Source organism: Neovison vison, chromosome 3 (assembly GCF_020171115.1).
Source record: "Neovison vison isolate M4711 chromosome 3, ASM_NN_V1, whole genome shotgun sequence".
Lineage (NCBI taxonomy): Eukaryota > Metazoa > Chordata > Mammalia > Carnivora > Mustelidae > Neogale > Neogale vison.
The window spans coordinates 86,514,632-86,658,810 of NC_058093.1; positions in this window are offsets into that span (position 1 = coordinate 86,514,632).

Here is a 144,179-nt window from a genome sequence, read left to right on the forward strand (position 1 = left end):
AATTGCTGCAATATATAGGATTTTGTACTTTAAGAGTTGCCAGTTGGATTAAAAATAGATGATTCACCATAATTTTATCTTTATAAAACTTAGAAGCAATTCTCTATCAGTGTCGACTTCTTCCCTCCCTACCACTCCTCCCCTCTAGTTATTTTGTATTTAAATTCTATTTAAATATATAGACACCTCTTGATTCTTCAGGGAGGGGGATTCAGTGTGCATTCCAATGTTTCTTTGGGAGATCATTTGAAAATATTGATGACAGAAGACAATGCCATTTAACCAAATAATGCCAACATTCAGCCTAAAGAAATGGTGATATAGTGAAATATTATTTTAGAGATGTATATTTTGGCGTACAGTAAAACGTGATGTTGGATAAAACTAAAAGAGAACTATATCAAGCTTTTTCAATTTCAGTTTTCCAATGATATATATGAACTTCTTCTAGTTAGAAATGGACTAAACCAACATAGTAATAAAATATGGCAACTTGAAACAAATCATCTAAAATGGTTGGTATAAAAAATGAGTTTCTAACTATATTTTACTTTCTATTTATTGATCTGATATCTAAAATTGTCCAGGAACAAAAAAAATCTCTAAAAGTGTTCACCATAAGCCAAGGTGAACACTTACCTAAGATCAAGAATATATTTCATAAGTTTCTTTGAAAACACTGCAAATGGAGATGTAAGAAAAACCAACAAAACAAAAAAATTAAACACTTAAAAGAGCTAGATAAGTTTCGTTAAGTGCATACTGTTGTTTTGACAATTTGAGAATCTGCACAGATTTTACATTTTATTACACTGACATCAAAAGCTGTATTGATAGGAAGGACCGTGTTTCTAACAAAGAGAGACAGATAAAAATTAGCATTTATCTTCTGGTGATATTGAGCTTTCTAAGGGTAAGTCATAGTTTTTCCCCCCTTCCTGCAGAGAACTGTCTCAGGGAACTGAAAACGCATTAGAAGGTTAAGCCTTCCCGATTAAGGACATGATGGAGAGAAAGCCTTGAAAAGATGTGTACAAATTGCACACATGAAATACAAATAATACAAATATACCCATATACAAAATATGCAGTTGTGCATTCAAAAGAGGTAATGGCATGCAATAATAGGAAATTATTTGAACATCTGTTTGCACATTAATCTGCATATTTTTGCACATGCAATCACCCATTTGCATCAGCATATTTTGCATGTCGCATGCACACGTTAGACACCTGTTATTGGAAACCGGGTCCATAATATGCTGCTAATTCCCTTAAATATAATTCCACTTTTATAAGATTTTTCATAGGCTCTGAAAGGTAGTACTTTTTTAAGTGGCCAGTACACACAGGAACACAACAGTGGAAAATGCATGCACTTCTTTCTCATCTATGCATAGGCAGTAGACTTCGGTGTTCAGAGAGAAAACCAAATCAGTAGGTAAAGAAAGCAAGATAACATGGCAGAGGTGAAAGATGACACAATCCAGTTTCTCCCTTCTGAGAGAAAAATGATCAACCTCTGAGGCATGAATTGAGAAATCATGCTCATCAACTGTGCCAAGCACCATGTTTACCTAGCACATAGTACACAGTCAATAAATATTTGCCGATTCCTTGGTTAATAAAGGAATGCATAATTTAACTTAAATGTCACATTCAATTAATGATTTCTGAGGTTCAATGATATATCAGGCTCTATTCTGACTGCTTTTGCAGGCCTATCTCATTTAATCCATATGGAAATAACCTTTGAGCAAATACTGAACGACTGAGCTAAAAAGACTGGGTTCTGTTATTAACTAGAAATGTGATCTTGGACTACTTTCTTTCCTAACTGATTTTGTAAAATGGGAGACTGGGTTGAGTCGGCAAATATGCGGTACATATGGTGCTACTAGCCCCCTCTTCAACTATGGTAGACATAAAAAATAAAATAAAAATAAAAATCCATGCCGGCACATTTTCCCACTGAGAATGGACTTAGCCATAAATTCTTTCTTAACGCAGCACTCCAGGCAACCACCACCAACTGATCAAATCTGGCACCCAAGATGAATCTATTTTCTATCCCTGGACTATATTATCTCTAAAGGCCCCTTCCATAAATGGAATCAAGAACTCTTATAGAACACTAAAATCCCACGTTTTTAAGGAAACTATCCTAACTACTTGCTTGTTTTCTAATTACAATGTATTGAAGATGCTCGAAGACTAGTGGACCAAACACTGGCTCTGTGTGGAATTCCACCACAATAATATGCTAAATGGATTTCACCCATAAAATATGCAAAAGCAAAATAATGTTCGATCTCTTTCCCTCTCTTGGATTATCCATAAAGTACTTTTTTCCAGGCAGTTATGCAAAGCGTATCAGGAAAGCAGCATGCAGCAACAGTACAGGGTAGCACAGCACAACCCTTCAGGATGGAAGAGAGACAGCAGCCGTGGTCCCAGCTTCTGCCAGACAGAGCGTTGGTGGTGTGACAGAAAGCACAGAAACCTGGAGGCACGTTAAAAGGACATATTCAGACTACTCCAGTGATATGGAAAGATGGGAAACAAATGCAGCTCTCTGGGGGGATGGGTTTTGAGAAGAGTCCTGGGAAATCCTTCAGTGATAAGCATTGCAAACAGCTGAAATGAATCCATCAAAAGTATATCCTGAGTGTTTGCTCTGTGTCCAGCACTGTGCTATATTCTTAGAGAAGAACAATAAAAGACTATACCATAGTGCCCGCTTTTGGAGAAATTGTCTTCTAGTTGGAAGAAATAAAACTTATAGATAACATTATAAAACTGCTTATAAGCCAAGGATACTGCTTTTTTTTTTTTTTTTCCAACCACATCTATGCCCATATGGACAACATTTCAATCAACTATATCACTTTGAATGGCAAGGCTCCAAGAATTCCCAGAGTCCTTTTTATGAGGGAGCAAAATGCCCCCTGCTGTGATCTTACCTCTTGGGCCATTTTCCTAGCTATTTACTCTGTCATGCCTCTTCATTTCACCATGGTGGTAGCATGTTCTTTTCCCCTGCGTATCACATATAAGTCTTGCTCCTAGAACTGTCATTCAAATTTCCCTCGAGGAATTACCTTTCTCCCACTCCCAGTCTTTGAGGATTGGGCGGGGCTGAAGTCCACACCCCAGTGCTAAGGAGGGGCACACAATCCCAGATGGAGAATCACAGTGAGTCCTAGCATTTGTTACGACTACAGTGAAAGAGAACTACCACGCATGACTGCACTAGCTGGTGGCCACAGTTAGAAACTGACAGGAAGGCCCCTAAAAGGAAGGGGGGCTGAGAGATGGAAACAGACAAATCCATAGTGGCAAAGTATGAGCACTGCTATACCGCAATGTTTGATTCTAGCTATGTTCATGGACTTCTTGGTTTTCCAAACGATTAGACTCTTCCTTCCCATCCACTACCCAGCTCAAATCATTGTAAACTGGATTTCAATCACAAGCAATCAAAACAACTTGGTAAATTCGATCCACATCACTAGCATGCACTGAGGCAATCAGTTAGTCCCATTATCAAAATATATGCAAAACAAATTTAAGTCACTTTCCCAAAATCCCATAATGAAGGTCAACAAAACAATTACAAAAAGTAATTTAAAAAGAAAATAAGTTGAAGCACTGCATTATTATAAACTATTTTCTATAACTATTTTCTTACTCTTGTGGGGACTGATAACCAGGTCCCATTTCTCTTCACATTGCGCAAGACCCTCCTAGATATACCCTTCTGGGAAATATTAGGAAATAAGATCACCACCACGATTGCCCTTCACTGTACTCTTCACTTGAATTAGGATTCTCTCAAGTTGCTGGTACAGATCCTTTATGAAAACAGAGTATCTAATTATTGGGAAGAATTATCAGAATTCCAAGAAGCTCACTTTAGGTCTATTTACAGAACCATTAGTGTTAATTCTCAATTTAGAGCCTCTTCTGCTCCCGCTTATTTCCCCTATGAGTCCAGCCAGCTCCCACTGGGTTGCTCAGAGAGAAATGTCTAAAAAATACAAATCTCATCTCAGAATTTAGAGTAACACCTAAGGACAACAGACGATGGTCACTCCCAGGTCATCCCAGGATCCTGGCAAGGACACTAAGGTATTTTTGCCCGACTCCAGGAAGTACTTTATGCAATGGAATTATCTAGCTGGTACAAATAAGTAATAAACAGCCAAGATGAGGAGGGGTCAAGTTTCTCCACATAATATCAGAGTAAATCCATAATAACTGCCTAACCGAACCATCAAGTCGTTAGCTCATTGCCTAACCTAAGAAGTTACCCTGCTGTTTTAATGAAAGTTAGCTGTGGGAATATCTCCATCACAGCATCCCTACTACTGGTATCACTTTGAAACTAAGCATTTGTTCTTTTTAGTCTCCTTCCTGTTTAGAAATCGCTTCTATTTTGAGCGGTATGTTTACTTTTTCACCTTTTTGTAAGAACTGCATTTTATTAGCTCAAATTCAAATACAGCTAAATGAGGAAAACCCAATAAAGGGACTTAAATTTTTTTTCAGCCAATAAATTTCCTGTGAAATGCCAAGTTTGTGGCTGTGCCTGCAGTCATTTTAGTTATAAGACACATAGTAGGAAACAGTTTTGGGGTTTTCAGCCGTTCATTTACAAATTGAATAAGATAGATGTGTTCATTCATATGAAGTAATGTAATTTTTCTTGGGAAAGTTTAATATTATACAAATCCATTAGCATATTTACAAATTAATCTTCCCTTAGGAAAAAAAAAGATTGAAGATTTACAGAAGGAAGGGCTTTATTACTTTTAAAACTGCATTTTTAAAGAAAATAAAAGAAAAAGCAGGAAAATTATATTGAACTATAAATGCTTTTTTATGACTAACAGTTTTGTAACACCAAAATTTATGAAAGGAGAGGAGAATACATATAACGTAAAAAGCATTTTCAAGGAGTTCACAGAAATTGCAACTCCTATATCACCAATTGCAAACTCCTATAAAATTAAGCTTGTTTATGTGAATGCAAGCTAAATGGCATTAAATTCATTAGACACTTAAAGCTATTATTGTGAATTTCTCCTGAATTTTTTTTTGTTTGTCTAAAATCTCTAGCTATTTGTTCTAATTTTCTGCAAGGAGGGATTTTTCAACCTTCACAATGCCAGTGACAGTAACAAAAACCTATGTTCCTTGAGTTTCTTCCTCAAACTTTCAGTAACTTGTTAATGTTGAGCAAGCATCTGACAACATAATGAATTCCTAACAATCCACTGTCATAAAATAATAGACTTTCCTGCAGAGAAAAACTTAGAGTATAGGGTAAAGGAAGTCTCAATTTACACACAAATTCCTGACATATCATAAAAAAGAAAAGAAGTGATCTGATTTTTCCCCAGATAGTCTCCTTTTTGCTCATCCCTAGCATTTATTTCTAAATGTCTTTTTTTAAAAAAAAAAGAAGGGCTAATGGGACTTTCTACACAAAGAATGCAGCATGATCCCAACAGCAGTCTTATAAATAAGATACAAAATTTAATGACTTATTAATAACCACTTTTTGCAATGTATCCAACTATAGAAAAAATCGAAGTATTAGTTATATGAAGTTATTTTTTTTCCTCAGGAAAAATCTGTTGAAACATTTTTTGCATGCACAATTTTGTAGGTTAAAAATCATATACTAATAATTAAAAATAAAAAACAAATGGCTACTATTTATTGATCACCTCTTGTAATCTAGGAGTGTACTAAATGTTTTTAGTGCATTATCATATTCAATATTCACAGCAGCCCTATTGGTAAGTACCATGAACATTTACATTTTACAGGTGAGAAAATTAAGCTTAAATATATTAAATATCCAAAGATATACAACTAGTAAATAATGTGGCTCAGAATGGAATTCCATTCCCTCTGATTCCAAAGTCTGCGCCATTAACTTTACTCTGTACGTTGAAATTCAAGTAAACTTCCTTCCCAGTGTTTCAATTTAAAAAATGAACTATTAATATCACCTAGAATAATTTCAGTGACATGGACCTCACTATTATAATTCAGCAACACCAGATATTAGAAAGTGTCTTTCTATTATATTCAATCAAATTCTACTTTTATAATATATATGCACTTGTTCCATGTTGTTTTTCATTACCTTTTTTTTGTTTTTGTTGTTTCTCTTCTCTGGAACATTATACTATCAGTGTTTTACAGTGGCTCCCATAAAACATCTCCTTTCCAGACTAAATATATTCATCTTGCAATAGCAGTCCCTGAAAGGACATGTCAGGTTCTCTCAATACCTGTTCTCCTGCCCCGAGGCCCACTGTTCTTCAAGTCCTTTCTCACAAAGGATACCCCAATGGGGCACAACCCTCCATAAGGACTTGATCATCAGGAATATTAGGACTTCCAATTCTTAGTTCAAATCTCTTTCACCTCAAAGCTCTAACACTATGTGTAAAGCCATGGCAATTAGATTCTGGGACCAGTGAGATGTAGCCTTTGCCAAAAGGAAACAAATAGTATTCTGAAAAGACTCATACTTTCCTCTCCCCCCCCCTTTTTGCATGACTTGCCAGGCCAATGATTCGGTAATAGATCTGAATAGAAAATAAACCTCCGAGGCAATCCTGCAGAGCCAAGACAAGAAAAGAAGATCCTTCCCTCACAATCCTTTAGTAATGGTCCTGAAATCAACCAGAAAAATGGTCCTGAAAAATGGTCCTGAAATCAACCCAAAAAAGTGGTCTTTCTGTTTGGAGTCACCCCAAGTTTTACTTGATAGACTAGAAGTCCTTCCCCATCCTGTGTATGTGGAAAAAAACTGAATTCACCAAATTCACAGGAAATATTTGAAGATAAGCCCAAAAGGACCTCCAGAGAGCCTTTTTGCCCCTATTGAAATCCCACATTTCCATGACAGTGGCACACAGATATAAGCATATAGTACAATGTATGTTTGCATAGCACTTCTGCCTTCAGTGTATCACTTCATGTTGATAGGCAAGGTAGAAAGGGGACAGCTGTTTGTTCTCTTCATTCAAGAGAGAAACTGAGAGCTGGGAATGCTAAAGAGCTTTTTACATTTCACCCAGTAAATGGCAGCGGAGCTGAGAAAAACAAGATTGGCCTTCCAGATTAATGCACTCTTCAAACTTCCTCTCATGAAATGTGCTGCAGTCCATCACACTTAACCTACACTTTCCACACCTCCAGAAGGAGATACCCATAGATATACCTATTTACTTTGGCTTGAGCTCAAAGAAATAAGCTTGCAAAGCTGGTCTTTTCTTTGTGCATTAACTTTAATTTTGCCTTTCCTCACATGCACTACAGGAACATCAGGTAGATCCATTTACTTCCACCCCCTCATCCCACTGCTCCTCCTAAAGTGACATATTAATTATGGCTCGTTTGAAATTTTCTCTTACAAATGTAGGCTCAGACTTCAACACCTAAATGAATTATATATATATACCGTGCAAGCCTGTTTGTTCCAGGTTTCTTAAAAGGAGAAAATGAATGCAGTGTATTAATCATCAAACTGATGTTCCTGATTGAAAAATAAATTATTTAAATGAGCAACACTCCAGGTTTTTTAATATGCTACTTTCTAGATATTTTTTTTCAACATGCAAGGTGAGAAGAATGAAAGAAATGTTAAAGTTCACTACCAAGATGATACAGGAACCAAATTAAAACTTATATAGGTTATTCAATAACGTCAACCCAAACTGTTGGGTCTTACTATCAAATGATTCTGCAGTGATCTGTTAAATTTACTGGATGGCATTCTGAACTAACTTTTTAAAAAGTCTAAAAATCCAGGTTGACAGCTACAGACCTAAATACATTTTATTCCTTTCACACACAGAGAACTAATGCACCCCCTAATGTAGATTTCCTCTTTAAAAATCTTAACTTTCAAATGTATGGAAGTTATCTCATTCCATAGGAGTTACTCTACTCTGCCATTCAAATGTATGGAAGTAGAATAGCCATGATACATGTTTAGCCAGTCCATATTCCCTCTGATTTAGCTTCTTAGCATATTCCTCATGTTCTCCATTTTATTTAAAGTTGTATTTCAGATATACCACACATACAACTAAAAATTACAAGGATGAAACTACCAATAAGATAAAATACAAGAAGAAAGACAAAAAACTCAAGAAGGGAAAAAACACCTTGAATAGAATGTAAGTAGTCTGAGTAGTCATTGAAACCACCACATAGAGTGTGCATGAATCAATGAAGAAAAAAAAAAAAAAAAGAATACCCAGTGAGCACAATTTATTAAACTCAGCAGGTACAGGGAAGGCATTCAATGATGAGAGTTATATTAGTCAGGGGAGGCTAATTGCTTTAAAAAAAAAAAAAAAACACGAAAGTATAATGGCACAAAATCAAGAGAGTTTTTGTTAAAAGGTGGCACTGAGAGGAAAAATGTTGATGGGGACCCTCCTCTGTGCAGATACTCAAAGACCAAGGCTGATGAGGCTCCAACATATTCAACACATGGCTTCTAGGGGATTGCCTCCCTTCTGATCAGCTGGTAAGGATGAAAAGAATGGAAAAGTATTTGTAGTGATTTTTAATGGGCTGGACCTGAATGGAAGGCACATGGCTTTTACTCACATTCTATTGGTTAGGAACTCTCACATGATCACAATTAAACATAACAGAGGCTAAAAAACGTTGTGAGTATATGGTCATGAAAAAGATAGATTATCCATAGAAGACTATGGATTTCTTTTTTTTTTTTTTAATTAGTGGTTTCTGCCACTGTCTGCCCTTCTGGTCACCATAGTTTCGTTGACACTTCTTCCCACACGTCAACATCCAGTAATATCCTGAAAAGAAACAATACACTTAATGCATCCAGCTTAAGTCCATTGGCCATTGAGTGATTATATTTCTTTCTATTTAAATGTTAGGTGTTTTTCTGTGGCCCTGGGAGATGTAACTAAGAGTAAAAGTCCTTCTTCTCCCTTATGCATATCTCTATGAATAGTAGAGTAACTCCTATGGAATGAGGTAATTCCAATAAGACTTCAAGTGTGAAGAGAGGAAAAAGATGGTGGGCACACAGTAATCACACAGCTATACCAATGATGAAACCCTGGTGATTAGGAATAGTAACGCCATAATTCCTGAGAGTTGGACAAGTTCCAAAGACCCTTAATTCAACTCCTTAGGAGAAGTTACAATGTCCACTGTTCTTCATGCCCTAGCTGCACCTACCAGGATATTTTTCCTTGCCTATCATCCTACATGGCCATATCTGAAGTGAGCACTAAAAAACATACTGACTTTCACAGGTTAAAGTAATCACTGTCCATTCCAGCTAATGTAAATTTGGGAAACTGAGTGTTGTTTTATAATCACAAGATTTTGTAAGTCTGGAAATGTTTTATTGGCAATACAATTCCCTCAAATCCTTAGTGGGCTTCTAATTTAATTGTTTCTAGTAAGTTCCATGAGTCAGTAGCAACCAACCAAATTATTTTCCAGATTTAAAACAGGTCTCTTTTACTGATTTATTTAAATTTTTGGTTTGTTTATTAACTAATTTTGTTTACTTTCTCTGTACCTAATGGCAGCTGTTCTGGGTCATCTAAAACCAAACAATAGGCTTGAATGGGAAGGTAAGCCACTTAATTATTTTGAGATATAATTCACATACCATACTATTTGCCCATTTAAAGCATACAGTTCAATAGTTTTTAGCAGATTTACAGATATGTGCAACCTCGTGACAATTTTAAAGCATTTTCATTGCCTCATAAAGAAACTTCATTTCCTTTAGCTACCACATATCTACTCTTCCATTCCTCCAGTTCTCAGCAAACTACTAGTTTCAAAGTCTAGATTTGACCTATTCTGGATATTTCGTAACAATTGGGTCATAAAATACATGACCTTTTGCGACTGACTTCTTTCACTTACCATAATGTTTTCAAGGCTCATGCATGGTGACGTATGTGTCAGTACTTCCTTCCTTTTTGTGGCAGAATAATATTGCATTGGGAATGGATATGTCACAATTAGGTTATCCAATTATCAGTTCATGAATACTTGCACTGTTTCTAACTTTGGGCTATTATGAATAATGCTATCAGAAACATTTATGTAAAACTCTTTGCATAGACATGTATTCATTTCTTTTGGAATGAAATTATTGCATCGGATGGTAACTCTATATTTCACCATCTGAGGAACTTCCAGACTGTTTTCCAAAATGGCAGCACTAATTTACATTATCAACAGTGATGTATGAGGATTTTCATTTCTGCACATCTTTACCAACAATTTTTACTATCTGACTTTTTTATTATAGCCTTCCTAGTGAGTATGATGGGGTAGCTCATTGTGGTTTTGATTTGCATTTTCTGATCACTAAAGATATCAAGCATTTTTCAAATGCTTATTTACCATTTGTATATCTTCTTTGGAAAAGTGTCTTTTGACTCCTTTAGCCATTTTCCAATTGGGTTGTTTGTTGTTTCACTATAGAGTTGAAAAGGTCCTTTATATATTTTATATACAATTTCCTTATCATATATATGATTTGAAAATATTTTTCCTATTCTGTGGTTTCTCTTTAAACATTCTTGAAAGTCATTTTGATTAGGCTAATTTATCTATTATTTTTGTAGTTCTTCATGCTTTCGGTGTCTTATCTTAAACTCCATTGTCTGGGTGCCTGGGTGGCTCATTTGATTAAGCAACTTCCTTTGGCTCAGGTCGTGACATTGGAGTCCCAGGATCAAGTCCGATATCTGGTTCCCTGCTCTGCGGAGATTCTGCTTCTTCCTCTGACTTCTCACTTCTCATGCTTCCTTTCTCTCACTCATTCTCTCTCTCTCTCTCAAATAAAAAAAAGCTTTAAAAAATAATAATAAAATAAAAAATGAATAAAAATCCATTGTCAAATCTGAGACCATGATTATATTTGGTCATGTTTTCTTCTAAGAGTTTTATGGTTTTAGTACATACATTTAGGTCTTCTATCCATTTTGTGTTCATTTTTGTAGAAAGTGTGAGGTAAAGATCCAATTTCATTGTTTTGCATATGGCTGTCCAGTTGTCCAACACACCATTTATTGAAAAAAACTATTCTTTCACCCAAATGGTGAAAAAAAAAAAAAACTGGTCTAAAATCAGTTGACGATAGAAACATGTATTTCTGGACTTTCGATTTTATTCTGTAAATCTATCTTTATCGTGATACTGATACCATGTTGTCTTGATTACTCTTGCTTTATAGTATGTTTCAAAATTGGGAAGTGTGAGTGCCCCAAATTTGTTCTTCATTTAAAGATTGGTTTTGGTTTTTCTAGGCCTCTTGTAATTCCACATGAATTTTAGGATCAGCTTGTCAATTCTTACAAAGAAGTCAGTTGAGATTCAGAAAGAGATTTCAGATAGAGATTTCAGATTGAGAAACCAGATAGAGATTTCACTGAAACTATAGATTAATTTGGGAGTATTGACTTTTTAGCAATATTAAGTCTTCCAGTGCAAGACCATGTTTGTGCTCCCATTTATTTGGATTTTCCTTAATTTCTTTAACAATGTTGTACAGTTTTAAGAGCATAAGTTTTGTTAAACTTATTCCCACACATTTTATTTTTGTTGATGTCCTTGTATAATGAAATTATTTTCTTAATTTCATTATATCCTTTTCATAGAAGGGAAATAGAAATACAATTGATTTGTGTATATTGACTTTGTATCCTCCCACCTTACTGAACAAATTTTTTAGCTCTAAATGCTTTTTAGTGGATTCTTTAAAATTTCCTGCATACAAGATTATGACATCTGTAAATAGATGTAGTTTTACCTCTTCCTTTCCAATATGGATATGTTTTCTTTATTAATCTTGCCGAATTGTCCCTGGCTAGAAACACTATACAATGCTGAAAAAAAGTGCAAGAGTGGATATCCTTGTCTTGTTCCTGATCTTAATCATACTAGTAGGTATGAAGTTAGCTGTGAGTTTTTCATAGATGTCCTTTAACTGGTTAATGAAGTTCCCTTCTATTCCTAGTTTGTTGAGTGTTTTTATCATAAAAGAGTGTTAAATTCTGTCAAATGCTTTTTCTCTGAATCTATTGTGAGGATCACGTGGTTTTTTTTTTGTTTTTCTTATTCTATTAATGTAGCATATTATATTCATTGATTTTCAGACATTAAGTCAAACTTGTGTTCCTAGAATAACTCCCACTTGGTCATGGTACAATTCTTTTATATATTACTGGATTCAGTTTGTTAATATTTTGTTGATGATTTTTTTTACATTGATATTCATAAGAAATTTTGCTCTGTAGTTTTCTTGTGATGTCTTTGTTTGGCTTTGGTATCAGAGTAATACTGTTTATATGACATATGTTTTATATCCTACACTTTCAAACTATCTATCTTTGCATTTAAAGTGAGTCTCCTATAGATAGCAAATAGTTCATCTTGTTTTTTCAGTCAGTCTGACAATTTTTACCTTTTAATTAGATTGTTTAATCTATTCACACTTAGAATATTATTGAATTGAGGTCTGCCATTTCATTTTTTTATCTATATTTCTCATGTCTTTTTTGTTCCCCCTACTTCTCTTTTTCTTCTTCTTTTGCACTAAGTGAACATTTCATACTGTAACATTTTAATATCTTTAATGATTTTTTTTTACTTTTGATTTTTGTTATTTCCTTAGTGACTGCTCTAGGGCTTGCTATAAATCTCTACTTAGCAGAAACAGCTTCAAATTTATACTAACTTAATTTCAATAAAATGTAGAAATGCTACTTTTGTATAACTCTATTCTCCCATTTTGGGAGGGTATTATTGTATATATTACATCTATAAATGTTATAAGCCCAACAATACATTATATTTTATATAAATTTTTGTTCTTCAAAGAACCTAAATGGAGAAAAAAGAGTAAGTAAGCATTTATAGCTTTTGTTATATCAATCTTGTTATTTCTGGTTGTCATCATTTGTTCCTGTGAATTCAAGTTACCATCTGGAGTCATTTCCTTAGCCCAATACAGCTTTGCTCCCACCCACTTCCTTGTGCTATTATTGACAAATACATTATATTTCTATATGTTACAGGCCCAACAACACATTATATACATATGGCTTTATACAATTATTTTTTAAATCAGTAGAAGAGAAAAAAATGAGAATAAATAGGCATTTGTACATTATATTAAAATTATATCCTTTCCTATACCAGTTTGATTTTTGTTTTTGATTTATTTATTTATTTATTTATTTTGCTTTATTTTGTTTGGATTCTGAGTACTGTTTAGAGTCACTTGCTTTCAGCCTGAAGAAATCCTTTCAGTATTTCTCATAAGTCACGTCCTCTAGCTATAAATACTCTGAGTTTTACTTATCTGGGGGTATCTTTATTTTGCCTTTATTTTTGAAAGATAGGTTTGCTAGCTATAGGATCCTCGGTTGGGAGGGTTTTTCTTCAAGCATTTAGAATATGTTATTCTACTGCTTTTTGGACTCCATTGCTTCTGATGAGAACTCAAGTGTAAATCTTAATTGGAGTTCTCTTTTAAGTAATTAGTCATTTTTCTCTTGCAGCTATCAAGACATTCTCCTTGTCTTTGCATTTCAGCATTTTATTATGGTGTGTCTATTTATAGATTTCTTTGTGTTTATCTTTATTGGAGGTCACTGAGCTCCCTGGATGTACAAAACAATGTTTGTCAATAAATTTTGGAAATTTTTAGTGATTATTTCTTTGAATTTTTTTCTACTACTTTCTCTTTCTTTTCTTTCTTGGTCCTTCCATGAGGTATATGTCAGATACTAATAATGTCCCACATTTCTCTGAGGCACTGTTTATTCTTTTTCATTCTTTCCTCTCTATTCTTTTATAATCTCTATTAATATAATAATAGGTAATATAATAATATAATAATAAGTATCATCTCTATTAATCTAGAATTTTTTTTTTTAAGATTTTATTTAGTTATTTGACAGAGAGCGATCACAAGTAGGCAGAGAGGCAGGCAGAGACAGAGGGGGAAGCAGGCTCTATGCTGAACAGAGAGCCCCTACATGGGGCTTGATCCAAGGATACTGAGACCATGACCTGAGCTGAAGGCAGTGGCTTAACCTACTGAGACACCCAGGCACCCCGAATCTAGAAATTTTTAGGTTGTTTCTTCCACCAGGTCAAATCTACAACTTAGCCTCCCTAGTAAATATTTTTATTTCAGTTATTATATTTTTTGACTGAATTTTCATTTTGTTCTTTTATATATGTGTAAAAGATAACTATTTTTCTATTTTTTATTGATAATCCATATTTGATGCATTGTCATCATATCCTCCTTTTGCATGTGGGTTATACTTTCTTCATTATTTGCATGTCTCCTTTTTATTGTTGGAAACTAGACATTTTAGATGATATAGTAAATCTGGGTATTTGGTCCTCCTACTTCAGGTCTTGTTACTAACTTGTTTAGTGACTGTCTGGATTATTTCAGTAAAGTCTACTATCCCCATAGTGTGAAGCCCCTGTTGCTCCTCAAGAGATACAGCCTTGGATAAGTCCTTGGGATGTCTTGAGATGACAGTGGTTTTGGCAAAGCTCTCTTTGACTATTTTGTTCCCCTGTTCAAGTTCTTAAACTCTGATTGCTCTATTGTTTCAACAATGCCTTAGGGATAAATTGCTTCACAAACCAACACAATGAAGTTCAAACTCTTTTGAAGGGACAGCTCCTAGGTCAGTATTTGAGATTTGTTCTGACACCCAGGAGGGCTCTTCCCAACTGTCTCTTAGTCCCTATTTCTCTCCAGAAAACTAGCCAAGTCACAGTTTAGCCTACGTTCTCCAAGGAATCTATCAATCTCCTTTCACCACCACTTCTACTCATCTCAAGAGTGCCCTTAAACCTGAACCTCTCCACAAGCTGTTGCAAAACCAGGTCAATTTATTGGAGATAAAATTTGAAGATATCTCTTTCATGGCTTGCTTTTCCCCCCAACATGTAGCCCCTAAGAAAATCCTCTGAGCCATGGCTGGGATGGAGAAGACAATGACATGCTTCTTTCTGAATAACATCACTTTAAGAAACTAGCTCCCAATAGAGGTGTAGGGGGAGCAGCCCCAGGTCTTTTTAGCTTACCTGTTTCATTGTGGAACTTCCCACTGCATGAACTAGGACAGGCAATCAGGGTCCCTATGTTCTTGGTGGTGCCACACTCAAGGTAGAGCATCCAGCACATTAGTGACATTTGGACAGAAAGGGAATTCATTTAGCCACACTTGCCCGGAACTTAGCTTCACCAACAGGTAACTGGAGCAGGATGAAGAATGCTGATGTCCTGCCCTGCCCAGGAAGATAACCATACAACTGGGAGGTAGGAGGGAAAGTTGTTTTCCCCATGGTGTGAACCTTTTATTGTCGTCCTGTGTTCTCAACTAGAACAGTCCGGGATAGAGTTTCTGTCTTCCTGAACTGAGAGTCAAAAAAAAGTGTGGATCTTGGTTCAAAGACCGCATACTCTCACCAATTTTAAAAGCTTTTCCCAAATAAATATTTCTTCACTTGTATGTCCAGTCATTTTCAGCGACTTTAACTTTGAAAAATTTCCTCAGTTTTACTGGGAATATCTGAGAAGCTCTTCATACTGCTGTATCAGAAATAGAACTTCCAACTCCCTTAATTTTATCTTTGCTATAATGTGAGTCCATTTTTTTAAATGAGAAGCATTATTGGGACTTTGACAAAGTCTTTTTCAGCATTTTTGCTTACTCTTTGGAGTACAGAAGCAGACTATATTTCCAAAAGGTCATTTATACTTACAAATCAGCCTGTTCTTTCCTGATCTCATCTCAGCCTTGCAACACTACGTTAAATACAGCAAAGAGCAACACACAAATAGTCTCACCCTTTCTAACAACTTCTCTTAAACTGGCTCACTATATCTGCCTTCCAGCCACTACATAACACACATCTCCAATATCTTTCTATTTCCCAGTATTTGTTTCATTGCTTTCTTCAGACCAACCATTATAAGTTTTTGGTATGGCAGTAATATACTTCAAAATACTGATTTCTGTTTTAATTAGGTAAGGTAGACTATTAAAACAAATAAAACCTATTGAACTGCATTTCTTGCTTATAGAATAGTCCTGGGCTGGAATGTCCTTACTCAAACTAATATAGAAATTAAAAAAAAATAGAGAAATGACTTTATGAGGAATCTGCAGAATATCTTTCAGGCAGCACACAATCTAAAATATATTTCTGTCTTACTTAAAAGAAGGAAAGTCTATAAAACCTCTCCATTATAGACTCAGAGATTTTCATGGGCATTTACATACACAAAGCATTATTAACTTGAGAGATTTTTCTAAAGGAAATTTGCAAGCATGTTGAGAAGAGCATTTATAGAACATTAAAAGACAGTTTCATTTCCTGAGGTCCTTGTATTTTATACATTTGTTGGAGGTAAGATTTGGGGAGACAGATATTTGTTCCCCAATTCTCATATTTTCACAGAGGGGTGGAATTCCCACTCCACTCTAGAAGGGAAAATGAATAAGTTAGGAAGCATTTTAAGCTTTTCTCTGCTACACACTCAGCCCCATGGTGTTATAAGCTAAACTGTGTGCATATATACCTCATTCATAAGTTGAAATCCTAACCCCTCAGTGTCTCAGAATGTGACTGTATTTAGAGATAGGGTTTTTACAAGAGTAATTAAGGTAAAATGAATTAATACGGGGTTGCTAGTCCAATATGACTTTGTTTTTATAAGAAGAAACTAGGACACAGACAATATGGAGCCTGAGAGACAACCATATGAGGACATAGTGAGAAAGTGGCCATCTTCAAGCTAAGGAGAGAAACCAACCCCATCAACCTCTTGATCTCAGACTTCTATCCTCTAAAACCATGAAAAAATAAATGTCTGTTGTTTAAGCTACCCCATCTGTGGTATTTTCTTATGGCAGCCTAAGTAAACTAAAAAACACGGTAGGAAGGATAATATATCATTGGTAAGTTTAAGAGAAGTAATGGGGCACACTTGGTATCTTCCAACAGTAAACAGCAGCTCATGAGCAAGGCACTTATTAATTTATCCAAATATAGTTATTAAGTAAATACTGCAGACTGGGTACTGTGTTAGACGCTGCTAGTTAAGTAGTAAAATATTCAGATATGGTCCCTGCCTGCAAGAAACTTAGAAGTTAATGGAAAGGAGGGAATAATGAAGAAACTCTGTGTGTACAAGAGTCCCCAGAATATGGGGAAAAGCTGGGTAGCTCTAGGGAAATCTAAGGAGCTGATGTCCATATTGATCTACATTGGGTAGTGGGAGTTGAGGGGAAAATAGAAACTATGGGTCAAAGCAGTGAGCCAAAAGAATCTTTCTGATCTGCTGACCAGATTCTGATATCATTTTGTCAAGGGGCAACCTACCTTTAGATGATCATTTATTTAAACAAATGGACTGGGACTTGATAAGAGCCACAGAGACAATTACTGGCTAAGGGTTCCTCCTGTTTTCTAGTGACTGACTTGGGTCTATCACCAAAACCTTACTCGTTAACCAAAGTATACAAATACTTAAAGCAAACTCTAAATAATGCATGGTCAAACTTAGCACATTTCAATAATTCCATATATTTATTTCAGAGTCTGAATAATAATAATGAGGAAAGCACAGAGTTTGGAACTGGAGTCAATGTCAAATGAAACATATACATGAGTACTAGGGAAATGCCAACTACTGCTAGGTACTGAGGAGAAAGTGGTGAGGGAAAATAAACAGTTGTGGTCCCTGTCACTAATGAACCTGAGAAGTTATTTAATCTCTCTGAATCAGTTTTCTTATATGATGAATCAAGGTCATGATAGCTATTTTGGAAAGTCCTTGTAAAGTAAAGAATAAATGAAAAAATAAAGCCATTTAAAAGTACTTCGCACAGACCCTGCAAATAGCTATGTTTTGAATGTTACTTCTTTCTCAATTCTTTCCACCTTTGCTCCCTGCAAAAAGTACCAACTTAAGGAGTCCCTTTGGGTATTCTTCAATGAGTTACATGATCTTCACAGCCAAAATCTAAGGCTTAGAGAAAGATGATGAGAAGAGGCTGGATTTTGTTTGAGTAAACCAGCCCTTGCACTATCATGAATAAAACTTTTATAGTCTTAAGTGCATTCTTCTAAAAGGGGTGTGTGTGTGTGTGTGTGTGTATCATTTCTTCTCTATTTTGCCAGTTGTCTCATCCTTATCTTTAAAATATTAAATTCAGAGCAAAGAGCAAAATCACTTGTTGAAATAGAAAGAGATGTCACAAAGAATAATCTGTAAGCACTAAAATCAAAATACTCCATCCTCTTAAAGCATTAAGAATGATCTTATATTTTTACATGCAGAATACAAACATGTACATATATATATACAGATATTCCATAGTATATAATTATCTTCCCTTTCTCCAGAAAAAAAATAAAAACAATACAAGACAGAGTATGAGTCAATCCCTATAATCTTTGAAACAATGCTGAAAATAGGAGAGAACATGCAGTTCAGAAAACATACCAATATGGCTGCCTCGCCTCTATCGTATTATACCAGATTCTCCATGCACCCAAGCAAGTACCGGTTTGGTTAAGCACTCTAGAAAGAACTATTCCTTCCTTTTCATAATTTTTCATAACTTTCATAACCCCAAATATGCACGGAAGCTAGTTTACTTTGTCATAATCTCAAAATTTTTAACTTGGTACGCTATACCCCCAAATTACTCTCAAATCCTATACTCTTATCTATAACTATGAAGTCAATAAGCAGTAGACTCGAAAGGCAATGTATCTCTGTCCTTTACGTCTGTCATCCTTTCCCTCCAGTTAATCTACATCCCGTGAATCAGAAGAATTTTAATTTGGAGTAAAATGCTAACTTTTCCATGGACTTCCTGCTTTTAGCCTAATCCCAAATTCCTGGCCAACATCTTTGCTAAATTTGTGCTTGAAACAAAATTGGGCTGTATTTAGGTTTAATATATTATCCATCATAATGGTCAGTTATTTCACTTTATGCAAGATAGCATGTTAAGCTTTTTAGGGATTGTCAAGATATAAAGCAGGGTAATTGGTACACTCAGATATAAAACCATTTAATAGCAACTGAGGTGCCTGGGTCCTGCCATCGTTTGGGGTTCTGACTCAGTTTCAGCTCCAGTAGTGATCTTACGGTCCTGAGATTTAGCCCCCTGTCCCACTCCATGCTCAGCAGTCTGCTTGGCACTCTCTCTCGCTCTCCTCCTGCCCTTCTCCACTGCACATGCTCGCTCTCTCTCTCAAATAAATAAATCTTTTTTAAAAATGTGATACCAATTAATAGCCTCTATGCTTGGGGTGCCTGGGTGGCTCAGTGGGTTAAGCCTCTGCCTTTGGCTCAGGTCATGATCTCAGGGTCCTGGGATCGAGCCCCGCATTGGGCTCTCTGCTGAGCAGGGATCCTGCTTTCCCCTCTCTCTCTCTGCCTGCCTCTCTGACTACTTGTGATCTCTCTCTGTCAAATAAATAAATAAAATCTTAAAAAAAAAAAATAGCCTCTATGCTTTCACATCTGTAACATAAATCTATACTCCTTTCATTAAACTATAGTGGTCCATGACCAAATAAATAACACTAAGAAAACCTTATTTTTAACTCATATGACTGTATATAAAATATCCATAGCTGTAGTGTATAATGAAACCACCCTCTGTTTAGAGATCCCTACAAAATCTGCATGCAGTGAGTTCGTTTAAGACAGAACATTCCCACAATTTGAACACAGTGTTAGCAATATAATAAGCAGAGAACAATTTTCTGGGTAATACCAAAGTTTACTTAAACAGATTGATAACGTGCGCACCAAAAAATAACAGGCACAGTTTTCACGGTTTGTTCCCTTCTGTATGACTTACCCACCAAGCAATAAGTACAATTACTGAATTTCATTGTAAATGCCCAGACCCCCTGATGCGTTCTGATAGGAAATCATCCAATAATAGCAATGACATTTCTCTCTGTATCTCATAGTTTTCGTAGCTGTCAGAAAATATATACACTTCATTAAAATCAAGAAATAAAGAGGGTACATGTAGAGAAAACAAGGTTTAAAAACACAAAACAAAACAAAGAAACACATGGTTATTTTCTCTAGCCTTAATATTTTCCTCTTCCCTAAAGATCTCATTACAAATGCTTCCCTTGATGCTCATTGATAAGCTTGGCCAATCAAAATGTCTCAACAAAAAGTTACCGGTCCCACAAAATCCAACATGATTTCTGTAGCCACAACCATGACCTTTCACTTTTCCTTTTTGGTTACAAAGCTGCCTTAGTAGTCATTCAAATCCTGAAAGTGTTAAGTGGGAGTAGTCATAAATCAGCATTTTTAAAGTCTGCTGCCAGCATGAATTCTTTATATTTAAAAGGGGAGGGGGGAGATTTAAGGTCACACTCAACAGGACTTCACAGTTGTTAAAAGTCAGCTTTCTGGCTTTTACCAGTGATCTGGTAACTCTGAAAAATGAAGATCTTTCTTAAAAATCCAGCTCTCCGCATGTAAAGCATATACAGCTATAAACAAACACCCATGAAGTACTGAAATAACAAAGTGAAATACACACTGGGTGAAATATCCCCCAGTAAAACAACATTTAAATTTAAAGGACACTTAAGTACAGGGCTTTATTTGAAAATACTTATGTGGTTTTTTTCCTATGTATAAAATGAGATATCAATGCCTTGGTTTCTCTATTATTAAAATTAGAAGCAATAACAAAGAGCAGAGGGATATATCCAGTTCTCTTGTGACTTGAACAATCAGGTGAAACTGATTCATGCATTTCCTTGATGAATGCAAACCGTACAGGGACATGTGTTCCATAGAGCCAATGTTTGTAGCACAAATCTTGAAATAAATTAATCTGAGCTAAAATATTCCTGGATCGTCATGCAAATAAGTTTGGAAATAATTTTTTTTAAGTAAATTTGGCCAAATGAAGAGTTTAGTAATTGGGTACTTCCAAAACAACCAGTTGTTTAAATGAAGTCTGTTTTTTTGGAGGACACACTTTATAGAATGTCTTAGCCAGTAGAAATAAAGAGCCAGATTATAGTGTCTATCACATATCCAGACGCACACACAGTTAGCTGAATATGGCAAAAATTCTCTAAAATAGGGCTGGTCAGGCTTCTAGTAGAAAAGGCAGCAGTCTACATGACATGCATTGAGAAAGTACTAAAGACTATCTCTGCCAAAAATATCTGTTCCATTCCCCATGTTCTTATTACCATTTCTGGTGTAGCATTTAGAATTCTAATCAGTAGTCATTATTTTTGCGCATCATTAAAAATCTTTACCAAAAAGCAAGGATATTATCTAAGATGCCATTAATAAGTCATTAACACCTTACCTTGAATTAAATCAATCAGACCGTACAGATAGTTTACTTAGAGACCCTCAGGGAGTATATATAATACCAAACAGGTAATCTTGATGAGAGCAGGGATTTAGAAAACACAAATGTTAGGTCATTGTAAAAGAAGAGCCCTGGAAACACTGGGTGGTTTGTCAGGAGACGCGGAACTACAGAGGGTCATAAACGCAGAGGCTAGAGAAGATGTGGGGGAAGAAAACCGATAGCATCATTTCCCTCCAAACAAACTAATTAAAACCTGAGTGTGATTGACAGCTGTTAGAGCACAAAAACAGCATGTGGTTTAGGCGCCCAGCCTATCTAATGCAGACTTCGGGGCACCTCTCAATGCTGCATTCCTGTAACCGTTTTGAGCACGGAATACATTGCCCAGCACGAGCAGGTACCTCACCTTAGTCTGAACCCCAGGGCAGGGACTTGGCAAACATAGGTTAACAGTTGACAATGAGACACAAGTGACATGGAAGACTTGGGTACAATGCCATCAGTCATATTCTTCATAGGAACCATAGAAATTCAATGACTGAATTATTAAAGTTGCATCCAGATAGTTCTGAGGCAAGTCACTCATGCCAGTTACTGGGAGGGGTGAAGCGAGGGAGGACATACAACATATTAGATGATTGATTGAAGTGACTAATTTGGACAGACGACCCAACAGCCCCAGCAGGTAACCCTGTGCCAACACACAGCCACATCCCAAAGGCCTTTAGACTGTTGGCCCATAATCACATACAACATTCTCATATTCAATAAAGGAGACTTCAAAATAACAGTATTTCATTGAGAATTACACTAGTGGAAATTCTCTGAAGTAAATTAACGATAAAAGAATAAAGCTGTTAAACGAATATATTTTTCATGCTTCGGGGCTATGTGTTTAACAGTTTTCTAACTGTTCATTCATTTATTAAAAAAAAAAAATACTTCAGTTATTATCTCCTAGAGTTGAAATTAGATATTTAATTGACTGGAGGGAATGAAAGTCGCTCACTTTTACATACGACAACTATTTTAAAATATTTCTAGAAAACGCTTCATAAGACCACCATCAGCTGAAATTCTTGGCAAACATTCTTGTGTGTATATATAGCTGTTTTACAAATGCCGTGCTGTAAGAACTAACTCCTTCAGAAACCTGTTTATCTTAATTAGGAAAGTCAACAGACTTCTAATGGGAAGAAATGGGTATTTTTCTCTGTGGTATCGAAGGCATCAAAGGCCCCGTTCTTCTGCCAAACCAGTCTTCCTTCCTGCCTGCCTTTCAAACCCAGGTGATTGCAGACAGCTGAGCAGGCATTTTACCCGAAGTCTCTGTTGACCTGGATCCAGTCTTTGCTCCTTGCTCTGTTACCCGACTCTCTCTTACTCTGTCACTCTTTCTGTATGGATTTTTTGTGGGTTGTTTTTTGTTTTGTTTTGTTTTGTTTGTATTTTTGTTGCAGGAAACCTCTGGATATTCATGGTACTGAGGCAAATAATATGGAATTAAAAACTACATTCTTGAGGCCTTATCCTAGCAACAAGACCATCACCATCTGTTCGGAAGACAAGCCAGCCATTATCCATGGCATTCTTTATACAAACTCCATCACCTGTGAGTCCAAAAAAAACAAAAACAAAACAAAAAAACAACACACAATCCCTTCCTGGGTTCTCTCTTTGTCAAAAGAGATAGTGGTTTGTTTCCCTCTGATGCAGTAAAACCTGAAGAAAACAAATGTGACCCAAAGCTCTTATAGCGCATTTAAAGATTTATATCTGAAGGCCCTAAATGACCATTTCAAAATATCTGGTAATTATCATCTGTATGTAAGAAAACCTGACAAAAATATATTGTCAATGTATTTCAATAGCCATTTTATTATTTAAATTTAAAAATAATAAATGGAATGTGTATATATGTTATTTTTGGTGGCAAAATGTTCCATTCTTTCATTTATTTTTAGCTTCAAATTTTTATTCATTTCACCTTTCAAAAACCACATCAAAATTTATATTTTGAAAATGGAATTAAAATGTTATTTCAATGACTTCAAAGTAAGAGTCAATCTACTTAGACTTCTACTTTAATCCAGGATAAAAATTTTTCCTTGGGAAAATGCTTGAAAGAGTAAAGACAGTGGCTTCATTATATTTTATGCAATAAAATTTATATTATTAGGAATAAACAAGGTCTGCTTCCTCTCCCAAAATAGCTTGGTGCAAAGGAAGAGAATATCTGTAGATAGAGAATTTGAGAACCCTCGCCAGAGTCTGAAGTCCAAATAAGGGAAAATATGAGACAATTCTGGATTATTTTCCTCCTGGAAGGAAATACACATGAAGATGGAATTCATCAAATTAGAAACAATAGATTTTTTGACTGTCTAGCATGTGCCAATCATTGTGTAATATGCTCTTGAGTATTTTTTTTTTAGTTTGTCATGGTTTTTATGAAAACTGTATCAGCAAATAAAAAGTTTCCTTTAAATCTTAGAAGATAATAGTGCTATAATTAAAACTAACATGTGGTTGATGGATTACTTGAAAATCCCTTTTTCCGGGGGGACAAGATGGCGGGGGAGTAGGAAGAGGCGCCTTTTCAGCCGGTACCCCAAAGTGAGCTGATTACCTACCAAAGAACTCCTATCAACCATGAAATCAGACTGAGATCAGAATTATACACGTCTGGATCTCTACAGGGGCAGAAGACGCCAGTGAGCAGGTAAAGCGGAATGGGAACGGCGGACTAATATCGGAAGATATACAAAAGGGGGAGGGAGCCACCAGAGGCGACTGGTTGGAAAGTAATACCCCAATACGAGCGAGAGTGCCCTGCGTCTGGGGACCAGCAGTAACTTGGAGACTGGTTGAAAGCACTCCAAAAGAGCAAAGGATCGCGGGGGGAAATTGTGGGAATCGGGGCGGCTAGGGACAGGGGCTTAAGTCCCCGGTCCCAGACAGCCTTCCCGGCGCTGAGGCAGAGAGAGTGCGGCGGAGAAACCGCTCTTGGTCCCTAAGCCGCCAGCGCGCCCGAGAATGCGTGGGTTCTGGCTCCTGTGAGGGGATGGGAGCCGCGTCGGTCGGCAGAACGCACGCTTGCCTTACCACAAAGCTTGAGATACGCGCGCACATCCCTCAAGCTCCCCTGAGTTACAAAGGCCCGGCCAGCGCTCTTTGACCCGCGCCATTGTTTCAAAGCCTAAGCCACGTGCCTGAAACTCTTTCTCTGACAGAGACGCGCAAAAGCCCTGCCTGGGGCTTACGGACCAGCGCCGCGTTCTCAGTGCCCCAGACGCGCGCCTGACCCACAGCCGCCTCTGAAAAGAGTTGTGCGCAAGCCGAGCACTCCCAGCCCGGGCCAGCGGCAAAATTTCAGTGTGCGATCGCTGCTTGGAACCTCTCTGGCGGTCGGGAGCTCCCAGACAGCCGCAACTGCCTTGGCTTTGGGTACAAGCAAAAGATCCTGCGCCCCCAGGGTCTGCAACTTGGACCCTGCGCTGCCAGCAGCCAAGGGGGAATTTATTCAGCTTCTGCACCCAGACTGAGGCTTCTCTCTGAGAGGGAGATCAGGGTGCGGTTTGATTTCCTCTAAAACTACAAAAACCATCAAAGGCGCTCAAGGTGAGAGAAAAAAAAAGTGAACAAGCATAAAAACCGCCAGAGAACAAAGCCTAAAAAAAAACAGTTTCCTCAGAGCCCACCCCCTTGAGGGGGGTGGGAGGACTTAACTCAGGAAACATCATTGACTGACAAACCACGTGGCAGGCCCCTCCCCCAGAAAACAAACCAAGAAAAAAAAAAAAAAGGACTGCAAGAGAACAACCACTACTTCATAGGAAAACTTGTATTGTTCACTCGTTCCCACTATTCCGGTTCATATTTTTTTTTTTTACACATAGGTAATTTTTTTAACCTATTTACCATCACAGCGAGTTGTACAGTACATCAGATTCCATAATACCTTTCTAACCTGAACTTTTTGATACATAAACCTATGTTTTTCTTTTGCATTTTTATTTTTTGAATTCCTTTTTTAAAATTTTAGTTTAGTCTAGTTTATTCCTTTTTATTTTTATCGTCTAATATTCATATAGAGATAAACTTCAAAGTAATCCCCTTTCCCCAATCAATACTACCCCTATAGGTAAACCAATTTTTAATCCCCTTTATCTTAGGAAAGTTGAGTCCTTTAACAAAGATATCAAGATACATCCAGGAAGAATCAAAACAACCTTCCTCGCACACACTGAGAATTTATAAGAACTCTCCCATCTTCTTCCACCAGTGTTTCTGTGTTTTTTGTGTTTGTCCTGATAGCATATAAATTTTACACTTGTGGTTCTTTTTGATGAGGTTCTTTCTTTATTTGCATATATATATTTCTCTTGTCAAATACTTGTATCAGTCTTTTTATCTCTTTTTGTTTGTCTACTTCATAAATCTTACTTTGGGGCCAATATGGGCTGAACCTTCTTTTCATCTTCCCTTTCTTTCCTGTCTCTCTCTCTCTTTTTTTTTCTTTTTCTTTTTCTTCTTTTCCTTTTTTTTTCTTTTTTCTTTTTCTTTTCTTTTGTCTCTCGTTTGGGTGGGGAATCCTGATTGCTCAGAAGTGTTCCAGGGTGCACCTTGACTGCACCAGAGTTGATACAATCAGCTACATCTGTCATCTCCCACCAAAATGACTAGGAGAAAGAATGCCCAACAGAAGAAAAATACAGAGGATGGACCTTCTGCAACAGAGCTAATGCCTATCAACATAGACAATATGTCGGAAAGAGAATTCAGGCTAACAATTATCCAGGCAATAGCTAGGTTGGAGAAAGCCATGGAAGACCAAACAGAATTGATTGGGGCCGAACTGAAAGCGACCAGACAGGATGTTCACAATGTTAGGGCGGAGCTCAAAGCTACCAGGGAGGAGGTTCACAGTGCTCTCAGTGAGTTCCAATCTAATCTAAACTCTCTCAAAGCTAGGGTAACTGAGAAAGAAGATAGAATTAGTGATCTGGAAGACAAACAGATAGAGAGAAAGGATCAGGAGGAAGCCTGGAACAAACAGCTTAGAAACCACCAAAACAGAATCAGGAAAATAAATGATGCCAGGAAGCGTTCCAACGTCAGAATTATTGGAATCCCTGAAGGGGAGGAGAAAGAAAGAAGTCTAGAATATATAGTGGAACAAGTCCTTCATGAAAATTTTCCCAATCTCATGAATGGAACCAGCGTTCATGTACTAGAGGATGAACGGTCTCCACCCAAGATTATACATTCCAAAAAAACATCACGACACCTGATAGTCAAATTGAGGAATTATAATTGTAGGTATAATCTCTTAAAAGCTGCCAAGGCAAAGAGGCTCCTTACTTACAGAGGAGAGCCCATCAGAATAATGTCATACCTGTCCACAGAGACCTGGCAAGCCAGAAGAGGCTGGCAAGATATATTCAGGGCACTAAATGAGAAGAACATGCAGCCAAGAATACTTTATCCAGCAAGACTGACATTCAAAATGGATGGAGAGATAAAGAGTTTTCAAGACCGGCAAGGCTTAAAAGACTATGCAACCACCAAGCCGACACTGCAGGAAATATTAAGGGGGGGTTCTATAAAAGAGGAAAAATCCCAATAATAGCATTGAACAGAAATATAGAGACAGCTACAGAAAGAAAGACTTCAAAGGTAACTCGATGTCAATAAAAACGTATCTATCAATAATCACTCTCAATGTGAATGGCCTAAATGCACCCATAAAATGGCACAGGGTTGCAGATTGGATAAAACGACAGGACCCATCCATATGTTGTCTACAAGAGACCCATTTTGAACCTAAAGATACATGCAGACTGAAAGTGAAGGGATGGAGAAGCATCTTTCATGCCAATGGGCCTCAAAAGAAGGCTGGGGTAGCGATTCTCATATCAGATAAATTAGATTTTAAACTAAAGACTGTAGTCAGAGATACAGAAGGACGCTACATAATCCTTAAAGGGACTATCCACCAAGATGATCTAACAATTATAAATATCTATGCTCCCAATATGGGAGCAGCCAATTACTTAAGAAAACTGTTAATCAAGATAAAGAGTCATATTGATATGAATAGACGAATCGTAGGAGATCTTAACATGCCTCTTTCAGAATTAGACAGATCATTGAAGCAGAAAATCAATAAAGAAACAAGAGCATTGAATGACACATTGGACCAGATGGACCTCATAGATATATACAGAACATTCCACCCTAAAACAACAGAATACTCATTCTTCTCAAGTGCACACGGAACCTTCTCCAGAATAGACCACATACTGGGTCACAAATCAGGACTCAACCGATACCAAAAGACTGAGATGATTCCCTGCATATTCTCAGATCACAATGCTTTGAAACTGGAGCTCAATCACAAGGAAAAGTTCAGAAGGAACTCAAACACCTGGAAGCTAAAGATCACCTTGCTTAAGAATGCTTGGATCAACCAGGAGATCAAAGAAGAACTGAAACAATTCATGGAAACCAATGAGAATGAAGACACTTCGGTCCAAAACCTATGGGATACAGCAAAGGCGGTCCTAAGGGGAAAATACATAGCCATCCAAGCCTCCCTCAAAAAAATTGAAAAATCTAGAACACACCAGCTGTCTCTACACCTTAAAGAACTGGAGAATCAACAACAAATCAAACCAACTCCACACATAAGAAGGGAAATCATCAAGATTAGAGCTGAGATCAATGAGGTAGAAACCAGAGATACAGTAGAACGTATCAATAAAACTAGAAGCTGGTTTTTTGAAAGAATCAATAAGATCGATAAACCATTGGCCACACTAATCCAAAAGAAAAGAGAGAAAGCCCAAATTCATAAAATTATGAATGAAAAGGGAGAGATCACAACTAACACCAAGGAAGTAGAAACAATCATCAGAAGTTATTATCAACAGTTATATGCCAATAAGCTTAACAACCTAGATGAAATGGATGCATTCCTGGAAAAATATAAACTACCAAAATTGAACCAGGAAGAAATCGACAACCTGAATAGACCAATATCTAATAACGAGATTGAAGCAGTGATCAAAAACCTCCCAAAAAACAAGAGCCCAGGACCTGACGGATTCCCTGGGGAATTCTACCAAACCTTCAAAGAAGAAATAACACCTATTCTCCCGAAGCTGTTTCAAAAAATTGAAGCAGAAGGAAAACTTCCAGACTCTTTCTATGAAACCAGCATTATCCTGATCCCCAAACCAGGCAAAGACCCTACCAAAAAGGAGAATTTTAGACCAATATCATTGATGAATATATGGATGCTAAGATTCTCAACAAGATCCTAGCCAATAGGATCCAACAGCACATTAAAAAGATTATCCACCATGATCAGGTGGGATTCATCCCTGGGCTACAAGGATGGTTCAACATTCGCAAATCAATCAATGTGATACAACAAATTAATATGAGAAGAGAGAAGAACCACATGGTCCTCTCAATTGATGCAGAAAAAGCATTTGACAAAATCCAGCATCCGTTCCTGATTAAAATGCTTCAAAGTATAGGGATAGAGGGAACATTCCTGAACCTCATGAAATCTATCTATGAAAGACCCACAGCAAATATCATCCTCAATGGGAAAAAGCTTGCAGCCTTCCCGTTGAGATCAGGAACAAGACAAGGATGCCCACTTTCACCACTCTTGTCCAACATAGTATTAGAAGTCCTAGCAACAGCAATCAGACAACAGAGAGAAATAAAAGGTATCCAAATTTGTAATGAAGAAGCCAAACTCTCTCTCTTTGCAGATGACATGATTCTTTATATGGAAAACCCAAAAGACTCCACCCCCAAACTACTAGAACTCATACAGCAATTCAGCAACGTGACAGGATACAAAGTCAATGTGCAGAAATCAGTGGCTTTCTTATACACTAACAATGAAAATACAGAAAGGGAAATTAGAGAATCGATTCCATTTACTATAGCACCAAGAACCATAAGATACCTGGGAATAAACCTAACCAAAGAGGTAAAGGATCTGTATTCGAGGAACTACAGAACACTCATGAAAGAAATTGAAGAAGACCGAAAATGATGGAAGACCATTCCATGCTCTTGGATCGGAAGAATAAACATTGTTAAAATGTCTATACTGCCTAGAGCAATCTATACTTTTAATGCCATTCCGATCAAAATTCCACCAGCATTCTTCAAAGAGCTGGAGCAAATAATCCTAAAATTTGTATGGAATCAGAAGAGACCCCGAATTGCTAAGGAAATGTTGAAAAACAAAAATAAAGCTGGCAGCATCACGTTACCTGATTTCAAGCTTTATTACAAAACTGTGATCACCAAGACAGCATGATACTGGCATAAAAACAGACACATAGACCAGTGGGACAGAGTAGAGAGCCAGATATGGACCCTCAACTCTATGGTCAATTAATCTTTGACAAAACAGGAAAAAATATACAGTGGATAAAAGACAGTCTCTTCAATAAATGGTGCTGGGAAAACTTGACAGCTATATGTAGAAGAATGAAACTCGACCATTCTCTTACACTGTACACAAAGATAAACTCAAAATGGATAAAAGACCTCAATGTGAGACAGGAATCCATCAGAATCCTAGAGGAGAACATAGGCAGTAATCTCTTTGATATCAGCCACAGCAACTTCTTTCAAGATATGTCTCCAAAGGCAAAGGAAACAAAAGCGAAAATAAACTTTTGGGACTTCATCAAAATCAAAAGCTTCTGCACAGCAAAGGAAACAGTCAAAAAAACAAAGAGGCAACCCACGGAATGGGAGAAGATATTTGCAAATGACAGTAAAGACAAAAGGTTGATATCCAGGATCTATTATGAACTCCTCAAACTCAACACACACGAAACAGGCAAACATATCAAAAAATGGGCAGAAGATATGAACAGACACTTCTCCAATCAAGACATACAAATGGCTATCAGACACATGAAAAAATGTTCATCATCATTAGCCCTCAGAGAGATTCAAATTAAAACCACATTGAGATATCACCTTACACCAGTTAGAATGGCCAAAATTAACAAAACAGGAAACAACATGTGTTGGAGAGGATGTGGAGAAAGGGGAACCCTCTTACACTGTTGGTGGGAATGCAAGTTGGTGCAGCCTCTTTGGAGAACAGTGTGGAGATTCCTCAAGAAATTAAAAATAGAGCTTCCCTATGACCCTGCAATTGCACTCCTGGGTATTTACCCCAAAGATACAGATGTCGTGAAAAGAAGGGCCATCTGTACCCCAATGTTTATAGCAGCAATGGCCACGGTCACCAAACTATGGAAAGAACCAAGATGCCCTTCAACAGATGAATGGATAAGGAAGATGTGGTCCATATACACTATGGAGTATTATGCCTCCATCAGAAAGGATGAATACCCAACTTTTGTAGCAACATGGACGGGACTGCAAGAGATTATGCTGAGTGAAATAAGTCAAGCAGAGAGAGTCAATTATCATATGGTTTCACTTATTTGTGGAGCATAACAAATATCATGGAGGACAAGGGGTATAAGAGAGGAGAAGGGAGTTGGGGTAAATTGGAAGGGGAGATGAACCACGAGAGACTATGGACTCTGAAAATCAATCTGAGGGGTTGGAAGTGGTGGGGGGGTGGGAGGTTGGGTACCAGGTGGTGGGTATTATAGAGGGCACGGATTGCATGGAGCACTGGGTGTGGTGAAAAAATAATGAATACTGTTTTTCTTTTTTTTTTTTTTTTTTTAAAGATTTTATTTATTTATTTGACAGAGAGAGATCACAAGTAGGCAGAGAGGCAGACAGAGATTGAGAGGGGGAAGCAGGCTTCCCGCTGAGCGGAGAGCCCGATGCGGGACTCGATCCCAGGACCCCGAGATCATGACCTGAGCCGAAGGCAGCAGCTTAACCCACTGAGCCACCAAGGCGCCCCATGAATACTGTTTTTCTGAAAATAAATAAATTGGAAAAAAAAAAAAAAAGAAAATCCCTTTTTCCTACATGATCTCTTTTGATCCTGATAAAGAGCCTATGAGACATTCTGAGCAGTGATCCCCATTATCTATTTAGAGATGAGGAAACCTGAGTTCAGAAAGGTGTGCTGCTTGCCCATGGCTCCCAAGGAAAAGAATCTAAAACTTCCTTGGTCCAAATTTAAAAGTCAAGTCTGTCTTTTTAAAAAGGCACTATTGGGGCACCTGGGTGGCTCAATAGGTTAAGCATCTGCCTGGGGCTCAGTTCATGATCTCAGGGTCCTGGGCTCAAGTCCGGCATGGGGCTCCTTGCTCAGCAAGGAGCCTGTTTCTCCTTCTGCCTGCTGCTCCCTCTGCTTGTGCTGCTCATTCTTTCTCTCTAACAGATAAATAAACAAAATATTTAAAAAACAGAAAAGGTACCATTGGCATATGTACCATCAAAAAGGAAATGGAAATGAAGGCAAAGACTCAAGCTAAAGCAGCAATAGCTCTTCATTCTCTTAGACAAATTACTAACATACCTGTTGGCAGATGTTCAAAAAGATCATTTGTGTCTTTCTTTGGCTTCATGTTGTGAGTCAATGTTCCCAAAGTTATTTGTAAAATATGAACTGAAGTTATCCACGGGGCTGTTCATCATCTTCCTTTTTAATTGCACCTCATAGTCCTATCATATGCATATTGGGCGCTAAAAATGTCCTGCATGTTTCCCACCTGGCTTTTGCTAAAATGTTCCTAGTCACAGCCACAGTGGAAAATCTTTGCCAATGAGGTGGGAATTCTGAGAAGCAGCTGAATCATTGTCTTTGTCCCATCTGTGAAGATGTTTGACCTGAAGGGAATAAAATCCAGTGCTTGCTTAGTTTCACTGGATGGAAGAAATATATCTGTCTGGCTCCACCACATCAGGGTAGGACAAAGGTTCATAGGAAAAGGGTTACTAGATAGTATGTATAGGGAGATCATGGAAGGATACTTTGATCTCATAAATAAGTATACAGATGGTAAAAGGAAATCTTATGTGTCAGAATAATTGCCTCTGGTCAATTGGGGTCACTTGATTGTATGAAAATACTAGAAAATGAAATACTTACCAAGACACAGTTTGAAGATTTGTGCAGGATCTTAGATATGCCAAGTAGAATGAGAACCGAGCGGTACATCTTTAGCAATGGGGAAAAGAAGATGATTTTTCAGAAGATTATTTTTTCCCAGCAAGATGTAACTAGTATGAATACAAAAACAGTTTTGTAGACATCATTATTCCCAACCCTTATGTTTTGATGCACTTAAAACAGGTGTTAGTGATGCTAACAGCAATGTTTTGATCCCCATGTGGCCTGGTGACCTCCCTTTCTCTGTTCTTGAATATAGAACCGTCTTTCCTTCATAAGCATGTGCTTCTGGTCACAAAGGAAAAGAAAGGGAAAAGTAATGGGACGCGCTAGCAAACCAAGGAAATTGTATGTATACTCCTCAATTATAAAAGTGAACATACGGTATACATAACTTGTAAGTAAAAAGGTTCCTTTTAGTTGGAGTAACCAACCATTTCAGTCTGCACAGGACTTGAGAGGGCTTTTGAGATGAGGGAACTTGAGTTCTAAAACTGGGAAAACGCCAGGCAAACTGAAGCGAATTGGTTACCCTGCTCACTGGGAGATCAGTTGGTTTGGAATTTAATTCGGCACCACTACTCACAGTCTTGAAAATTCCTTTATAGAACATCTTGGGAAAACAATACTGAAAAGGATCTTGGTTTCTATTTTGAGAATCAAGAGCTCCAGAGTGCACCTGAGTAGCAGAAATCTAGGGTTTCCAACTTCTTAATTTATGCAAGCAGCTCTGTGATTTTTGCCAATACAGAGACCATTGTTTTCTTTCCTTCCTGTTCTTCTCTTGCACTACAGTCAGAAGTGATTTTTGCCTTCCTTGTGTCCTACCTATTGCTGAGTTATCCATTCACTCCATTATGCATCTACTCTCCTTTACTAAGCATGAGTACCTAGTAATCTGTTAGTAATGTGAAACAACGGGGAAAACAAAAAAACAAAAAACAAAAAACCCTCCATCCCTCCATATTTTTTTTAAAGATTTTATTTACTTATTTGACAGACAGAGATCACAAGTAGGCAGAGAGACAGTCAGAGAGAGAGGGGGAAGCAGGTTCTCTGCTGAGCAGAGAGCCCAATGTGGGGCTCAATCCCAGGACCCTGAAATCATGACATAAGCCAAAGACAGAGGCTTAACCCTCTGAGCCACCCAGGTGCCCTCCCCCATCTTTTTAAATTTGTGTAGTGATGCTCCCCTCTTGGGGGAAAGAAATAAGAGTCAATGGATCACTTTGGAGGCTGTCAGAGCACCAAATCATTACTCCAAAAACTGATTTTTTTAAAGGAATGAGAAAGAAAATTATCAAGAATTTATCCTTCTGTTAATCTTGAAGTAATGAAATAGTTAATGAAAGTTTCTCTTTTAGAAAATATCCAACAAGTAAACACGGAAAGAATGATGGAATTAGAAAAATCAGTTTACAACACTGAAAGAAATGATGAAAGCAGACAGTGACCACCAATAAATGTAAAAATCATTATCAAAAAGTAGTTGGGGAACTTTAAAAAGCTGACATGCCTATTCAAGCTTAGAATCATTAAAAGGGAGCAACCAGCCATTACATGCTTCACACAAAAGGTATACACAGAACCATATATGAAATGTTCTAGCCTAGAAAAGCAACACAAAAATCTGAAACTAACTGTAGCAGATACCTCTGGTGCACACACCTCATCCCTCTAGCCTCCTCTGATCTTTGAGGCAGCTCTGGGGATTGACTCCAAATCATTGTACACAAGCACCAGGTTCTACAAAAACCTTCAGCCAAAGGGCAAGGGGAGCCAGCCTTAAGTTTGAGAGGTATTTTCTAGGCTTCCTACTGAATGGAACCCCATTCTTTATAACAGGTACCTTGAAAACACAACCTTTTCCTTCTTTCCCAACTCACTCTCTCTACTCCCTCCGTCCTAGCTTTGGGAGTCACTTCCCAAAGAAACTACTAGCATAGGCACTGGAGGTTTTGTTGCAAGCCCTTCTCTCAGAAAAGCTTTAGCTAAATCATTCATGAAACCTAGATCTTATTACCTATTTACAGGACATACAGGAGATAGAGGAATAATCTTAATGTTGACTGAAGAAATATCCAAACTTCCTAAAACAAATCACCAGTATTTCCAAAAATTGACAGTAGGAAAAGAAAGGGAGGGAGAAAATGAGTGAGGAGAGAAGAGAGAAAAGGAAGAAGAAGGCTTTTATACAGTAAGAGAGACTAAAACCTAACAACCAAGTGCAGTATGTGAACCTGACTGAAATCCAAATTGAGTAAACCACACGAAAAAATTCATCTTGAAAATAAGTGGAAATATTCGAATATAAACTGAATATTAGTTGTTATTAGGAAATATTTGTTAGTTTCATTGGGTTGATTAGAAAAATAATAGTGGTTACACTTGAACAACAACAAAAATGCCTTGTCAGACAAAATACATACTAACATATCCATAAGTGAAATAATGGTATGTTGCTTAAAATTGCTTAAAAATACTTCAGTGAAACAAAACAAATAAAAAAGAGAGGAATGGATGAAATCAAATTGTTAAAATGTTGATAATTGTTGGAAGGTGGTAATAAAAATAATAATAAAAAACCACTGTTGCCTTTGTTTGTTTAAATTTGTATATATAGAAAAGTTAGGAAAGATTTAATGGCTTGAAAATACTGAATTCAAATGCATTAAATAGCATCAACTCTAATTTACTTCTAATTGAGTCGACTCAATCAACTAATCTAATCTGTCAATTTCAGTTTGATTATAATTGTGAGGGGTTGAGGGGAAGGACCACAATGGTGCTACCACTAAGAGCTAGTCTGAATCCAAATGGTAGTTTGGCACTTTTTTTGTTACCAGGAGCAAATTCCAGTGTCAGTTATTTTGTCTCTGGTTAGCCTTCTGGAGTCTTCCCATTACAGGCTGAACATCTGTGTTTCCCCAAAATTCATATGTTGGAACCCTATCCCCTGATGTGATGGTGATGGGGACCTTTGGGTGTTAGGTTTAAGGTGAGGTCAAGAGAACTGCATGATGGGGTTAGTGTACTGATAGGAAGAGAAGAGGAGACCAGAGCACTCTTGCCAGGGAGAGACATGAGGCACACTGCAAACCTGGAGGAGCCCACCTCCACCAGAAAACAGAATCCTCCAGTACCTTGATTTCAGGCTTCTCAGCCTCCAGGATTGTGAGGAATAAACGTCAGTTATTTATACCACCCAGCCACCAGTCCATGGCGTTTTTGTTGTATCAGCCCATGCAAACTAAGATATGCCCCTACCTTGTGTGTACTCAGGAAACAAAAACTTACTCTCATATTAGTCTAAGCTAGATAGAATTAGGAAGTTATAAAGAGAAAATTAATAACACTTTATAGTTATATTTATACTGTGACAGTGTTTTTAAATGCATTATTACTGTTGCATCTTAAGGAATCCCCAAAAGTAAAAGTTATCTAATATGCACCAAAATCAAATGATAGTGAATATAAATCACCTGACATTAGTTGCTTTATATTATTATTTCCTTATATGAATGCATAGTTGACCATACTTAGAAATTTCACAGCAGATGGGGAGCTTGTTGAAGAAAGGGACTTTCTTGTCATTATTTAATGTATTCATTTTTGAGTCCCTAGCACCTTAAAGAGCATTTGACACATTATAGTCACTTGACACATATTAATGCTTAAATTCTTTGGAATTCTTTCCTAAAGTGGCAATTTGGTCATCTGCCTACCTCTCTCATCACCACTGACATTACTAGTTTAAACTAGTATTGTTGTCTTTTCTGGAGTTCCTAACTGGTCTCCTCACATCTGCTGTTGAGCAACACCAATTACAGAGCAAAGTACTTTATCAATGCAAGATCTGACCCCATGACAACAACTAACCACACACACACACACACACAAACACATACACCCTTACAGCTCAATTGCATTTCATGGCTTTCAGGCTATTATTAATCTCTAAATATATCATTACACATTTATTGTATGATTGATTAATATGTGTATGTCCTAACAAACCTTAAAACCTATGCTTAGAGCAGTGACTTTGTTTTGGTCCATATCTCTCTCTACATAGTGCCTACAATATATTATGTGGACATAATATTTGCTAAAGAAATTCATCCACTAGCCAAATTTAAACTTGCTTTCAGTTACTTTTTGAATTAGAGTTATTTTCTTGAGTTTTTTTTTTCATTACCCAAACTAAAAAGGTAAAATAAAACAGTGGAGGACTATTATTATCAAATTAATGGAGGGGCCCCTGGGTGGCTCAGTGGGTTAAAGCCTCTGCCTTCGGCTCAGGTCATGATCCCAGGGTCCTGGGATCGAGCCCCACATCAGGCTCCCTGCTCAGCAGGAAGCCTAGTTCTCCCTCTCCCTCTACTGCTCCCACTTGTGCTCTTTCACTCTCTCTCTCAAATAAATAAATTTTAAAAAAATTAATGGAGTTGTCTCTTATTAACCAATCACTACAACACCTGTAAGATTGCAACTTACTATTAATAGAAAAGCAGCAACTACATCTCCTCAAGATAAAGTAAACTTATCAATACAAGGGAGACCCTGAAAGATACCCATTATTCTGCTTTTGCCTATAATAAATAGGTAAACATTGAAAACATATTTGGCAGCTTTTTAGTAACACAAACAATTCTATATGGGCAATAGTCAGTAAGTGGAAGCAATAAAGGTTTCCATTCTGTTAAAAATTTAAGTCATTGAAAAAAAAAAAATTAAGCCATTGGACTTTTAGCTCTTTGGCAAAACACACCATGCAGAAAAGAAGGATGCATACAGCAACTCAAACTTAATATAGTAAGAATATCAGCTTGTTATTTGAAAACATAAGAACACTGAAGAGTATTCATAACCTACTTCCTTTTATTGCTGAACCCAAGGGTATTACAAAGGGCATGGTTTCCCACATCATTCCAAGCTAGTCCTAGGAGGAATGTATCTTTTCTTCCTTTCTTTGATACCGTGTCTCACATTATCATCATCCATGTGCTTCTGTTTTTCACTGAATTACAAATATGTGAGGTCAATATCTGACTCTGGAACACAGTCTGTCCTGTAGTTCAATAATCCTTTATTGAATTCTGTGATCTGATTTACACAAGTTCAATTTACACTGAAGACTTGTGGGACTACATACCACTGTGTCAAATAGATGATGGCATCAGGGCCCATGAGCTAAAGATGCCAGGGAAAAAAGTAGTTATAAAAGGGCTGGCTCATTTAGGCTAAATGGTAAAGGGATCCTAATTTGTCTTTAGAGTTCCTCTCTCATATAATCAGCTCTTAACCCCTTTAGTTCATAATCTAATCCTTCTTCCATGGGAGTAAGATTTGATAAATTTCACCTGTAGGTACTGATGTGTTAAGGAATGTTAAGCATCTGATTTTTTTTATCATTTTAAAGTCAAACTTGACTTAAAGGAAATGCCATTAAATATAACACTTTGATCTATTATGTGGGAATAAATTCCTTGAGACATTTTTATTGAATAAATTTTTTGAAAAGTTTTCACTATCTATAGAAAGATGCCTACTTAAAGTTCATAGAATGCTGTAACTAGAAAGACCTTCAGATAAATTCTGGTTTAACACTCTTAGACTAGGGAAGGTTACATGATTTTATTAACTAGCTAATAACAGATCATTTATTGAGTACCTGTTATACTGGGCACTGGGCCAGGCATTTGGAACACAAAGACAAATCTGACCAAGAACTTGCTCACAATGAGTTCCCAGTGCAGCAAGGCACATAACCTCTGGGCTGAAAAGAATTATGGCCCATGTCTTCCTTGTGATTTGTAGAATCTCAGCTCTTAGAGAAAATGTGACTTTTCAAAGATCATCCTGAAGAGCATATTAGTATTCATGGGTCCTCATGACTGGCCATAGGTACCATTGTTGTGAAACACATTCCATCTGAAAAGAAATAACCTAGAGGATAAATGTTTTAAATCTAAATAGTACATTTTCTTTTTGCAATTTTAATTTTTGGAGCTTAATACATAGTCTACTGTGACCAGAACGACCACATCCTCCAAAAATCATCTTAAAGTAGCTAGAAAGTCCCAAAAGGATAATGAGTTCTTACAGAGTTTCCCTAGTTATGGAGAAGAAATCGTTAGTAACTTTAGACAGAAATAAAGAAATCATCTAATTAATGTATTCAGAGATGAATCTTAATATCCAATTATTCTCTTGATTTGACACAACCTAGTAACAACATAACATAGTCAGCAACATTGTATTAATGTTGGAAGAATTAAAGGGAAGGTAGCCAAGTTGGGGGTGGGAGAGATTTTTTTTTAACCCTTCCTTTTTTTTCTTTTTCTAGCATATGATAAGCAAGTCTTTTGTTTATCTTATTAAAAAAAGAAAAACAAGAAACCACAGAATTAACTTAAAAACCATATTGCACAGAAAAGTCAGAATTTTATTATAATTAAAGCTTATGAAACATCACTTAAATGAAGGTCTGTCTTTTTAATTCATTAAATATTAATAAATGATCTTCCTATCATTTCATATAGTCTCTTAGTTCAGCTAATTGATTTAACCATTGTCTATTTAAACATGTATAATTTCCATAATTTGTAATTGATCCAATATTAAATGATACTAAGAGTAGAAAGTTAAATTACCAGTACTGTGTCCATGTTTACACTTCCATGTCTTAAAGGAATGCAAATTAAACAAGATGGTTTTCAGTATTTGAGTATTTCTGTTTAGATACTACATAGTAGGAATTTTGTTGTTGTTGTTGTTTTACTGAAAGTATACAGAGGTATTACAGTGTGATCTACAACCACCTCTAACCCCCACTCTCCCATTTCTCTACCAGAAAGAAAAAAAAAAAAAATCCCTCTCTCTACTTGTTTTCAGTTCTTCCAAAACTAAAATGGCCTATGTTTTAAAAATTAATAATTTATAAAATGCAATAGCCATAATCAATAACTAGCATGTTTTAAGGTCATTTAACCACATCTCACTTCCCCTCATTAAAATGCTATAAACCAAATAAATGTGTTACACAAATAAATTTCAGAAGTGGAATTTAGGACTGTTCTAAATTTTTTTTTAAGGCAAACTTATATTCTCCTGTTATTCTTATACTCAGCAAAGAGTCCTTGTTCTAGGAGATACTCTCACATTGCTTTGTTTAATAATCCCTCTTTATGTTCTCTTTTTGATTGAACCCTTCCAAATGACTTTTTCCTTTTCCATCATTGAAGTTTTGAGCAAGTGTCTCTCTCTCTGCATTGCTCTATCAGGCAGGTCAAGGCTGTTGTTTTTTGGAGTATGAAATTCTATTCTGACTATCCAGAGTCACAGAAATGTTCTAAATGACAGATATGTAAGTAAATGCCTGAGTAGTCCATCCTCTAAGAAATAGCACTGAGCGTGCACTAGATGCAATATCCCATTCTCATCACTGGATTAGGTACTAAAACTTAAAATCACATCCCAAGGTGGATAAAAGACAGGGTATCTGACCCAAGAAACATTAAACTCAACTGAACAGATACAGTGCACAGCAATGATATATATGTGGTACCGTTGTTAGTAATTATCAGACAACAAAACATGCTAGGATTCAAAGGAAAGAAAATGTCTACCATAGGAGAATTGTCAAGAAGAGTTTTCTTTTTTCTTTTTTTTTTTTTTTAAGAAAACAGGCTTAAACTAGGCCTCAAAATATGTGTAAGAGGTGAGACATACATTTAAAAAACAGACATGTATGCCCAAAGGCATGAGGATGGAGATCTAGGAAGCTATATAAAAGACAATGAGCAAGCTGTATGCCTAGAGTAAAAAATTAATGAATGGGGTAATGGGAAATCAGGTTTAAAAAGCAGCTTGGGATTACATTATAGAGACCCTGGAAAGCCAAGTGAAGAGATGTAGTCATTATGTGTCAGTGGGGTACAGTCAGTGAAGATTTTTGATGAAATGACAAAAGAAATGATGTTTTATAAAGATTAATCTGGGGATTCAAGCTCTTCTGTTCATTGATGCTTCTGTTTATTCAACAAATAGAGATTCACAGTCTAGACTATCGAGGCATTGTACTTCAAATAGAAACAAAGACAAGCAGAATACACTCCCCGCATCTTCCGCCCACAAGGTGTTTTTATTCTAGAGGCAGGAATAAAGGAGTAAGGGCCATTTCTGGTGCTATGTCAAAAGCACCACACTGAATGCTACAGATGTATAAAAGAAAGACTTTCATACAATACTTGTGACCAGAGCAAAGTTCCTGGTAGGGCCAACTCTGGGGCTGCAACTTGATGAATCAGTATGAGTTAACAATGTGAACTTGGTGAAGAAGAGGCAATGAACACATTTTAGGCGCATGGGAATAAATCATGGAAAGACACAAAAGCAAAAGGAAGGAGGCCATCTTTGTGTTGTCTATGTCATGTTCCTCTGGCCTATCTGTGATGTCAGCAGTATCTGTGGCACACAGTTCTACACAAATTCAGTAAGCATCCCTCCCCGCCCCATCCAGGCATGTTCTGAAAATCTAGAAGTCAGGTAGCCCCTCCATAAATGCTGCTGAAGTGTTGGGATATAACACCCAAAGGCATCCTTCAACCAGTGGATGAAAGACTCAATCTCTTATCCTTCTGACAATACTGGGAGTATTATAGGTATCTCAGAGGTTTCAAAGAATGAAGCCCTGTTACCCATTGTAGGCATTTCAATGACATACCCTAACGAAAACACCTTATCTCTCTATTCCTGCTCCTGAATTCCTGCTTCCTTATTTAACCTCATGAATAAATCCAAATCCTTGCCTCAGGCTCTGCTTTTAGTAGAACCTAAATAGAGAAAAAAAATAATTTATTCAGGGTGGCCACAGATAAATTTGAGTAGTGATGAAAGGGGTCAGGGTGGATGGGGAAGGACATTTATTCTTGAAACTAGAGAATGCTTTGAGTATCATATTAAAATGTTTGAATTTTATCTAAAAGATTGTAGAAAATCATTAGCTGATTTGAAATGAGAGTAACATGATTGAGATTTGTGTTTTAAATGTCTCCCTGGTAATAAATAAGGAGAATAAATTAAACACCCTAGACTGGGAAACACTCGAAGACTGCCTTCGAGACTATACTATGATCCAAGCAAGGTATTTTGAGAATTTAAGGAATTAATTGCGGGAGTAATGATGGAAGGTAAAAGCCATCTGTTTTTAATCTTTGTTGGCTGTAGAAAGTGAGATATAGGAGACTCTCTGTCTTGGGACATTATCTGAGTAGCAGTACCACTCATCTAGTGATAAAACCCAGCAGCAGACTACAGGTAAAGGGGTGGGATGCGTTTATTCTTAAGCATGTTGATACAGAGGGCTTGGGGCACAATTCACATGGAGAGAAAAGTAGGCAGGTCTTTATTTCTTGATAGAGGTTCAGATTGCAGATATAGACAGAGAAGTGTCTATATGTTGAAGTGGCTTATGTTAGACCCTGTGATACATTCTTCCAAATATGCATTATTTCACTTAAACTTAATTGCAATCCTAAAGTGTGAAGATTAATTTCATAACTTTAAATTTGAGAAAATAGATTCAGAGAGATCATTTACTTAGTTTAGGATTACAGAGCAAGTGAATAATGGTGATGGAACTCAAACACAGGCTTGATTGCCTACATACCATTTTTACACGATACTACTCTGTCCCCCACCACAAGGCCTATACTATCATCTTCATCTCAAAATATCAGTGTATTATAGAGCTACAGTTTTCAACTACAACAGATAATATGGTGACAGTTCCCACAGGGCTCACACCTGAGCTATAAATAACTTGACACTATGTTAAACCATTCAGCTAGTCTATTACCCTACCTGCCTGCAACTCTGGCTTCATATTGCTATCATACTGGTATAAATTGTTCTATCTGATACACTGGATGTCCCTATGTGAAATATTGTTTGTTTGAGTTTCCAAAGCATGTTACCAGTTATAATTTAAAAGCAAAGAAAGAATAAAAGTACTCATCTTAAGTAATATACTCAAGATCAACAGGATGAAGGAAGAGAAAAGATAAGTGTATAACAGCACAAAGTGGTAGGTGGTTATTGTCATTGGAATGCTTCACGGAACAGATGGACTCCTAAGAGTAAAAGGGTGAAGTATCCTGTGGCGTGTTCAAGAGAAGGCAGTTCCGGGTATAGAGTAATGGCTTGGAAGAACACACATGCAGCTCTGAGTGGGCGAAGATTCAAGGCCGTGATTGTAGAGGAAAGCTCAGATATAACTGTTCTAAGAATCAAGGATTAATAAGTAATAGAGAAATACAGATAGTAAAATTGATTATATGTGCATGTGCATGGATGTATGTGTATATATGCACACATTTCTATAAGAGGGACAGGGGAAGCTTCTACTAATAAACACTGTCTTCCAAACAGAGCATAACAAAACACTCAGATTGAAAGAGATCTTAGAGAACATCCTTCCTACCTCACAATGCTTACTTCCACCCTCATTTTGCCAAAGAAGAAATAACTGGAAATGTTATGTGATTTTTTTTTTCCAGATTTAAATCCATGAATGGGCTGGACATTTACTGAAAATTTATGTGTCTAGCATGGTGGTAGACTCTGGATTTTACCTCTATATATAATAGTAACACTTCCTTCAAGCATCTAGTAGTACAAAATTCTATCTTAAAAGATAACCTTTTAATAATTATGAAACAAGAGGCTCACTAAAGAGATGTAGCAAGACTCATGGAATTTTTAAGGTTTCCATTAAGATCTCAAATTTTCATTGTGATTTCAAACAATCATGTCAAGTTTGTCAATGGCTTACACTTCTCGGTCATAAAGCAAAAGGATATAGATTTGTAGAACTCCGATGATCTACGTAATAGTAAATCTCTTGCATGGAAGGATCCTCTCCTTTTAGCATCATTTTGGATATAAAGCAAGATATTATTAGTTGAGAAGTTTTTAATTTCCCCATACACCTGGTGGATCTCAAATCATAGGGAACAACAAAAGCACCTGGAAGGCTTGTTAAACCGTAGATCACTGAGCCTCACGCAGTGTGCGCAGTTCAGTAGGTCTGGGAAAAGTCTAGAAAAATCTGCATTTCTCACACGTTTCCAGTGATGCTGATGCTGATGCTGCTCATTCGGAGACCTTACTTTAAAAACCATTGCATTAATTAGACCACGAATACCTTGTGGACAGAAATTATGTCTCACTCACTTCTGTTTGCTTAGTGTCTACTACCATATAGTAGAATCTCAACAAATGTTAACGAGGATGAGTGAATGAGTAAATGATTATGTAAGTGATGTGACTAAAAATTTTAGCTAATTTGGGCTATTAACTGCCCAGTTCAAGAGTCTTCTTGCTACTCCCACTTAGAAGGAAATTAATAAATCAAGAAAATATTAAGTAATTGCTGCCCCATTTGCTGAAAATGGAAAAGCTGAACTCTGTGTTGTCATGGATACAGTATTCTATTTTCAGTACTAGTCCTGTCCTACTTGTTAATGACTGTTACAGTAACCAATAGGAAAATAACACTTCACTCACCACATTTCATTATATTTAACACCTCATATTAAGCTTAATGGGACAATAAGAACAAAGTTCTGCTTGCCAGTTGTTTACAGAATTCCACCATTTCCATGTAGTTAGTGACTTACCCAGCATCAGTCTTTATGAACAGCTCCCAAAATCAAAAGGAGATAGGAAAATAAAAGCTTTCTATTTGACTTAACAATAATGACCTCTGGGCCGGACATTTCCTGACATTTAACCAATAGCTGAATTAAAAGACTCTACTGTCTTTGATTCAGGATCTCTGCTTCTACCATAGATTATTACCTCGCAGGAAATGTCCTTAGTTTCCAACATTATAAATTTAATAGAAGAGAAAGCAAAATAATATGAATCCTGAGCAGTAGGACCTTCAAATCCTTGCATGACACAGTAGTAAATGCAAATATGGGAGGAGAAGAGACAAAGTCATTTAACTTGAATAAAATTCTTCACAGTTTGATCTTGATGCCAATCACAATGAAATAATCACCTCCATCACTGAAATCTGAAGCCACATTATTTTATTTCCAAGGAAAATTGCACCGTGGGAGTAAAGACCTTGGGGATGCCCAGGGAGGGAACAGATTAGAGACAAATGGTCCAGGCTCCACAACAAACAAACAAACAAACAAAGATAATTAAATACCTTTAATGATGTGCACATCGGAGCAAAAGATCAAGGAAATATTGGAAAATATAGCATCATTTAGAAGTCAAGGCAAATAAATGGAGAAGGAGAGAAGGACAGATAACTCAGAGGGACTGCATAAATCTCAGATAGGATATAAAAGACTGGAAACAGATGTTTATATTAAACTGCCAATGGAGTGATGAAACCATACAGATTGTGGTACCAATTTAACTGGAAAAAGCGATGGCGAGCAGACAGAGATTTGAGTTGGAGCTCTATTTTCCACCAGTCAACTAAAAGAGGTGGCTGCTGCCGCTACTGCTAATGATGAATACCATATGCTAGCAAGAGACATAGCCAGTGTGCTCTGCTGTGTGTGTTGGTTTGGAAGGATATGTGTAATTTTCTTTATCTGATACAAAATTAGTGCAATTTCAAGTAACTGCATGCAGAATGCCTGAAGAAGAGCCCATATCGCTTCTCATTGAAAAGTCAAGAGTGAGTCATTTAAATTTCTTTTTTCATTTCAATTCAGTAACTCAGTTAAGGTAATTTTACCTGATTTAGCTATGACATTGCCCTAATTGTCCACTTTATTTTTACAGTGGAGAGGAAGCCTACAACAGAATAACCATGTAGTCAAGTAGTCAATACGATATTTAACAGAAATAACAACAAACTTGCTGCTCTGTAAGCAGATGACTGTATCATCTTTAACAGAGAAGGTAAGTGTTCGTGTACCTCTAAGAGTTGACTGAGTGCATCAGCAAAGAATCCAGACTTTGTGTTCTAGCCATAAATTGTGTTTCATATTTTAAAATGTCAATTCTCCAATTTAAAAAAAAAATCTTTAAGAAATACTAGAATTGGCCATTTGGGGTTTGTTGGTTTGTTGTTTTCTTTAAGGGAACACAGTGGTCCAAATCCAAGGTTAAAGCAAATAAATGGTCAAGATAGAACAAAAGGGCAACTATGAGAAATAGTGTATATGTGAAAACAGCTTTAACTGCTTAATTCTGAAGCAAATATCCAATTCATCTGATCAGTTCAGCAGGAAAAAAAAGAGAAAACCCTGGTTATTTTCTTTCATATTTGACATGAGTGCTGATCTGAATTTTTTATGCCCCCATTGCTAAATTAATGTTATATAGACAAGGTCTAGATGTTCCCCCCTCCCAAAACTCATTAAGAGAGCCACAGAATAACTTTAAAAATATTTTGGTAGTCCTCATTAAAAAGAGTTTAAGTCCCCTGGATTTTATTTTATTACATGGTAATAAAATTGAGCCAGAGAAGAGATGTTCAATCTGAAACTCAAAGGCCAAATATAAGTGGCACTAACTCATGACCAATGAGCCTTTGACCAAGTAGACTTGTTGCTGACGAAACCTGTTGTCCCAGAAAACCATGTGCAGTATTTAAGCCACTGTTTGTTCTTTCTTTCTTTCTTTCTTCCTTTTAAACAGTCTCTGGGTTGCTACCTGAAGTTTCTTTTATACCCATTATTATGGAAAGAAAAAAAAATGTGAACTTCTTAACAAATATTATCAGGTAAATATTAATATGCTATGCCTACTGATCTATTTTGAAAAATGAAAGAGTGACAGAAAAGAAAAGAAAAGGGCAAAACATTATACACCAGAAAACTGAGGGAAAGAAGGAAAAACGGGAAAATAAGTGCCAATAGACACAGATGATGCTGCCTTTCTAGCTACTGTCATTCCACTCCACCATCTATAGGCCTGGGACTTATTTTCACTGCTAAAATAGTCTTTTGGATCTCTACATATAAAGGGCAAACATGTATTACTTGACAGCATTCCAAACCTGTCTGTTGGGAAGATTTAAACCACCTGAGCTGTCTTTGCTCCTATCCAATACCATTGTGCATACACATCATAGGCCTCAAGTGCAGTTCTCCCAGGAGACTGTGCCCGATCAACCCTAGTACCTTGATAAGGGTAAATTCACCTGCAACCTCCAGACTCATGAACCCCCATTGAAATTCCTAGCAAATTTTTATTCCTCACTAAGAGAAGTCATTCTCTCTGGAAAACTTGCAAATGCACACTGAACTAACCAGGGACCAAGGGCTTACTTGAAGAAGGCCACTGAACACCGAGCTCTGCTCCATTCCCCTCTATCTTGCTTGGGTTCCAAGAATCAACAATGAACTATGCAAGTGTGGAAAGAAATTAGAATTGTAGTAGTGCCAAAGGTATCCCTAGGAGCAGTGTGAATATTGTGTTGTCATGTAAAAGAGCCCTTGAAAGATAAAGGGACTAAGATCAATTATATTACCAGCTCCATGTTCCTCTGAATCACAGTCTAACATCAGACTTCCAATGATATCATAGTTGCCTGCAATAATTAATTCACCTCTTACTTCCAAAAAGACATTGAAAAATTAATTCCCAATGCTAAAATGCATTTGGCAGCAGAACGCGTTTCCGTGTTGCGGGTTACCTGGCAATCATTTTGAAATGTTATCTTGGGTAAAATGTTGTCTTGTGTCTTCCCTACAGATGTAGTCTGTCTGATTCGTGGGCTTCGTTTTTCATTACATTAGGAAAACATACCCTTTTTTGATGTTTTCATAAAGGAATACATGTTATCTTTCATAAACATTTATACAGATGCGAAAATATATTTTCACTACAAGAAAAACAATACTAATTTTTCACTACAAATAAGCAAGGATAAGTATTATACTTATATGAAAACCAACTACAATTAAACCTCATGAATAAATAAGTTGGAGATAAACTAGGTTGTTATTGCATGGCTGTTACTGTGGTTTGTCATGGGAGGTACCTCCATAATAATTTAATCCCAGCTCAAGGGCAGCCCAGACTACAGAGGGCTGTGCTCTACCCAGCACAGAAATTCCTGGATCTGTATATAAGAAGCTAGGAATGACCATTTAGATAACACTCAAATCTATAGTTTATAGTCTATCAGCAACATGAGAAAACCAACCGAGACAAAGTTACAAAGATTGAAATGGTAAGTGTAATCAAATAGAAGTATTTTTCAACATACCAAGATTGTTTTATGGGTTTTCTTGTGTGAGCTTTTTTCTTTTTCTTTTCTGAGTGAGGCTTCGGAATGCGCAAATTCAGGGAGAACCCCCAAAGAACCCCTCTTTGAAGGGCTCTCATTTGAGCTACTACAGTCCCAAGAAGAGGCTGTTTATGTGAATATTGCAGTAGAGAGAGAGAGAAAAAAAAAAAGCTGGACACAGCTGGCTACTCTTTTCTTTGGCAAAGAACAGCAATGGCCTTACCATCCTTCTGTTTATGGCAACACAAACTACTTTATTTGAAAAGTCACTCATTTCTAAAATTGCAGTGGACATGTTTTCATCAACAGAGCAGTTCAGGAGGAAAAAATTATTTTATTAGCTAATTTTCCTTTCATGAATTAGGGATTTTTCTCTGTACAGAGAGAAACTTCAAACCCCTCCAGAAATGGAAGCATGCCCATGGATTGACTACTACAGATCAAGTTTCCAGTGGGCTAATAACCTGCTCCAGTGAAAACATATTTTTAATTTGCTTTTAGGGTTATTTATTTTTTTATTATTACGCTAAGGGTTTATAATTTAATGTCAAACATAATTTTGCACGAATTATGTGACTGTACTATGATGCAGTAGATAAGCTCAGTGTGCCTGGTTGGCATGGTCTCAAACGATGTTTTTGAGAAAAATGGATCACCAGTTGGCAGGTTGCCATTCCATAAACTGCTTGGTAGAACTTTAAAAGGAAAAAGTTGCAAGGAATGTTCATGTTTTGCAAAAAATATTCCTAGTAATATTAGAAGCAAAAAAAAAAAAAATACCCTCTTAATGCTTTCTACTAGGTGTAACATAAATTATATGAAGCTAATTAAGAAATTAAAAGTTTTCCAACTCCAAATTGCAACTTCCTATTTATTATAAATTGTCAACCAGGCAAGTAGAATAATGTTTTTAAATGAGAATATTTGTTTTAAAATATAGTAGTCATCATAGTGTCTCCAAGCTTTATGATCCGTTTGGTAAACATTTAGGAGCATCCACAACATTACCAAGCATTATCCTGGGAATGAGAGAGATAAAGACAAACTGCTTTGTAACAGTGTTCAAGAACTCCACTGTCTGGTAGAGGAGACAAGCAGACATATTGCCTGTCAATATAAGGCAGTGAGTGCTATAACGTAGTCATGCAGAGGGTTCTCTGGAGCATAGATAAGGAGCATTTGGTCAAGATTTGGGGGTGGGGTGAAAGGTCAGGAAATGTCTGCAAGAGGGGCAAGAGGAGACTGGGAACAGACTTAACGGAAGTTGGAAGACAAAGGACCAAGAGAACTGACTCACCAAATGAATAATTACTTACTTACAAATTTGTCCACAAGTTTGAAACAATGTAAATATAGCATTTGTATATCATTAAGCCATTTTCACCAAGTTTAGTTAATCTGATACTTGCATTGACCCTGTGAGTTAAACTATGGAGAGTATAGGAAGCTTCACTCTACAGAAAGAAAATAAAGGCCAAAACAGTTATGTAACCTGCCCAAGGTCACTCAGGTAACCAAATGCCTTTGTAAAAAAGCCAGGAGCAAACCCCAGGACTCCTGACTTCGAGCCCAATAGTCATTCTGGAGTACCCCTCTCTGCCTTTATCCTGCTCATTTATCATATCATCGCTAACAAAACAACAATAACTAAACTTTTAGGCCTGGAAATGTGTATAATTAAAAAACAATGTGAAACATCTTTTTGATCTTTCCAATTAAACCCAAAGCTTCATCAAATTAATGTAATCTGTAAGAATCTCATATATATTTTAAATGTCATCCACTCATCAACCACAAAGTGGAAATCAAATCACACACAATATGAAATAAAACCGATCTGTGTCTCCACACTATCGAATACAAATATTTGGGCAGATAACTAAGGAAAGTCTGAGGAGCTAAAGCATTCCAGTATACAACTATCTTTCTGCACATTGTAAGCTATCCAAGTTATCCACCAACTATAGTGAAATTGATGGGATGACTGGGTCATTACTCTGAATTGCGAATCTTTTCATAAAACATATTTTTGTAAATTCAACCATTGTTACAGACGATCTTCAGTAGTGAACAGTTCTATTCTTGAATTCCCACTCTTACTTCACAATATTCATTTTTGACAATAGAAGAGTTGTGAATCCTGGATCATTAACTTGACCCACTATGATGTAATTAGTTTGGTTTGGTTTTCTTTTTATTGAAGAGTTTTATACCCAGCATGAGCTGGTTTCTTAATCCTATGGGAAAATATTCAGTGTAACAAAACAGTTGCTTTTAAAACATTAGGGAAAAAAAGAAAATGTGATGTATTTTTTCATTTAAAAATGTTAGAAAAAAATTTTTCTCTCTATATAGAACCACATTATTACTGGTAACAGTGGCTTTTCCTATCAGATGTTTACTTAGATTACTTGGGTAATCTATTGCAATTCCTCTTAATATTTTCTAACTACCTGTATCCCTACCATGTGAAAACTAGACTTCTCCAAAAGCTGCTTGTATTAGTAAAGTTAGCTTAGGCCATGCTGCAATAACAAACACACCACAGGGACACCTGGGTGGCTCAGTGGGTTAAAGCCTCTGCCTTCGGCTCAGGTCATGATCCCAGAGTCCTGGGATCGAGCCCCAAATCTGACTCAGCAGGGAGCCTGCTTCTTCCTCTCCCTCTCTCTGCCTGCTTCTCTGCCTACTTGTGATCTCTGTCAGATAAATAAATAAAATCTTAAAAAAAAAAAAACACAGAATCTCCACAAAATTAAAAATGTTTGGTAATTGCTCATCCTATATCCTTTATGGGTTTGATAACTTCTAACCGATGTCACAGGGATTTGGGCTACTATTGTCTTGTAATGATGTCAAAAGGAACAATCTACATCCAGGCAGAGAGCTGAAAGAACACGTATCAGCTCATAAATGTGTTTTACCTGGAAGAGAATCACATTACTTCCCCTCACAACCTATTGGCTGGAAGTAGTTGGATGGCCCTGCCTCACTTATGGAGGGAGGGAATGTAGGAAAACAATTGAATTTTCTGAGGACAGTAAGTTTCTCTATCATACTGGACATGGCCCTATTGGCACTTACATTTCCAATATTCTCAGAAACTCAAAGTCCCTGGTTCAAATACACCACGGTGAAGATCATACATGTAGAGGTAGAATGAGTATTAAACAATAAGTAATGAAAGCGATATTTTAAACAGCAATAAGAATAAAAAAAAATATGTCACTGCTTTGAACCAATTAGGTAGAAAAGAAACTAATTTTCCAGATTACTTTGCTATATATTCCTTCAATAAATCTTTATAGAAATCCTATCTTCTGGGAAAAGGGGAAGGCTCAGTGAGACACTAAAATTTGCTGGAAGTGATGAAGCCACAAGCACAAGATCCAGGATTTGAATCTACTTTGATCTTACTCTGTATCTTGGCCCTTGTCACTTTGTTGCACAGACTGGCCATGTGTAAACAGATTAGGAAAGTCATCAGTATTCCTCTCCAAATCAATTAAATAGCAAAAACAACCCTGCAGGGGCGCCTGGGTGGCTTAGTGGGTTAAGCCTCTGCCTTTGGCTCAGGTCATGATCTCAGGGCCCTGGGATCGAGTCCCACATCGGGCTCTCTGTTCAGAGGGGAACCTGCTTCCCCCTCCCCTTCTGCCTGCCTCTCTGCCTGCTTGTGATCTCTCTCTCTGTCAAATAAATAAAATCTTTATTAAAAAAAAAACCCACAAATGGAAAGTACCTCTAACACAAGGTTTCTGGGTCATCTAAGAGCAATAAGATCAGAGCTAGGCTCAAAGGTAAGAAATCAGCCAGCTAATTCAAGATAGCTGAATGAAGAATGGGAGCTAACCCATAGTTCTAATCAAAAGTGAGATTAAACGGGTGCTTGGGTGGATCAGTGGGTTAAGCCTCTGCCTTCAGCTCAGGTCATACCATCCCAGGGTCCTGGGATCGAGTCCCGCCTCTGGCTCTCTGCTCAGGAGGGAGCCTGCCTCCCCCTCTCTCTCTGCCTGCCTCTCTGCCTACTTGTGATCTCTGTCTGTCAAATAAATAAATAAAGTCTTCAAAAAAAAAAAAGGAAATGAGAATAAAGATAGCCAATGAGATAGGAGGATTTTTTTTTAATTTTTTATTTATTTGACAGAGAGAGAGAGAGACAATCAGAGAGGGAACACAAACAGAGGGAGTGGGAGAGGGAGAAGCAAGCTTCCCTCTGAGCAGGGAGCCCGATGTGGGGCTAGATCCTAGGACCGTGGGACCATGAGCTGAGAGGAAGGAAACCACTTAACGACTGAGCTACCCAGGTGTCCCGAGATAGAAGGATTTTTAAATGCAGAAGGAACTCAGGCTTGACACCTATAGCACAGACAATCTATGAACAGGCTTTGGCATCAGATTGGCCTAGAATATTTTCTGATTTGCTTAACCTTTCCATGCCTCAATTTCCTTTTTCTATAAAATGGGTATAAGGCCTACCTTGTTAGGTTATTATGAAGATTATATCAAAAGAGATAGCATTTGTAGTGTTGATCACAATGCATGACAATGCATTTTCCTGGAAGAGAAAAGGTCTTAAAGGGCCTCAAGTCATAATACTTAGTATTACAAATAACACCCTAGCCACAGTGAGACTGACCGGAACAGTTTTCTTATGTGATTTATGGGACTTTTATGTGGATTTCTTGGTTGTGAAATGGGAGACACGTGATTATAGAATGCAAAGTGCCATGTGAAACTTTCATGGCCCTGACAACACATTCTAAATAACACAACTAATACGAAACAATGCTAACCCCTCCCTTTGAAATACACAATCAAAAATTATTGACACAAATTTGATAGAACTAAAACGATTTATTTCATTTTCTATCATCTTAAAAATTTTTCTCATTCTATTGTCAGAGTTGCAGATAACCTTGTAAACCATTAAGATGCTCAAAATAATTCATGCCCTTAATAAGTCACTAAAAATACAGCTTCAGGATATTAATCCAACTTAAATCATCTGTGTGATTTCAATAGTTTGGTTTTACATAACACCACTCAGCACATTAATCACAGTTCTATTCTCACCATGTAAATAGCCAGGTACATTGATTTATATTTTTCACTTATTCAACCCTATCTTTCTTATGTTATGTTAACATGAAAGTAAATGATACAACTGAAGCCAAAGTTGGTTGCATAACCTCTAATAAAATCCCAGAAATGTGTATCCACCCTAAGTCTTAGCCTCTTGTTTTCAGCAGTGGACAACTTAAGTATTTTTTTTTTCCATTGATTTTCAACTCTAGGAATAAGAAATGTGTGTCCATTCATTTTAGGTACTAAATGGACAGCAATGGAAACTGAAGTTCACTATTTATCCTAAGGAGATAGAGCCTGGGCAGTGATGTCATGGCAATTTTCACAGTGAGCTGGGGTTCTGGGCCACCTCCAGATATACTGATAGAACCATGCTTCATGGCACGCTCAAGACATTTAGCATTTCCTAAGTACTGAGTAACCAAGAATCACTTAAAACATAAGGTATGAAATGAGAAAAATAAGTCAGGAATAACCCAGGTAGTACCATCAAGGTTGTAAAGAAGACCCTTTCATTACCAAGCATTTGACTTCCCTTTGACAGGAATTTATAGAGTCAAACACTTATTTCTCATAACTGAGTAGTATCTGAAAGATCTCAGATAAGACTAGGATACATACCATTTATAATTTGGAAATAACATTCAATATAAGAAAATTTTATATGGGTACGTTTTAGTGGATACTTCCTATAATCATCAAGGAACTAAAAATTGTAAAGAGGAGCCATATACTACAGAACCAAAAGTCAAGAGGACTGGGACTAGACAGCTCTAGTCACTTTATCAAATCATTTTACTCCATTTCTTCCCTGTTATCCTCTATTAGATAAAAAGTTTGTACAAGGAGATCATGTGTATCCCAGGTAAAAATATAAAACACTTTCATGTACATTCAATGTTATTCTTAGACTAGTATGTCTTTCTACAGTATACAAAATGCTTCCCAAAATACGGTAAACACAGGTGCCAAAATATAGTAAACCCTGACCCCACGAGGGCTATTGAAAAAGCTAAAAGAGGTCTATCTTAGGAAAAGCAAAATTACACAACGTAAATTAACAGATGATTATCGAACGCTGTGCCATGAGAGCCATCTCAGATCTTATCATTCACTGTAAATTCAACCAACCTCTTCAAAGAGAGGTTCCCATATTGCCCTGACCTCACTAAATGGCAAAACTGCGTTTAAGAAAGAGAGAGGGGTAGCTTTGTGTGTGTCACAGGGAACCAGAATAACTCAAGACTCACAATAATTCCAATTGTAATAGTTCTTATTTCTTGACTTCTTACTAAATGTCCGATAGCGTGTGAAGAAATTGGTAGGTATTATCATATGTAATCCTCTCAACAACTCAAGGTATTCGATATTTTACACGGGAAAAAAGTCTCCAGGGTTTGTTTCTTTGTTTGTTATCTAAAATTGTATTATTTCTATATGTAAGAGCTAGTATTTGAACCCATTTCTTTTCAGCTTCAAAGCCTGTACTCCTAAATACCACCTTATACATAACTTTCCTGTTGGAACCATCCAACGAATCTTCGAGTACAGTCCCAAAAGACTACTTAAGGAGAAAAACTATCATATGAGCAGGTTGGAATATGTACAATTTTGTCACTTAGGCAAGGTTATTTTAACAGTCATTCACCTGAAGCCAGGATTCTATTTGTCATTTTGAAAGTAAGAATTTTGTTATTTAATAAAAATGGTCTAAATCACTAAAAGATACTAAAAGATGCAAAAAAGTGATAGTCTTTCTTCCAGAATTAGCATAACTATTCCAAGCTTAGACAGATTCATATAAAATTCAAGTTTCAGATTATTCTGGTATTATTCAAGTTTCAGACAATTTCAGATTGTTATAATCTTTAAAACTGCCTTGAATGGAGGTAGATTTAAAAATAAGAATTCTGATAAATGGTTCTGCTTTGTTAAATTTTTACCAGTAGAAAAACACATATCTTTTTAAATTTTTTTTCTTTTTTATTTCCTTTCAGTGTTCCAGAATTCATTGTTTATATACCACACCCAGGGCTCCGTGCAATACATGCCCTCCATAATACCCACCACCAGGTCCTCCCAACACCCCACCCTCTCTCCTGTAAAACCCTCAGTTTGTTTCTCTGAAAAAAAAAACACACACACACACACTCAGCTCTGAAATAAAACATTTTGGAGCAAAGGTTTCTGTCTCCTACATTTCTTTTTCACAGTATGGCCCGTTACCAATTCCACTATATAACCCACCAATCTAATTAAGAATGTTTGAGCCAGCAAGAGAATTGTGCAAATGATTTTCTATCCCAGTTTTTGCTCACAAATATAGACACTATTTCATTTGCTATATATTCATATAATTCTTTTCCTTAAAAAAAGTTTTGGATTCTAGAAATGTTCACAAACTAATTATACGAAAGCTTTCAATGAGCTCAACTAGGATTTCATCATCACAGGAAACACAATTGTACCTCTTGTGGCTCATAATGGTAATGGTAGGCTTCTGCATCATTGCTTTGACAATCTGCCACTGATTTTTGTGGTCTTCATCTTGGTCTCCAAACACTTAAAAACAGCTGGCAATCTTGATGGAGAATTACATTCACACTTGCTGGTCCTTGAGCTTCTTAACTACTTAAACTATTGTCATAACGATGTGGCTATGCCCTTGGGCTTCAATCTGACATATCCATCACAGTCCAGGGTCAGAGCCTCTTAGTTGGCCCTGAAATATATCTTAGAGTGCCAACCTAAAAACCTCTGGAAAGAAATACATTATTTAAAGATACTTGCCATCATTTAGCAACTCATACTTATGAACAATAGGAGTTAAGAAAAATGAGTACTAGCAACCAACATAATAGTAGGCATGTGATTTTTTTTTTTTTATGAGCATTCTCTTCAATCCATACCTTGAGAATTGACTCGGTGCGAATACATAGCATTATTATAGTTGGTGTTATAAAACAAAATTGCGTTAAAGAAAATAACATGAGCAAGCAGGGGTGAGGAAAATAGTAAAAGAGGAAAGTAAAAAGGAGGTAATTTGAGAAGACTGTGGGAAAGATGGAGAGAAAAAAGATTCCCCAATTTAGATAAATAGCACTGAAATCAAGAAGAAAGAGATGAAGTAAACTATCATATATGATAAAATATTGTAGATTATTGTAGCACTCTGTTGAGTTGAATTACATTATAATACTAGGATAAAATGTGAATGGAACACAGTTGCGTGATTCAGTAAAAAAGGCCAACATCATTATGTGAGTTTCAAAACATAGGATATAATATGCGGGTTGTGGGTCATTTGGGGGCACGTGAGAGGGCCTCACCCTATCACAGATGGAAATAGCAGAGGTTATAAAGCTTACATTTTCAAAACATAAAATAAAATGTCATTGTTATTTTTAGAATTCACTGTTAGATTATTACTGCTTTTAAAAAATCAGCCTTGGGCTCTTAATCTCTTTTTCTCATATGTCCAAAAGCAAATCCATATAGCATTGGTCAATTTCCCTAGAATGCTATTGGCAGTAAAGAGAGATGATGACAATGACCAAATGTTACATTTGTCATAAAATATTGGGTTAACAAAGAAACGGTTATGTTTCCTACAAAATAGAAGACATTTCACTCAACACCTGATATATGGCTGCTTTTAATCTCAATTCCATGGATGAATCTTCACAGAGTCTCAGTATGAGTTGAACAACTAAACTAGGTCACCAAGTCAAGAGCTTATTCCATTTAATATAGCTCTAAATAAAGTCAAGTCATTCTAGTTTCCAGTAAATTGACAAACCTGTGATTACTGGTATTGCAGAGCACATGACTACTATTGTATGATTAAAAAATAAACTGTTCACACATTTTTGCATTGTTATTAGAATTCAAGTAATAAATGTTTATTCCAATGGGAAGCAGAAATTTAATCAAAATTGTATCAAAAATTAGCAAACAGGGGGCGTCTGGGTGGCTCAGTGGATTAAGCCACTGCCTTCGGCTCAGGTCAGGATCTCAGGGTCCTGGAATCGAGTCCTGCATCAGGTTCTCTGCTCAGCAGGGAGCCTGCTTCCTCCTCTCTCTCTGCCTGCCTCTCTGCCTACTCGTGATCTCTCTCTGTCAAATAAATAAATAAAATCTTTAAAAAAAATTAGCAAACACAAGTTATTCTTTCTAGGTGCCTTATTAAGGTACCACTAAGTATCATACCTATCTTTCTACATTCAGCATCTAATAAGCATTTATTGCTTAGGAAAAACACATTACTGAAGTTTTATTCAGAAGTAGAGACACTAATAAGAAATGCTAATGTATCAAAAATAATAGAAATGAGAGAGAGAGGGGGGAAGTCTGCATCATTATCACCTTAGCCTCAATCCTATAAGAATAACAGTAAGGACATAGGTGAATAGGAAAAGTACAACACAATTTAGGAAGAAGAAGAGCTTATAGAGAACACTATGAAGATAAGACTTCTGATTATTCTCTATAGCCCTAAACCAAGGAGATGACATTATCAACCTACCAAAGTTAGTCTAGTACAAGAAGCACAAAATTTATATTTCCTCTTAGAAGTCTCTGATGAGGAAGATAAGTGCTTTTTCTGGACATAGCTTTTGTAGCCTCTAATCACAGTACTATAATGTACTGAAATTATTTAAAATTAGAAAAAATTTAAAAATCCTTAAAATTAGAACAGTGATGAATACACAAAATGGATTTCTTTCATACAATTTATGGATTTGTGTGTTTGCCTTTTGTTTGAAAATAAGCCATAATTTGCAACTGACATAATTATTTTCAGACTCTTCTATTTGCCCTGGATGCAGTTTTCAATTTCTACCTTCTGGGTTGCAAATATATGAGAAAGCTTTTCTCTACCTTGGTCTTGACAGCCCAGAGACTATGCCCTCTACAAATGGAGAGCCAAAGGCAGTCAAAGGTGACAGGGTAGCCTGCTGAAGAAGCAATAGTAATCACATACAAAATTTTAAGTTAAAGTTCTCAAGCCTATTCTTTCCATAGAGTTGGCATAAGATAGTGATGGGCATCTTTTTAATATATCCCGCATAATATCGGATCATCCCCCTTTTATTTTTCTCAAGACAACTACAGCTACTAACCACACTTCTTATGTCCTTGGTTTCCATCCCCCTCTGATCTGCTCTTGCTTTAATATCTTCGACGACCGGATGTTGGAGTCAAGACGGTGGAGAAGTAGCAGGCTGAGACTACTTCAGCTAGCAGGAGATCAGCTAGAGAGCTTATCTAAAGATTGCAAACACCTACAAATCCATTGGCAGATCGAAGAGAAGAAGAACAGCAATTCTAGAAACAGAAAATCAACCACTTTCTGAAAGGTAGGACTGCCAGAGAAGTGAATCCAAAGCGACGGGAAGATAGGACGGGGGGCGGGGGGGCGGCGACCGGCTCCGGCAAGCTGCGGAACAACAGAGCACAAAATCAGGACTTTTAAAAGTCTGTTCCACTGAGGGACATCGCTCCAGAGGCTAAACCGGGGTGAAGCCCACACGGGGCCAGTGTGACCTCAGGTCCCGCAGGGTCACAGAAGGATCGGGGGTGTCTGAGTGTCACAGAGCTTGTGGATATTGGAAAGGGGAAGCCAGCTACAGAGACAGAGCCAACAGTGAGCTCACAGCTCGGGCTTACCTTGAACCGGCTGCAGGCTCGGTGAGCTCGGAGCGCCGCCGGAGGTCAGGCAGACGGGAGTTACTGGGCGCTGTTCTCTGAGGGCACACTGAGGAGTGGGGCCCTGGGCTCTCGGCTCCTCCGGGTCGGAGACCAGGAGGCCGCCATTTGTATTCCTGTCCTCCAGAACTCTACAGAAAGCACTCAGGGAACAAAAGCTCCTGAAAGCAAACCCCAGAGGATTACTCAACCCGGCCCCTGGTAAGGGCAGTGCAAATCTGCCTGGGGCAAAGACACTTGAGAATCACTACAACAGGCCCCTCCCCCAGAAGATCAACAAGAAATCCAGCCAAGACCAAGTTTACCTACCAAGGAGTACAGTTTCAATACCAAGGAGAGCAGCAGAATTCCAGAGGAGGACAAAGCAAAGCACGGAACTCATGGCTTTCTCTCCATGATTCTTTAGTCTTGCAGTTAATTTAATTTTTTTTCTTTTTCAATTACTTTTTCTCTTCTTCTGCTAAAATTTTTTTAACTTTTACACTTTTCTTTTTTTTTTTCCCAATTTATTTATTTTCAGAAAAACAGTATTCATTATTTTTTCACCACACCCAGTGCTCCATGCAAGCTGTGCCCTCTATAATACCCACCACCTGGTACCCCAACCTCCCACCCCCCCGCCACTTCAAACCCATGAGAGACTATGGACTCTGAAAAACAGTCTGAGGGGTTTGAAGTACACTTTTCTTTTTTAATGATTTTTAATTAGTTTATCTAATATATTTTTTCTTTTTTATACTTTTTCTTTATTCATTCTCTTTTTTTAATTGTTCCTTTTCTTTCTTTTTCTTTTTTTTTTTCTTTCTGAACCTCTTTTTATCCCGTTTCTCCCCCCTCACGATTTGGAATCTCTTCTGATTTGGTTAAAGCATATTTTCCTGGGGTTGTTGCCACCCTTTTAGGATTTTACTTGCTCCTTCATATACTCTTATTTGGATAAAATGACAAGGCGGAAAAATTCACCACAAAAAAAAAAGAACAAGAGGCAGTACTGAAGGCTAGGGACCTAATCAATACAGACATTGGTAATATGTCAGATCTAGAGTTCAGAATGACAATTCTCAAGATTCTAGCCAGGCTTGAAAAAGGCATGGAAGATATTAGAGAAACCCTCTTGAGAGATATAAAAGCCCTTTCTGGAGAAATAAAAGAACTAAAATCTAACCAAGTTGAAATCAAAAAAGCTATTAATGAGGTGCAATCAAAAATGGAGGCTCTCACGGCTAAGATAAATGAGTCAGAAGAAAGAATTAGCGATATAGAAGACCAAATGACAGAGAATAAAAAAGCTGAGCAAAAGAGGGACAAACAGCTAATGGACCATGAGGGGAGAATTTGAGAGATAAGTGACACCATAAGATGAAACAACATTAGAATAATTGGGATTCCAAAAGAAGAAGAAAGAGAGAGGGGAGAAGAAGGTATACTGGAGAGAATGATTGGAGAGAATTTCCCCAATATGGCAAAGGGAACAAACATCAAAATTCAGGAGGTGCAGAGATCGCCCCTCAAAATCAATAAGAATAGGTCCACACCCCGTCACCTAATAGTAAAATTTACAAGTCTTAGTGACAAAGAGAAAATCCTGAAAGCAGCCCGGGAAAAGAAGTCTGTAACATACAATGGTAAAAATATTAGATTGGCAGCTGACTTATCCACAGAGACCTGGCAGGCCAGAAAGAGCTGGCATGATATATTCAGAGCACTAAACGAGAAAAACATGCAGCCAAGAATACTATATCCAGCTAGGCTATCATTGAAAATAGAAGGAGAGATTAAAAGCTTCCAGGACAAACAAAAACTGAAAGAATTTGTAAGCTCCAAACCAGCTCTACAGGAAATATTGAAAGGGGTCCTCTAAGCAAAGAGAGAGCCTACAAGTGGTAGATCAGAAAGGAACAGAGACAATATACAGTAACAGTCACCTTACAGGCAATACAACGGCACTAAATTCATATGTCTCAATAGTTACCCTGAATGTTAATGGGCTAAATGCCCCAATCAAAAGACACAGGGTATCAGAATGGATAAAAAAACAAAACCCATCTATATGTTGCCTACAAGAAACTCATTTTAAGCCCGAAGACACCTCCAGATTTAAAGTGAGGGGGTGGAAAAGAATTTACCATGCTAACGGACATCAGAAGAAAGCAGGGGTGGCACTCCTTATATCAGATCAATTAGATTTTAAGCCAAAGACTATAATAAAAGATGAGGAAGGACACTATATCATACTCAAAGGGTCTGTCCAACAAGAAGATCTAACAATTTTAAATATCTATGCCCCCAAAGTGGGAGCAGCCAACTATATAAACCAATTAATAACAAAATCAAAGAAACACATCAACAATAATACAATAATAGTAGGGGACGTTAACACTCCCCTCACGGAAATGGACAGATCATCCAAGCAAAAGATCAACAAGGAAATAAAGGCCTTAAACGACACACTGGACCAAATGGACATCACAGATATATTCAGTACATTTCATCCCAAAGCAACAGAATACACATTCTTCTCTAGTGCACATGGAACATTCTCCAGAATAGATCACATCCTCGGTCCTAAATCAGGACTCAACCGGTATCAAAAGATTGGGATCGTTCCCTGCATATTTTCAGACCATAATGCTCTGAAGCTAGAACTCAACCACAAGAAGAAATTTGGAAAGAACCCAAGTACGTGGAGACTAAACAGCATCCTTCTAAAGAATGAATGGGTCAACCAGGATATTAAAGAAGAATTGAAAAAAATCATGGAAACAAATGATAATGAAAACACAACGGTTCAAAATCTGTGGGACACAACAAAGGCAGTCCTGAGAGGAAAATATATAGCGGTACAAGCCTTTCTCAAGAAACAAGAAAAGTCTCAGGTACACAACCTAACCCTACACCTAAAGGAGCTGGAGAAAGAACAAGAAAGAAACCCTAAACCCAGCAGGAGAAGAGAAATCATAAAGATCAGAGCAGAAATCAATGAAATAGAAACCAAAAAAAAACAATAGAACAAATAGAACTAGGAGCTGGTTTTCGGAAAGAATTAATAAGATTGATAAACCCCTGGCCAGACTTATCAAAAAGAAAAGAGAAAGGACCCAAATAAATAAAATCATGAATGAAAGAGGAGAGATCACAACCAACACCAAAGAAATACAAACAATTATAATAACATACTATGAGCAACTCTATACAAACAAATTTGACAATCTGGAAGAAATGGATGCATTCCTAGAGACATATAAACTACCAAAACTGAACCAGGAAGAAATAGAAAACCTGAACAGACTCATAACCAGTAAGGAGATTGAAACAGTCATCAAAAATCTCCAAACAAATAAAAGCCCAGGGCCAGATGGCTTCCCAGGGGAATTCTACCAAACATTTAAAGAAGAACTAATTCCTATTCTCCTGAAACTGTTCCAAAAAATAGAAATGGAAGGAAAACTTCCAAACTCATTTTATGAGGCCAGCATCACCTTGATCCCAAAACCAGACAAGGATCCCATCAAAAAAGAGAACTACAGACCAATATCCTTGATGAACACAGATGCGAAAATTCTCACCAAAATACTAGCCAATAGGATTCAACAGTACATTAAAAGGATTATTCACCACGACCAAGTGGGATTTATTCCAGGGCTGCAAGGTTGGTTCAACATCCGCAAATCAATCAATGTGATACATCGATAAAAGAGAGAACAAGAACCATATGATACTCTCAATAGATGCTGAAAAAGCATTTGACAAAGTACAGCATCCCTTCCTGATCAAAACTCTTCAAAGTGTAGGGATAGAAGGCACATACCTCAATATTATCAAAACCATCTATGAAAAACCCACCGCAAATATCATTCTCAATGGAGAAAAACTGAAAGCTTTTCTGCTAAGGTCAGGAACACGGCAGGGATGTCCATTATCACCACTGCTATTCAACATAGTACTAGAAGTCCTAGCCTCAGCAATCAGACAACAAAAGGAAATTAAATGCATCCAAATTGACAAAGAAGAAGTCAAACTATCACTCTTCGCAGATGATATGATACTCTATGTGGAAAACCCAAAAGACTCCACTCCAAAACTGCTATAACTTGCACAGGAATTTAGTAAAGTGTCAGGATATAAAATCAATGCACAGAAATCAGTTGCATTTCTCTACACCAACAACAAGACAGAAGAAAGAGAAGTTAAGGAGTCAATCCCATTTTCAATTGCACCCAAAACCATAAGATACCTAGGAATAAACCTAACTAAAGAGGCAAAGAATCTATACACAGAAAACTATAAAGTACTCATGAAAGAAATTGATGAAGACACAAAGAAATGGAAAAATGTTCCATGCTCCTGGATTGGAAGAATAAACATTGTGAAAATGTCTATGCTACCTAAAGCAATCTACACATTTAATGCAATTCCTATCAAAGTACCATCCATCTTTTTCAAAGAAATGGAACAAATAATCCTAAAATTTATATGGAACCAGAAAAGACCTCGAATAGCCAAAGGAATATTGAAAAAGAAAGCCAAAGTTGGTGGCATCACAATTCCGGACTTCAAGCTCTATTACAAAGCTGTCATCATCAAGACAGCATGGTACTGGCACAAAAACAGACACATAGATCAATGGAACAGAATAGAAAGCCCAGAAATAGACCCTCAACTCTATGGTCAACTAATCTTCGACAAAGCAGGAAAGAATGTCCAATGGAAAAAAGACAGTCTCTTCAATAAATGGTGTTGGGAAAATTGGACAGCCACATGCAGAAGAATGAAATTGGACCATTTCCTTACACCACACATGAAAATAGACTCAAAATGAATGAAGGACCTCAATGTGAGAAAGGAATCCATCAAAATCCTTGAGGGGAACACAGGCAGCAACCTCTTCAACTTCAGCTGCAGCAACATCTTCCTAGGAACATCGCCAAAGGCAAGGGAAGCAAGGGCAAAAATGAACTATTGGGATTTTATCAAGATCAAAAGCTTTTGCACAGCAAAGGAAACAGTTAACAAAACCAAAAGACAACTGACAGAATGGAAGAAGATATTTGCAAACGACATATCAGATAAAGAACTAGTGTCCAAAATCTATAAAGAACTTAACAAACTCAACACCCAAAGAACAAATAATCTAATCAAGAAATGGGCAGAAGACATGAACAGACATTTCTGCAAAGAAGACACCCAGATGGCCAAAGACACATGAAAAAGTGCTCCATATCACTCGGCATCAAGGAAATACAAATCAAAACCACAATGAGATATCACCTCACACCAGTCAGAATGGCTAAAATCAACAAGTCAGGAAATGACAGATGCTGGCGAGGATGCAGAGAAAGGGGAACCCTCCTACACTGTTGGTGAGAATGCAAGCTGGTGCAACCAATCTGGAAAACAGCATGGAGGTTCCTCAAAATGTTGAAAATAAAACTGCCCTATGACCCAGCAATTGCACTACTGGGTATTTACCCTAAAGATACAAACGTAGTGATCCGAAGGGGCACGTGCACCCGAATGTTTATAGCAGCAATGTCCACAATAGCCAAACTATGGAAAGAACCTAGATGTCCATCCACAGATGAATGGATAAAGAAGATGTGGTATATATACACAATGGAATACTATGCAGCCATCAAAAGAAATGAAATCTTGCCATTTGTGACAACGTGGATGGAACTAGTGCGTATCATGCTTAGCAAAATAAGTCAAGTGGAGAAAGACAGCTATCATATGATCTCCCTGATATGAGGAAGTGGAGATGCAATGTGGGGGTTAAGGGGGTAGGAGAAGAATAAATGAAACAAGATGGGATTTGGAGGGAGACAAACCATAAGTGACTCTTAATCTCACAAAACAAACTGAGGGTTGCTGGGGGAGGGGAGTTGGGGAAAGGGGGGTGGGGTTATGGACATTGGGGAGGGTATGTGCTATAGTGAGTGCTGTGAAGTGTGTAAACCTGGTGATTCACAGACTTCTACCCCGGGGGATAAAAATATATTATATGTTTATAGAAAAATTAAAAATTTAAAATTTAAAAAAATATATATCTTTGACGACTTCCTTGCCACTAGGTCCTACAGTCAGTCTACAAACATCTGCACCTGGACATTATCTGAAAAAGAAGAAATAAAAGTTTATTTTTCTTTTCTCTCTTTTTTTTATTTCATTTTTTAATCAAGCTTTCATCTTGTGATTTGAAAGAGTAAATGGTCTGTGAATCAGACCAGAACAGATGCCATCTTATATAAAGATCACCTAGATGTGTGTTTTGCTTCTTCCAGATAGCAAGTTCCCTGAGAGTAAGGACTAGGTCCTATATCTCTGTATCTTCAGCAGCTAGAACAGTTCCTCTTTACATGGCAGGTGCCCAATCGATAGTATATGAACCATGTTGAATCCCTCACCCACTAATTTTTATTCTTTAACAATATGTCTCCTGCACTCACAGCTCTACTAAAGGTCACAAATAAAACACTCTTTTCTCCTCCTCTAATTCATTAACCTGTTGCAGCACTGAACAGGGAAAAAGCACGGACTTTGGAGTTGAACGGAGCTGAGCATGACTGTTTGCCTCCTCTGTAACCTTGGTCACATTACCCAACCTCGAGTTTGTCCTTGGTAAAATGAGTATAAGAGTGTATTTCTAATAGGATGCCTGAGAAAATTAAATAACATTGGATACATCCAGATCAGATACATTGTTAATACACAGTGTTCATTCACTTTGCCTTTCCTCTACCACCCTCATGTTCCATTTCCCACAACACCGCAGTCTACTACCGTCCCCTTTTCTGTTTTCATACACTGTAACTTCTCAGACTCTTCCACTACTGTTCTCCCACTGCTGTGGATTCTAAGAACCTGTCCTCATTCCTCATTTTTCTATTCCTTACCTCCTATCTCTTAATAGCTCCATCCAATCTTTGAATTATAATATTTACCTTTGAATTGCATTTCCTTTTGCTTTTGGACTTCAAATCTCTCTCCAGCCTCCCCATCTTTTGTAACCTATAGCAGACTAGTCAACTGATGGATTCTCATGAACAAAAGCGTACATTGACCATACAAAATATGCAACTGCCTTCACTCTCCCAATATGCTTATCCTCTGTGTTTTCCATTTTGGTAATGAGACCACCACATTATAGGGCCAGACAAGCCAGGAGTCTGGGCACCTTCCTGGACTTCCCACTTCTACAGCCTAACTCTAATGCTCCACTGCTGACCAAAAACTTTAATTAGCTCCAACTGCCTACACTGGAGTCTCTTGTATTCCTCCTTCTTATACATGACAGATAGAGCCAGATGATCAGTAACCTCCCTTTCACTAATGCTGATCACCATCTATGCTACTCCCTGGATGCGATTAATACCAATGCCTTAGTCTGGCATTCAAAATTCTCCATAGCCTGGTGCTTTTCTCTCATTTCAAACTCATTTTCTACAACTCTCAGATATCACCTTATACTTCAACCAAACTTAACTAAGCTCAGCACTTCATTAGTGATTTCAGATATCCCTGTTTTTCTCTTATTGCCCAATACTCATCTTCCAGTCCTCTTCAAATCTTATATATCCCATTAGGCCCAATACCAATGTCCTTTCCCCATGAAGACTTTCTTGGGCTCCACACCCAAGGGCTCTCTTTTCTTTTTCTAAAGAGTCAAAACAATTAAGCAGGTCCTCTTTTAGAGTATTGCTTTCTATCAAACAATTACTAACCACGTGTATTTATTTTATAGCCTGCTAAACTGCACATCCTTCTTCCTTCTGACTACTTTTCTATCCTACCCCAAACATCACCTTTTTGGATAACCTGGGAAAAACTTACAGTAGCTTAAAAAAATCCAGACATTTAAGTATAGTAAATAAGCAAAATTATATATATATATATATATATATATATATATACACACACAAAAAAAAAATTAATTCAAGAAACTTTCCAGGGGATAGCAAAACATCTCCAGCAAATGCAGTTGCTCTTACATAGTCAAAACTTTGAGATGTACCACTCCAGGAACTCCACTGTATTCTGGGTGGTAAAGATTGTTGGAAATCTGACCACCAGATAAGTGGACTGTCGCTATACAACCAAAGGCTTCTTGCCAAAGATTTATAATTAGCAACAGAATCAACTGGCATTACTAAACTATATTTCATTTCTTTAATCTCCTTTTCCTCTCTTTTGTTTTCCACCTTCCTGTCTGTGACTGATAGAGCCTGATGATCAATAATCTCTCTTTCACCAACTCTGATCATCATCTTTGTTACTGCCTTGATGCTATTATTCACTTTAATACATTAATCCTTTGGTTGAAATTCTTAAACCACAATTCTTCATTAACAGACCATCTTGGCATCCATGTGCTGCTAGCAGCTTGTCTGATGTCTCAAAAATAAAAAAATAAATAAATGACTAAAGCTGAATAAAGCCTCTCTCTCTCCCCCAAATATCCAAGCTGAAGAAAGAAACACACACACAAAAAGAAAGAATTCGGCCCATTGACACAATCAACGATATGGAAAGAAAAATTGAATTTTATTACATAAATTAGAGAACAGGAAAGTTTTACCTTGCTATTACAATGAGATGTCAATATGTCATTTAATGACAAAGTGCTGAGAAATACTGTGGCATTTTATTAAGTCGTCCTCTCGTTATTATCACAATGAGAAATAGAACACACACTGTACTGGTTAGCAGACCAAACCTTTGTATGATTGCTGTAACCTTTGGTGGAGCCCAGCGAGTTTTGTTCCTTTTCAGAAAGACATTAAAGTGACAGTACGGCAGGCCATTTTTTCCACCACACACACTAAAACTAGTGTGCGTGCAGCAGAGCCTTGCCAAAGCACGTTGCATTCATACAAAGATCCATACAGATCTTAATCATAAAATAATCCATTCTGTACTCTGTTTTTATGACATTTATATGAATCTGGCCACAGCCTCATCAAGCAGTTCACAGAGGAAAATTGTTCTATTTATGTGGTCGAGACAGGGTGGACTTGATTTTCAAGCAAAGAGAAAAAGAAAGAAATACCCAATTTTTTGTAGTTGCAAATCTGGAACTCAAAGGAGCTATTTTACACCATTTTGTAACTATATTTGTAACAGAGGATCAGAAGAGATGATATTCTCCTTCTCTGTCCCCTGTCAGTAGTAAAGTCATAGATTGATATTTCTGAAACTGAGAGACTGAGGGAAGACACCTGGAAATAGTTTTCTCCCTTTTTTTTTTTTTTTTATTTAATTGTAAAAGGCAAAGAAATGGATATGTGGGTAAAAGTGGAGAGGAAACTTTCCAATGTACATCTGCTTGAATTTATTCTTTCCCCTGCAGTGTAAGAACTAATAATTTTTCAATTAATTTTCCCAACTTTTGCTGCTTTTTTACTCCTTTAAGTAGCTCACATTCACACACACCCCAAAAAGGTGACATCTGAAAATTCATACAAACTCATCTGTTCTTTCTTCCAGGTTTGTGATGGCGGCAAAAATGTACTTACTAATGTAATCAATTTCTGGGCTTTGCTAAGATATACAGAGGTAAAGACAACTCCTTTAACTCTCATAGCATCTCTCAGAGAGCTAATTTTTCTGAGTAAACTATGTGAATACGTAATCTGGATAAAAATATTTAGTAGTATTTCATCCACTCACGCCCCTCCTCGCGCATTTGTTACAGTTTTGGCTTTACCACCCGTATTCCCCTGGCAATTTTATTTTTATATCATCACAGACAGCTCTCTTAGACTCGGCACTCATTCCCTCCACATCAGAAACTAGAGTCTGATGGTCTAAATCCTACATTTATAAGAAAGATCTGAGTTCAAGTTTTCTGGCTTCTTCAAAGACACCATTATGTATTTGAGTGTGGATACTTACAGAAAAGTCCAGGAGTGAGTATACGGTCAGACACCATGTGACCCCAGGAGCCACATCAGATGAGGATATTTTTGTGTATGTTTCACCAGAAAAGAAACCTTTTCCTTTTCCCTTTTCAAATAATAAAGAACACTCTTCCTTTCTTTTAGAACAAGGAGAGGGAAAAGAGGAAGCGCCAATAAGCATGAGACTGTTGTAAGAAACTGAATTAATGCGAATAATTATGTAATGATTGCTCCTAATTAAATAAGACTAATGTTCAGGTTTTGTTTTTTCAGAAACCACTGGTATTTAGGAATATACTATACACAGCTTTTTTTCTCTAGCCACCCTTCCCCCCAAATAAATGACAGCATAAATAGACACATAAACTCCATATGAATCATTAGTGTGTGAGATACTGTTACCCTGGGGCTGCTGTAATTCACATATATTCCCTTCTTCCTATTTCAAATCTTTAAAATATTTTCTTTTCAAATACTTATAAAAGCACGTATGGTTGAAATAAAAATAAAGCACATACAGATGATATTTTCAAACACGGCACTCTCATATGCTGGGAGGAAAATAGGCATGTTCTGTTTCTCTGGGTCCAATATATACATTCAGGGAAAGTAAGAGCTTAAAAATTGGGAAGATCAGGAATAGATCATAGAACTACTTGGTGGGGCGGGGGGGAGGGGATGGGGAATAACATCTTTCACCCAGTCCTCCTACCTAATGTTAAAGTTTAAGAAAGAATGTGCATTCCATTGTAAGAAGTGTGTATATATAAAAGTGTATGTGTTTCACATGCAATCGTTATGTGAAGATGAGACGTTGATAAACTTCAGCCATTTTAAGAAATATTTGATTAGAAAAATCCCTTTATTAAAAAGAAAAGCTACTCAATAGTTTGTCCGGAGAATATTTATCAATGTCAATGTCATTTTATGCTTTACCCAGCCCTAAATTTTAGGAAATTATCTTCAAGGTAAAGACTGCCATAAAATCCTGCAAATCCAACACCTGAAGGTCTTATATGTGGAAAACACATATAAGGGACCTCCCAGGAAGTATGTTTGACTCCTCCCTCCCTCCCTGTGTTTTTTTGTTTTTGTTTTTGTTTGTTTGTTTGTTTTTAACTTTTAAGATGCTAGCTTCTTGTGAGAGTTCAGATAAATGAGGCAAAGATGTTGAGCACATCCCTGATTTGGTTTTTGCTTGTGTTTTTTTGTTTTTGAGAACAAAGAGAAAATTCTATGGTTCTCCTTGAGGACATTGAGAAAGCTCAGTAATGTTTATTGTTATTGTTGTTGTTGCTGCTGTTGTTGTTTTTCTGATCTGGCAGATACTCATCTTCCTATACTGCACTTTCCCTGACAACCCTGGGATTCAGGGGAGTGACAAATTTCCATATGAAGAATTACCCATCAAATGTAGTCTGACCACATGAAATTAGCTGTAATGAAGACAAAAGAGTGTGAAGTAAGTGAGAAGTGTTAGAAGACCCCCAAGACTATATTTATAAGTCAGGTCCACACAGTGAACTCATCTTCGAAATAGCAGGGAGCATTTTTCTGGAGTAAGAGAAAAATTGCACGGTGAGACCACATTATAATGTATATTTAATTTACAAGATCACAAACTATATATAATTTGGCTAAAAAGATAAATAAACGGGAAAATCTATTTATGTATCAAAGCACTTCTGCCAGCTATTTCCATAGAATGAGCATGAAATAAGACATAAAGCCATTCTTCCTCTGGCCAACTCCAGTTGCCGTGTGCCTTTCATATATTAAGCAGCTTCCAGCACTGAGGGTAACTCAGATAACCATTATTTTCTATATTATGGACCCTAGATAGAAGCCCACTACTTTATTTATGTTCAAGCAAAAACAAAACAAAAACACAGAGATCTATCTATTCCACTGGTCTCCACTATGGCAGCTTCTTAAGGAAAGATTCTGAAGATAATTCTGTCTAACACAATTTTATTTTTATATACTGACTTTTTAGAAACTTATTCATAGCTGTATCAGATAAGACTCTCTACACATCTTTTTTCTTTTCTTTTTGTACAATCATTTAACATTCTCAGTAGAACAGGTTCCTGGTACCCACTTAAGAAATCAATTGGCAAAACAAAAAGAATCTATTGAATACCTACAGTGTGCCAATCTAAATGCTATGAGCAATAAAAGAAAACGTGCTACATGGTACCAGTTCTTAAGTAATTTTTTTAAAAATGGTATATGAAAATTGCAGAGACCAGACCAAGGCTCTCTAGCACCTAATGATCAAAAATCTTTGTATCCATGAATTGAATTCTAGGAAGACTAAAGGCATTATGTTATGAATGTGATACAGAATAATCCAAGAAAAATGTTGTAGGTAGTGATGATTGAAAGAGGATGTATAGATCAGATAGAGTGAACGAAGTTCATTTTTCTAAGGTTACAGCTGCATGGTTAAATGACCAATGAGATCAAATTAGATAATCCTTGTTTAGAATGGTTTCCTAGCACCCCAAGAATGATGAAAACAAAACAAAAAACCGGGAAGGTGACAGATTCAAGTAGAACAAATTGATTGTCTACTATATATTAGGATTCAACAAGAAATTTTGAAAATGCCATTAGAACGTTGTCTGGCTTTCAGAGAAATCATTGGTTTGACACATTGCACTATTACTAATGGCCCTTGAATGTCTCACCAGCGAACTGGGGACTCGTCCAAGCTACACACAGGAAAGGGACTTTTTTATCATAGTTTCACGACTGCAGTTCACCATGGAAGCAGTGAGGCAGACCCAGGTCAGCTATTTGCATAGACTATGGAAATCCCTGAAAAAGTCAAAGATCCTAACAGAATGCCCAAATGCAATCACTAATTTCTATTATGTTGGAAGGAAGCTAAAAAATAAATAAAACACACATACAAAACAGCAGAATAATGGGACTGTTTTTCATTTTGACAAACTGTTCTAACCAACAAAAATTATGACCAATTCGTGATCTACCTAAAAATAAGTATGGTCACGGCACCACTGACAACATGTTTTTCCCCCCCAATTTTTTTTTTTCTATAAACACACCTACATTTGTTATTCCCATACAAATAAATGCACTCCAAAAACCTTGTTACATTAATTCGACCAAGCTCTGTTAACTGTGGGCATGTGGAACCTACCAAACAACAAAGTTGACTGATGTAGAGTCACCCACAAAAGCACAGCAGAAGAAACTGCAAACGTCAATTGAAGAAACTCTGGCTGCTGTGAAATAAAGATCTGGGAAGCAATGGGCCATTAGTGATGTTGAGCAAGTCGAAATGGAGGTATCTTGTTTTGATCAAAGCTCCATGATACCTAAGAGGCAGAGAGACAGACCTGCGCACCCAAGAGTCTCTAAGCAGCTGCAAATGATAAAAGTCCACAGAAGCCCAGAGTCATGTGAGGATTGATTGCAAGAGCCTACATCTCTCTTTCTGGGATTAATGCCCATAAAGATAGCTACGCCATCATCAGTGTCATCTTCCAAACAAAGAACCACAATATGGAGAGAACAATATTAATTATTGTCAAAATCACTTGTGCACTCAGCGATTTCAATAGGGACAATCAGTTTAAGTGGCGGGGGCAACTTCTGGACATAAAACACGCTTGCTGTAATCCAAACTGGATTTAAAGAGAGGTGAGCAGCCGCTTTAGTTGTCTAATCTGGTTATATTTGAGCTAAAGTAGTTCACATTTTTAGAATGAATGAATCAAAGGCATAATTGTTTTTGTCATCTGCACAGCAATTTTACTCCTGAATGCATTGTTTTAGGCAGGAATTAATAAAAATTGCATGCGCTTCAGGTGCTGGGTAGATCACCCTTTTCCACACAGCCCAGCCTGGAGCTGTGAATGCTCCTTTTCTTATTATCAGTTAATAATTCTCTCTCATTGAGGCAAATTAGGGACTTGACTGTGTTCGAGACTCCAGAACACTGCTAGAGGCAAAAGGGGGCTAAATGGCAGAAATTCCTGTCTGAGCAAGATGCATGAAGCCCGACATTGTGTCCACCACAAAAGCCGCTCTGTATTTTTGATCCTTTCTAATTTAATTAGCCCAAGAGGTAGCGCATTAATTTGCCAAGAATTCTTCTGATGCGAAAGCTGCCCTTATTGCAGTGAAGGGAAAAAATAACCTGCGTGCTACAGTGGCATGCTAGTAATGAAAGGGGGTTATTTTTGTGTTACAAATTGCATTGCAGGGTTACAAGAGACCTTTAAACCTTTTTATCTCTGGTTAGGTCATATGTAACACAGTGCAACACAAAGCGCTAATTAACCAATTCTGGTCCGGACATCTTTTGGAACACTTGAGAGAGTTGCACAGTTCGAACCCAGGTCAAACGCATTGCTTTGTTTGCTTTCAAAATCTGAAAACGTCTTCTGGTGGAGATATTAAAAATAGAAAGAAAAATCATCCATTGGCAGTTCAGTTCCTCTCCGGACTCGGCTCTCTAGATATTTATTCTTGTCTTTGTTTTCTTTCTGTTTAATGATATTCTTTATGTGGGCAAGCTGGAGCCTTGAAGTCCCTTAGAGGGTCTCTTGGCTCTTTATGCTATATTTGTTTGGTAAATTGTCTCCATGTTAATCTTCTTCATCAAATACTTGGAGTCAGTTTCGAAAAACTTTGATCAGATCGACCACCACGGGCTTCTTCATCGCCATGTGCTTCTGATATGCACTCCTGCACTCAAATGGGTCATTTACTCATTAAAGAATGAGAAACATGCATCCCACCAGAAGTTATCCCCAATACTTTGAACCGTTAATTAAGCCTATGTAATCACATCTCCCGTTTGCAGAACTGTTTCTTTTCTAGAAATTACAGGACCCCGTGTAGGGACTTCCAACGCCCTCGTCACTCCCCCTCACCCCTTTCCGTCCCTGCTGCAGAACGTGGCTGGGTAAAAACACTCGCTCCCAGAGACTATCTCAAGAAAACCTGAGGATCATTAGGTTCTACATTTAATTCTCCTGTCCCTTTAATGAAAACCAGTGGAAGACAATAGCTTTGAAGGAAAGCAATGATATTTCCCTCCCTCCCAGGTTCTGGCTAGAATCCGTGAATTAAGGGATGGTGGCATTTAGAGTGTTTTCGGCTATGCATTATGGATACCCAGAGGCATCACAAGTAGCCTGTTTATGGCAGGGTGTAAGATTTAGGAGCCAAACTGAGAAGAGGAAATTAGCATTGTCAAGAGGTAGGGCAGGATGGATCCAGGCTCAAGGGAGTGGCCTCGGGTGAGAGGGCAGACAGCAGAGAGAGAAGAGCATCTGGAGACAAGGGAGGGATCTTTTTTAAAAAGCAACTATGGACAAGAGAGAGGTTTAAAAAAATGAGGGGAGGAAAAATAGTAATTGGGTGTTAATTGCCAGAAAAGGATAGGGGTTGGGGAGAGAACTTAGCAACATTTTCTCATGGAACACAGCAGGACAAAATAATCCAGTTGCTTAAAACAGAGCTTGTCCTTTCAAAGTATTTTTTTTTTAAAGGTAACATACTTCCAGACATTTTTGTTCCAACCTAGAAACACTTTTCAGTTAGATTTGTAATGTACAGTTAAAAAAAAAAACTCAAATTAATTTTTGTTCTGAACTTAAAATTCTTGACCTTATTATTGTTTTGTAGATGATGTTTAAAAACCCTCATCTACATAATAAGATGACGGTTTTCTTACACAAGTTAAAAAGTTCATATATATGTTATTAATATTGCATATGAAAAGATAACTTAGCTGAGAATGTGCTTTTATAGATATATGTGAAACTGTTCTGAATTTTTCCAGGTTGTCCAAAAGATTTGAAAGGGTAAAAAGATTTTTTAATACACAGTAAATACTTCTGAAATAGTGAATTAAAATGAAAAACAGATGACACATTTATTCAGCTTTTGGCTTCTGTAACATCAAACAGCACATTTTCTTCAAATGGTTTCATCAGTGGACCGGTAACCTCTTAAAATGATTGACTCAAACATGTCACTTATTTGATGACTGGAGGTTTATAATATAGTCCCCTTTTTTTTTAATCTGTCAACATGTTACAGATCTCTCACAGTAGATTAAAAGATAGCATTTATTCCTATGCTTTCTCCTCAGATAATTTTAAGTTTCCAAATAAAATGATGACACAGTATATGAATAAACTATTTGGATTCCATTAGAGAAAAATCTAAAAATTTGTAGTTAATGGATTTTATTCATTTTTCTAAAAGATTGATAAAGTCAATCTAACAAGGCCCACAGAAAGAAAAAACTGAACTTTTACCAAGATAATGTGCAGGCATGCAATTTATTCAAAGCAAGGGATGAAAAGCAAATGAAAGGAATATACAAATTAAAAGAAAAAATTAGGAAAATCATTATTTCGAGCTCATTTTAAATAAATGAGAAGAAACTACTTTCAGTAACCTGATAAAATGAAAAATGTTTTGCTTTTTTTTTTTTTTCCGCTTGAATTCCAGATACTTTTATAATCCCAGAGAATACACAGCAGAGCAGGAACAACTTACCTACGTCTACTTTCCAGATAAAGCCAGGACCCTCAAATCTCAATCCATCCTCCCAAAATACCATGAAGCCCACACCAGGATGGGTCTGAGAATGGACACATTCCCTGACACTCTCTGCATCCCTTGAAATCTGTTGATATTTAAACACTCTTGGTTGGGACAAGCTTAAGAGGAACTAAAAATATAAAATCTTCCCTGGAGAAAAAGGAAGAGGGAAAGACCAAAGGCAAGAAATGGATTTCTCCCCAAACATACCAAGAATGAAAAAGGGCATTTCGCCCTCTACACCTTGACCTCTTAGTGTGAGCCTGGGATAAATGTCCTAAGGTAATGTACCAGGCAGGGTCACAATCCAAGCAGATGACGCATTCAAGCTTGGAGGCTGAGAAGCTTCATAAAAGCATACATTAGGGTTGGGAAATTGCTCAGAAATGGAGTGCACCGGGACCAGTAAGAGCGGAGAGCTGCTTACACTGTAAGACCTAGGGAAACAAGAGGATGGAATGATTACCAGGGCCCAGAGAGAGGTGAGTGCAAAGCTGGAGGCCACGGCTTTGCTGGAGGGCCACAGCCAACCCATAGCCACTCACCAGTGAGGAAGCTGGGCAAACAAACACCCAGACCCCCTCTCCTCCCACCCTCTCCTGCACCACTGCTAAGAGACACTGAGAGAGACAAACGGGAAAGCAGAGAGCGGTGCCTTCAATCAGCCTCCCCAGGAGAGAAAGGCCTGCAAAGGCAGTCACGGGTTATCACAAGATAACCAGCACAGGCGACTTCTAAAATTTAATTGTGAGAAGGAAACTTTTCTTAACACGAATACAAAATGTTAATGACCTCATGGGAGGAAAACATGGTGCTTTTTTCAGAAAGAATGTTTGCAGTACTCCAGGATAAAAATATACATTTATATATTACTATATATAAATATATGTATTACTATTATATATTACTTAATGTATTAATATATTTATATAGTAATATATTATATTATGTATGTGCATATACGTGCACTCACCCACATGCACCCACATGCATATATTAATTACGGTTCAAAGAAAAAAGTTAAATTAGAAAACAAAAAAATTTAAAAATATATAAAATTATGACAATAAAACAAGAAGGTATAAAATAACAGATAACTTTAAAACTCTGCAACCAGCCTGTTTTCCATTATTAAGAAATATAATCTCTCCAGTTAATGGATTATAACATATGAGGAACAGCAAGAGAATGAGGACAAACAGAAAAAAGAAAACAAGACAAGACAGAAAACAGGTGCCTGGGTGGCTCAGTCAGTTAAGTGACTGACTCTTGGTTTCAGCTCAGGTCCTGATCTCATAGTCATTAGATTGAGCCCTGCATCAGGCTCTGTGCTCAGCATGGAGTCTGCTTCATATTTTCTCTTTCTCTCTCTCTCTCTCTTTTTCAAATAAATTAATAAAATCTTAAAAAAGAGACAGATAACCAAAGGAAAAATTAACTGAAGCATGGTTCTTTTCATTTTCCTTTTCTTCCCCCCCAATGCAGGCCCCAAATATTTGTTAATTCTTGGAAGAATATAAGGATCCTTGAAATCTCACTGCTCTTGAGGTTTTTTAACTATAAACCAACAGATTCCACCCTGTCTCTAAGTAATCTTAGAAAAATAGAGCTTCCCTACGACCCTGCAATTGCACTCCTGGGTATTTACCCCAAAGATACAGATGTCGTGAAAAGAAGGGCCATCTGTACCCCAATGTTTATAGCAGCAATGGCCACAGTTGCCAAACTATGGAAAGAACCAAGATGCCCTTCAACAGACGAATGGATAAGGAAAATGTGGTCCATATACACTATGGAGTATTATGCCTCCATCAGAAAGGATGAATACCCAACTTTTGTAGCAACATGGACGGGACTGGAAGAGATTATGCTGAGTGAAATCAGTCAAGCAGAGAGAGTCAATTATCATATGGTTTCACTCATTTTTGGAGCATAACCAATAGCATGGAGGACAAGGGGCGTTAGAGAGGAGTAGGGAATTTGGGTAAATTGGAAGGGGAGGTGAACCATGAGAGACTATGGACTCTGAAAAACAGTCTGAGGGGTTTGAAGTGGCGGGGGGGTGGGAGGTTGGGGTACCAGGTGGTGGGTATCATAGAGGGCACAGCTTGCATGGAGCACTGGGTGTGGTGAAAAAATAATGAATACTGTTTTTCTGAAAATAAATAAATTGGGGAAAAAAAAAAAAAAGAAAGACATCTAGAAATACAGAAGTACAATTCCCTGGTCAGGGAGAGATGAGGAACACTGAAAAGCTATTTTCACAATCAGTGAAGCTATTTTGGATCTAGAGTTCTAGTGTCTATGAGACACTTCTATACCTCCCATGTGGAAGGAAGAGGCTTCTTCGGAGATATGAGGGATCCTAGGTCATGGTCTTCTAGAGACCGTCTTTACACATGCAACCCCAGGGTCTTCTTCCTTACCATCCTGACCTACCCTCACACAACTGAAAACATCAAAACTATTAATTCTCTGCCATGTCATCTTGAATACAGCCTCAAGTGCATCTTTATTCCTCTCTTTCTTCCTTTCCTCCTTCCCTCCTTTTAATAAACATGCATTCATTTCGTAGACCATCACTGAGCTCCAATATGCAAGCCACTGGGCAAGGCTAAGAATACAAAATAACTCCAGGGGTGCCTGAGTGGCTCAATGGGTTAAGCCTCTGCCTTCGGCTCAGGTCATGATCTCAGGGTGCTGGGATCGAGCCTCACATGGCGTTCTCTGCTTAGCAGGGAGCCTGCTTCCTCCTCTCTCTCTGCCTGCCTCTCTGCCTACTTGTGATCTCTCTCTCTCTCTGTCAAATAAATAATAAATAAAAAATCTTTATTAAAAAAAAAAAAAGAATACAAAATAACTCGAGATCCCTGCCTGATCTTGAGCAACATGCAGGAAGGGAATAAGAGACATGCTGTCTTTTTCCACTGTCCTTTTCCACACCCTTGTAACACAAAACACGAGCTCCTGTACTCATAAATGCATATCTAGAGCACATATATGTATTACGTGCATAAATGGGTACACAAGTATACACATAGTCTGATCCTAAAAATACCTCCAATCCCTTGAGGAAAGATCCTCCCCCACTCACCACACTGTCTCCTGGCATCATTCCTACGTTTCCTGGTCTCTCATTGAATTCCAACAGGTTTTGAAGAACTGAACATATGCAAGGATGTTAAAGCCCACTCAGAATGGCAGACATAAGCTTGTTGCTGGACGAGGGCTACCAGTGGTAGGAGTTAGGAATTAGCTCTCAAAGAGATGGAAGGACGTAAATACAGGGATGACATATGCAGAGGGTATTATAAGGATGCGGGGGGGGGGGAACTAAGTACCAAGATTCCCTTCCAAAATACCTTCTTTCCAGTTTTTCCCCCTAGAAACCTACTATTGAAGAACAAAGAGACCTTAAGTTTAATCTTTGGAACTAAACTGTATGAGGACAGATAATATGTAAGAAAATTCTTTATGTATGTAGGCACCTCTTTTCAGAAGCACCTGCCTTGGGACGGAACATATATTTCTCACAGAGTGATGAAAATCAGCTGGGTAGCTTTAAATGATCAGCTCCAGCCCCAAACCAGGTGGGCCCAGACATCAATATGGTTTAAAACTCCTTAGTTCATACTCTTGTGCATCCCTGGTTTTATGTGACAAGTATCTATGCAGACGTATGGTTATTTCTTGCATTCCTATCATCCTTAGCGAAAGGAAATAATTCTAAATAATCTCTTTGGGTTTGATAATCATCAAGAATTTATTATAATGATATATAATATACCTTTAAACACCATTAAAAAAAGACTCATATCAAATTTTTAAATAGAACTTATTGTTAAGATAACTGACACATAGAAGCTTTTTTTTTTTTTTTTTTTTGTTTCATGCTTAATAATAAAATGACCCTTCTAGAAAAATAGCACGGTCTTGGTTAAACAGATGGAGTTTGGGTCAGAATAATGATGCAAAATTTTTATTCAAGCTTACTCCCTCCCACCCACGCCTTCTATTTTCTCATGTATGTTGTATCTGAAGTCCATTGTGCAGAATTGATATAGGTTAACAAGATACAACACGAGTTAGTTCGGGTAATGGTGACTTTCAGGGACTCAAAAGTTTCTTTCAGCCACATTTTCATTAGCATCTGTCTGAGTCAGTAGTACAGGTCCCAGCCAGTTTCCAAGCACATTCGCACAATTGAAGAAGCCCTCTCTATGCTGGGCTTGTGCTATGTGTACAACAGCTGGCGAAATTAAGGAAGGGCTTAGTCTTTAGAGGTATGCTTACAAGGTATGGAAACCCAGATTAGCTCTGGCATATAAACTACCAAAAACATTCTTGTTAACTGGGCAACATGTTTTCTAAAGGTGCAGAATCCACTTTGTTTCTATCACTTGTCAGAGTTAAGCATAAATAATGTACAAACAAACAAACTGTGCCAGTATAAAATGTAATATTTGTTTATGAGCCACTTCCAGAATCTGACAGTGGCCCTCTGTTAACAATATTTAGGCCATAACTATATTGGCCAAATTTACAGAAAAATTCTTAAGCTTTGGGTAATGTTAAATAGCTCTAAAACTCCCCCAGTATCTGGTTTCTAATCTCAGATAAAATCAGGACAGAGTCACCCATTTTAGTAGTCATAGCATCACAGTAAGTGCTAAGCAAAAAAAAAAAAAAAATAATAAACTAAGAGACTGTTACAGAGCAGGATAACATTCTCCTAATCTTGGGCTCCCTGGACTTTGGGATTTTTTGAACCAATAAAAATTCCCCCTCAAATGTTAGAAAATTAACAAAGTTACCATGACTTTTCAAAATTTGGTCAAGAAAGAATATTAAATTAAAGGAATAAAACCACATTCATTGTCATCATTATATCACGGTATCATATAAACACCAAAAGAGTAGAAAGTACAGAATCTCTCAACAAAGGTTAATTCTAAAAAAAGAATACACTTAATGAAAAACAATTTTCCTTGACTAGCTTATTTCCCTGCTGTACAGTGAAAACGTCATCACAGATCATCCTGAGTCCACTGACCAATATTTGAGAACTACTGTTTGGAGCACGTTCATTTAGTCTCCTGCCTAGGAAAACTCCACTTACGATCACCTTGATACCTGAGCAGAGCTTCCCATCCAGCCCATTTAAGGGGTGTCCAGTGTGCTCAGAACAAATCCAAAAGTTCCCCTCCAGCCAGCGCAGAGCGCACCACTCCACCAGGGCTTGCAAAAGCACTGGCAACATTAACACAGTCATGTCCCTCAAGGATCACCATCTATTCAATGTTGGAGTCCTTTTAACGGTTATTATTAGCAGTAGTAGTAGTAGTTTTGTTTTCAGCAGAAGTCCAGGCTCCAACCTTTAACCCAGCACCTAATCCCTTTGATTCAGAATATTAATCCATGGCCAGTCACTTTTGTAAACTAAGGTTTTTCCATATTATATGGAAATCAAACAGAAGGGATCAAGGTATGTGTGACATACATATTTGCACATAATTGTTTTTTTATATATTTAGCCAAAACATGGAAGTTTCCCCTATCTTATAAGATCCTTTAGTACGATATTCAGAACAATGGGAATAAAAATGTCCTTGCTTATGTTCTATAGTCTATAATAGTACAAGCCTCTGCTATGCCATGCTTAAGATAAATTTACTGCTAAATGATAACCATACAGTACCGAAACTAAATGGCTTGTGTGTAGAACTACCTGATGATCTTGTTTTTTCTGCCTTCACGATGACATTTGGATTGTTAATTCTAAGGCAAATCTTTCATTTCAAAAATCTGAAAAGCAATCATTTGATTCAATACAAAACATTAAAAATGTCCTGCAAATGAGCATACTCCAGATTTAAACTATAGATTTTAAGTGCATTGTAATTGGTCTAACTTTTCATTTATTTCAGTTTTTTTTTTCTTAACAGTACTGTGGTCTTTAGTAAAGAATAAAAATAGCTTTATTAGTTCTGTTAATGAATATTTCTTTCTTAATTGATCTGTTTCAACTCCTTTTCAATAATAATCTCCAACCCATAAAAGCATTTCAGGGAATGCCAGTGCAAAGACATGATTTTCCCCCAGTTTTCCAATGCCCTACATCCACAGTGATCTCAGACTTTCAGTTCCTTGAAATCACTGACAAGGAACAGAAGGTTCTCAGAATGGTTCCTGCAGAAAGGTACTCTTTCAGGTTACGTTTCCCTCCTCCAATGTTAAAGACACAACTCACGGGAAGACATGTGCATAAAAATGAAGTTCTAACAGGGCTTCTGTACAGGTAATAGAACAACAAAGCAGTTAGAGTGTCGGCCAAATAATGTTTGCATTTTCTGAGGCCTAGCTAGCTGAAGAAAAAAAAAATTATAAAAAAAATAAAAATTAAACAATTTAAAATTTCCCAACCAAAATTGAGATCAAAAGATTTGATAAAAGGTACTTCATTTGAAAAAAGAGCAGTTCAGCTTTACACTTTTGTAGCAAACCAGGACTCTCTTCTTTGCAGGCCACGCGGGGAGCCAGCAAGCGAGCAGCAATTGCCCCAGCCAAATAGAACCTAAGAAGCAGCACTTCAACAACAGTCCTTACTTTTAGCCTCCTCTTGCTCTTCTTCCAATTTCTCAGTTGTTATTTCTAACATTGCTTTTGTTCTTCTGTGATTGGCTGAAACGGAATATTTACCAACCAGCCTACAAATGATTGTTTAATGCTGATCTACCCAATACTCTTAAGCATAGTGTTTTCAGTACTTGAAATTGAGATTTAATTCTGAGAAATTTAATCTGGCATTATCATCCAATCTACCAGATAAGACGTGTACAGCTGCCGTAAAGAAGAAACGACTCCAGGTTCTGCAGGATTTCATTGTAGTTGAATTGACCATTTTAACAGATAAAAATGAAACAAACAAAAAGGGAAACAAAAGTATACATTCAAAAGTGAGTTAGGCAGCCATCAGAGTATTAAAAAAAGTTACAGAGGCTCATACTAACAATGCTATCCAGCTCTATGAGAGACAAATACTGAGCCAAAAACTTTGAAACTCCCATTCCTATTATGAAGCAGGTATGTCAGTCTAAATCTATTTACTCCATGATTCATCTTTTTCTTATTCTAGTCTCATCAAGCACACCTCTTCCAATAAATTAGATGCCCAGGTAGGACTGCCCAAAGCGAGTGAGTGTGCTTATAAGTCTGGTCCGTGAGTTACATTTTTCACTCTAAACTAATAAGATGACATTGTGACTGCATATCAGTCATCCTGAACAATGGATTCACTCTTGATGTGTAACTGAAATCAGGCTTCTGGGACTGGGAGATTGAGGTCCAGACAGGACTGTGTTCAGTTTTCCCAATTACTCACCCATTATTGAGACATGTTGGAAAAAGACATTATTAACCATTAGACTGGCTTTTTCTCATTTTGAAACTTTTACAGACATCAGGTTTTAACACAACTTTATAAGGATAGGGAAGTTTCACTAAAATATAAAGCTAACTCTGCTCCTGCCAAAGCACCTGGACAGCCATGTTTGTTCCCTCCCTTAAACCAGCCTTACTTTTTAACATATATGCTTAGAACACACTTGGTACTTAGGAAATTGTTAATTCTCACAGCGCAGGGATCATAAGGGAAGGGAGGAAAAAATAAATGCAAAGTCATCAGAGAGGGAGAAAAACCTTGAGAGAATGCCTGGGTGGCTCAGTGGGTTAAAGCCTCTGCCTTCAGCTCAGGTCATGATCTCAGGGTCCTGGGATCGAGCCCCGCATCGGGCTCTCTGCTCAGTGGGGAGCCTGCTTCCTCCTCTCTCTCTGCCTACTTGTGATCTGTCTCTGCCAAAGAAATAAAAAAAATCTTAAAAAAAAAAAAAAGAGACTCTTAAATATAGTAAACAAACAGGGTTGCTGGAGGGGAGGCAGGTGGGGGGATGGGTAACTGGGTGATGGGCATTAAAAATGGCATGTGATGTGATGTGCAATGCACTGAGTGTTATAGGCAATTGATAAATTATTGAATACTACATCTGAAACTAATGATGCACTGTATGTTGGCTAATTGAATTTAAATTTTAAAAAAGAAAAAATGCTAGTTCTCTACCAAAAAAGAGTGCCAACTTTTAACAATAACAAAATGATACTTCCTCTCACCAGCCTCAGCATTTGCTTAAAAAAAAAAACAAGGGGCACCTGGGGGCTCAGTAGGTTAAGCCTCTGCCTTCAGCTCAGGTCATGATCTCAAAGTCCTGGGATGGAGCCCCACATCCGGCTCTCTGCCCAGCAGGGAGCCTGCTTCCCCCTCGCTCTCTGCCTGCCTCTCTGCCTACTTATGATCTCTCTCTTTTTGTCAAAAAAATAAATAAAAACTTAAAAAAAAAAAAAAAAACAAGCCTGTTGGGCGATATCAAACTTGCATGTGTCCAGGCAATTTTTATCTCAATTTAGGAAATTGGTTCATGAATGTTAAAAATAGTTCACCTTATACACCAGAAACTGTTAAGTGGAAACTCCTATCCCCAGTGTGTGGTCTCAGGTACAGAAAATGTTATATGCCGAGTGACACTGGTTATCAGGAGATAAGAACCCCTCACAGGGGAAAGGTATCTAAACTAATGAAGAGGGATGCCTGAAGGGCTCAGTTGGTGAAGCATCTGTCTTCATCTCAGGTCATGAACCCAGGGTCCTGGGATCAAGTCCCATATCCAGCTCCTTGCTCAGCAGGGAGTCTGCTTCTACCTTTGCCTACCAGTCCCCCTCCTTGGGCGCTCGCTCTCGCTCTCTCTCTCTCTGAGACAAATAAATAAATAAAATCTTAAACTAATGAAGAGAGTTTTCCAGAAACGTGTCCTTCTTCATACCCCAAGTCAGGAAAGACTGTGAAACTTCTCTCCTGCAAACATTCATGGGTATTGACAGGCAACAAGACTTCCACAGAAGACACTAGCAGAGAGAGTCGCCTCCAACAATTTCAGTAATGTATAATTTTTACACTTAGGAACAATAACATCGTGTCCAGCATAATAAGCATATAACAGAAATCCTTTTATTTGAACAGCTCATCTTGACACAACTAAAGCCAAAAGCCTGTGAGCTCTTTAGCCATGACTACTGCCGCTCTGATGCAGGAACTGGGTCAAAGATGATGGATGGAGACGACATCAGGTCTGATCTGTGATGGGGCAAGACTTGGGAGCAGAGAAGGCAAAACACCAAGATGGCAAAGAAGAGGACCCGGTGTAGACCTAGATCCTGCTCTCTTTACTCCTAAGAATTTTAGCGGTGCTCTAGACAGGAAGAGTTAGCTGTTACTATGAGACATGTACTGCCGCTAAAATGCTGCCCAAGTTAATTAGGTCTACCTGGATACACATCTAAATATACTTACCTGTTAGCTAATTGGACATAATTACATAATCAATCGTTTCAGATGAGTTTCGTCAAGTTAAAAGCAAACAGGTAAGTATACAAATAAATTTAAGATGTTGACAAGTGTTCTGTGATTAAAAAAAAAAAAAAAAAACAGAGTCTTACAAAAGCGAACAGGGGAGAAAAAGGGGAACTTCAGATGGAGTGGTCAGGAAAGACCTGAAAAGTGCTAGTTAACCTGAGCTTTCAGGAAAAAAAAAGATTTCTAGACAAGTGAAATATACGAAGGTCCCAAGGCAGAGGAAACTCAACCCCATCGAGAAACTGAGTATAGGATACCAGGGACAACCAGAGTGATAGAAGTGTAGTCCTTGATGGAGAAAGGGTCCAAAATGCAATGGGCAGCTTGGATCCGGAAGCACAGCACACGGGGCCTAACGGGCCATGGCAAGGGCCTTGGATTTTATTCTCTGCGTGAGGTAAAACCACGGAAGACCTGTCAGTAGGGCCCTAATGAGGTTTAATCTCTGCAGCTGCTATGTGGAAAGTGGATGTATAGGGACACAACAAACAGGAAACTGGTTAGGAATTTATCACAGTGGAGATAAACTCCACAGGGAAAAAGAAAATAACCAATCCACATTAGGTAATGACAAGGCTAAGGAAAAGATACAGGTAAGTTTCAAAGCTCTTCTGAAGGTGGAATTGACGGGAGTTAGTTATTCGCTGGCGGTAGGGGTAAAGGAGAGAGCAGTCACAGCAGCACTCCTGGAGGGCGGACTTGGCCCACTGTGGGCTGGGGGAGCGCCATGCAGGCCTAGCGTGAGAGAGACCCGCACACACTGGTACTCTAGGAAAACCAGTCTAAAACGTCACCTTCAGGGAAGGAAAAAAAAAAGACTCGAATAGGAACTATTTCTCTCAAGATGGGCCCTCTCTGAAAATTGCAATAAATTGGAAGAGCAGACGGGGTGGGGTAGCATTGTCTAGCTTTTTGAGGAATCTCTCCTACCCTTGTTGTCATGTTTCTATAAAATGAATCTGAGGTTTTTAGACAGTTAAATAAGTAACTGCTTTATTTGACCCTGGATTTCCAACCAATTGAAAATTAAGACCAAAGGGGGAAAAAAAAAAAAAAACCACACACAAAAACTAACAAAACACAATACAAACAAATAAAAAACAGCCCAACAGAGATCAGTAAGATTGATTAGATCTTCAGATCTGTGGTCTAAAATCTGGCTAACACTCCATACAGTCCACATGCCAACCCCATTCTAGCCTTAGGAAAGCCCAGGGGAGGAAACGTCTTAAAGGCAGACAAATCCACCACCTCACTGCCTCATGCTAACCTAAAGCAGCCAGGAAGACAAGGGACAGAATCCCCACTTATCTTCTTTGACTTTTGCTCTGTTCGGTTAGGAATCAATTACCGTGGAGACCAGGCCCTTGTCACCCTCAGGTAAGATAATTTGCTCCTGCTCCAGGAGGAGTGGTGAATATGGCATATTCTGGCTTGCCAGAGACAGTTCTGAACAAGAAGTAAGATTGAAAACAATGGGATGTGCTTTCCTGGCCACAGTATTCATTTGCCGTGTGTTCTGGTGAGCAATCTGATCTCTGCCAGGAATCAAGCTCGATAATGAAAGGAGAATGTTTTGGAAATCACAAAAGGCATGAGTTTTATCCTTCTTGAAATTTCACTAGTGTCACTTACAACTTCATGTACTTTGAAAAGCGTGAGGCCCTTATCATCTCGTTACCTTTCTCTGGTCACTTAAACTTTCAGGCAGTAGTTCCTCACCTACAAAATGACAAGTTGTTTTTGGAGGTTTTCAGTCTTTTTCTACGCAGGGGACTCCTTGTTTGGACACGATCAGAATCAGAAGGCCATATATAAAAGTAATGAGAGCTAAGTTACTGCTGGGAGGCCTGAAATTCTGCGCCTCCAAAGGAGCAGTCTCTTCTTTCCAAAGTTAGATGACCCTGTAACAGCTATGCCCTCACGTCCTAGAAACAAAGTATCCATGTGTCCAAAGCATCAACAGTGGTTCTTCCCTTTGACAGCAGATTGAAGGAAGCAGGTCTCACTCTTAGGCACATCAGATGAAAAAAAAAGAAAAGAAAGAAAGAAAAAATGCAAAAAGCAAACAGATGAAGGGATAAGAACTACCCCCCCAAAAGACAAAAGAATGAAAATTACCAAAGTTATATTTGAATGGTAATAAAAACTGTAACAGGGTTAACTTGTTTCATTTCACGCACTAGCTCTCCTATAAATACACACACACACACACACACACATAAGATTTTGTACAAGCTTCTGCTCTTTTTAAGAGGAGAGAGAGTGGTGGGGAGTGAGGGAGAGAGGAAGGGACGGAATCACAAGCCCACTCGGCGCTGAGCACAGAGCTCATCTCAGGGCTCGATCTCATGATCCTGAGATAATGACTTCAGCTGAAATCAAAAGGTGGACGCTTAACTGAATGAGCCACCCAGGTGCCAATTTCTATACTATCTACTTGCTTCTTTGGACTTCTGTGATTTGTGAAATCCATTTTAATCTAAAGACATTTGCTCTTCCACATGAAGGATTAGAAAAGAAAATAGAAGTTTTCAGAGAGCACGCGATTCAGAGTACTGAGGCTCCTAGCTTCACGAATTCTCATTTTCCTCCCATGTTGGTTTAGTCCTGTATTGAATTAGGCTGTAATATCGCATTATATGATAAAGCATCATTTAACAGGAAGTTATACTCCTTTATGTTATGTTTACATTTCATTTCCATGCTACTTTTTAGAAAATAAGGGATAAGTAGAAGCAGAACAGGTATTTGTAATTACTCATGAGTCATTTGCTCTCACGTAATTTAATAGCCACAGATCTTTAATATTTATAGCACATGTTGAAAGGATTTAACATATGTAGTGATCTTCACCAAGTAACTCCGTACTCTTCTTGAATACAAAGATGTAAATTTTGTCACCATTTATGCAACCTGCTAAAAATCTTGCTATTAATTTATGTGAATGAGTTTTCCTCTAAAATTTTAATTAAAACACAAATGCTTTGCACACTTCAATCTGCAATATTCCACACATGCATTTTTTAATGTGACTGATCAGTTAGATAAGAGGGGATTTCTCTGTAAGATGATTTCTCATACCTGAAAATTCCCACAAAGCAGTTACTTTTATGTAAAAGCCCATTCAAAAACTAAATAACCATCACACTGCAAGTTTCTCAATGGCAATAGTGTTCTCTTCACTATCCAATATATTTCAAAATGTACTGTAATAAGAGGGGGAGTAGAAATCTATTAAGGTGAATAGGTAATAATAATATAGTCTAGGCAACTAGAATTTGAGAGAAAACCATGTCATAAGTAAAGTCAACATTAATAAAGAACGAGTAGCTTCAGGCGTCTGGGTGGCTCAGATAGTTAAGCCTCTGCTTTCAGCTCAGGTCATGATTCCAGGGTCCTGGGATCGAGTCCCACATTGGCTCCTTGCTCAGCAAGGAGCCTGCTTCTCCCTCTCCCTCTGCTGCTCCCCCTACTTGTGCTCTCTCTTTTTCTGTCATATAAATAAATAAAATCTTAAAAAAAAAAAAAAGAATGAACCAGTAGCTTCAGAAAATGTATAACCACATTCAGAACCATGCATAACTTAGGATTTCTGTGAGAGTTGTTTCTCAACGCAGAATACTTTGACTATCAATTATAGGAAGTAGTTCTTTTTCAACCCCTAAGTCTAAATCACTCCAAAGCTTTCTAGCATAATACAACTGATTCAGAATGTTGTCATATATTTTGAAATGTTACATTCTAAAGTAAGTTTTAAAATTTTATTAGAAGTATTTCTTTAATTGGCTAACTTTTTTCTCCAGAAAACAAAAATAGAGTAATATAACATAATAATACCACTGTGTTTTCCAGAATCTTTAACAGGCATAGACACACACACACACACACACACACCCTTTGTTCCTTTGAAACATTCTTCACAGGTAACTTTTCAGCTGTCATTCATTAGAATGCTAAATATTCTTTTACCATCCTGCTTGAATTCATCAATAATTGTGGGCTATTAGAAAGCCAAAAAAAAAAAAAAAAGGATTTTTCGAGATTCATTTTTCAAAACAGAAGTGTGCATTTTCCTAAAGGGATAAAATAGAAATGTTTGATTAACTGACACTTAGAAATCATTCCTGAGCAATCTGTTAGAATTTCTTTCCCTTTACAATGTTTTCTGTTCTATGTTATCAAGAACTATGAATCATAATTTCTGGCAGCTAAAACCAAGGGGGTGATAGGCTCTATTAGCATCCTAAAAATATGCATGTCCTAATGCTCTCTTAAAATATGTCTTCTCAGAGATGTTTCAGATTTTCTCAGCCAAGCAAAATGACATTAACTAAGACCCTGGCATGAAGATTTGCTTATTTTAGTTTGCTTAACAATGTAACCATAGCACAAAAATATTGCTACTCAATGGCAGATAAGTTACTCTGTCACTTTCTGACCTATTGTTTAACTTCATATAATAAGCGATGGAATCGCTTATGATCACTAATTACTTTGATCACTCATACATGAAGACAAGAAACTAAGACTGTATTAGAATTCATTCTTTTTAGGGTAAGAGAGTATCTTCTCTATCTGTTTTAAAGAAGTCTGGTTAAAATGATGTCAACCCAAACTAACTGGGAATAATTGAGAATAATTAACAATTTAAACCAAAACAGTGTAATGCATCTGCCTCAGTAACTGATAAATTTCTGGGGAAAAAAAAAAATCAAAAGTGCTACTAATATATTTCTTGTGTCTAGCATTCCACAAGGAAATTTGACTTTAGTTGCCTTTTCCCTCTGAAAGTTTACTACAGGATTCCAGGAAGAATTTCCTAAGAGAGAACAATATTTGGCAGCCTATTTAGCTGACTCTCATAAAGGATGAGTAGAATGCAGAAAAGGTCAGACTGAAGTCAAAAGAGGATGTTTTGTTATTCTGATGTTACACCTTTGAGGCAAAGGTCTTAATACCTTTTCAGAAAATAAAAAGCAGCAAAATGAATACTTTACTCTGCTAAAGACAGAAAGAGGACAGGGGTCATGTAATTGCATCTCTTGTTTGCATTGTTGCTCCCATTTTCTCTTTTTTAATAGAAAACAACACACTGAGCAAAGAAACACTGCTTACTGATTTATTTCATCTGACTAGTATATTTACATACTTCCAAAAACATACTATCCTTTAAACAAGGCAAAATGGAAATGTTTGATGAATTCAGTGGGAAAATCTAAAGAAAAAAATTTTTAGTAGCAAAGAACACAGAGAATTCTAGATAGAGTTCTAAGAGTGATAGGAGGAAAAACAGAAAATAAGAAAGGAAGAGAAACTTTCAAGAGTGTCTCTAGACGTGGAGTCCAGAGAATAGACTCCAACTGTTCAGAGAGGGGAAAAGGGACAAAATCAGGAATAACAACAAAAGCCTTACCATTATTGCATGCCAGTATCATGCCTAGAAGCCAGGGTTTATTTATTCCATTGCATCAGCATTTCCAAAGATGTTTCTTGAAACATGAATTCTATTGTGAGATTATAATTTATTGCTAAAACAATTTCTATAATCAAAAAGTTGGGATACACTGTATCAATCAATGTTGATGTATTTCTTAATTATACGACTTTCAGTCTTTAACATGCTAACAAACTTTATGGCTTTCCAAGAGAAACACATGCTGTTTCTCAAACTTATTTCACAAAGGAAATTAGAGAGAAAGAAAGAGAGAGAGATACAGAAATACAGCAACTCTAGGAAATGAGAACCCATGGAATACAGATTGGGAGTTTCCAAGAATTTTTCTTTTTCCAACACATAAAATTCACACATCATACTGATGAAGAGAAATAATTGTTTTTCCTTCAATTCACTCATTTAAATTTTCATCATTTTCTGCATGAATACTTTCTACACATTATAATCATTCAATTGATTACATTAATGATTATAATTCCTATAAAATATTCTTATTACTATGTTTATAGTCCCTTTTATTCAACTCCTTCATAAAAACATAAGTGCTAACCATATGACACTATTTTAAACTTAATTTATGACAAAGGTATCAAGCCAAGTGACTTGGGAATACACGCTTACCTGTTTTGCTAGGAACTTCAAAACACAGCAACCAAAGGAACTTGACTTAAAATAGTTCACAAAGCATGCGAATTAATTCCTATTTACCTATGACCTCACTTTTTTCCAAGTAATATACATATTTAAACTATTTTGTTTTTTAAAAATATTTTTTATTTATTTTTTTGAGAGGGAGAGAACAGAGTGAGCAAGAACATAAATGGGGAAGAGAGACAAAAGGAGAAGGAGAAGTGGGCTCCCCACTGGGCAGGGACCCCAATAGAGGGCTCCATGCAGGGCTTGATCCCAGGACACTGGTTTCATGACCTGAGTGGAAGGCAGACACGTAATGGACTGAACCACCCAGACACCTTCTAAACTGTTTTAAAACATCATCAATTGTGAGATACATTGTGATTTAAGAGATGTCAAAAGCAGAGAAGAGAGTGTATACCTAAACATCAACAACATATAGTGTATATATGTATAGATATAGATATAGATATAGATGTAATAATAAAGTAGAGCAGGAGACAAGCTTTATGGAGAAAAAGCACATCCTAGAATATGTACAAAAGGAACTGCAGTCTAGAAGGAAAACAATCTGCAAGGCAGACTTCTAATAAATCTGAGCTCAGAAACTGCAGGTAGAATGGATGGGGAGAGGAGAGAAGAGAGAGAGTAGGTCCGAAGACTAGAGGACTGACGAATTACTCTCCCCCCAAAACTGGAGAGAGAGTAGGTCGGAAGACAAGAGGCACTGACGAATGACTCTCCCCCCAAAACTGGACACAGAACTTCCAGAAGTGTGCATTTTCATCCCCCAGGCAAAACAAACATATGGAGAAAAACAATTCTTCACAAAATTCAATGAATGATCTCTTTGGGTAGAATGAGGGCAATTATTCTGGGTATGTTAGAATGCTAACTAATTACATATGAGAACTTTAATTTTTTTGAGAATTTTAATTTTTTTAAAAAGAAGAGAATGATATTTAAAAACAAGGAAATAATTAGAGCTTTTCAAAATAACTGTTTAAACTTGGTCAGAATTAAAAAGTTTATAGTAAGTTTTAACAGAAATATTAGAGGAATGTAAAACAAAAAGGTCCTCTCAGATTTAGTCTAAGAGAGGAAAATATTTAAATGATCAATGCAGGAATTCCAAAATCCAAAATCTGATTAGGAAGTAAAGAAGGAGAGAAGGAAATCATTAAAGAAATAATAGGAGATAAAATCTAAGCATTATCAAGACTAACACTAAAAGTGCCTACCAGGTGCCCAGAACAATTAATACCAAAAAAAAAGTAATTCCCCTTGAACTCACTAGTATGAGAAGCTAGCACACTAAGAATAAAGATATGATCCTAAATATGTTCACAGAGTCACTTAAAACACAATAAGGAGGGGCACCTGGGTGGCTCAGTGGGTTAAAGCCTCTGCCTTCGGCTCGGGTCATGATCCCAGGGTCCTGGGATCGAGCCCCACACTGGGCTCTCTGCTCAGCAGGGAGCCTGCTTCCTCCTCTCTCTCTGCCTGCCTCTGCCTACTTGTGGTCTCTGTCTGTCAAATAAATAAAAATATTTAAAAAAAAAAACACAATAAGGATCAGATAATATCATACTCCTCACTGACATCATAAGAGATTAAAAGACAATGGAAGCATATTTTAATGATTTTTATAACCATCGAAAATAGCTAAATTTATCATAGGACAGAATAAAGATATTTCCCCAACATTTGAATACCTAAAAAAAAAAAAAAAGTATAGGTCTTTGGGGCACCTGGGTGGCTCAGAGAAGCCTCTGCCTTCAGCTCAGGTCATGATCTCAGGGTCCTGGGATTGAGCCCCACATCAGGCTCTCTGCTCAGCAGGGAGACTGTTCCCCCCCTCTCGCTCTCTCTGCCTGCTTGTGATCTCTGTCTGTCAAATAAATAAATAAAATCTTTAAAAAAAAAAAAAAAGTATAGGTCCTTTCTAGGGTGTATATTTAGCAAAAAAAAAAAAAAAAGAAGAAGAAGAAAGAAAAGAAAAAGCAACCCAAAGATTCAGGAAACAGTGCATTTAATTCAGAAGGGCCTTGATGTATATTCCCAAGCCAAATTGAAGCAGAGAGATTAATGACTTGAAAACAACTCTCAAAGAGAAATGAGTATAAGAGGATATGCAGAGGTAATCATTACTATTGTTGATGAGGGAAAACCCTATATTGAATAAAATTACTTGGTAAGGAGTATAAAAGAAAAAACCAGGAAAGAATATCCAAGGGAAAGACTGTCTCTTCAACAAATGGTGTTGGGAAAACTGGACAGCTACATGCAAAAGAATGAAACTGGACAACACACAAAAATAAATTCAAAATGGATTAAAGACCTAAATGTGACATCTGAAACCATAAAAATCCTAGAAGGGAGAACAGGCAGTAATTTCTCTGACATCTGCTGTAGCAGCATCTTTCTAGATATATCTCTAGAGACGAGGAAAATAAAAGTAAAAACAAAACAAAACAAACAAACAAAAAAACTATTGGAATTACATCAAAATTAAAAGTTTCTGCAGAGTGAAGGTAATAACTAATAAAACTAAAAGGCGGCTTATTGAACAGGAGAAGTTATTTGCAAATGACATATCCAATAAAGGGTTAGTATCCAAAATATATAAAGAACTTTTACAACTCAATACCCCAGAAACAAATGATCCAACTTAAAAATGGGCAGAAGACATGAACAGGTATTTCTCCAAAGAAAATATCCAGATGGCCAACAGACACATGAAAAGATGCTCAACATCACTCATTATCAAGGAAGTATAAACCAAAACTACAATGAGAAATCACCTCACAGTTGTCAGAGTGGCTAAAGTCAAAAGCATAAGAAACAACAAATGTTGCTGAGGATGCGGAGAAAAGGGAACCCTCTTGCATTGTTGGTGGGAATGCAGACTGCTACAACCACTCCGGAAAACAGTATGGAGTTTCCTCAAGAAATTAAAAATAGGACTATCCTATAATCCATACACTATTACTGTGTATTTACCTCCAAGATACAAAAACACTAATTTCAAAAGGGTACATGCACCCCAAAGTTTAGAGCAGCATTATTTAAAACAGCCAAATAACAGAAGCAACCCATGTTCATCGATAGATGAATGGATAAGAAAGATGTGATATATATGTGCAATGGAATGTTATTCAGCCAAAAAAAGAACATTGAAATCTTGCCATTTGCAAGGACACAGATAGAGCTAGAAAGTATAATACTAAGTGAAATAAGTCAGTCAGAGAAAGACAAACGCCATATGATTTCACTCGTGCGTGGCATTTAAGAAACAAGACAAATGAGCAAAGAAGAAAAAGAGAGAGAAACCAAGAAACAGGCTCTTAACTATAGAGAACAAACTGATGGTTACCAGAGGGGATTTGGGCAGGGGAATGGGTGAAATAGGTGATGGGGATTAAAGAGTGCACTTGTCCTGATGAGCACTGGTGATGTATGGAAATGTGGAATTATATTTTGCACCTGAAACTAATATAATATTGTATGTTAATGAATACGAAAATTTAAAATTTTTTTAATATTGTAAAAGGAGAAAACCTGTTTAATTTATCCCTGGAAACATTCTCCTTCGAATACTAGAGAGATAGCTGTATTGAATCCATAAATGTAAGGAATAAAAGGGATCCTAACAAGCACTCTATACCTTTACAATGAATAATGGAGCTACCACAACAACCTAAAATGTGTTCATTGTTTTCAATTTTTAGAATTAACACATACAAATCACAGAAGACTTAACATTTTCCGTTATGAAGGTTACAGAATAGAAAGATAGACAGTGTATGTTATAAAGTATAAACATGCAAAAGTAAACTAACATCAATGATGCTGAATTAGAATTGTATGTATCAGTATTGTGTCACACTTTTAAATATTTATGCATAACTATATAAACATATATATATTTATAATTACATGTTACATATAAATATATGTGTGTAATGTATATGCACATCTTTATCCCTATATAAATGTACACATACCCATAAACAGATACATATTTTAAAATAAATATATGTGCATATGCATAAGAGCACACAAATACCTACATGGAGATGCACGCACGTAGATTTCCTAGTTCTAAATCCCTGCTAAGAGGACTTAGCCGACTTAGCACCCTAAACTTGATTTCCAAATATTATTCTCCTAGAACACACGGTTAATTCCAGACCGTATTGGGAAAAGTGGAAGATGAGCCTGAAACATTTTGCATGGTAGAGAACAGGAACTCCTCAAAGAATGATGTGAATATACCAAAATGGCTGCTCAAGAGACTCCCTTAGTTAAAGGTGAGCGTTAAAATAATGATAATTGAAGATCATGACTCATTAAACAAAATAAGAATCCATAAATCCAGACTGATTTAAACTAATTAATTAATATTTTTTAAGTGAGGATATGGCATAAAATCAGACATAGCAGAACTGAAGAGCCGTAAAGAAAAGGACAGAGTGCCACAGTCTTACAAAATAAAGACAAGTGACATTGTCTATTAGTGATGCAACACGATATTAAGGTCAATATGTTGTTTGAAATTACAGAAATGAGCAAAAGCAGAACTCTGAATATAATTATATTGGGAAAGCTATGATACGATTATTGGTGTCCCACAAAAATCGTACGTTGAAATCCTAATCCCCCAAAATGATAGTATTAACAGACAGGGTCTTTGAGAGGTACCGAAGTCTTGAGAGTAAAGCCTTCTTTAAAGGGATAGTATTCTTATAAAAAGACCCTACAGAGCTCCCCAGCCCTCTCTATCATGTGAAGACACAGCAAGAAGGTGCCATCTGTGAACAGAAAGCAGGCTCTCACTAGACACTAAATCTGCCAGCACCGTGATCTTGGACTTCCCAGCCTCCAGAACTGTGAGGAATAAATTTCTGTTGTTTATAAGCCACCCAGTCTGGTGTATTTTGTATAATAATCTGAAGGGCCTGAGGCAAGTAGGGAGAGGGGAAGGAGAAGATGTAAATTGTCGAAATCCTTGGGTATTAGGTCAGAAAGTTAATAGGGAAAATAGCAATATAACCATATTATTTCAAAGTATTAAGTTTGGAAACTACTGCATTTTATTATCAACCTGAGTACTCGGTTTTGTTTTTGAGCTTCTGCATGGATTCCTTTGATGAAAGTTTTAAGAAGTGTGGACATATACACATATATCCAAACTCCTACTTCCTTCCCAAGGTCACTATTGTTTAGCATCTCTTAAAGGTCTTAACCTTTTTCATAGTTACTTTTCAGCCTTACAAATGATTAAAATAGGAGTAGCATAGGTTTATAGGTTCTTTAAAAAGAATTATGCTGCCTTATACTTGCTCTGATTTGTCCCAACCAAGTATCAAGTATTACCACACAGCTCTCATGTACTGGGATTTGATTTAAAAAAAATAAATAAGAATTTGATTTCTCCTTTTCACCTTTACTCTTCTGGTTAGTATTGTCTAAAACTTTTCATTTTCTTATAGTTAATTTCTATCATTGATAATTTCATCAACTTGTTGGAAAAAATCACTCCATATTCTGATTTTTAAGACTGTCACTTTGTGTGCTTATTTTTATCTTTTATTTTTTACTTATTGGTTTGTTGTTGTTGTTGTTGTTTTTACTAAAGATTTTATTTCTTTATTTGAGAGAGCATGAAAGAGAGAGCAAGCAAGCACAGGGGTTGGGGGACAATAGAGGGAGAGAGAGAAGCAGGCTCATCCCAGGACTCTGGGATTGTAACCTGAACTGGAGGCAGACACATAACCAACTGAGCCACCCAGGTGTCCCATTACTTTATTATTTTTTTTTTAAATTAACATAAAATGAATCTGACTTTTTTTTTAGATGTATATTTCTGAGTTTTAGCTCATGAACAGATTAATGCATCCACCATCATAATTAGGATACAGAATAGTTCTGTGACCTCAAAAAATCTGCCTGTGCCACCAACTGGGGTCTTCTCACCCATTCCTAGCCCCTGACCTCCACTGATCTACTTTCCATCACTACACTTTTGCTTTTGAGAATGTCACATACATGAAATCAAACAGTATGTAACCTTTGAGACTGAACTCTTTTACTTGGCATAATTCCTTTGTTTCATTCACCCAAGGTGTCTGTTGTCAATACTAATTCCTTTGTAGTGCTTGGTGATCTTCATTACATGGAAATACCACCATTTGCCTTCCCATTCACTTGCTGAAGAAGATTTGTGTTGTTTCCAGTTTGATGTCAATATGAATAGAGTTGTGACAGACATCCATGTACAGGAGAACTTTTGTAGAAATGTCAGTTTTCATTTTTCTAGGAAAAATATCTAGGAATAAGCTTGCAATGCCACACGATGTAGGCACACTTAGCTTTACAATAAACTACGAAACTCTTTTCCAAAGTGACTATATTCATTTTGCATTCCCAGGACCAATGTACAAGAGTTCCAGTTGCTCCTCCTCCTTGTCTATGCCCGGTATCAACAGTATTTTTATTTTATCCAGGCTAATAAATGTGTACTAGTGCTGCAGTCTTTCACTCTTATATCTGATGTTACCTTGCAGAGATATCATATTGAGATGAAGAAGTTTCCTTCTACTCCTCATTCACTGAGAACTTTTATTATGTATGAATATTGAATACTGAAAAAAACTTTTTTGCATTACTTAATATGATCCCATGATTTTTCTTCTTTAGACTATTAATAAATGGTCGTACCATTTTCACTCCCAAAATTTCTAACACTGAGTGTGTGGGTTTTTTCTCTTCCTCACCAACCCTCCCATATTCCAGACACCAACCGGGTGCCCTACAACTCAATTCAGTCCTTACACAAGCTACCTGGAGTTAGCATCGGAAACCATGGGTTTAAGGACTCAGTCCCACAAGCCTATCATCTCTTCAGATGTCATTACAAATATTGGGTGCCCAGAGGACCTGCACTTCTATTCAACTTTGCTACAAAGTAGGGGGTCTCCACAGTCCCTGCCCTTTCAGTTTGAGTAATTTGTTAGAACAGCTCATCAAACTCAGAGTGCTTTAGTTACTATTACTGGTTTATTATAAAGGCTGCAGCTCTAAAAGCCAAATGGAACAGATGCATAGACCAAGGGATTGGAGGAGACGGGAGGTGTATGGCCTCTCCAGCCTCTCTACCCTCCCAGCATCTCAATGTGTCCACCAACTTAGGAGCTCCCTGACCCCCGTCATTTAGGGGTTTTTATGGAGGTTGCATAAGTAGTCATGATTAATGTAATCATTGCCATTGATGATTAACTCAATATCTACCCCTTCTTCCCTTCTTAGAGGTTTAGGGGCAAGTGGGTTAGGCTAAAAGAGCCAATCTAATCATTCCTTAGTCTTCCATTTTCACACTATCTAGGGGCCTCCAGCCATAAGTGATCTCATTGGCAAACAAAAGATACTCTTCTTGCTCCAGAGATTCTAAAGGGTTTTAGGAGCTCCATGCTATGGACCAGGGACAAAAACCAAATATATATTTCTTATTATACCACAGATGGGTTTCACTGATTGACTATCAAACACTAAGCCAACCTTGTTTTCATGGGCTGCTACGTGGTCATGTTAAACTATTCTTTTATACATTACTGGACTTGACTTGTTAATATTTTGGTGATATTATGCATCTGTGTGGTAAGAGATGTTGATTTATAATTTTCTTGTGTTTTCCTGCTTTTCATATCACAGTATTGCTCCTTTCATAACATGAGTTGGGAAGTATGTGTCATCTTCAAGAGCTACTGTAGCCTTGGTTTTATTTCTTTTATATCTGGTAGAATTGGCAATAAAACTAGGCCTGGAGATTTCTTTTTAACAAGTTTTTAATGATGGATTAAGTGGTTTAACAATTACAGAACTATTTTGGCTATTTATTTCATCGGAAGAGAGTTTGTGAAAATTTTCGGTTTGAGGGAAGTTGTTCATTTCACCTAGCTTATCGAATTATGTACATTTATTTATATCATTAGCTTTTTAAGCCTTTTTATTTCTTCAGGGAGTACAGTAATAGCATTATTTCATTCCTGCTATTGGTAATTTGTGACTGTTTTTAAAGATTAACAGTTTGATTATGATGTTTCTGGGTGTGAATTTCTTGGAATTTATCATGTTTGGGGCTTATTGAGCTTCTTGAATCTTTACATGTCTATCTTTCACCATATTTGGGAATTTCCAGCTACTATTTCTTCAAATATTTTGTTCTATACTATACTCTTTCTCTTCATTTTCTGGGACTCCCATAACATGAATGTTAGACCTTTGGTGTTATCCTGAGTCTCTTTACTCTTCCCTTTTTTCTCTTTTCCGTAGATTGCATAATTTTTATTGATTTATCTTCAAGTTCACTATTTTACTCTTTCATCTTAAATCAGTCATTGAGCCCACAGTGAGCATTTTACTTGTTTATTTGTTTGTTTAGGGTTTTCTTTTTGTTTGCTTATTTTTGCAGAGTCTGGCTTATACTTTTAGTTATAAAATTTCCATTTGATACTTCTTTATATCTTTTAGTTTTTTATTTAGACTTTCTCTACATTTAAGAAAGAGTGTTTAAGAGTGTTTATCCTGGGGCGCCTGGGTGGCTCAGTGGGTTAAAGCCTCTGCCTTCAGCTCAGGTCATGATCCCAGGGTCCTGGGATCAAGCCCCTCATCAGGCTCCCTCCTGAGCAGAGAGCCTGCTTCCTCCGCTCTCTGCCTGCCTCTCTGTCTACTTGTGATCTCTGTCTGTCAAATAAATAAATGAAATCTTTAAAAAAAAAAAAAGAGTGTTTATCCTTACTTCTTTGAGCACTTTTATAACACCTGCTTTATAGTCTTTGCCAGATAATTCCAATATCTTAACCATTTTAGTACTGGTGTCTGTTCTTTGTCTTTTCTCATGTGAATTGGGTTTGGTGGGGGGTGGCGGGGAGGGGTAGTTCCAATGAATTGCCAATGAATTATCTATTATATTTAAATACTTCAAATATTACCTTATGAGACTCTGGGTCTTTTTTAAATCCCATGGAAAAATGTTGATATTTTGCTCTCAACCCAATTAGGTTTAGACCTCATGTTCTAATCAGCTTCCTATGGTCTGTATTTTCAACATATGTTGTAGTTTTCAATACTTTTGCAGTGATATTTACATCTGTCTTCTATGTTTGCCACTTAGTAGTCAGTCTAGGACCTGGGCAACTGCCCATCTCTTATTCCATTCTCAAAGTATGTAGAACATTGTTTATGATTAGATCCATTCATGTGCAGCAAAAATGAGTACAGGAATTCATAAATGGTTTTATGGGATTGCTTTCCCAGCCCCTGTATGTCCATTATCTCTTTATTACCTACTGATTCCCTAGGACTCCCTTTTCAGTTCCCCAGAAATCTTGGGCTTTAGTTACCCACCCTGACACAAACTTCCCATGACTATATCTGCATTCAGAGTCAAACAGCAGGAGGACAAAAAAAGAAAAAACATTGAATGTTCTCATTCTTCAATGTCTGAAGTTCTTGTGGGCCCCTGCAGTCACCACTGTTCCTACTACAAGGTCCTTTTCCTTGTCCTGGTCCTGGACCCTGAACTAGAGAGCTTCCCCTCAGTTTCTCTCTCTCAGTATGGTACTACCTTCCATGTCTTATACTACTTGAATCCAGGCTGAGGTACACTAGAGGGGGTAAAAAATGGTAAACTCACTATCGGTTCAGTGGTACTTCAAATGCTAGTAAGATCCTCAAATAGTTGTTCCATGCCTTTTATACAGGTTTGATAGCTCCATTCATTATGACTGACAGGTTGGAGTATTCTTACTCCATTTTACCAGAACTGGCCCCCCAGAGTGCTTCTTAAGTTAAGCTTAATAAAATCATTATTACTTTAAAATTAGTTCCTATCAAAGACTTACCTGTGTGTGTGCATGTGTGTGTGTGTGAAGAGGGGAGAGAGAGAGAGAGAGAGAAGGGAGGGAGGGATGGAGAGAAGGAAGGAAGGTGAGAAGGAAAGAAAGTGGAGAAAGAAGACAAGGAAGGAGAGAGGAAGCCAGGGAAGATAGAAAGATAGACATTAATCTCAAACACTTGTCTGGAGTGAGATGAAGGCAAGTTTTTTAAGATATGACAAATTATTACTCTTGTCTGGGAAAGAGATCATTAGGAGGAAGTCAGATTTCCTAAACATACATGTAGAAGTTATACTTTTCATCACACAGTTTTTGCCAAGTGAAATAAAAGTACCACTTTATTTTTGAAAAAAATAAATAAGGCAAAAACTTAATTTAATGCTTACCCTGAAAACTTCGGAGGATAAGGTGAGAACGCCTTCCTTGAAAAGGTTTTCAAGAAAGAAATTCCCAAAGGTTATTAAGTCAGGGGATGAAACATAATATCACCTTCGGGAAGGGGGTTGCATGTACAATTTAGAAATGTATTCCCAGGTTTTTCCGATAAACTGCAATAGGCTGAGAATATAAGTTTTGATTTTTAAAAAGTTTCAACTCATGTATATCAAATGTTCCTAAGTGTTTATACATTTACATCCCATCATATAATTTTATATAAAGTAAATAGGTTAGAAATTTCCACTCATGATGAATTCTTCCAATCTTAAAAGTATATTTAAATGGCAAACCTTCTAAAGCACTATTCATATCTAGGAAACTATTCTGAATAAGTGACTCAGTCTATAAATTCAAAACTTATTCCTTTTCTATGTACATTGCCCCCCCCATTCTATTGTGTTCTGGGAAAACCAGAATAAAATCCACAGTACTTCAGAGCTAGACACTGAATAAGGATAAAGTAAAATTTTCATTTTGTACATCCTCTGTGGATGTTGTGAAGAAAAGAAATTTTAAGAGGTGGTATTCATAGAGAAACCCATAAATACATAAATTTTGCCTTGGTCCATTCACCTTTCTTCCCCAGAAAGTCCCCGTAGAAATATATGTATAAGTAAAAATGGCAGAGCTAGGCAAATTAACTTTCATTAGTAAATTGGACTTTGGTCCCAATGCCTAAGCAAAACCAGAGCTCTAGTCTATTGCACTGGACCAATGGAAAACTTCTTTCTCCTAATTAGAAGCAAAATAGGCCTGTGGAAAGAGAAGAAAATTTCCCAATATGAGAAAGTAAAAGCAACTGCAAAGGCAGGAGTGAGAAGTAAAATGAGAGCAATGTAACCAGGGAAAAGCCTAGGTCTGATTCTCCAGCTCCCTCCTCAGAGTCAGTTTTGGGTTCTTGAACCTGAATAATCTTTTGGGAGAAGTGAGGATTGATATAAAATTAGCAAAAAGAACACTCCTTCCCCAGAAGGCCACACTATTCTCCATGAATTGGCCCAGCATTTTTTTTTTTACCTTTCAAAACACTCACACCTCATTTTTCAGAGAAGTGACCACATAGCAAAACTCTTCACCTATTTCTCTTTATATCTGCATTTTGCCACTGTGTGGGTTTCCTATTGCTGCTGTACAAATTACCACAAACTTAGTGGCTCCAGGTCTGTGGGCTACATTAGTTCTAGGAATAGAACATGAGGCTCTGAATGGCCACTTTGGTGACCGGAGTCAAATTTCTGAGCACCAGAACTTTTCTACACACTAGAAGCAACACTTTAGTAAGCTACACATCCATTTCATCCCTAGAGATTCCATGATGGATGAGTCATTGTCTAAGTCCCTGTGGGTCAAACACTCTTCTCACTACTCCACCCTTGCAACATATTAAGGTAACTGCACTCATCTGGACTTCACTGGTTAAGCACTGGCATGAGGTCCCTACCACTCTGTGAGTCCCTGATTCCAACAAAACCTGGGGTGTCCAGTGCCAACATAACTCCTCCTACTGTCATCTCCAGACTACAGAGGACAGCCACTACAGAGACTGGTGTTTTTCCTTACCAACATATTTCTGAATGTTCAGGTGAAGAGGTTTCTTCGTGGGAGCATAGTAAGTGGGTAGCTGCCCAAATCGCATATAATAGACTCATCCCAACATTCACACCTCTCTGGGCCTTTGGACTGCTTCCACTACAAAATTCCAGGAAAATTCCAGTATTTCTTCCACATTGACTCCATAGCATCATTGGGTATAGCCTTCAGTTCACTATATTTACGTCATCCCCAGGTGGTTGAACCAACACATTAAAATCCTAAAACGAAGGTAAAGGCAACTGTATAGATGAATTTGACCCAGTCTAATCTTGTCATTTTTTTAAAAGATTTTATTTATTTATTTGACAGAGAGAGATCACAAGTAGGCAGAAAGGCAGGCAGAGAGAGAGAGGAGGAAGCAAGCTCCTTGCTGAGCAGAGAGTCCAATATGGGGCTCAATCCCAGAACCCTGGGATCATGACCTGAGCTGAAGACAGAGGATTTAACCCACTGAGCCACCCAGGAGTCCCCTAATCTTATAATTTTCCTCTTTATCTTAATACCCTTTGAAACTATCCTTATGTATGCTCCACAGATACCTATTAACAGAACTTGCCAAGGTGCTGAAACCTTTGACACATGGACAATTTCTTCTGCAACCAGACACCGTACTTTTTCATTCTGGCTCTCCTGTATACCCCATTCTACTATTGTATGACTGTATAGCCTTAGGCAAGTTATTCCATGTATCTGAGCCTCCTCTCTAAATGAAAATAATAATATCTACTTCAGAGGGTTGGTGCATGAAAAATAAGTACCAAATGAAACTACTAACACAGAGCCTAGGACATAAGAAGTGCAGAAAACATTGTAGCTTTTCCCCTTCTTTAAGGATCAACTTTGAACCAAACCCCCAATTCAAGCAAAAAACAAACAAACAAACAAACAAAAACCATCAGAGAATTCAACCACTTTATTAAATTCCTTCTTTTCTTACTTAAGGCTAAGGGAATCTTATATATGAAAAAAAAAATTGTTCATTTTAGTCAATCTCACACATAACAAGTACTTTAAAATGCTATTTGTGGAATTAAAAACTAATCCAAAACTTGAATCTGTGTAACTGTCGTTAGAATTTATTCTCCTTCAAGCATCTATGTCTGAAGAAAAAAATCCATTGGATTTTCAGATTTACCAGTAAAAGACAAATGTATCATAAATTGGTATTTTAATTACTCATGAGTGGGATTGATGTTGAGCCTTGAGTATACTTAACAGGTTTTGTTTTTCATGAAAGCCTTCATTTCCGTTGACATTGGCAATCAGATTATGAATCTTAGCTCCAGTGCGGTAATTATGTCAAATACATCTTGGGAGGGTAAAAGTGTTCAATAGAGAGCAGTTGCCCTTGTTCAGAAGGAACAAGCACAAAAAGGATAAATGGCTACTTATCAAATTCATCCTACTTGGGGAATGACAAAGTTTCTATAGAGTCATAGGAATAAAACTGCTGTTAGAAACCTAATTTCCATCTTGTACAGAAGCAAATAGGTTAGTAACAGTGGACAATAGAAAATTCATTTATTCACTAACATTTTATTCTCCTATTGCCTAGAAGAAAGTGTAAACATACTGTCTCCCCACATGTTTTAATTTATACTAGTACTTTTACCAATTAAGTTGCTGGGGAACGCCCTTTTAAAAGCTGAGGCATTTAGGGCTAGCTTGCCATCAACTTGTGATGTCAATATTAATTGCTTTAAGAACCTACAGTTTGGAGAAATACCCATATGCAAGTGTTGCTGAGGCTGTGACCATTCTTTTGGGAAGCAACTTCCTTAATAGCAAAAAGGTGCAACATATAAACACATAGTCCAGAACCATCTATTAGAAATTCATTCATTCCAAATACTTCCCCAAAGTGTGAAATTGAGATACAAAATAACCATTCCATGATGTGCTTCAAAAATGTACCAGATGTATTTCTCCATTCTTGCGGGAACCTGTGGAGTAGCCTTCCCACATGAGCTATCCCAATGCAGGAAAATAATTTCCTCCTACTTTTCCCACGAACTCTGTTGCAATTTGCAGGACATTATGGGAAATTTGCCACAATATGTGGGACACTTTGGGCTCTCCCTGGAATTTTGCAGGCATGCACTGCCATGGTTTGAAGCGGGGATCAAGATATTGGTTTCACATGGTGAGATCGAACATATAAAGCTTCGTGAGGGGACCAGGAGCCTGCCTCTCCTTTCCAAAGTCATTAGAACTGACAGTATAGCCCATTCATTTAGTGAAACTGCAGAGCAGAAAGGCATAACCATTAGCTACAGATATCCCTGCTGATTCAACAGTGCTAGAGACAGCAACATCCTAGCGCTGCATGGCCAGGGAGGGAAGGAGCTGGAGAAGCCATCCAAAAATGGGTTCTCCTCCTGAGAGAAACTCTAACTCCACCATTCTGCTTACACTGGGTATCACAGAAGTTTTCAGCTGTTACAGATCCTGGAAGTGGTTGCATTTTATTCATCAGGTAGACCTGGTAGACCCAGAAGCAGTGAGAGAATTATTTTTAAACAAGAACCTGAATTGTTAATGTAAACTAGGTTTCCATGTAGTCAAGGAAGAAATCTATATTTAAGTCAATTTTCTCTTGGGAAGTAATGATTCCTGAGTAGGCCAAATTGCCCATTATATGCTCTTACAGCAATATCCCTATAATTCTACCTTGTGGCACTTACCACAGTTATAATATGAGAGTTATCTCTTCCAAGAGGTCGGTGAAGGGTCTGGTATTCCTAGCTCCAGCATATTGTAGGTCAATACTTACAGAATGAAGGAATCCATGAATCAATATTTGTAGAATGAATGAATGAATGAATGATTATTCTGGAAACTCTTATTCAACGAGGATGGATACTCCCTGCAAATACTACTCATCCAAAGAACAACTAGCTAACGTGACCATAGAACCTGACATTCATGATCGTTGGTGATTAAAGGGAAGATGGTGACAATGATAATGTTGATGATCATGATGACATTAGTGAATCCTCAGTGAGGACATGGACAAAATACCAGTGTGAACCTCATCAAAATCCTAGAAGTAAATACTCCTGCCCCCTTTTTATAAGGACACTGAAATTCAGAGAGATAAAGGTGATTTATTGAACTACTATCATTAAAATTTGATGACCCTCACAAGGATATCTTTTTACTATTTTTATCTGGGAGGGGAGAGTACTTCTGACTCCTTTATCAATCCAATAACACTGAACTTTATATATTTAGCACCCTAGGGGGAAACTGCTGACCTTTAAAAATGAGCTTATTCACAAACATTTCCAATAACTTAAATGCATTGTTGTTCATCAGCAGTAAGTGGAACTCTCTGTTTTTCAGTATTACACAAGCACTTACTTAGAATGTAATGTGTCTGGAAAGTTAAGAAATGAGTTGACTTGAATTTTTTCTTACTAGAGTGTTTTCTGTCAAAAAACCTGGTGAAACTCTGGCTTAAGGTAAAGAAATGGTTTAACTTTTTATAACACTCAAATAGAAGCTCTATTCCTGGTGTTGCAGGTAGGACTAAACAAACTTTAATAATAGGTCTATCTAGAAATAAAGAGTGGATTTATTATTTACTTGACTCTGTTTTACACGTCTCTGATAAAAGGTTCCATATTTATGATTCCAAAAGTAAGGAGGTAACAGTAAAACCACTGTGATAATATAAATTATACCAAAGAAATTAAATATCAGTAACAACAATAGTTATTTCTCTCTTGTACACTCACCTTCCTAGGCCCCTGATCACTTGATGACAGAGCTACTCTATGGGGAGACAGAATAAGAACTAACAACCCAAAGCCACGACTTCTCGATATCAAATAAACTCTAATGTCAGGGTTTGCTAAACTCTCTAAGTATCAGAAAAGGTTTCTCCAACTTCGACCAACAGTCCAGGATGATATTGCAAAATTTTTTCCAATATAGGTACAATTTTGCCCTATCTTCCCAGCCTTGGTTGTTGATAAATTATTTTATATGAACCTTCTGTCATCTAAATTTTTAGAATATTTAATTTACCATATCAACTATTTGGATAAACCTGTGAAAATGACAGCTGATCTTGTTTTAAGAAACGTGTCACTCTGTCTCACAAGAAGTCATGCAATACTGAGACCTAATGATGGTTTTACAACTGTTTTCCAGCATATTTTTACATTGCATGCATTTTCACTTCCCACCATGAATCCAGTATCTAACAAGACAGAAAATTAATAATTCAGCTGAACATGTTTCACCAGGTAATGCAGTCACATGCTAACTCCCCAGATGACTGAGCTTTATTTCATTTTCTAGAACGAGATTTTAAGTCATCTGGTACTATGACCAAGGGGGCAGGGATTACAGTGCACCAGAAAGTACAATAAGTACGTCCTTCGCTTGTCTTGTCTTCTGTGTCGCGGGAGCCCTGAGAGGAGGAGGAGTTTGGGGAGGGGGGTTGCCACACTGCACTCCATCCCATCGCAACTTGTTCTGTCCTACCTTGTTATTGCAGCCCATATGGCTCCTACCATACTGATCTGAGATCCCTCCAACACATAGGAAAAGCAGAAAAAGTGAGGAATTAAGTGTTAGCCTTCACTTTGAGTTTCTCCTGGCTTCAGAGATTTTCTCTGAGAGTATTATTTAAAAGTTGTTAATTTCCTCTCATAACAGTTTTTTTTAATGGAAGAGATTCCTCTTAGAAGTGTAAAGGAGATGGCAGGATTGACTATAAAGGTTCTAAAGATGTGTAAATACTTAATTGTGGACTTTTTGAAATGCAGATTATGCAAATTCTATTCCAGGTACCTTAAAACATATTCTTGAGCCAACTGACTATACTTACTGTGTTTAGTGCTTTCAGAATCTGCCTCTAAAATACAAATTGGGTATTTTAAGTCATACTGTTTACCTAGTAGATTATAAGGATTCCACCAGGGCTTGAATAGTCTGTGTATAAATATTTAGAACATATGTCGAATATTAGCAGTCCAGGCCCAAGAAAAACCTTTATGCACAGCTCCTTCTCAGAGCAGACAGAAATCAAACTGCAATTTAAAAGTCAGATATTCGTTCGACAACCCACCGTTGTATTTAGCATCAATAGACATTCTCTAATTTCCCTTAATATCAGGTCACTAGGCCATTCTTGCATCCATGGCAAAATGGTTTGGGACTCTTTCTTCCCCGTAAAAGTTTTAAACAGCAGGTTCCTGTACAGGCCATTAGTCAGTTCTGTCTTGTGGGTAGTTTAGAGCCTAAGTTCTGACCAAGTAGGACAAGTTTTGCCACCTTGAAATGCAAGTACCACCAGGCATATATAATCTCAGCCCTTCTCTATGTCAGCCTGCATGTGAAAAGAAAAATGCATTTTCAATAATTTATTTAGAAGATAAAAGAGATAAGATGATTTTATTCACCTAAAATAATTAAAGCAAATAATTAAGGCTTATGTAGCATGTATATAAACCATGTAACTTTTTCTCCTTTATTAAAGCAAAATTGTAATTTTAAAATAAATGTATTTCATAGTAAAAGCCTCCCCTTTTTTGCATTTCACACAATAATGACATAATAGATATGGTGAAACACTTCAAATATAAAAATATTTTCAAGTCCTATGTTCAGAATGACAACTTTAAATTGTCATGATTTGTGAGATTCTGATATCTTCTATGTAGTATATTTGCCTAACCGAGCACAGGGCCTTCCAAGACAATTAAATCCAGAGGGAAAAAGGTATTCAACAATAAGGGGGGATGTGAAGATCAATGCTTAATCCAGTTACAAATGACTTTGTAAGTTTTGAGTGGAGAGTAAAATAGTCAGGAGTGGGTTACTTAAGGCCACTCCTAATCTGAAAGTGTTTCTTGTGGCGTACTCCATGCGTCTCCACATGGAAGTGACATAAATGAATGAAGAAGAAATTCAAAGCTGATTCAGAAGTGCTAGTTTTGACTATAACCCAAACCGTTGGTTATAAGCAAGATTACTGGAATAAAATTAACTCCTAAAATAACAGGAGAAACGCCTTTTAAAAGCATATCTGGGCCCTTGCTTTTAAAAGTGGACAATATTAGATCGATCTTTACAAACAATAGTTAATAAATATATTGAAAGCAAGTCCATATGGATGAAATTTCCTTGATATCATTTAAAAATAATTAAGGGCGGGAAATCCTTGGGATAGAAAGCATTTGGGGTTTTATTGAAAACAAGCCGTTTGTAAAATAACTGGAGATGTTTAATGAGCTTATAATGTAGGCGTGTTGGCACATCTTCCTTTTGGATTAATAAACTTTTTATTACTAGAGCCTGGTGGGTACACATTCTTCAGATCTAGTGTCAGCATTACCCTCCTTCAAGAAAGAACCCTGGGGCCAGCCATGGACCACATCCATAGTGTCCTTAAATCTGGGAAATCCTGGGAAAACAAGAGATGGAAGGAGGAGGATCATAGCAAAACCAAGGTCATATAATGATACAATTTTTCCCATGCGTTGACTTGCTCTTACAAATAAGCAGCACAAGAGAAAGGACTTGAACTTTGGATTTTTAATCAAAATAACATCCTTTCTCTAAAGGTCTAAATGATTTTAAATGTACCTAACTTGCTAAGATAACCTATAATCATTGGGTTTGAGCAATTTAAAGGCAGTGATACAAAAACAAAAAGTCAGACTCTTGCCTACTTCTGTGTCAATCATATTCTACAAAATGCTAGTTACTCTGGGCACTGTTTTCTTAAGTGTAGGGTCCAAGGAGTTTACTAAACACAACTAGTTTAAAAAAATAACCTAAAGAAATACAGCTTCTTGGGACCCATGGCCAAGAGCCCATAGCTTAAAATACACTTGGATAGCAAATTTTCTATCCCCCAAAGAAACACTTCATAGGTCAGAAAATATATCTGCAATACTGACTGTTTTGTGACAACCCTTAGAAATGTGGCATTTTACCTAATTCAATAGAACCAAAATGTATTGAAACAACTAAGTGTCCATTCCCAAAACAAATGCCAAATGCATTCAGAGTTCATGCAGAAAATAGCGTTAAATGGGAGAAGGCAAAAGCCCTCGAAGAAATGAGACTTGAAATCATCCCTGAGAGGTTGATACAGCTGGGGGAGGCAAAAAGACGAAAAAGAAAGTACAATACAGGACAAAGAGTGAAAAATGAGAATCAAAGCAGAAGAACCTGTATTCAGAGAGCAGAGAAATTTCAGCAAGATAAGGAGCCCTTTCAAGGAAACTGAAATTCAAAGGTAAATAAAAAGTAGGAAGGTCTTCAAAACTAAGCAAAAAAAGCCAGCACATCATGCAATAGGAGAGAGATCACAGGTTTTGTGTTCAGAGATGCCTTGATGGAATGGATGTCTTAGAATTCTTAGTGTCGAGGTACATGTCGAATGGATTAAAGAGACACTTGATGAAGGAAAATGAACTAGGATATTATTGCAGAAGTATAAGGATAAGGTGGTTAGGAAGTAGGAGAGTCTGTTGGCAGTCGCCAAAGCCAACAGAGCAACTAACATCACCGAAGTGTCAAAGGCCAGCAGAGTCAACTAACAGAGATCTTCACCTAGTAAAATGGGAAAAATCATGGACTGAGTTTAAATCTTCACTTCATTATTTATTAACTCTATGACCAAAATTAGGTCACATAATCCCTTCAAAATCTTAGTTTTCCGATCTGTAAAATAGGCATTAAAAATGCTACCATGCAGAGTTAAGTGAGGAAATGAATATAAAGCACCTGGAAATAAACAACAAACACAGAGTAGCTGTTGTTATTAAAAAAAACCATAGCATTTAAAAATGTAGAATATTTGTCATTTCCACAGTGACCAAGAATGTCTTTAATGATCCTCTCACTGACCTTAATGGATATTCTTCGGTGGAAAGAACTGAATCATGGGGTCCCAGTTGATGAATACTTTCAATCATCACTTGCAAAAAATAGAAGTTATTTTCTACTCTGCTTCTTGCCATGACTCTTTTTCAAACCAGTGGCTGCTACGTAAGTGAGAACTTGGCAGAATGAACCAAACATGCAATTTCAGGGATATGTGGACACCAACAAATGAAAAAAATGTAATTTCTAATACTGATTAGTTTTTGCTTCAAGAACTCCAGTATTCTTGCTGAGTATTTTAAGCATTTTTTAATAAAGATAAAAATAATAGATATCACTACTTTCTGCTGTTGCTGAACTCTTTATTTTCATGTAAATAAGCTATGGATCTTGTTAAGATCTAAAATACTAGAAAAGCCAGTTTCAAGCTCATTTTTGCTGTTGGAGAGACCTTGTCTCCCATTACGTGGGGGTGACAATTCTTCAACTGCGCAGCGTACAGATATTAACTTTTACCTGAAATGCACATACCTACTCCTCTCGGTCTGTTAATATTCCAGAAACCAATGCCATTGTCCTTCAAGAATTTAAGTGAAAAATATATTTTCCCTATGTGCCACAGCACCCAGGCCTGTAGTTCAGAATTATTAAATTGGTTCATTCATTATAAAACTTTGCCTTTATCCACCCTTCCCAGAATAAGTAAATTTCTCATCTTAAATACCTTTTTTAAAGTCTAGACACCAACTTCAAAACCATTCTCTAAGAAAGTGAGAGTATCTTGACTGAGCTTTATTCAACACCTCTGTCACAAAGAGATAATACTGTTGCCCCTTATAAATGCGTGATTCATTCCCACCTGGATTTCAAAGAACAGTGGAAAGAGAAGAGATGATGCTGTATCAGGACAGTGCCTTAAACTGCTGCTGAGTTTCATGTCTTTTTTTTTTTTTAAACAGGTTTTATTTATATATTTATTTATTTATTTGAGAGAGAGAAAGAAAAAGAGAATGGTTAAGGGGAATGGTAGAGGGAGAGAGAGAATCTCAAGCAGACACTGCACTGAGCACACCCAACTCGGGGCTCTGTCTCATGACCCTGAGATATTGACCTAAACCGAAACCAAGAGTCAGACTCATAACCAACTGAGCCATCCAGAAGTCCCAGTCTGATGTCATTTTCCTTTAATTTTTTTTCAGCGATCTATAATTCATTGTTTATGCACCATTTTTAATATCAGATTTCTACTTTCATGAGTTACAGTTATTGAACCATTATAGAAACAAAATGTAGAATGCTTCCATCACCCCATAAACTCCCATCAACACCCCAGAGAGTCTGTCTCTCCACCTTCCCAAACCTTAGCATCTTCTGCTCTACGATCTGACCCAATAGTTTTCCCTCTTCTGAATATGATGGAAATGGGATAAGACAGTAGCTTGCTTTTGTATCTGGCTTTCTTCCCTTGACATAATGCCTTTGAGATTCATCCATGTTCTTACATACATCAGAAGTTTGCTCCCTTCTTTGCTGTGTAATATTTCAGTGTCTGGATATATCACAGTTGACACTTGCAGCAACTGATGGACATCTAGGTTGTTTACAGTTTTGGAGAGTATGAATAAAGCTACTATAAATACCCACATAAAACTTTGTGCAGACCTGGGGACATGTTTCCATTTCTCTTGCATAACTACCTTGAAGTGGGATTTTTAAGTCAAATAACAAGTATACGTATGTCTAATTTTATAAGAAAATTAAAAACTGTTTTACAAAGTAACTGCACCATTTTGCATTCCCAGTAGCAAGGTATAATACATCCAGTTGCTCCATCTTTTTGTCTCTTATTTTGACTTTCAGCCGTTTTCACAGGTATGTGGTGATATCTCATTGCAGTTTTATCTTGCATCTCCCTGCTGACTAATGATTTTGAACATTTATTCGTACATTTACTTGCCATGTGTAGCTCTTCTGTGGTGACTTGTTCAAATCATCTGCCTGTTTTTTATTTGGTTGAGTTTCTTATTGAGTTGCGAAAGTTCCTTATACAATAGTTCTGAATGCTAGCCCATTACCAAATACAGGTTTTGTAAACTTATTTTTTTCTCAGTTGGTAACATGGTCTTTTCATATTACAACATTTTTTGAACAAAAGAAATGCTTTCTTTTTAAGATTTTATTTATTTATTTGAGAGAGAGAGAGAGAGTGTGTGTGTGTGTGTGTGTGTGCACATGTGAAAGAGAATGAAGAGGGGGAGGAAGAGAGGGAGAAGCAGACTCAACACTGAGCAGGGAGCCTGACTCAGGGCTCAATCCTAGGACCTGGGGCCCTGGGATCATAACCTGAGCCCAAGGTAGACAGGCACTTAACTGAGTCATCCAGGCACCCAAAAAGAAGTGTCTTCTGATGAAATCTAAATTATATCTTTTATGGTTTCTGCTTTCTGTGTATTATCTAAGAAATATTTTCTTCACCCAGTCATAAAAGTTGTTTTCCTGTTTTCCACAAATTCTATTTCCAGTTTTCTTCTAGAAATTCTATTTCTTTTTTTCTTTTATTTCATTAACATATAATGTATTATTTGTTTCAGGGGTATAGGTCTGTGAATTATCAGTCTTACACAACTCACAGTGCTCACCATAGCACATACCCTCCCTACTGTCCATCACCCAGCCACCCATCCTTCCCACCCCCTTCCACTCCAGCAACCCTCGGTTTGTTCCTGAGATTAAGAGTCTCCTATGGTTTGTCTATTTCTAAAACTATTTCTAATTTTAGGTTGTGCCTTTAGGTCTAAGATACATTTCTAATTAATTTTTATAAATGGGATAAAGAATAGGTAAGCATTAACTTCTAACACTTTCCAGAGTATTCCAGTACCATATACTGAGAAGGCTATTCTTCCTACATTGAATCAACTTGGCATTTTTGTCTATAAACAAATGTCTATGGATAGTTGTACGGCTTTGTTTCTGGAGTCTCCATCTTTTTCCCAGTGATCTATAGGTCTGATCTTTCACCAAAATCATGCTTGTTAATTTCTGTAGAAATTAATTAATCTTCTAGATTTTAAGTCAAGAAGTGTGAGCTATCTTCTTTGCGTTATTCAAAATACTTATAATTCAAAATTACTATCCTAGACCCCTGTCTTTTCCATACACATTTAGAATCACCTATTAACCTTCACACAAAATCCTACTAGGGTTTTTCTAGTGGTTACATTGAGTCACTAGATAAAGCTGAAGAGAAATGACATCTTAATATTGTCTTCCACTAATGAACATGGTAGAGCTCTCCATTTATTTCAGTCTTCTTTAATTTTTCTAAACTGTGTTGCAATTTTCAATGTACAAATAATGCAAATTTCTTTTAGTTTTATCCATAAATATTTCATATTTGCCAATGTTGTTGTAAATGGTGTTGCTTTTTCTCAATTTCATTTTCTTAATTAAAATTTTGTTAGTTAACATATAGTGCAATGTTGGTTTCTGGAGTAGAATTCAGTGATAAGTCACTTACCTACAATACCCCAGTGCTCATCACAACAAGTGTCCTCTGTAATACCCATAATCTATCCAAACATCACCCTAACTGCACCCCTCCATCAACCCTCAATTAGTTCTCTGTCAGTTAAAAGCCACTTAAGGCTTGTTTCCCTCTCCTTCCACCCCCCCTTCCATATATGTTCATCTCTTTTCTTTCTTAAATTCCACATATGAGTGAGATCATATGGTATTTTTCTTTCTCTGACTGACTTACTTCACTTAGCATGATATATTCCAGCTCCATCCACATCATTGCAAATAGCAGATCTCATTTTTTTGAAGGCTGGGTAATATTCCATTGTGTATATATACCACATCTTTATCTACTCATCAGTTGATGGACATCTGGGCTTTTTCCATAGTTTGGTTACTGATAGGCTGCGATAAACCTCAAGGTATGAGTCCCTTTGAATCAGTTTTTTGTATCCTTTGGGTAAATATCTAGTAGTGTCATATCTGGGTTGTAGAACACAATCTACCTTTAAGTAAACTATACCATTCACACTTAGAATAAAAATCTTACAACAACAGGGATGCCTGGCTGCTTCAGTCAGTTAAACATCTACCTTCAACTTAGGTCATGATCTTGGGGTCCTGGAACAGAACCCTGCCTTGGGCTCCCTGCTCAGGAAGGTGTCTGCTTCTCCCTCTCCCCCACCCCAACTTGTACTCAATCTCTAATAAGTCAATAAAATCATTTAAAAATTGAAAAATAAAATCACACAGCAAGATAGTTCCAATCCCCCCTCCCATTTGTTGTATTATATATGCAGAAGCTGGATCACTGAATCATATGGTAGTTTTGTTTTTAATTTTTTTGAGAAATGTCCATACTGTTTTCTGTAGTGCCAGTCCCAATTTATACTCCCACAAATATTGTACCAAGGTCCCCTTTTTCTACATCCCACAATATTTGTTATCTGCTGTCCATTTGATAATTAACCTCCTATTGTGTGTAAAATGATATTCCGTTGTGGTTTTCATGACTATTTCTCTGAAGATTAGTGCTCTTGAGCAGCTTTTCACATACCTTTTGGCCATTTGTATCTTCTTTGAAAACCATCTACTCAGTTCCTTTGCGTTGCCGTTTATGACAACATGGATCAATCTGAAGGGCATTATGCTAAGTGAAATAAGCCAGACACACAAAAAAAACACTGCATGATCTCACTTATATGTACAATCTAAAAAAGTTAAGATCATAGAAGTAGAGATTAGAATAGTGATTGTCAGGGCTTGGAGGTGGACATGAGAAGAAGAAGGTCAAAAGATATAAACTTTCAATTAAAATATGAATAACTTCTACAGACCTAATGTAGAGAGTGGTGATTGTAATTAATAGTACTGCATTGTATACTTGAACTTTGCTAAGAAAGTAAATATTAAGTGTTCTCATTATAAGAGGAAGGAAGGAAAGGAAAGGAAGGAAAGGGGAGGGAGGGAAGCATAAAGGAAGGGAGGGAAGGAAGTACGGGAGAGACTACCTAAGGTGATGGATGTGTTAAATACTTTGATATTGGACTTCATTTCATAATACAGTATATCAAATAATCATGCTGCACATGTTAAATATATATGATTTTTATGTGTCAATTACATATTTGTCAATATAGGCAGGGGTGGGAGGGGAAAAGAAATTATGCCTGGGGCAACAATTTAGACCTGTGCCAGTGTTTCATACTGACCATAATCTTCTCTTCTTGAAGGTCTACTCTATGGATTTCTAACTTTCTTAGCCAGCTACCATAATTACCTGATTCATACCTTGTGATAGAAAGCGACAGATAGATAGATAATCTCCTACTTGTTCTTCTTCTTTGGTTGAGCCTTGACTGATGCAGTTCCTTACTTCAATAACCTTACATTCTAGTGGGAGGAGATGGATGATAAACACATAATTATATCAAGAGATGATATATAGGGGCGCCTGGGTGGCTCAGTGGGTTAAAGCCTCTGCCTTCGGCTCAGGTCATGGTCTCAGGGTCCTGGGATCGAGCCCTGCATCGGGCTTTCTGCTCGACAGGGAGCCTGCTTCCTCCCTCTCTCTGCCTGTCTCTCTGCCTACTTGTGATCTCTGTCTGTCAAATAAATAAGTAAAATCTTAAAAAAAAAGAAAGAGGTAATACATAATATTAAGGGAAGGAAAAGACAAAAATGAGAGAAAGACTGCCAACTTAAATAGAATGTCAAGGAAAAATTTTTTGATGCTAGGATTTTGGGGCAGACCTGAGTGAAATAAGAGAGCAATGCCCTATATGTATTTGAGAGAAAACCATTTCTAGTCTAGGAACTAGCAAGCACAAAGCTCACGAGGTGATGGAACACTTGGTGTGGTTAGGGAGGAGAAAGATGGAAGGGCTGAGGTTCAGGCAGTGAGGGGTAACATGGAGGCGTTCTGGTCAAACAGACTCCTGGGACAGATGCTGTAAGGCTGGAAAGTCACAAAACTTGGGTCCTCTGAATGAGACGTAAAATTCTGCAAGGTCATTGAGGTTGTAATGAACATTCGTTGGAAGAATGGGAGCAGAGTGAACAACTGGGAAGCAATGATGATACTCCAGGAAGAGGGTAAGGGTAGTTTGGTCCAGACTGATAGAAAGAAAGGGCAAGAAGTGGTTGGGTCTTTTGTATACACAGAAGGAGAAACGAGGTTAGCTGAAGGATTTGGATGAGGATTGTGAGGAAAAGCAGAGAGACAAGAATGAAGATAAACTTTCAGGTCTGAGACTCACTCCCTGGAAAGGCTTTCCCTGATTCCCCAAATCTAGATGAGGTGAGACCCCAAGGTCCTTGCTCTACAGACAGCACAGAGACTGTCAGACCACCCCATGTTTACCTGTTAGCCTTCGGGAATTCATTCATGAATACAAACCTTTCCAGGCTATGGATGGTCGAACTTTTGTCCATAACTTTATCCCTCACATCGGTTACACACCCAGAGCTTAAAAACATGTACTGCTTTAATGTTTGAAGTTCATGATTAGGAAATTTTATCTTATATCAATTTCAACCTATTCATTATAGTTGATATTATATTAAATATAACCTATTTATTGAGTTTTATTTTCATACATTGCTAAACATTTACAATTTGTTTTCACTATCTTTTACCCTTTCCTCTATATCTGCTAAAGTTTAAATTTTTTTCACAAATTTGGATAAAGTGTTTTCATGTCATAGATACCTCATCTGTGATATTTATAAAAATTTTCCTTGTTTGTGTTTCAATTTTGATATTTTTGATGAATTGAAGTATGTTTTTCTATTTTCATTTTCATGAGGTCAAATTTATTATTTCTCTTACATTTTTCTTGAAACATCTTTTATACCTACAGAGCAAAAAAATAATTTATATCATTCTTCAAGTCTTTATGGTTTGATTTTTTTAATTATCCCCTTTTTCTCCTGGGATTTATTTTTTATGTATCAGAAAAGGATTTACTTAAACTGATCTTCCTCTGAACATGAGCAACAGTTGAAAAGAACAGTGAGTTTTAACCTGAGAAACCTCCTTACAAATCTGTCAAGGCCAAGACTGGTATAATTTGTGTTATTTTTCAAATGGTAACTAATGTCCTTATTGTTTCTGAAACAATACCAGCTGTCCCTGTAGGCAATACTAAAATATGAAATATTGGGATTCTTTATTTTAGAAGATGTATCAATACATATCAGATGTTTATTTAAATGGGCTTACTGCAAGGCTTAGAGTTGAAGCACAAACAGTACTTTAGCCCTTCCAAATAACTGTTCCAGTTCCCAAAACCCCCCATACTGATATAGCTAAAAGCAAGAACTTTATTTTGGTATAACCATGCTTTGGAACTAGGCAATTTCTAGGCATTCTTATGTGCTCAACAAAGACTATCTTGATATAATTGTGTTCATTCTACTTGTGACCTAAATAAGGCTTAATTCAATTCTTTAATAGCATAACACTAGTCCACTGACACATTCTTAATTTAGCATGCTACAAATAATGGCTTCCTTAGCTTTTTTCTTAGCAAACTAAGAACAAACATCTTTAGCTTTTTTTCTGCCTGTCAAAATTAAGCACAAAAGAGCAACATAATAGTGAGGAATAAAAAATACATAAACAGAGAATTTTTCAAACTTTAAAAACTAATAATAAATTTGAGGGCAAAAGTTGACTACAATACCAAATGTAGGACTTTACATAGTTCAGGGCCCTAAATCCCTAGGGTTACAGAAATCCCAAATACAACATTTTTTCTATTATTAGATTTTTCTATTTTTAATCCTGTTAAATTTCTGCTGTAATAAAAATACGGAGTTTCATAAAGCTAGTTTATACGATCAGAAAATTTTCATGTGCCAGACTATTTCAAATTCCAACTCCAGGTTTTAGCTAAAAAAAAAAAAAAAATCAAATCCATAATCAACTTATCCTAATTTTTATCAAAATGAAAATATTTACTGAGGAAGGGAAGTGACTGAGAAATATGCTGGAATTCCACCTTTGTCACTTTCATTTAAATCAAAGAAGAGAGCATCCATGTGGCTTTCAAAGTTACAAATAAAACATGCTCAGAATTTTAGCTAACTTCTTAATGACTGGATTTTTTCTTATATATTATTAACTTTTGAACCATAAATCTACCTCACATCCTAGAATCTCGGCATCAGGGCACTCAGCAAAAGTTTAAATGTTCCCACTTAGAAAATATCCTCTAGTCAAAGATCTGAGGAATGTTTAATGACCTCCAGTGACCAAGTAAATCATCAGAGTGTTCCATCTTGTACATCATAATGATGTACCTCTGCGTTTGGTTCAATATCCAAATACCCAAAGCAAACAAAGGGCTTAAAAATGAATGCATATATTTCATCTGAGATGTCATAATATGAATATTTAACTTAAGTGATCTTTCATAAAAGCAGTTTATTTAAAGTATTTAAATAAAAAGAAAATTGACCATGTATTAGAAATAATAATTTAGGCATTAGTTGAAAAAGCCTCTTATTTAAGGCAAAAGCAGTTTAACTTCTAAAGACAGAAGGCAGCCTCTACAGTGCATCAGGTGTTTTTACTTGAATACATTTCTTTGTCCTGCATGGGTTAGAAAAGAACAGTTCTTTCTCTTGCCAAATTTGAGCATTTGGCTTTACAATCATGATCATATTCAGGTCATCAATGGGGACTATGACAGTGAAAGTAAAATGGTGTTATGGTGCATTTTAAGTGGTTTATTTAAATGCTTCTTCTGGTAGGTTAACAATATCTTTTGAATCTAAAAAATGAGCCAGTTCCACAATAAGTTTAAAAATGTACACAAGTGTCCAGAATTCTGATCATCTAACATCTGAATGTAATGATCATTTTAAAGCATATTTAACTGCCAAAGTCCAGGTTCCCCTATCATTCCCAAGCTGAAACACTCACGATAAATTTGAGGGACTCTAATAATTTTAAATCATTGTGTACTGCACATGCTCAGAGCCGATCATTTCCAAATTTGAGGGCATATAAAAATTTGAAGAGCTTCAATTATTTTAAATCACCATGTGCAGCATAGAGAGAGATTTGAAATTGTTGTAGTGCCTCGCATTTTTTTAAGTGCTTCAGTTGGGAAGGGAGTCAAGCAGCATTCCAGCATTGAGGCACGAGACACACTGACCTATTTTGCCATCCTAACACTCATCACAACGAGAAAATGTATACCAAAAAGCCAAGGAACTTGGTTTTTTCCCATTACCCATTTTGAAAAGTAAGGGTCTTTTAAAACCTAAATAAACAGCCCATTCTGATCAGGAAGTAGCGTGGTGATTATTAGATCAGGCCAGAGCAGAAAGATCCAAATGGTAGTTACAGAGAATTGTTTTCCTTAAACTTAAGTCCAGGTGATGGCAGAAAGAGACACAAAGCTAAATAAAGAAATGCAAGAAGGTTCTAAGAGCATGGCAGGCAAATTCACACACCCCTACAGCTGAATTGCAATCCACTGGCACTTCCTGCACCGTTTGTCTTGCCTCAATTTGCCCAGCAGAGCTAACTTTCTGTGCCCCCCCCCCCGCCCCATGGATGAGGGAGCGGCATTGTGTTTTATCAACACTCTTGTGCCGTTTTTTCTATATCTGCTTTGTTTGATTGTGGGAGAGGGTGAGCACTCTGACATTTTACACAGCTCGATGCAGAGTTCACTTGCAACAGTTCAAATCCTTAAAGAACCCCCAAATGATATCAGCACGGTCAGGCTGTTGAGAGATGGCCCTTCTTCAGCACTGCCCATCTTTGCATCTAAGTAAAAAGTTAATGGTCTCCTTTGCCGCCTTTGGGTTTTCATGTATTTCCGGCCTGGCAGTGCCCAGAGAGTTGGATACTCTTCATAATTCTGCATCGGTGAAAACATAATGTCCTATAGTCGGTAGGGGAGAAAAAAAGGGTAAGGAAAAAAAAATGAAAGAAAAAGAGCCTGAAGGCACTGGAATAATTAAGCAAATGCAGTGACAGCTGTGGCAGGTCCTGGGCTGAACTGGCTCCACTGAGCTGAATTAATGACATCAACAGCCCAGTATCTCCATTAACATTTGATCATTAATTATTACCCTCTGACAGTAAGAGCCTAAACCTTCTTCGGAGTGGCCTGTTATTAATCTACCTTACCTGCCCTGAGCATGGGCTGCTTGCCTACCTCAGTGCAGTTGGTGAGCTGGTTTTCATTTATTATTTTTTAAACCCCAACTATTGTTTCATTTACTTGGGTAAACGGTGATGACCTTCAAATTATAAAGGCAGCTTTGATTGCAGGATTAGGTTGTTTTCATCGAAGATAGGGAGAGAATCTACCTGGACCTGTTGCACTAATTTTCTTTGTCAAGTTTACAAAGGTCAGGAGACATAGTCTACCTGAAGAACTGCACAGGACAGCAAAGAAGTAAATCATTCACCACCATCCCCCTTACCTACTGGGACAAGAATTTTTAGATTTTCTCAGAATCCCATTCTTGGGACTCTGATCATTGGAAATAACTGCGTTTTCATTTGTAAAATTCTTCACTTAAAATGTTAACCAAAAGCACAGAGAAGTTCAATTTATGCCTGTATCATCAAATGATTTCTTTTTTTTTTTTTCATCAAATGATTTCTTAGCAAATTCTGATAGTCCTTCAGGCAAGTCACATTCTGTTTTCAAATGACAATTACTTGAATTTTACTTTTTAAAAATTAAAGATTAATCATGTATCTGTATCTAAATGTTTCTGGTGAACCTTTTTCTTTTTTTTTTTTTTTTTAAGATTTTATTTATTTATTTGAGAGAGAGAGAGAAAATGAGCAGGAGGGGCAGAGGGAAAGAGAGAAACAGACTCTCCTTCCAAGCAGAGAGCTAGATATGGGACTCAATGCCAGGTCTCTGAGATCATGACCTGAGCTGAAGGCGGACACTTAACGAACTGAGCCAACCGGGCACCCCTCTGGCGAACCCTTAAAACTTGTCAGAGCCTTGGTAATTTAATATGTGCATACATGCACACACACACCCCACAGATAATCTCTAAAATGGCAGGAGAAAGATTAGAGAGCCAAAAAAAGAAAATAATAATCAAAGGACCTGTTAATGTTTAACAATACCCCAATTTCTTTCCCAAAAGATTTGTCCTTACCACATGAGAGTATGTCTCCATCGTTGGTGAAAAAAGAAAAAAAAATTGGGAAATGTGAAAAGAAACTCATGTGTTAAGTACCCTCATGGCAGCAGACCTTATAATATTAGTGTGATAATTAACCTTTACCAACGAAGACTTCATCGAAGTCTAATACATTAATTTGCTGGTTGTTCTTTTCCTGCTAGAGACATAATCCAGAGTTCACATCCTAGTCATAAACATAGACACAATATGACTTAATAGAGCGCCTGATTCAGCTAATGACTCTGAATAGACCGAGAAAATCCTAGTGCCTTTAGGACTACTGAGTATATTCCCCAGTTCAGAGGGAATCTATGGATCCCGGCTCTTCCTTTGAAACAATGGTAAAATCAGGTCTGACCAACAGTTTCCATCAGATCCTTTTTTTGTAGGCTACTGGTATTGGCTCCCTTGTGGTGGGCAGTGTAGGTTTTTGAGATGAGTATGAGATGAATGTGAGAAAGAAATCTCATGCTAACCATCCAAACCCTCAAAAGAGCCTTCCTCTCATTTAGGGACAGACCTCTGTTCTCCTATTCACAGTAGCTCATTGGTTAGTCCTTCGTGAGGCTCCTCCTGGGTCCTCTGGTCAACTCATTTGATTCATTAGGACTCTTGATTGGAAACCATTACTCAGAAGTCACCTTCGATGCAGAGCATGGGGAGTAAAGCCTTTGGTTAATACAAGTCCTTGGTTATCCAGTACAATAAAATTATAAAATGAAAGAAGTCATTTAAACTCTATGGATTTTAGTTCTCTTGTCCGTAAAAGTACCAGAAAAAGTAAATGGCATGGTTCCTTGTAAGCCTAAAGTTGAGATTTTCTTCATTGAGATATGTTTGTTTGCCTAAGTCAGAGTGGTAAAGAAAAAGCCTAAAGGGAAAGACAAATTAACCAGGACTATATCCACTTAGAAAAAACAAACAAAAAAACAATAACAACAAACCACTGAGTATCTTCAATGTGCAAGGCATTTTGTGATGGAGGAAAAAAACAATCATTTCCTATCTATGTACCATTTTCTTTAAGCTTCATGGGAATTATCATATTGGTCTCAATTTTTCTCAACAGTTGATCAATTAGCTTTCTTCCTTAAATGTCTCTACATACATAGTAGTAATTCCTAGGATTTAGCTCAATTTCTCATTTCAGTAATGTGCTGAATTACATTACCCTAATCAATGGGCCAAATATACCCGCTCTAGATTTTTCTGAACTCAGAGACTCAGATGTTCTCAACTTTCTTACAAATTTCTTATAATTTCACTCAAGTTTTCTCTTTCAACATCACCCTAGATTTAAACTTGCCTCTCTATATCTATTTATGTGTGCGCACACACACACACACTTTTTTCTTTTTTTTTTTTTTAATATGTTCCTTCTTTCTTCCATCACAATGACATTGGTGGCTTGGATTCTTAAAATTTCTATCACATTTCCTCTAACTGGTTATAGGTAATACCTGTTCCCACTGCAATTTCTCTATAATGTTCCTAACTCTTAAGTCACAGGGAGTCACCCAAGTTCACTTCAGGATCTCAAGCTATGAATACTAGTTTCCAACAATTCTCCCACTGTACATAATCAATCCATATTTGAAAGCACTTAGGGGAAAAAAAAAAAGGAAATGAATGATCACAAAACACTAACGTACCATCTTTATGATATTTATAACAAAAGGAGCCACATTTTCCATGGGCGATCCTTATAAGAAAAGTCACTACGTTAAACATTTTCTATTACGGTTCTTTATTAAATATTTTCCTGAGTTTTCTTCATCTTATGCCACATTCACAATGACTCCTTAAAGAATTAAAATCTTGCATTTTGATTACCTCTTTTTTACATTTAGCAAAAGATTACAGAGCTGATATTGTTTGACATTGAATTTCTGTTAACATGTCCTCCACTGGAGCATAGTTGTACACATTGTTTCAGAGCTAACATAATGGGGAATATTTTCAAAGAGGGCTGTGTTTCAAGCCAGATGGTTTATCTGCCGAAACAATTCTCCCAGTAGAGAAATAGTGGCTGCACAGTTGCAGTAGTGTTCATAAGCCTAGTGCAGTAGATTCATTTGGCACCCACATTTTGGAGTCAAACAAAAGTGTGGTTTGTGTGAATCTCAGACTCAGACGTTCATAAGTGAAAAGGAGTTTTCTGCAATTGCACATTGTGCCTTATTGTAAAGGCAGTAGTGTGTTTATACCAAAAACAATATGCAAATATGATTTTTAAACATATATTAATAGTTTCACCCACGCAATGCAAGGGGACAATACTACAATAATTGCGTCAGAGATTATCACAGTCTGGTCCAAAAAGAGCCAAGTTGTCATACTTTTATGGAAAGCAAATGCATTACCAAAATTCAGGTCCACTGTCTCTATTAAAACTTGAAAAAGAAAAGGATATGAACGATACATGTATCATATCCTGGGCTTTTGGCAAAAATCAACTGTTACCTAATGAGCCTCCAAGAATTCACGAAATACTCCATCCTTGTTGCCATGTGTCACTCTTTAATGTACCTTCTCAGAAAGCTCTTGATTTAAAATCCCATGATTTTCAAGGGCCCCTTAAAAGAGACCTTGGTACACCATGGTGTTGGGTTCTCTAGCCACCAATGATCTTCAGGGGTATTGCTATGAGCACCGGGATCCTTACCCTCCTTTGTCACAGGAGCAGTCCCTTCCCTGTATACTAAAGCTGCCCACATTTTAAAAATAAAATGGAAGAGTTCGAGGACTCCAAGAGGGGGTTACCATGCTCTAAAACGTCTCAAGCATGCAGAGGGATGGGAAAATCCCTGAGATTCCAGAGATTTAAAAAAAAAAAATAGCACATGGGAGGTTCTAAATAAAGAAATTCTTGGGTATGTTGGGGAAGTTGGCAGCAGCCTTGCAGCTCTTTCCCTCGGAGACTATTTTTGCTTGAGTTAGCGAGCCAGTGAGTGCAAGAACGCATGTGCGTGCATGTGCCCTTTCATGTTTAAAGGACTCAGGGAACGTTAATGGCATTTGATTTTCATGGAGAATAAGATACCTTTTAAAATACGTATAATTCACCCTTTTGAATTATTGTTATCCCAGATACGTCTCATATCTTAATAACTTTACATAAACAAGTTCTGTTATTCACTTCCGCACTTAGGATAAAAGAAAGGACGTGGTTCTTTTTACAAAATAGTGAAAATAAGGTCAGAACTATGATCTCCACAAACTGAGTTACACTTTTTTCACACACACTCACACACACACAATGTATGCCCTGTAATAAACCTCAAGAAGGCAGAGAAAAAATAAAGGTAAATACTAGAAGCTTAATGGCCCTGAAATTAACAGGTTAGCTAAAAAACCCAAGATGCTGTATTCACATTTTAGCTTTTAGGGCCGTCGAGTATGATAAATCCAGATGAAGAAACTTCAGTCCAAATTAATGTGTATACTAAATCCAAATAAATGTTAGAGACCCATGCAAGATGAAAACCTTTACATGCCTGTCTCCAAAACATACCACTAAGTGAATACTTGTGCACAAATCAAAATAAAAATACAAACATCTACATCATTTTAGAGGCTATCCCAAGAACGTTGATACTTTATTTCTTCCTTAATATTGTTTATGCTGCATCTTGATCTTTCTGAGGGAAGATTTGCTGGCATGACATTTAATGCAGGCATTGAATACTGGCAGAATTGTGGGATTTTTTAAGTGGCTGCTTTGGGGATTTCTCATTTTTCTTCTTTTTTCTTCTCCCTCTTCGTTTTATGAATGTTGTCATTTACTAGCAGGCAGCTTGTAAGACATTGTGGTCAAAGGAATACAGATCCCATTGCTTTTATAACAGAACTTTTACAAATATTTAGTAAAGGATCTAATATTTTATATTTTAAAACAAAGAAAAATCCTATCAGGTTAGACATTTAATGCTCTGCGTGCTTATGTGTAATTAATGTCACAAATCTTTAAATACCCCCATGTCCCAAATACTAGGAAAACTGCCAATTGCCTCGGCACATCATTGGAGTGGATTCTTTGTTTGCTCTTGACATTTTGCATTACCAAGCAGAAACCTAAGTGTGTATTTTTCTTACTTTTTGGTAGTGTTATCAAAATCACATATACGAAATCCAGGAGAGAGGGGGAAAAAATCTTTGATGGACAGGTTGAATCCAATTCAAATATTTACAGCATCAACAACAAACTGGGTATTTCCAGAAAGTGAACAAATTGAATTATTCATGAGGCCAAAGTTAAGTCAATACATCTGTATCTTAACCAGATTCTTTCTAATGGTTTGCATGGCACAAAATATGCAGTATAATTAATATTTACAAATTCAATATGCAAACAGAGATGAAAGACCGGTAATTTGGTAAATCAGTCTATTTGTAATAGAATTGTCCTGACACTCTAACTTTCATACTTTCAAAATGGATATACTTACATCCAAAAAAAAAAAACTGTGCAGGGACGTGTGAAGCTTTGAAGAACATCCGGAGTATCAGGAACCAGATGATAGAAAGGGAGTTCATCCCCAACACTTCTATTAGAGTGGCTCTAGTGGTCCAATGTTGCTTTTTCCTCCTCTCCACTTTATCTTTTTTTTTTTTAAGATTTTATTTATTTATTTGAGAAAGAGCGAGCATGAGAGAAAGAGAGAGAGAGATCACGAGCGGTGGGGGAGGGGTAGAGAGAGAAGCAGACTCACCACTGAGCAGGGAGCCCGATGCAGGACTCGATCCCAGAACCCTGGAATAATGACCTGAGCTAAAGGCAGTTGCTAAACTGACTGAGCCACCCAGGTGCCCATCCACTTTATGCTTTAAATACTCTAAATTTCAAAGAATGTCTGTCATTGCTCACATGAGGAAGGTGGTTGTATGATCACTTCAGTATCTTTTTCTTTTTTCCCTCTCAAATTTTATCACCAATTTAAAAAGTGAACTCCCAACCAAGATAAGGCAGGGGGGGGGAAGAGAAAAACAGAAACCTATCCAATTCTTTAATAATAGAGTGATTTTTGAAATGTACTAGTGTTATGCTTTGCATGGGCTCTGCAAATTCCCTCTCCCATCACCATCACCAATAAAAGAATAAATCATCAATGTTCTGTCCTCCATCAACTCTGTAATATCTTTCTGACATCATAATTCCAGAACCAAACTGATTTCCAAAAGGGATGTCTCCAGGCTGTGCCAGTTTGCCAGGATCTTTCTGGTCGGGATCCTGAAACTGATTTAGCCTGGAATTCTCCAAGCAGGCAAAAATTCAGCCATTAGAGACCTGAGCCATGCTTCTCCATGTGGCCTGAAGATTCCAGGTGGCTTGTGTGTGTTATGATTGTGCCTGGCCTCAACATAAAAGCAAATTGACAACCCCTACCTCCCCCGAGCCAGTGCCAATTTTTAAATAAAATGTCTAGTGGTGATTTATTGCCAGTGTAAACTGCCAGACTGGCAGCCCCGTTTACCTACTAAGCAGACAAATCAGTAAAAGCTATGTCAACCTTGCCCAGTTTCCCCAAGTATGTTCTAGAAGGCATTTCAAATTCCATGTGTATTCTGTTACTAGATTTCTTATTTGTCTGCATTAGAAAACAAAATAGCCAGTTGATCTCAGTGACTTAAAAAAAAATTGTTATTCATCCTTTGACAACTTCCTGGGATCATCCAAGCTCATTTTCCATAGATCACACACTCTTCCATTCAGATAAGGATTGTTTGACCATTAATCATCTGGCTTGAATATCAAACACGGCTGCAGAACTATAAGAATTTCTTTCCTGTGTCTAATATCATCTCAGGGGCATGTTGCCTACCACTTCCCCAGGGACCAGACACCTGCCTTGGCAATTCTCAAGAGACTGCTCCCCCTTATTCCTCTCCAGTTTATAAATAACAACACCTACTGGCCAAGGTATAATTTTCAAATGTTATTTCCGGTCTTTTTCGGCTCTCTCTGCCCTTTCTATTCCCCATCACACTGGTCCATTCTTGCCAAGACAAAGTGCAGAGCTCTGGTCAAAAAGCACCTCTTCCTACTCAGGAGGAAACTTCCAAGATTGCTACCTACAACGTAGGTTAAAAGAAAAGGGAAAAAAAAAAAAAAAACAGAGCCATCAATTCCTATTTCTTTGTGATTACAGTCAGGCTGCTCTGACGAATGAAAGCTCTTCCAGTCTTACTTAAGCTTCTGGGAGTAACTAGTTATCAAGTCAATGAGAAGAAATCTTTTATTTCTTATCTTGATGGCTCTGTGTCATTGTACACAAAACACATAACAGTCTATATTTCATCAACCATTTTCTTCATGTATTATTTAATAAACTGTTTAGAGCATGCCTAATTACAAACATTTATTATAGAATTCAACCCTAGAAATGTGTGAGAGTATGCTAAATTGTTTCCTACCTAAAGTTTTAATGAGAGTATAATACCTCCGGCCCATATGCTTCAGGAACGTTATCCTTAATTATGTAACACGGGTATTTTACTGATATCTGTTAACTGCTCAAGCAGCTGTGGTTTTCTGCTTTTTTGCACAGTTCGGGAGGAGCAGTGAGTTCAGTTTCCCCTTTTTGGGGGGTTGCAAAATCCATACCCCAAACAGGTGTGTGCAATCACGAACCGCAGTGATGAACCCAAACTGCTGCCTTTCTAAAAATTCCACCAGCCGGTGACACACGCCGGTCAAGGTTGCACAACCTTGTTTTCCACCGGTTATTTTGATGATTCATTCCCCCGTGGGGAGGTGAATTTTCAGCCATTGTTACTCCGCTCCTGTTTCTGATAACTAAAGGAATCACTTCCTCATTCTGAGGATTTCTTTCTCTCCCTCTCTTGCTCTTGCCCTGGCTGTCTCCCTGTTTCCTTTTTTTAAGTTGGGTTCTGATCCTTCTGCAAGGTGCTGCCCAAACTGACTGTTCTCAACTCCATGGACAAGGACCAGGAGAGGGGAAGTTAAAGGAAACACACACATTAAGCAGGCTCTTCAAGTTGTTACTTAATTGTAGTAAAACTACCTGGATGACATGTAACTATAGAATAATCATCCATTAAAAATATAAGAACTCAAAGCAATAAATATTATCCACTGCACTTATAAGTAGTGACCTTGGAACATTACATTGATTCTGTGGATTGCTTAAGAAATGTTTGTGGAATTGCCACCAAACTTCCCTCGTATTATTTTGAATGTCAGATGAGGCAAATCATCCACTTTATTTTTTAAAAAAGATTTTTGTTTTATTCATTTGACTGAGACAGAGAAAGAGTATGCGCACACAAGCTGGAGGAGAGGCAGAGGAAGAAAGTGAGAAGCAGACTCCCCACTGAGCAGGAAGCCCCATGTGGGGCTCGATCCCAGGACCCCAAGACCATGACCTAAGCCAAAGGCAGATGCTTAACCAACTGAGCCACCCAAAGGCCACAAATCCACTTTAAAAAGGTAGGTTTAATTTTTGCAAACAACCATACTTTATCTAGAGCCAAGTCTGCCAGTAAGTTGATCATCTTTTCTTTTAAATAAAAAGTTTGATTATTAAATAATAAAATGAGCTCTTTGTGAGGGATAAAAATGAATCTAAGGAAAATTTCCAAAAAGGACACGAAAGCATCTTGAACAGTGGCAGATTCCACTGGATTAAATAGTCCAGCCAACCTGACTTCCCTGGAGAAGACCACGTTCCTTTATAAATGTCATATGCTTGCTACAATGACACCACAATATTTTTCCCTCACATCTTGACTTTTCTAGAAAATGGAGCAACTCAGATTAATTTCTTTAAACCTTATTAAACAACAACAAAAATACAAGAATGACACCCTAGAAATATTATTCCTTATTAAGGAAGTCTACATAGACCAAGAGCATACCTATGCTTTCACATTCCTCAAAGGGTATGGATTTTCTTGTACTAGAAAGTATTGTATCATAGGGGCAAGAATGTGTGTCATAGAATATGATAATCTGCATATTAATTTAATTAATTAATAATCTGCAAAGAATTTACCACTTATCGTCTGTCACCTGGAGCAAGTGCCTGGACTTTAATGAACCTCTGTTTTCTCATCTGCTAAATGTGGAAAATAAACATATGCTTTGCACAAGTATTTTGAGGATTAAATGTATGAAAAATCTCAAGCAGAGTGCCTGGAACATAACGGATGCCCAAAACATGGTGACTCTGGTGACCGCTGACATTGTCACACAGCAGAGTTCTCCAGGGAAGCATGAGCTCCTGAAGAGCGAGTACCATACTCTCCCTCATGTTTGTTACCCAGCATCCAGCATAGTGTCCAACACACAGTAGGACTTAAAAAGTGTCTATTAAACTAGCCTGAATACATCGTTTTGAATACACCTAAAATTAGAAATTGGAGATGAGGGGCACCTGGGAGGCTCAGTTGGTTAAACATCTGCCTTCGGTTCAGGTCATGAGCTCAGGGTCCTGGGATCAAGCCCCACATCGCGCTTCCTGCTCAGCAAAGAGCCTGCTTCTCCCTCTTCCTCTGCTGCTCCCTCCCACTTATGCTCTCACACACTCTCTCTCTCTCTCATCAAATAAATAAAATTGTTTTTAAAAATTAGAAATTGCTTTTAAATCAAGTTTTTTGAAAATAGTTCAGAGGCAACATGATCTGGTTCAGTTTGTAATATATCCCAGGTTCATGAGTAATGAGAAAAAAGAATATTATTACATATCATTTAAAGATTTTATTTATTTGAGAGAAAGAACATGAGAGAGCACTAACAAGGGGAATGGCAGAAGGAGAGGGAGAAGCAGACACCTTGCTGAGCAGGGACCCCCCGATGAGGGTTTTGATCCCAGGACCCTGGGATCATGACCTGAGCCAAAGGCAAACGCTTAACTGACTGAGCCACTCAGGTGCTCCTACGTATTTTAAAATATCTTATTTCTTGATCTAGCCCTTTTTTGCCCTATTCAGTGTTTTAAGAAGCTTGTTCATTATTGCAAAATGATTTCATTAGAAGTAATCACAAATAAGTTTTAATCAGGTGACGAAGCAAGGTAGATTGAGTGGAAAGTAGAGCGGAAGTCCCAGAAGAGCTGCCAGATGGGGAGAGGGTGGGAGGAGAACTTTGGATAGGAAGAACACTAAGCCACTACTTCTATAATTCTTGGTAGCTGCAGGGGTGTGGGCTCTATAAGGGTGGTGGAGCCCAAAAGCCAAGTCACACTTCCCTAAACACAAACATAGTAGGGTAAAGTCTCCTCTTGACCTGCCCCAGGCACAAACCTTGTGCTGGGCCCTCACAGACCAACCATGCAAAATGACTTCCATAGGTCCTGGGCACTTAAGAAGTAATTGTTCTATATATAAATGAGCAAATATCATTTAGTCATCATTTTATTTTTCCCTATTTGTTCCTTATTTTCCCTATCCTGTACGAAAATCAGACTATGAAAAAAAAAATAACTCAAAGATGATACCACATTAGACTCAGTAGATAATTGTACACACTATCCCTTGTGAATTTGAAGCAATTGCTACACCCGTACAAATTTAAAGGTAGAAAGCTTGATTGTATCTTTTAAGTAATATCTTGCTACGGAAAATGAGAGGGTTATAACTATCCTACAACAGCCAACAGTGAAGTCTACCTAACTTCTTTCTCGTCCACATCAAAAACAGCAAAGCAAATGCTCCGTGTAATTAATGGTGCTTCTAGACTCCTTTCAAGGGGATGAACAATAAAAGTACAACATACATAGGTATCTTGAACTCTCCATTGTCAGTACGAATTCTCCTTCAACCGTTTACTTCTGCACATTGGTCTTGCTTCTTCTCAAGCACCTCGTTACGGAGACCGTGAACAACACATTCCATGTGCACATAGGTGTCCCTATTGAAAAAACTTTGCTTTGTCACGGCACTTGGAGAAGAAGTTAGATAATTGTGTTTAGGAGAATTGCAAACAAGGAACAGAAACTTTGGACTCTTTCTTTTTTTTTTTTTTTTTTTTAATCTTAAGTTGGAATCCCATGACCCAAGATTTTGCAAGTCCTAAAGGAAATTCAGCTCTGGCAACGCAGAGTCTTATGATATTGTACCCTGCAATCTCTTAGTACTTAAACCCCTGATTCATTCAGGAAAATAAGAATACTCATAAGATGGAATCCGAGAATTAAGTAGCAAAAAAGAAATACACTGCCTCACTTACCTGACAATTTAACATTCCCTATTCTCTAGTCTCATATCTTGGGACCATCTTTCTGTACTAATATTTATCATTATTTATGTATATCTGCCCTCCAGGCTGTGAGCTGCTTCAGGGAAATGACCAAATCTTCTATTTCCCTGTATCTCCAACTCCCGGCACAGAAATTGGCAGACAAGATGCTTGGTTAAGTATTTGTTAAATAAATTAAATGACAGATAGCTCTTGGCTTTATAAAGAAGATACTGATATTTAATAATGAATTCTTTTTTAAAAGATTGTATTTATTTATTTTAAAGAGAAAGAGAGTAGGTATACAAGTCAGGGGAGGAGCAGAGAGAGAGAGAATCCTCAAGCAGCCTCTGTGCTCAGCACGGAGCCCAACGTGGGGTTCGACCCACAACCCCAAGATCATGACCAGAGCTGAAATTGAGTTAGATGCTCAACTGACCAAGCCACCCAGGCACCCCTATAATAATGCATCCTGTAATTCAGTAACAAACCCTGCATGGTAAGCAAATATTAATTAACTGTCTTAACAGAGAAGCAGGTAGCCAGGTTCCCTTTCCTTGCTCCTGCCCATTTTAAAATGGTTCCATTTCTTTCTCTTCACTTTTCTTCAGCCTGATACTGCCTGGATATGCCTAATTGTTAGCAGGGTGCCATGGTTGAAACTTACGGGTCAGAACTGAGGAAGGAATGAGATGGTACAGCCCTGTAAGACCCCTCTACCTATCCTTAAAATTCTACTTCTCAAGTAGTACTGCAGAGTCCCCTAAAAACCAAGCCTCAGATAAAAATACTGCTTCTCTATCTATTCACTTCAGTTAATGGCGATTCCATCCTAAATTGTTCAAACCAAAATCTTTGCATCATCGACTTTGCCCAGTCCCTCATAGCCTATATCTAATCAATTAGGAAATCCTGTTGATTCTACCTTCAAAGTAAGTCCCATAATCCAACCACTTCCCATCACATCCACCGCGATGAATTTAGACCAAGTTACCACTATCTCTTGTTTGGATTGCTGAAATTGGTCTTAATAGGTCTCCTTGTCCACCCACAGTCTGGTGTCAAGAGCAGATAGAGTGATCCTCTTCAGGCATAAGATACATACTGTCATTCCTTCAACCTGAACTCACCTATAGCTTTCGATATTACTCAAAAGAAAAGTCAAAGTCCTTGGTATGGCCTATAAGGCCCTATGTTATCTGCCTCTTCCCCCAACCCATATCCATGATCTCTCTGATCTCCCTGATTTCCCCCTCATCTCTCTGTTGCAGGCACCCTGGTCACAGCACTGCTCCTATAACAGATCCCTGTCCCACCATTGTACTAAATGTGCCCCTTTGCTTGGAATTATATCCCAGATGGCCAGATTAATTGTTCCTCATTTTCTTCTTGTCTAAAATGGATCTTTTCAGGGAGGCCTTCCCTAGACATCCTATCTCAAATTTCCCCATCCCTTCCTAACACCTCATATTTTCCTCTTCTGCTCTATTTTTATCCTTAGCCATTTTCACTACCAAATAAAACATATATTTTCTTTATTTGATCCAGTTACTGCCTGTCATCCCCACTTGAATATGAGTTCTACAATATCAGGGATTTATACCTTTATTTTTAATTACTGTATCTCCAGAACACCGAGTTTTTCCTGGTATGTACCGGTATTAGTAAATAATCTGTGAATGAATGAATGAGCCTCTAGGCATTGACTTTATAGGATCCATAGTCTCATCTTTTATGTTTCATTTTTCTTAATGAGGTCTCAACATTGTAAATTTTAAAAGAAACATTGTTTTAAAAAATTTTTTAAGATAAATCCATTAACAAAATGAAATATAACTTTATTCTACTATGATGTTATAAACTGGCTTAACTAGGAAAAGGTGTTCATCAGGATTTTTAAACTTAGGTCATGAGAAGGATTAAATGAGGTAATACAGGTTTAAAGTATTTTTAACAAGAAGTAATAAGGAGGCAAAATTATCTCTACTTTCTAATAATGAAATCTAAAACTAAAAGAACTTAGAAAATTGATTGAAAACGTATTAGAAAATCTGCAAATTAAGCAAAGTGACTGGTTGCATTAACTTAAAAAGTACATAACATTCCTTTATAGGAAAAAAAAACCCATTAGAGAATACTATGGTGTGGGGAGTAGGAGTACCATTACAGCAACAAACAAATGAAATATTACTAAAAAATTAAAAATCATGTAAAACCTATATGAATAAAATGTTAGAATGCTATTAAGGAAGGTAAAATAACAAATAACCAAAAAGATAGGTCTTTATGAAATTACCAAAAAAAAAAAATTTAGTGCCTATCAAAATGCAGGATACCACTTTAGGCATTAGGGCTCCATTAGTGCATCAGACAGATAAGATTTCTGTCTTCATGATATTGTAAGAGTCCAATCTTTCCAAAACCAAACTCATAATGCACTGCCCCAAATTCAGTCTTATCCCAGTGACTCCTGTAGCTAAGAAAGACACTACCAAGTCCACAAGCCAGGAACCTGACATTATCTTTGATACTGCTCTCTCCCTTACCATCTAAATCAAAGCCATCAACAAGTCCTACTAATTTTCTCTACATTTCTTGTATGTGTTTCCTCTCCTGTCTAAGGTAGCAAATGTAATTCTTTCTGAAAGAAAAATTTTTAATGGCTCATCATTCAGATCTTAACTCAAGCATTAGTTCTTCGTGGAACACATTCTTCATAAGAACCTTAGTCATAGGTTCTCACAGTAGCATGTGCTAGTTTGTCCCTTGACCCAGGTGGTATTTTTGGCCTCTCTTAGAAACTATATACTCTATGAGGATAGACACAATACCTCTTTGGGTTCTCACTGTATTTCTAGTGCTTAGCAAAGGATCTGTCACATAGTAGATGTTCACTAAATAATTGTGTGCAGTACTGCCTCTAGATCTGGCAAAGATGGGCCCTTGTCATAGTCCTATTCTCAAGAGCCTCCTTCCATTATCCACCCCCCCCCCACACACACACACACAAGATTGCTAAAGAACATGCAGGCACCTCTGTTATGTGACTTGCAGGACATAGCACAGTGCAACCTTGACTATCCATGCTCATCACTTACACATGCTCATCACTTACACAATTTAGAAACGGGAAATGCTTCTTCTCATTTCTTGCTCTAAATCCCCCAAACAAAAATGTAACTGTGAATGGTTGAGGATTGGGTTCATGCTGACATTAGAAGGGAACTCTGCTTCAGATGAGTAGCAAATGTACAATTAGGTAAGAGAAAAAGCAAATTAATCATCTTGTCAAATCCTTCCTCTCAGACAGTATGAACGCAAGAGATTCTTGCAAAACAAGTATGATTTCCCAGAAGTATCTAGCATCTTTCCTCCTTCTTTTCATGTTCCAATGCATTGCTCAGGAAGTCCTCACAAACCAACACAGTATTTCCCATGAGAATTTTTCACATGTCAGGATGGCAAAGCTGAAACCAGCTCAGTGTTGATGAAAGTGTGGGGAAACACACACTCTTTCATATTGCTAGGACTTTAATAGGGTGTTAAAATTTTAAGACATAATTTTGAAATATACATCAAAATTTAAAGTCTCATATGCTGGAGAGACCACACACCCCAGTGGTTCTGAGCACAAGCTTCAGATCCAGAAAGACCTGAGTCATACTGTGATTCCGTCACAGTATGCACTTTCTTGCTATGTGATTTTTATGCAAATTTCTTAACCTCACTATGCCTCAGTTTTCCCATCTGTGAAATGGTAATAAGAATAGTACCTACTCATACTCCTAAAATTGTGAGGACTAAAAGGGATACTGCCTGTAAAGTGCTTAGCACAGAGTCTGGCTCATTGTTAGAACACTTGACTAATATCAAATTTCACCATCTTCCTTCTCCTCCTCCAACTCCTCCTCATCATTATTATCACCATTAGACCAACACTCTCTATAAATAATTTTATCTTCACAAATGAAAAGCCCTGTAGTTAGAAATCATAAAAAACAATGAGATAGATCCATATATAATCATAGGGAAAGATGCCCAAAATAGACTATTTAAATAAAGAATGTTGCACAAAAACATCTCTGATCCTATTTTGGTATCATCTACAGTGTGATTTATAAATTATGTGTGTATATGTAAATTAAATAGAAAATTTCTGAAATGATGCACAAAAACTTAAAAGTGGCTACATTTGGGTTATCTGGTTTAGGGGAATGATTTTGTTAATCATTTTATATTCTTTTATATTGCTTGAATTTTTACATAAGTACTTAAGCTTTTATTAAGTACTTATTACTTCTATTAATATAATTTTAAATTTATTCTTTTTTTTTTCTGTTTTAGTCTTTAAAGTCACTAATGTTCACCAATTCCAGGACTTATCCCTCTTTGGCACAGGGAAAGACTTGTCATTCTCCCTTGCAATCTGACTGAACCCATGTGATTACTTCTACCCACTGAACTGAGTGACTGTCACGTGGATCACTTCTGGAATAAGGTAGTTAAGAGCTGGACATCACCAGGCTCTCTCTTTTTGTGCCTAGGCAAACTTGGGAGACATATGATGAAGCTGTTGAGGCATTTAGAAAAAACATGAGATCTCTTACCACAATTTGAGAAATGCTATGTGTATGTGTGTGTGTGTGTGTGTGTGTATATATATATATATATATATATATATATATATATATATATATATTTCCCCCCCAATTTTCAACTCCCATGGGTTAAGGGAAGTCCTCCTACCTTTTGTATCTTAAGAGGCTAGAGAGGTATACCGGGCCATGGAAAGAGTGAAGTAAGTGTTTACGGACATTCGTTATATCCTGCCCTCATTTCAAGACACAGACGTGCAAGCTGCAGTATATGTCACTGGAACTTAGAAGAGTGTATTGGGCGTGCTATCTTCAAAAGCAGGTAAGAAGAGAAAGGAAAATAAATAATCACAAAACGTTTCTGGAATTCAGGTGCATTTAGATTGTTGGCAACAACCTCCATAGGCAGCATGCATTCAAAAAACAGGTTTCAAATATCTATTAGTACCAGGAGCTCAGAAAACAGATAACTAAGACTCAGAGCCAGATCTCACCAGGTCCACAGCCTAATTGGAAAGGAACGCTTGGAAGCAAGTAAGGAGAAGAGAAGCACTGATTGTGCTGTGCATGGGGTGTTGTGTCTAAATAGAGAAGCACGTGGCTATGTATTCCTAGGGTCACACAGGCTATACATTTAGTTTTTGAAGTTCAGACGTGTCCCAAATAAACGTGTTTAAAATAAATTCATGATAACCTGCCTTCATTTACTGAAAAGGACACAGGGAATGTTTTTGAGCTATGCTTACACAAATTTTTTTCAGAAAGATGTACTGCTAATTAATTTGGCTCTACCTAGAATTCCATATAAGTATTTGCACCGCTGTTTTGAGTTATTTGATGACTTCTCACTAGAGATTGGTAAATAGTGGTTTAATACTTTAAACATACGAAAGTCGGTCCAAAATCGGGTCTACGGCAGGGTGGTAATTTAAAGGGAAGTCATGCCTACAGCTCGCAAAGCCAAAGGTGTGATCAAATTGCGTACAGAGCAGCAGATGGTGGAGGGATGCTCACTCGGCATGTTGCCATGTTGTGTTCTTATCATGTTCCACCGGGGAAGGTGGAGGTGGAAAAAGTGCAGGTTAAGGTCGCAAACAAAATAAGATAGAAGTTACATGAAACCTGATATCGGACATGCATTTTATCTCCAGGCACCTCTTGAATAAAACCTTTGTCGACTGAACTCAAGCATTAACAAGTGCGCTCCACCAATCTGTAGCTTCTATTTTGTGTGAAACACAGATAGAAAGCGGCGTGTTTTCAGTATATATAAGTTTAACTTATTCACTCAAGACCTAAACAATCCTGTGTCACTTTGTTGGACTACTTCTTCTGGGGCTGCTCCTAACCCTGTAAACACAGATATTATCACCAAATGCGATCATCTATATTCATATTTTCTTCACAGGGACTAACAAGTTAATAATTCTCTGCTCTATTGCATTCCTATCTGGTCACACTTATGTTATAGCTTGACTCTTTTTTTCCTTACATTGTCCCTTTCTCAAATTCTCAGGATTTTCAGTAGAAAATATGAATGAAATTAAATGAATCCATTTAATCTGGATTGTGATTTATAGTTCTCAAAAATGATACTTGACTTTTATTGTTCCCTTTCAGAAAATGTTCAAATCTTTCTTCAGACTTTAAAAATATTTGTATCCTTTAACCCAGTCATGTTAGTTTTTGAAAGCCATCCTAAATATACATATATATATAATCATATATATATATCAAAATAGATACAAGAAACTCATCAAAACTAAATATGCAACAAGATGGGATTCTAAAATAGAATATTATGCAGCCATTAAAAATCATATTGCTGAAGACTGATAAAAGATCAAAGAAATATTCATTGTATATTATAGAGTATCAAAAATAGGTCAGATTACAAAATGTACATACAGTATGATCCAAGTTAATAAATACATGCACAGAGAAGACCAAAAGGGTGTGTAACAAAATGTTAACAGCTGCCGTGTCTGGATGAATAAGAATATAAATTCTTTTTATTTTCTCATCCACTCACTTCCAAATTCCCTAGCATTTCCTCAATAAACACATAATTAAAATATAAAATATATACACATACACAGTTTTCCATCTTTCTCCAGGGTTTAGTAAGCAGAGCCTCCAAATGCTGCCTTTTATTCTTACCATAATTTTATAAAAGAAAGTACACATTTGCCTGAAAATAATTAGAAAGGCATGATCCCAAAATAAAATATTGGGTTTCTAAAAAAATCATTTTAATTGCAATATATGTGTGACACCATCCAGTGAAAATATTCTCACTAGACTCCTGGACCTCCGGATATCTGGTGATTTCTCTAAGAAGCTTTCCCCCATAGGGTCAGGTGGTTTCATTACTGAACTGAAGAACTTACCATAAAATCAGCCAAAGTACAAAGATTTGTTCACCCAGGATTGACATAATCCAGAGAACAACCAAGGAACTGCTTTTTTGATAATCCGTTTTAGAACTTCTCTGGGGAGTAAAAGGAGCATCAGAGATCTGCCTCTTTTGAGAACATTACATCATTATTATGAATTTTGAGTTTTTAGAATGTTCACAATAGAACCCATCTCATAGTAAACTCCAGTTCCTAAATGGGCACCAGAGTCCCTTCAGTATTGCTGGAATCGTCTCACCTAGACAAGAGCCAAAACCAAGATATAAGATATACCTACTGTCCTAGGACTCATGAAAAAAAAAAAAAAGACAACAACAAGGGGCATGAGGCAAGTTTATGCTCGGGATTAATACAGATCCCTTTTATCTCCATATGGCAAAGAGCAATAAATAACCATAAAAGATCAAAATCACAATTCTAAATCTCACTTCTACATCAACAAAATGTGCTCATCCAGGACAGATTTTTCCTGATTGTCCTCATCATTTTCAAAGCCACCCAGATCATCCAAGAATATTGTCTAGCCAAGTCCTGGATCACTTAGCCTAGTGTATACATGATGGAAATACAAACTAATCACTCACTTTCGTTTGTCTCAAAACCGTTATGTAGTAGCTTAAAGTCAATGAGAGTTTTAATAAGAACCAAGGAGCAAAATAAAGGTAAAGTAGAAGGAGATTCCCTGCAGATGGTTGTTTTCAGCTAATAAGCTTTAGGTAGTACTTAGACAAAGGTCAACATTTATAATCATATTTTCTTCGTAGTTTCTTAATCCAAATTCAAAGGTAGTGGTTTCTTTTATGAATATTTTATCAGATCAGAATAAATGCAACATTTTATTTGGATTACACCACTCAGAGAAAGGGGGAAATAGAGAAAGGCCAATAAATCTTGAAGAGTTAATTATTTATACAGAGAAAATTTACTTTGTATGTTGTGACTTGTTTTATTGGTATACTGCAGTTCAATTTAGATTAAGAAGCAGAAAGATTATTGTTCCCCAACAGAGACGTATCATAAATAAATACAGCAGAGAATTTTTTTTTGTATTTGTGCCAAACCATCTACAAATAATCAAAATAAAAGGAAAAACACATTCCTAAAATTCCTCAAGTTTAAACTCTTGAAATGACATTTAGCTATACTTAGCACTGAAAGCTGAGTGGTAGAGCTAATCAGATCAAGCCCTTCCTCTAAAGGCGATGGAACTAGAGGACTGGCACCATAATTACCCCATCTTCGCTAGAATCTTTACTGGCTCCCTGGTTCATGTAAGCTCACCTAGATAAATGTTCCAAATACATCATTATTCTCTGGACAACACCATACAATTATATGATATGACACTTTGGTTACCAGAAAGGTCCAGTCATAATCTAAACTTTAGATCTTTAATTATCATTTCGTGCAATACTAAAGTTGAAAATCTCTGTTAACCTAACAGAAAATAAAATAATAAAAGAAAACTCAAGAGCCAAGTTTCATTCTGTGTCATAAAGCAGGTACTCAATAAATATTGATCAAATTGGATGGATGGATGGATGGATGGATGGATGATTGCAGGAAAAATTATGAAGCCTGACCACTAGAGATGTCAACCCCACAGCCTTTGGAGAAGTCCCAATGGATGCAACTCTGTGACAGGTTGTCTTGACCCCAAAAAAAGTTACAAAATTATGACAGTTATAAAATAATGCCAGTTATAAGAATGTCCCATATTTGGTTTATGTTTTCAAGGATAGAAATAAATTTCTTTGGTTTAAAATCAGATTAGACCTCTAACCCGACCACACAGTTTACTTTGTCCTTGGGTCTTCCCTGAAATACATTCTGCTATGAACACACCTAGGAAAGATTTCCCCCATTATTTGAAACCTCAATTTACCTCCTAATTTCCATCCAGAATTGTAAAAACATCTACCATTTATTGATCCTTAAGTATGTACCAAATACTCAGATCCATTATTGATGCTAATAAAAATCCCATACATACATGTATTAATTCAACATGGATTTATTTACTAAGTACCTTCTATGTATCAGGCACTATTCTAAGAACTTGGAAATTATTCGGTGACAAACAGACAAAAATCTCAGTTCTCAGATAGCTTACAGTTCAGTTAGGTGGGAGAAGGGGTAAACAATGAGCCTGTTTTGTTTTGTTATAATCATCTTACTTTGAAGATGAAGTAACTAATGTTCAGAGATTTAAATAATTCTCCAGGGCGCCTGGGTGGCTCAGTGGGTTAAGCCTCTGCCTTCAGCTCGGGTCATGATCTCAGGGTCCTAGGATCGAGTCCCGCATTAGGCTTTCTGCACAGTGGGGAAGCCTGCCTCCTCCTCTCTCTCTCTCTCTGCCTGCCTCTCTACCTACTTGTGATCTCTGTCAAATAAATAAAATCTTTTTTTTTTAAAGATTTTATTTATTTATCAGAGAGAGAGAGGGAGAGAGAGAGAGCACAGGCAGACAGAATGGCAGGCAGAGGCAGAGGGGGAAGCAGGCTCCCCGCCAAGCAAGGAGCCTGATGTGGGACTCAATCCCAGGACCCTGGGACCACGACCTGAGCCGAAGGCAGCGCCTAACCAACTGAGCCACCCAGGCGTCCCAAATAAAATCTTTTTTAAAGAAATAATAATTCTCCAAAGAAGGCATTGATTGTAAATGTCAAATTTGAGGACTTATATCTGGGACTCTGGCCCTAAAACCTGTATTTATCATAGGCCATAGGTTTAGGTCATACTCTCTCCCTCTTGGAACTGAGCTAGTATGATGCCAAGTACTTAGAGTCCAAATTGGACTGTCCAAGGTATGGTGGAATTTAACTGGCTACATCACATGGTAGACATTGTCAGATGCCAGTTATCTTCATAGCTGCTGAATAAAGCCAAACCTCACTGTCTCTCCATCTATGATCCATAACCTTCAACTAAGATCAAAGGCAGCCTGGCAAGCTTCGTGCTATGGTACTTAATGCAATTCCAGTCCAATCCCTTCCAGGCATAAGAGGATTATACTTCTTCCTCCCTTTGGGTCATATAGAAACATGTGACGAGTTCTGCTCAATGTGTTGAGAATATAAGTAAATGTGTCATAGGATAGAATATTTAATTTCTAATTCACTACCTCTCAGAACCATCACTTTCTTCCTGTGTTAAGTCCAGAAATGTGCAAGATGATGGTGGATCCATCAGCATGGAGACCTGAGTAATCACAGCAAGCAGAACCCCTCTGCTGACCCATGGTGGCTGAGGAGCAGGAGTGAGAATAAAGCTTTGTTACTGAACCACTGGAACTTTGAAGATTTTTGTTACACAGCTCATTCCTCTTTCAGCTGGGCATGGGCAATTCTTAAATCTTTTCCTCTTGATGAAAATTATGTCACAGTAAAGGTGAATTGAATAAAAGTGAGAATAAAACAGTCTAGAAATTAACCATATGATGTCTGGTAGAGACGGTACTAGAAAGTTGGGATGCCTGGGTGGCTCAGTTGATTAAGCATCTGAGTCTCAATTTCAGCTCAGGTCATGATCTCAGAGTTGTGAGACCCCACTTACGGACATGGAGCCTGCTTACAATTCTCTCTTCTTCTCCCTCGGCCCCGCCCACCCTCACTCACACATGTGTGCATGCTCTCTCTCTCTCTCTCTCTCTCAAAAAAAAAAAAAAAAAAAAAAAAAAAAACTGAAGAAAAATACAGAGAATTTTGAAGGAAAGGAAAAAACCTTGTAAGAAAAAGATCTTTAAAATGATAATAAGCAAGGAAAAATTAATGAAATAAAAAAAATGGAAAGATCCTTCTCTCTAGTCAAGCCCAGAAGTTATCACCATGCACAATCTCAAGATTAAAAGAAAAAACAAGTTGAATATTTAATTCATTGATGCATTTATTTTTTTATATTATTCTCATCAGCTGAGCCATTCCCCAGTTAAACATAAACTCTGAGAAGACTAGGTATAAGTGCCTGCTGTGTTCCTGAGTGTTAAAATCTTTGAATAAAATTGAAAAAATCTTCAACACACAGAGTCAGAGAGGAAAGCCCCCAAGAACCAAGACACCATCTGCATTTACATCTTCCAAATCAAAAGTGAAAAAGGAACAAATGTGGTCTCATTACTTTCCATCAAGGGCAAGATTCTTACCACAACAATGCCTATTGCACCAGATTATCAAACACAGAATTACATTGTAACTTCTGGAAAATATAGAATATTTACATAGAATAGAGTCAAAACACCTCCACATAGGGATACCTCACCTTGAATGCCTTAGTTGTTACAGGAAAAAATCTAGGTCATGAAAATAAGGGAAACTGGATAATAGGAACAAAACAAAAAAAAACCTTTCTGTATTAAAGTTTCCTGAACTAAAATTATAATTTGTTTTAATTTACTCTTTTTTGCACTTCTTAATTCTCATCTTTTTAATATGAGTTGCATTTAAACCTGTGTTAAAGTTTAGCCTTTGGCTATAAGAAGTAGCTTTCTGGCAGGATTATATTAATACTTATTTTATGATATTGGTTCAACCACTTCCATTACTCTAAATAGAAAAGAGGAAGATTGTATAATAGACCCCATTTTGTGAAAACCTATGTCCATAGACATAGATCAGAATAACTGAAAGTACCTATAAGCTGGTATTTCCAAACCTATGGGAAAACTGTTCCATGTATCTCAATAAGCTACAGGTGTCATCCAAATCCTTAAATGGTCATCAGTAATGATGTAGCCAATGAATGCTTGTAGTGGGTGTCCCCATAGGACAGGCACCATCAACAATCAAATACAGACCTATATCAACTAGCCAAAAGGGAGAAACTGGGCTAGTTTATAGAATTATAAGATCCTTAAAATTCAACCAAATTTGTTCCCACGACCATAATCCATTTGAATCGACATTTTCCTCAGATCAAATTCCATCAAGTTCCTCAGGTAAAAGTTCCAAAGAAGATAGGACCCTTCACACAAGTCATAATTCTTTATGCACACTTACTCAGTTAGAAAGAAGCAAGACTTAGGGGAACTGTAACAACCAAAAGATACTCAAAGATATACCTCATAGACTTTAAGAGCCCATAAAGCTGACTAGTCCATAAAAGCAATTCATGTTCTTGGAATTGTTCAATATCACCTTCTGGATGCATAATGTAATACTTACGTCATGTGTTGCAGATAGTTCTTGGCTAAATACTTGAGTTATGTTCTGCAGATAATTCCTGGCTAAAATAAAAGATCCACCAAATATTTCTCTCTACAAATTAATATCAACAGTTAGCTTAATACAATTGGACAGAATATTAATTTGATGAAG